We start from the raw sequence: 144179 nt of genomic DNA, 5'->3' as shown, positions 1-144179 counted from the left end.
ACACATCTCCCATTTCGACAATCGTTCATTGAAAGTACAGTCCCCCTACATTTTTCAAAGAGTATATTAACATACAAGCTGTTCAGCATTGACAGCAACGTTGGTCAACACATTTCTTCTTTTTCCATGATACATTTGAGTAGGTATCTACTAAGTGAAAACACAGGAATAATGTCAGCATCTTTCTCCCGGATCAAACAGATTTACGTAAAGAATATCACATATTGTTTGCCTTTTTTACCAGTGCATTTTGCGTTTTAAAGTACAGCATGTTGGTCGATATCCTTTGCAATGGGTTTACATTAGCATTCCCCAGAAACGATTTCAGCTGATATCTAGAATTTCTGTTCTTTTCGGCTCAAAACCGGAACGCAATATTAATCAATATTAATATTGAAAATTCTTTTAAGAGATAATGTTCATTGTTTGACGTGTATTAACGTACCTTCATGAACTAAGTCTCAACTAAGACGGTCATAATATATATATACATATCATCTTGGTGACATTTAGTATCATCATTCATGGTCCAACATTTCCTGCTGTAAATTGACAATTATTGGCATAGTTTACAAGTGTATCATAAACATGCAGCATAGACAATATGGGAGATTTCTCTCTCCATTGTATTCAAGTTATCTGTTCTCATTAACTGGCACAGGCGAATAAATCTGTGCCATGTAACTTCCCGAACGGAAACTGAGTTAACACTCAGCATGCATGTAGGCTATTTCTGTTCCTGTCAGAATCCTTTGTGTCAGAAACAATTTGCTTGTCTTGAAAAAACAATAACTAGTTTGCTGGTACCAGGAAGTTTAATAAAGACAACAGGGCTAAACGGATACCGCACAGACTTATGTCAGTCTTCATTTCATATGATTATTATGGATGATTAGTTTAGTAGTATATACAATGGGGGTTCTGGACCACTTTCAAGAAAAGTCTCTACAAAGCCTTATTTACTAAATAAGGCTTTGGTTGGGCCCTTAGCTCTTGCTACTATTACCCCTACTACTTAACGTGTGTTGGAGGTAACACTGTGCCGTACGGTACGATCAATAATTCTTCTCTTACAAACCCCCTACCCGGCCCATCCCTCAAGTAGTATAAGTTAGGTTCGTCGGCTTTCATATCCACTTTATCTATGTTGTAAGTTTTGACTGACCATATAGGATCGGTGGCCCGCTTACGGCTATCACCCTCGTGTTCCCCCGGCTGGTATAGATACCTCACTAGGGCCCTATCTGGTATCTGTTTCTCCTTCCCACGCAATGGAGCGGCCGACTCTGCAACTATTGATTTTAGTTTGATAGCGTCTGCCGGTTTCTTACCGGTGAGACGGGTGACTTCATGGTTGATTGCCGACACCACCTTGGGTAACCTCGTGACCCATTCAGTCGATCGTTTTCCAGGGGTGACCATCTCCCTAGCATACTGATGGCCGAACAAGCGCTCAGCCAAAGTCCTATTAAATCTCTCAACTATGGCTTGGCTGCGATGGGCTCCGGCCGTGCCACGCCTGACCTTTGTATCGTGTTTGGCTAGCAGTTGTGACACGGCACCCATGAACTCCCGTCCGGGGTCAACTTGCAGCTCTGTTGGCCACGTCAGCGGGCTGCGTTTGTATATGCGTTCGAATCCTCTGGCTACCTGGGCCGAATCTTTCGTGGTCAAGGGTTCGTCTTCCTTGTAACGACTGGCTACGTCCACTACGGTTAAGGCATACTTGTACCTCTTGTCGTGGGGTAGGAACAGTAGGTCTGCCTGGTGAACGCTATTAGGTATGTTAATACCGAACCTCCTTCTAGGCACGTAGCGTGGTGCCAGCAAATAGATCTGCCACAGGGCTTGTTTTTCAAGCCACGCTTTGGCTTCCTCCGGGGGTACTCGCGCTATTTTAGCTAGCTTATCTACTGCGCTAGCTCCTTTCCAGTACCCACGCGGGCTGTAGTAAATAGCCTCAAATTTGTTCATGTCCATACGCGTATGTGTTTATCCCATCAATAGCTATCCAACGTTTTGTGTCCATAGGCGACAGGGACGTCTTGTTTATAGTCAGTCCGTATATCTTATGTCCATCACTTCTAAGTGTGTTCATTTTATGCCTAAAGGTACGGGTCTTGAACAGGGCTTCCTTGAATCTGGCGTGTTTGATGTGTTGTTTCACCACATACTTCTTAACCCCCTTAGCCTTCCGGATCTCACTATTGTCGGCTTTCAGTATGGAGTACATCTTAGGTCTCAAACCTATGTACTCGGCTATGGGCGTGCCAGCACATTCGTCCTTCATCTTACCTAGAACCTTTTTATTTACCGTACTGTGTATGGCATGGGTCTTAGGGTAGTCGCTGGTGTCGTATAAATCGAGGTGTTTTTTCATGTCCTCGTACACGTCCTCGGTTCGAATCTCCATCAGCAGGGAATCCGTGTCAGTGTACAGCACTTCACACCTGTCGCCGTACTGTTTCTTGAGCTCGTTGTAGTAAAAGTCGTACATCAGGTGTTTGGATAAATCGAGGATACTCATCCCCACGTAAACAGGCCGGTTGAATTTTATGTGGCTTTTCTTCATGTGTAGGGCAACCAGGTTGTCTGTGAATATCTTACTACGGTTGAATGCCGGACTGGCTATCAATCTCCTGAGCTTGTCTTCCTCACTCGACCGAACCAGCTTCACGGTCACGCGTTTCCTCAGGTTCTCCATAGTCTTACCAAACACCGAGTTGTTCATGAGCTTGTAGAGATTTTTCTCAAAATCACTGGTGGCTTTTTTTCGTAGGTCTGTGTTCATTCTGATGTAGGGCTCCATCCATGGGCTCTGGTCGAACATGAGCACCCTGTGTATTTTGGTCAGCCTCATACCCAACGACAGGTACAGCTGTAGGTTGCGATAGTGAACGATGTACTTGGTCTTATTCATTAAGTTAGGCACGAGTTTTTCAACGTCTGTCACACGCCCACCTAACAAGTTATGTTGGTACTCAGACATCCAGTCTGGGTTATCCCTCATACGTTCGGGGGCCAGGGGGTAGCTGTTGTGCGATGTGTGTAATTCCTTGGTATACTCTAAGTCAACCTCGAGGATATAACCTTTGTTCGAATCTGGTGCAACCCCCATAACATCAACGTGGGGTACCCATTCGAATCCCCCTGTAGGTAGATACTGGCTCATGGCCCAGCCGTACAGGTTGTTTGCGTCGAGGTAGAGAATGTGATTGGTTGGCTTGTTAGGATCGTAACCTTTCACGTATTGATTATTTGCTTTCGCGTATCGTTTGGATGCCATGGAAATCCCACCTCGCAAGCCTTTCTCAATGAATAGGTGCATGTCGTAATCTGTGAGCAATTCCAAATTAACTCCGGTCTTTTTAAGCAAGGCGTCCCACGACAGACCTGGGCTGGTGTAATACCATGCGGGGTCGAGTTTATACTGCTTGAAACACGTCCGCCTAAACGTCTCAAACACGTCGGCTAACAGCAGTACATCTGTCCTCAAGTACAGGTCGTGATAATCACCCAGGTTCTTACAACCCAGTTTATTCCATACCTTAGTCGCGTGCGAGTAATCATCTCGTGAGACGGACGCCTCATTCAGCTTGCTATAAAAGCAGTCAATAGGGGGTAGTCTGGTCTCGGTGAACTTGACCCAACTATCCATGTACTCATAGGGGTACACACCCTTCCTCATAAGCAGGGGTCTAGTCTCGGCGTCTGTGTATCGATCGGTGATAGGGAAGGTATTGTTGGCCTTGACCAGACTGTCGAGTGACGATAGGAGGAACTGAAACGAGTCAATGAACCTAAGTCCGTTTAAGCTGAAGGAGATGTATCTCTCCATGTTGTTGGGGATGCACGTTATATTACCATCGATTTTCGCGATGGCCTGCATGATCAAGTGTGAGTCGTACCCTCTCAAGTTGTGAAAGACAACGGGGATGTTTATTGTCTTAGGGTTGATTTTAAGCTTGAGGTTGCACGCGCTGTGAGCGGCGCCTCTATACTTACCAGTTATGTGGCAGTGATCTCTCACCGAATCACCGTTAAGTGGTGAGTCACACACGTGACAGTTAGTGCTACTAGCGTGAGCTAGCCTGTCGACTCGGGTCATACGCATGGGAGCGATTCTATACAATGTATTCCTAATAATTTTTTCTTCCTCCTGCAAACACTTTAGAAACCTTTCAGCCGCGTCAGGGACCTATACACTACCGGAGCTTTCGTTTCCCCTTCACAACGGACGACAATGTATCCAAACGAACAGGCTTTATGCTCTTGTGTTTTGTGGGTAAAGCTACCGGCGGCACCACTGGGGGAATCCCCCACCACCAAGGCTTCGAAGTCGGCGTATATGATATAAGGCACAGACATTTGGTTCTTGTGGTTACCGAATTTTAGGATATTATCACCTTCCTTAGGCATGTCGACTCGTATGGCCGTCTGCCCCACACCTTGACAATCATCCCGGTGGGATTCTAATAAATCAGCTCGTGTGAAGCCATGTAGGCATCGTTCACAGAAGTGGGTCTTTTCTCTGTGTGCCGATTGGTCATACAACAGCCTGCTAAAGTGTTTTATCCATGTGTAGTGATACTTGTCACCTCGCTGGATCATGAATATATTGATAACTTGGCGATCCTTCACCGAGCTGACCCTGTGTACTATTGTTGTGTTACCTTCGTGCCCAAAGACATTTATAGCCAGATTATTCTGTTTTTCTACTTTAGTGATCTGGGATATGGGGGTGGGTTCATCTATACCATCCCAGTTGAGCCCATCGTCTTGGGGATAGCTAGAAAGCCTATCTGAATTAGTGTCAGCTGGAAATAAGGCTGACCTGATAGCTAACCTCAGGCAATCGTTTCCTCTATTCTTAACGTTTACCATGGCATGTTTGTTCCTATAGTAGGGAGGCAAGGCTAGGTATGACCCGCCTCTGAACGGCACGTAGTTAGCTATGTCTAGATAGACATTATCGATTTTATCTACAGCCCACCCGGACCCCAAGTGTGTGTAGCGTTCTAGGTATTCTCGTATCTGCTGAAAACTGGTATCAATTGATGTATCAATGGTCTCTGTATGTGTGACGACCTCTTGTTTACCTCGGAAGTAAGGCTGAACATACTCAGTGGCCCCTGTGGGGCCCCCAACCTGCTTATCGAGCGACATTTTCACTGTGATCTGAAACTTGATACTTCCTAGGTTATTTAGTTCCTGGTTGACCTTATCAGCTATCAGAGGCTTGATATCTGTAATGTCTATGTTTCTATCAACGTGCATGCGCCAACCTCTCAAATAGTTGCCTACAGCGTGCTCAGTGCGCACGAACTGTAGGTCAATAGCTCTATTCTGTCGTAATAATTCTACAAGCTGTGGTTTTCTCATACGGGAATACCCGCCTAAACCCAAATCGTGTGCCTCGGCTTTCAGTTGTTTTACAGTGGGACGTGCTACGGGGGCATGTGATAACAATGCTGTTAACCCGGCTCTCCCCAGGTTTGAATAACCCGTGTATCCAAGCTGTTTTGCTTGAGCTTTTAATTGTGTTACCGTAGGAGGGGCTTCTAAACCTAGTAATCTCAACAATGCTGACTTCCGCATTCTAGAATACCCGATCACACCTCTCTGTTTTGCGACCCGCTTCAGCTCGCGCACAGTAGTCATAGTGTTTACACCTAAGAGAACCAATGTCTAATTGGTTCACAGTAAAGGGAGGTAACCCTTAAGTGGCTGTTTCACGCACTGTTGGATATAGTGTTCCTTGTGCATGAGTAAAACATTTATTTGGTATTGAGTTTGGAGTCTATCTTGAGCAGTCGCCTACGTTCTTTTACGTAGCCTTTTTATGAGTTGATGTCTGACTACGTTCGCTCCGTGAGCTTTACATAGACAGTAGTGCCCTTTAACCCCGATCCCACACACAGAACACGTGTAGTTAGGACTTCCCATATGGAAACAACAGAACCCCTGATTCCTGCATTTCCTACCACAGGCCTCGGTCTTCGCCATAAGTATGTATTCGCATCGGTATGGAGCGGGTCTCATGTTTACTTATATAGGTATTTTAATTTAATTGCTTAGCAACCAACGCAGTAGCTGCTATACCCAACACTACGAAGCCCAGTTCACGATTCATTTGTCCCTTGGATGGTGTGTAGTACTGAGCGAGTGTGGGTTTATTGAGCGGTTCCAATCGTTTACCAGTTAGTAGGTAGTATTCTTTCATTGCTTCATCGACATTGTTGAATGTTTGAACGGCATGGTTTTCACGCTGGAGTTGTTCGTTAATAAAATCGATCCTCTGGAGGCGTTTTTTAGCGTACTCGGCCTGTGCCTTTTGTAAGTTCTCAGTAGCGAGATCGTGCCGCTTCCTTTCTTCCTGTATTTCAGCCGCGTGATCATCTCGTAGTTTCGAGAAGAGGAAATTACTCCTGGAAAATGCCAGGGCATTCACTAACGCCCCACCGACCATCATAGCTATCGTGGCCATCCCTATATTTATTTCATTATATTATCAGGTATTATCCCTTGTTTTACTAGGATGTCTTTTGTGGCCATCGCCATACCAAGGTTCATTATGAGCATACCCATATCCTGCAGGTTGAAATCTAGCTTGATAGTTGGTTGTTTAAGCACCATTTTAGTCAACCGAGCGTACCCTACTGCTAGACTGGCGACCACTGTGGCGTGGTATGCGTCGTTGACGAACGTTTTCCCCTCAGACATTATGTATATATAAAAATATTTTAAATTATAACATGATATGCGGGTCGACAGTGGGGGTACCCCCCACACCCCCAACAGTGGGGGTTACCACCTCAGGTACCACCTCACGGTGAGGGTTTCCCTCACGTGTATATAACCACGAGATAGCCAAGGCAGCAGTTACGCCTACAACCAACAACAGTCGGGGGTTGGTCACTTTATGTTGGTTACACCACCGTTTTTTACCGGCAGCTACTCTCTTAGGATTCTTCTGTCTGGTTACTGTTGGGGTCACTTCCCTCACTGTTGGGGGTGTGGGGGGTACCCCCACTGGGGTTTCCCTCACTGTTGGGGGTGTGGGGGGTACCCCCACTGGGGTTTCCTCCTCCCTGGCATCCATCTATACTATTATTATTATTTTTTTCTCTCTCAAATTGACAATGCTTTGCCGTGATAATCGCCGCCGTCACTGGAACCAACAACATGCCATATTTGTGGTACAGCCCGCAGCTGATAGAGCTCACGGCGTGTTCGATAAAAGGGTCTTTCTCGAGGTCTTCCCACAGGTAAAGTCGGCGCTCTGGTGGAATGGGAAGGAAGTATGACACAATACCGGTGTATATCTGGGTCATAGCCGATCCTATTGTCTTTGTCATTTCTGCTCCTAGCCGGGACTCGTATCTAGCGTACAGCTTATCGATTTCTTCGGCTGACATTTTGTGAATTTTATCCGGAGTGTAGTCTCCAAAGTAATGTTTGGCTTTGCCGCCAACAGCCAACGCCACCAGTTTCTCTCGCTTATCATCAGTGGGGGTCTCCCCCACACCCACAGACAATTGTTCGAGCAATTCCTCACACTCCATCTTATAATATAACAAGTAAGATTTAGTTTTAACTATATAATACCCGATGCAGACAAAACACAGAGAAATGAAGGTTAAGTTGCACACGACAAACACTTCAAATATCATAGCTATATGATTAGCTTTGCTTAGCTTTGCTTAGCTTTGCTTAGCTTTGCTTAGCTTTAGCACACCCTATATGCTACTGGTTGGTCGGCCTTGAGCACGAGCTTAGCGTGTTTAGTTTCAGCGAGCTGTTTCTTCACCCGTTCCCGTTCTAATTTGCTCATCACATCGTTCTCTCTCAAACACTCCTCGAACGAATCCCTGTCCTTGCAGTGAAATAAGGCCATCCATCGCGTCTGCTCCCTGAGGTCTTTCAACACCGAGTTGAACTTCTGCGTTAGCACCCAGACGCTGTGATTTGCATGCCGGCCGGAGAAGGCCAGGTACGATAGCATGTCTCTCTTTTTTGTTATCTCGCGATTAGCGCTGCAGTCGTCCAGTATGAACAGCGTCGGTTCCCCTTTAAATTTCTCGTGAAGAGCTTTCAACCAGTCCTGCAGGCGTGTTCCAGGGTCGATTTTGTGTACGTCCGGGTCCGTCATCACCCAAGGTCGCGCGTACGTTTTATTCATGCTCAGAGTAGGGCACATGATAACGATGTTATCGAACACATCCTTGTAGTAACCCTCCAACATATCCAACACGAAAACGGTCTTCCCACAGCCAGTCTGCCCGCACACTATGGCGCAGTGTGGGTCAGTGGGTAGTTGTGGGTACCCCCGGGGGGTGTGGGGGTCTCCCCCACTAGTAGATGGCTTGCACGAATCTCCCATTGTCTATATTAAGTTGCGCGTCCATAATAACGTACAGATATAATTTCAACTTACCAGCGGGTTGAGCCTTCTTAGTAATCTGGATGGTTATCCCTTCGCTGCCGTTATCTATACGACGCCCGCTACCGTGCAGTTTATCATCATCCGTGGATCGCATGTCCAACCATAGGGCGTACTTGGTGGTCAGGTATTCACCGATCTGCACGGAGCCTAGGTCCAGGTCCTTTGTTATATAATGTGGGGCTCCCCCCACTGTCCCTGGTAGCTTTTTTATCTCATCCCACTGCTGGTGTGGTCTCATACCATGACTGAACAGCTGGTTGGGCACGCCCTCGATGGTCACTTCCACCTTTTCAATCTCGGGGTTGAAAAACTTCTCGCTGTCCCTCCGGAATGGCTCGTAATCCTCCACGGGGACGACCAGGATACCTTTCATCGATCGCGCCGGCACGTTCAGGTTGATATTCCACACAGTGTCGCTCTTATCTCGCACGACTGATCTATGCCTCAGTACGCGATCGTACAGGATAGCCATCTTCCCAGAGTACTGGCTTCGAACCTGCCTGGCCAGCTCCGGGCTAGTGACCATGTCGAACTCCAGAGAGATGTTGTCTATGGCATAACTGGCCTCATCACCGTTCGGCGTACGCACTACTTTGCTATAGTCGTTAAACGTGAGCTCGTATTCGAGCCTATCACCCAGCGCGGCCTGGTAAAACGGCGCGTATCCCATGAGCAACTCGAAGTCGAGCGGCACGCAGAATCGATTCCCGTATGCTCGAGCGATGGCCTTTTCACCGTCCGATAGCTTGTCTAGCTGGTCTGTCGTGAAGGCATACCCTATGCGCGACCGGGTTGATTTTCTGATACCCTGGTACACATCATTGACTCGTTCTCCCTCGCTTTTCCAGAGATCCCCGTAGCAGTGAAACACGTCGCTGTCGTCGATACTCAGCACCTCGTTACCGCTGATCTTGACGGCCGCTTTCTTGATGATAGCTCGACCCACGTTCCGCACTAGCTCGTGTTTGTCGTTGTCGGAGGTCAACGTGATATTGAACGCCAGTCGAACAGTGCCTGGTACAATGAGGTCATTCTCGCCAAGGTTTGGAAATCTAACCAGCAGAGTTTGATTCTGGTCTATCTTGCTGGGATTGTTGGTGATGGTCACCGACTGGCGCACGGCTCTGGCGCCTAGTGGCTCTCTCAATCTTCTGAAAGGATCTAATTTTCTGCCGTACATTGTTATATATAAATAAAATATATTTTAATACTAATGGATGAAGACATACCTATGGATGATATGCGGGGCGATAGTGCCCAGGCATCCGATGAGCAGGAGACCTCATTTACTAGTTCACCATTGAACCAAGAACTTTTGGAAACAACGGTAGATGATTATTACGAAAGTTTAAGAAGAGATAAAAACTACGTTGAACCACAGGGTCGATACCATAATAATTTTTTTATTGATAAAAAGGGTGTTCTACGCCTTAAGTCTAAACCAGAGGTTTACCTCTTTGACAAGCGCACTAAAAAACCACTGGCCTTGTCAACTCTAGCCAGCCGAAATGGTGGTGTCGAATTTATCCGTGAAAATCTAAACATGCGTAATTACGGTGGTGCAATACCTAAGGCCGTTGAAGAAGATCTGCAAGCTACCAGATCCCACCTCACCACTAGAGATGAAATGACACCACAGCGTGCTACAGAAGCCTCGGACAGCATAGAAAAACTGTTGAGCACCTACTGGGACAAACCGTTACCGGGGTTTGACTTTCCGGTAAGGGAACTTCACGGCTTAAACGAAGCCGTGAAACGCGTGCGTGGAGAACTCGTGAACAACATGGGGAAACTGAACGAAATCGACGAGCACATCGCTAGGGAAAAAACCAAACTCAACGAAACTGAAAACGATGATATGAAGCGTCGTATCAATGAACGACTACGTGATTTAGAAGACGAGAGACGTACACGATTGGAAGCCGCTTCCTCGAATCGTGAACAGCTTCGATCCCAGATCAGTCGCATTCGGGAAACAATCGATAGAATACTGAACGAGGATACAACTTTAGCCAACAGGATTCGGATATTGTTCCGGGAGCAAGGGATCACCATCGCCAGCATTCTGACTGCATTGGGTTTCATCATATCAACCCTGGTGGTGTCACTGACAGGGGGTACTGTGGGACCTGCCGACGGTGGAACTCCCACACCTGGCGGCGGTATTAAAGACTGGATAAAAAAACTCGGGGAAGGCCTAGCTAAACTGGCTGGTAAAGCCGCCGAAGCCCTCCCCGGCATCCTGGGTAGCATCATCTCATGGTTGTTGGGCGCTCTGGCTAAAACTGCCACGTGGCTCAGTCAAAACCTGTGGGCAGCCATCGTCGCCGTGGCTGGTCTGGTGTACGTAGCGGCTAAGAAATCTTTAACCAAATAAGTCCCAAAGCTACCCCACCAACCACCAGGGCCGTTTTATTATCAATATGATTGGTGGCCTGAATATGGGGGTGTGTGGGGGGTACCTCCACATGAACTTTAGACTCCGGGGGTGGCGCCACTATACCCGTTTCACGTGGTGGGATGTGTGGGATATAGGGGGTGTTAATATCGGGGTTGATACCCAACTTTTGATCCGCCGTGGCTATGACTATTTTGTTGTTATAACCCACCACTTTTTTTACTCTCAGTTGCATATCACTCGGAGCCATGTACAGCCCCACGCCGAACACGTAGTTGACTTTCGATCTGGCGTATTCTAACACGTTTTGGTAACGGTCGATAGCCCGCGGGAGATCAACTGGAGAATTGATAGCATCCTCAACGTTGGAAACGAACTGTTTCTGAGCGTCGTAAGCAGTTCCCTTACCGAGGATGTTGGAACGCGTCATCAACTGCGCACCCAACAGCGCCCACACATACGTTCGAATCGAGTCGTTCAAGCGTATTGTACCAGCACGAGTGAATTCTTTCGATGTTTTTGAGATCATTTTAGTCCAGGCTGTGGCTGCATCAGGATTGATTTGCTTTATACAGCTGACATGGACCTTTTCATTCGTTGTGGGACCTGTAAATGTATGTTTGCTTGGGTTGTATGAACCATCTTTAGAACCGGCATAATATGTTCCGGACCTGTAGAAGTACACGAGAACTATACCGAGACCATGGTTCACACCAGGAAGGCGAAAGTCTTTATTCGTTGGAATCTCAAACTCCCCACAAACACGTTCATAAGCGCGTTTATCATAGGGGTTATTCGTCATACTCCACGCTTTATCTTGGGGAAGAGGAGCACTTATTTCCTTCAATATTCGTCTCGTTTGATAATAAATATGAAACAAAATGACTGCCTTACTCAGTTCGTCTATACCGTAGTCTGGTGTCACACCCGACCCTGTCGTCGCACACCACACAGCAAAGTTGAGTTGGTTCTGCCAAAACTGCATTGGGTTTTGATTCCAGTTTACCACCGCCTGCGCATTATTAACGGACACGATATAGTTTTCAAAGATATTAATAAAGGTTGTTTTAAACCCCGTACTACCTTCCACCACGATTTTCAAGTGTGCTAAATCCATATTATAATATATAAATTATATATTATAATATGTACATAACACTTCCAGGAATAACGAGCGGTGAGGCCGTTCAGCTGACGCACGCGATCGATAACATGTCAGGTCAACTCGAAGTCGCACTCTGCGATATCACCTACCTACCGCAATGGACTAACATCAACGCCAGCAACAATAAGCTGTTCGTCAGTGGGGCTCGCAGTCAGATAACTGACGGCTACTACAGCGTGTGCTCTCTAAACGACGAGGTCTTCAAACCCCTGGGAGCCGAACTCAAGATGAACGACTCAAACGGCACAGTGGTGTTAATCAACAACGGAAGAACCTCCTTGAGGCTCGGCCGACCATTAGCGAGGATACTCGGTATGTCTCCTGACGAGATAAAACCAACAACAACCGTCACAGGCACGAAGTTACCCGACCTAGTACCGTACTGAGAGCTGTACATTCATCTCGGTCAGGTGAGCACAACGTACAACATTCAAGGAGGTCACCCTTCCACTATACTGAGAGCAGTGCCGGTGAAAACTGAGAAATACAACGACGGTAGAACCGAGTCGTTTTCACCACGGCAGTATAAGAGATTAACCCAGGGCAACATATCTGAGCTGATAATATCGGTGTTAGATATAAATCATAATCCTGTAAATATAGGATACCTCAGCTTAACGCTTCATGTAAAATGACCAGCGCACAAGGGCCCGGAGTGAAAAAATGCGTCAATATCGGGATCTCCGACCTCGGAGACACGCGCGGTTACGACGCTCCCGGAGTAGATGGTAAATCGTATGCCTTGGAACTGAAAAACAACATTTACAAACGCGTTGAAGTCTCCGGTGGAACCCTAAGTGATATAGTAGATACCACAAGAGCAACAGTCAACACTAAGTACGCCCTTAACGCCTACGCCTACTGGATAATATACCCATCGTTCGGGGGTAAACTGTTCGACTTAGACGATGTTGAGGGCACTACCGTCGCCCGAAACAAGCCATATATGCTCGTCTTCACCGAAGATGACAAGTGGGTGTTGTTACCCGATAACGACTGGTTTCTCAATATTAGGCTCGTCTCTCCCTACGTATTCACGGATAACAAAGACAACCACCTAAACAAAGTCGTGAACAATGGAACCCTGCTCGTGGCTTACGTCCCAACTCAGAGACGTAGCGTAGTCGTCAGCCCACTCAACACTATGGCAGCCCACATGCTATCGAGTAAACTGACCATACAAAACGTGACATTGCAGTTGGTGTCTGAATTCGAAGGCGTGGTCAAGATACTAGAGAGTCTACCGGCAAACTCAACACTGATCATCAAAGTCTACCTAGGGGAACCATCGGGGAATGATGTCGAGATCGTGAAGGGGATCAAACTCGGGTGGGTGAAACGACACCAGTATCAAGTTTGCAACGTTTACGTGCGGGTGGGTGTTGGAGCCGACACCAGTCTGGAGGGGGTCAACGTGATCGTGGAAAACAAGATATCACTAACCAAGATCTTCCTGCCTGACAACATACACTTCATGGGTATGAAGTTCACCCCTGAATTATTATCAAAAAACCAGTTGGAAATTATATCGTAATAGTATAATAATGACCAGTCATCCCAACACTACGCTTAACGACCTAGGAGATACGGAGGGATTCGATCAGCCTGGTGAGGAAGATGAATTATACATCCTACACTTCAAAGACAACGTGTACAGACGGGTGCCGTTACCAGATTTAAAAGAACCTAAATGGCTGATCAACTTAACATTCACTTCACCTTATATCACATTAAATAATGGGGTTGTCTCTAAGATTAAGAACAACGGTATCTGGGCCGGGGATTTCATTCCGGAGAGGGCATTATTACACATAGCATCTACTGGTTACGAAAAAAAGGGGTTAAGTGCTTATCCAAACAATAAATTAACATTTAGCAGTAATCTTGATAGAATATCCTCCCCTTTCACCCTCATCATAGAAGTCTTCTTTACGTCTTTATTCCATGGAACCCCCCCAATAGTACACCAAATTTTACCCGGGGTGTCAATACGCTGGTCTTACATAGACCAATATTGTCGTATTGTTATACAACGGGATACCACGGGTCCTATAAACCACTTAATAAGCCTCCGTGGGGTTTCTATGACAACAGGAAATTCTATTAGCCTCTCACCTATTGCCCTGACTAGTAGTCTAGAACTTGTAGACTTCAAATTCATTGATAGACTTTTAACTGAAACCCAATTAAAATATCTTTCAAAATATACATTATAGGATGGGTCTGTACCCAGTCGTAGAGGAAGTAGCGAAGACGCTGGAAACCGTAGATGGGTTCCGCTTGAGGCAGTTATGTGATGTGAAATGTCAACTAGAACAAGACCGTGACACGCGGAAAGCACTATGTAAAAAGTACAATAGAGCTTTCAATATCGTGGACGGGGCTGACACTACCCTTATGGCAACCAGCATGGGACTAGGGGCGGCAGGCGTTGGGTTGTTAGCTACCATCGTGGCCGCACCTATAGTGCTAGGTATTGAAATAACAGCTGGGGTGGCAGGGTTGGCAGGGTTGGCGCTTAAGTTAGTATCACGCAGACTGCATCGTAAGGCATTGAAACACGACGAGATCAGGGTTCTGGCCGAAGCAAAGCTCAACACAGTGAGTGAGCGTATTTCCACGGCACTCTCTGATAGTAAGATCTCAGAAGAGGAGTTTCGTTCAATCCTCTCTGAACTCACAAAATATAATGGAATGAAACAAGATATTCGATCCAAGTCTCGTAAGTCTGCTATCAGCGAGGACAAGAAAAAAAAGTACATAGAACAGGGGATACAAAAAGCCCAACAAGCCTTTATTATGAACACCAAAGAGATCATAGGCGGTTCACGTTAAACTGTTTCATCGATATAAACGTGACATAGGCCGCCAACTTTTTTGTAGTAGGGGTAATAGTAGCGCCCCAACCAAAGCCTTAGTTGTAGAGACTTTTTTTTAAAAAAAGTGGGATCCAGATAGGGCCCTAGTGAGGTATCTATACCAGCCGGGGGAACACGAGGGTGATAGCCGTAAGCGGGCCACCGATCCTATATGGTCAGTCAAAACTTACAACATAGATAAAGTGGATATGAAAGCCGACGAACCTAACTTGTACTACTTGAGGGATGGGCCGGGTAGGGGGTTTGTAAGAGAAGAATTATTGATCGTACCGTACGGCACAGTGTTACCTCCAACACACGTTAAGTAGTAGGGGTAATAGTAGCAAGAGCTAAGGGCCCAACCAAAGCCTTATTTAGTAAATAAGGCTTTGTAGAGACTTTTCTTGAAAGTGGTCCAGAACCCCCATTGTATATACTACTAGTTTCTTTTACAGTCTACTTTGATAATATATATATATATATATATATGTGTGTGTGTGTGTGTGTGTGTGTGTGTGTGTGTGTGTGTGTGTGTGTGTTCCAATACACGTGTACTAAAACGCTGTCATATACGTGTATGATGTAATGATGAACACCGCAAAATAACCCCTAAAAAGACATTTCAAGAGCATTCGCTGATGTTTATGACAACACGTCCACACAAGATGAATCTCCGACGATGTAAAAGAAGAAATGTCATGTAAAAGAGTCATCATTCAGAGCATCACAAACGACATTTTACAAAAAATGATATGACGTGCATTGAGAGTAGCACATTTAAATCTCTTTGTGGCATTTCCTTGTTGTCAAAAATCACTGTATGCTGGAAGCTATTTGCAGGCACTGATACATCTGCAGTTTGAAGTTGCTTTAAGATGGAAAGGTTAAAGTATCACTCCTGCGTGTGCGATTTGTTACGGTAGTTAATTTCTGAACTGTCGGGAACCACGGGATAGTGATGGATTGTACATGTACTTGTGACAAAGTGACGATTTTGAATTAATCAACATTTGACTGCTTCTCTATCGTCTATTTGAGACGACAGGGTAGCCAAGTGGTTAAAGCACTCTATCGTCACGCCGAAGATCCGAGTTTGATTTCCCTCGTGGTATACAATGTGTGAAGCCTATTCTGGTGTTCTGGTCGTGAGATTGCTGAAATATTGCTATAAGCGGCGTAAAATTAAATTCACTCTGTCGCCTCCTAGTTACATACAGTATCTGCTTACGGTATTGACCGAGTACAATGTTTGGTGGGTATCCCATTTGATACAGTGGATTATTGAGCTTACGTCTAACACAGAGTTGGATAATATGACGATCATTATTTTAGCTCATTATGACAGCCCAAAGTGATTGTGGCTCTTTGAAAAAAATGTCACACAATGTGGACGAATCTGCAACACAATTCCCGAATCAAGATAGTTTGAAGTCATTGTTTCGTGAAGTCACACAAGCTAACTATTTGTAGCTAATTTAACTGATTGCTTACTGCTGAACACCGCACTCAGCAATAGGCCAGCTAAATGGATACTCGGTTAGGATACAATAACATGATTGTGTCAACCAGATCAGCGAACATCCGATCCCGTAAGTCGCCTCTTACGACAAGCATGGTTTGCTGAAAACCAATTCTAACCTGGATCTTCACGGTTCTATGATTGGATCGAATGAACCACTGACTACAAAGGTGGAAGGAGTCTTTATAAGGATTATGAAAAACAATCCTCGATGGATGGACTTCCTTTACGATCAGGTCTTTGGAGGGCGTTTAGAAGTGAAATAAATAAGAATGAAGATTTTTATGGATATCAACTTCTTTATCATGAGAACACAACGTTTCGGAGTTAATGTTTACTCCTTCATCAAGTGAGTGGGAATGGGGTACAGAGCTATATTTATATGTACGGGTGAACAATAACAAAGTAACAAGTGGAATGAATTAACAAAAGCTGGAAGCCAGTATAAACAGTATAAACAAGCACGGATAGGAAGCCGGCAGTTATGATAACAGTGAAGGAAACCAATGGTAAGATTATATTTACATAACACAGATTGGCGATTAAGGATGATGTACATGATTGGAGATTAAGGATGGAAGCCAATGGTGATGACATACACATGATAGGATGAGGATTAAGGACGATGTACATGATTAGGGATGATGATCAGGATGTACACGGGTAGACTGCTATATATTGACACACTGTTGTGTAAACACTAATGAACTACATAGATGGAATGTACACAGATAGATATAGTTATATATAAATTAATCTAATCTATAGTGACCCTTTTCCAAACCAATCCCATTGCAGTCGATCACATTATGTTCAAGTTGCTTCCTGATGAACAATAATGTAGTATTAGTGTCTATCTAACTCTCAAAGTCTCAATAGCTTATACGATAACCATAATTATAAATTTTTCAGTATCTAAATGTCCTGTATACAAATGTGATTTCCATGACTGATGAGCGTGATAATTGTGACACAAAATGCTTTCATGAAATTGCATGAGCTGATTTTTATTAAAACATTTCAAAATATTTGGATCTTTCATCTAAGTTAAATGCATCTCCTGAACAGAGTACTAGTAATATTCTGTTTGTACACAAATACAGATTATGGTTTTGCGATGTTAAGTGCATCTTCTATATCCCGTTAACCATGTATTACATTTTTAGAAGAATTGTTGGCGGTACAGATGTGTTATGATGTCATGATACTGACAACCTCTTTTGAGGACCCTAGGCTATGGATTACCTTTTCCTGAATCCAGGTATGTGCTTACCTACAGACTTCTTCTACAGGAACCGGAATGAAATCAAGCAGCTATCTCAGACTGATTTTCGAGGATAGGAATTAGAAGAGCACAATTGTTGATAGTGGCAAAACGTACAGACATGTCAAGTAAAACAAAAATGGGTGCTGGTGCTCTCGCTGTGCGAAATCAATCCAGGTTTCGCACGAAGACTCTGTGCATCACTTCCGCAGATCAACTATTAATGATGTTTTCAGTCCGCGGAGACGCACCAGCAACTCTCTCCGTTTTCTTTAGACAGGGTAAATTGGATCTTGGTCTTTAGCCTAAAGTTGGTAACAAGTGAATGTCACGCATCATAACTTATTCCAATAATTCGACCTTCCGAGTACTTCGCATAATTGCCTCTTTAGTTTGCTTCATTGACACTTTTGACTATTATTAAGTCAGGAGATTCATTCAGAGGGAGTTTGAGCATTTGCTCCACAGTGTATGATTTCGATGGACTGTTCATAAAAACATGAGTGACAAAACCCCGTCAACATCCAGAGTAGAGTCGACTGTACAGTCCCGAATATATCCCATGTTTTATTAGTGACTGTTTAGATGGTTTAGATACCAGGTGTTCGTGAACGCCTGCTTGAACCTGACAACCGGCAGCAACGTCTTAAACATAAACAAAGGCGAGTGAGCTTTTGAACTGATTAATCGCAATAAGGAACTGCACCAGAGTTTGGCCACTGACCGGCCAGACAAACCGCCACTGTGCCAAGCATTTGAATGAAACCTATTCCACATGCCTGCTATAAAATGTTTTTTAAAGCCTTTCTCGAATGTTTTACCTTGATTAAGCAGCATCTAGGCAAGAACCGTACATGTATAACATGTACATGTATAACGCAATCTTCAGCAGACTCGACTAAACTTCAAAGGGTGTCAAAAGCAAACACCAAAGACTGGAACGCTATTGGAAAATTGCTCGAAATGAAGGGAAAGATGAATATTGGAAAGTTTGAATCACCTGTCTCCTTTAGATTCAGTGGTATACTAGAAAGCAATCAACTCTTTGATGATAAGTGAACGTCAATGATCATCGATCTAACTGAAGCTTAAGTTAAACCTATTTGTCCACATTTTGGTCTTCATGCAATGTTAACTGGAAAGTGTAACCATTCTTCTTTAATAATTTGGGGCATAAATGATAAAGATTCTCACAACGAAGTGTGGTTTTCTCTGTGAAGAAATAATGGAAATGCTCGCGCCATGTCATCATTTGAATGAGTGCTTGAAACACTTCTTTTCGAAAAGGAACTTCTTTTATCTTCTTGTTCTTCCGATGGCTTCGCTGTAGTACCTTGTTTGGCGCGAGCTGTTACGTAATCAGTCGAATGCATTGTTAAGAATTTGTGTCAATTTTCCACCTAGTTATATATACTACAAACAAAAAGTACGGGACCACCCTTACAATTTGATGCCCATGTATAAACCTAAACGCGGTGCGGTCATTTACAGTCAAAGGTAAATGTAACTTTTTCTGTGCTAAAGGACACTTTGAAAGTTAGAAATAAAGTGAAGCAACTGTTTCAATATTTTTTTAGTTTGGGTGAAACAAAATATTATCAAAAAAAGCGAAAACCGGGGTTACTTAAACATACCAGCCATGTTTGATTCAAACGTCCAAACACATCAGTCTAGTGCATGTGGAAGACAGGCTTCCCATGCAGCGTGTGGCAATTTTTCGTTTAAGAGAAGCTACAGTCAGTAGTGAATCCTCACAACATCTACATCATACCACAGCACAAACCGTTAAGCTCCCACGATAGAAGCAGGACCATTGTATGGTTACAGGATGAATCCATAAGAAATGTTGCTCGTCGTCTTCAGATGTCTCCCTCCCTCTGTTCTCCACAGGATGACGGACAGATTGCAGGCCACTGGTAGAGTACAGGACAGACTTCACTTTGAAAGACCCAGAAAAAAACGTGCAGAAGATATGACCGATAGATTGTGTCACAAGCCCTTCCGAATCGATTCACAGCTGCTAGTTTCCAGTTGCCACACGCTGCATGGGGCACCTGTCTAACGCATGTACTAGGCCAGCCTGCTGCGTTTGGACGTTTGAGCCAAACATGGTGCTGGCATGTTTAAGTAACCCCGGTTTTCGCTTTTTTGATAATGTTTTGTTTCACCCAAACTCAAAAATTATTTCTGCACCCCCCTTTTTTGCTGTCTAAAATTATGCATTTTCAAAATGCTAGTAATGAGACATGTTAGCTAAATTGAAGGATGTAGTTTGAATTATGTTTGAGATGTGCCATATTCAAACCAAACCAAACCAAACACACTGTTACCAATCAAGTGATTGTAATCAAGTCAAAGATGATTTTAGTGTTCTCCTCTAAAGTATATTGCATACAATGAGCGCCGTATTTGTGCTGGTTGTAGTAGCTGTTTCGGCACCAGACGCATCACTGAGTGGATGGGTAAATGTTCCACCGGCATTGGTACAAGCATGCATGTATAGCGGCATATTAATATAAAGTTAGTGTTATTAACGTTGTTTTCAGAGCAGTAGTACAAGTTGGAGTAACAAACGAAACAAACGAAGAAGCAATGCTGTAGTATTGGCAGCAGTATTAGACGTAATACAAGTAACATTAGAAGTAGCAACAGACGAAGCAGTAACACAGATGAAAATGTACAGTGGAGGATGTCTTTGTCTCAACTACGAAAAAAGGACAGCTATAATTGCGCCAGTCCAATAAATGAAATGAAACCGCTTTATGTCCAGCCTTGTATTCATAACAGTGATCAGTTAATACAGTCAGATTGTCTACGTATTTCTATGTGTGACTGATTACTCATAAAACGTTCTTATCATTTTTAAGAGGTATAATTATCCACGATACTGATGTCCTTTCCTACCCTTGGTATAAATATCGTTATCGTTGCTCGATTTAAAAAAAGAATGTACATAACGTCTACGATTGCCTGTGATCAACAGAAAATTACAACTTTGGAGTCTAAAAAACTTAATGCATGCATTTATTGCAGTAAAACCAGGGGACAATTAAACATAGATGGTAATCTCAGTGATGCAACCACAGCATCAATTTGTTGAACAATTTCTTCATTGCTTTTCCCCAATTTCAAATCGAAATTGTAATAGGAAGTGATTAAGGTAAATGTTAGATGACGCACCCAGCACCAATCACACAATTTTGCAGTTTCTAAGTTTTTTAAAATGTTAGATGAAGCCATGTTTCATTGAATTCCTGTTGGAGACACTGCTGGATACTGACAGATTGCTGGTTATATAGTGGAAGGATACGTCTTGATTAATACAAAAATGTTACCCCAAGTGACAACCGTACGTTTTGGAATCGTTACTCTGCCCTTGGCAAACCTGAGTTATTAATATCTTTTTACATTGATATTTCATCAATCGATGTTTTGTTACATTTATTTAAACTGTATACGACTCTGTTTTGTGACATGCATGACAAAATGTAATAAATCCCGAAAAACACGGAAACAAATACATGGATGACTATGTTTTACATCAATTCTTCAAAAACAATTGTCTTGACATCACTCTAAGAGGCTCTAACAAATGCCTTTATAGGAAAGAGTCTGCTCATTGGCCATTTAGAATAGATTGCTCGGTTCCACGTAGCACCTGTTAGCGTCACTGTTGGATTTATAAACAATTACTCAGATGTAGTCTGATTTGCACAATTATATCTGCTCTCAAGATGGATAGAAGTTGTTCGTTCTTATAAGCATGACTGCGGACAAGGAAGGAATAGGATTTTTAAGCGGTTAAGAGTTGATTTTAAAATCAACTTGAGTTTGATTCTTCGCGACATGAGACCACTGGATAGAATTACTGATAAGGTAAACGTTGAGTCAATTCTCACGCAAGCACTTATCCATTCTGGACGGTTGGTAGTACAGTGGATGTAACTTTTGCCTGCCTAGTTGAGTATGATTATGTATAATGCAATTTTTTGCTCGTGTGCCCCCGCGTTGATACTGGTGAAATATTGCCAAAGGCGGCGAAAAACCACACTCACTCTATTATCCAAAGAGAGGTCTTATCCAAAAACAAGGTCCGCAATCATAAATTTAAAACGACGCTGAATATAAAATATCCCATGTGACTGATCCACCATGCGTAAAATCTGAGGCAGCTGTCAAAAAAGTCTGAATGGATTATTGAAAATTAGGGGAGATGCCAGCTGTTCGCAAAGCGGCTAGACGTCTCATGCCGACTTCGTGCCTTTCATTTTACCCTCCACTCTTTCAAACTCTGTGAAGTATATGTGTTGTAGAGAGTGAGTGAATTTAGTTTTATGCCATACTCGGCAATATTTCAGCTATGTGGCGGCTGTCTGAAAAATAATCAAGTCTGGACCAGACAAGCCAGTGATCAACAGCATGAGCTACGATCTGCGCAACGGGGAACCGTTGACTACCAAGTCTGATCGCTCGATCCCAATAGTTACCTCGAACGACAAGAATGGGTTACTGAATTCTAACCGGGACCTTCACTAGTCAGTTTTTAGATGGCAGTCTGAGAGATACCCCTAAAAGTAGTAATAGATGAGATATTAGTTTTAGAGGATGTCGAAACAGTAGTTGTAAGATAAAGAATGTTAAATTAAGCCATGTTGTCCAGATCGAGAATACGAAGCATCATATTGTCCAGAGTGATGGCGTTCTAAAAGTCATGACTGCCATCTTGTTTGTAATTTATTCCAGTTCTTGTGACAAAGAATACGCCTTCAGGCTGGAAACTTCATTTGATCATCTCTCGTGGCCTTTAGCATTCTCCAGCAAATATTTCTCGAGTCTTTGACAGACGGAAATATATCTTGAGTACAAGAAACATCCATGTACGTCTGTACGGTGAGTTAGTCCAACTGAGAAACAAATGTTGTGTGGTCATTAGTGATGAAAGAGTGTGTGTCTGATGCTTTATCACACTGACAAACCCATAAGTCGGAGTGATGCTCAGAAATAACCGTGACAGAAACATATGTCCTATTGTAATGAATGTGCTAACGTAATGTGTAACGTCATCAAGTGGGATAAAGAGAGTAATTCAAGTATTAATGCCACTTTACCGGCATATGGAAAATGGCTTGTAAATGAGGGTATTGTTGCGTGTTGTAAATATATTAGGGAACAGGTTGAATGTATTTACGTCAGATCTTTGCTTGGTGAATGATTGGTGTGATTTCATATGAGGAATGTGTGTGCGTCTGTGCGTGTGTGTGTGTAAGTGTAAGTGTATGAATATATGTTTGTATGCATGTCTGTCTGTCGTATTGACTGGTGTCTGTCAGTCCGTGTATGTTTTTGTGTATATAAACACGATTATGACATTGTGAGAGGAGAGGCAAAACACCAATTACTTGAAGGATGAATGACACGCGACCGTCCATCAATTAAAAGTGATATTTCATATTTCTTCAAAACACATCCATTTCTCAAAATATTTGGATTGAAACGGCGATGCGACAATAGTGTAGAAAATAGATGGATTTGTTCCTTAGTTTTTAGTGACCTAACTGTTAGCACGGCCCTAATAACATGTAATTTTGTTCAACGAAATCACATTCAGTTTCATAATACCCCTCGAAACACATAGATAGTGCCTTTTCCAAATTTATCAGAGTGAAAAAGTGCATTTGCAAGGCTATCACCTAGTTTGGTTACGACAGGTAATGATCATCCGTCTAACGAACATCTGTTGCCACAATAACAGCATTTAGTGCCTCATTGAGGCCTCAGAACATACATCAGCTAACTCTCTCCGCGGAAAATGGTTTAGAAATATAAATGAAGGTATTTTCGCGTGTTATGAATATAGAAGGAACTGGTTGAATGTATTTACGTCAGATCTGGCGAAATATTGATATGATTACATCTGAGGAATGTGTGTCTGTGTGTGCGTATGTGTTTGCGTGTGTGTTTGTATGCATATCTGTCTGGTGTCTGTCAGCCCGTGTATGTGTTTTTGTAACTGAAACCTACCAGTTCCAGGATAATTGGCATCCGATTGTCCATCAATTAGAAGTGATATTATTACATTTTTCAAAGCACATCTTTTTGTCTAAATGTTTGAATTGAAACGACGATACATAGTTTCGTGAACTAATCGTTATTGCGAACATACACAGTCATAATAAGATGTGATTTCATTGAACGGAATCACATTCAGTTTGATTATACCCCTCAAAATACATAAATACAATTGTCAAGCGATGACATATCGTTTTCAGATTTATCACAATGAAACAGGCTGCAATACTATCACTCGGTTTGGTTGCAACGAAAAATTATCTTTAGTTTAACGATTGTCACAGTAACACTTTTTAGGGTCCCATTAAAATCTCAGCACATAGAGCTACCTGTGTCCTCTGATCCCAACCAGAGGCATCGTTCATATTGATATAGATGACTGGTACAACTGACCCAAGAATACCGCTTGTCGGCTTACACAGGTTTCAACAAGTTTCCCTCAAAGAATCAGCTTGTATTTGTTTGATTGCAACATGGAGGGTTTGTCGTACCAAACGTTTTAGTGGTGAATACGTATTGAAACATGATAAATGTGCTGCTTGAGTTTGAATAAGTAACTAGGCTTAACTTGGGATTATGTCAACTATAGGAAAATCACTATAGTGTGATATACGTAATCTATTTTCCAAGCTGATACCTGTAACTAATCTCCAGCCATGTATGGAAGATTACCTTGGAGTTATTGTAAACATGACATGAAGATATATCCATGTTAATCAATATCATTACGTTATATAAGTCAACCTTATCAAACGTATAACAATGTCACACAACGGAATATAATGAGTTCCAAAAATGATTTAAAATCTTGGCAATTTCATTTTATGGTAAAACGTCTTGGCAAATCCTGACGAAGGTTTAACTGGGGAGCTAAAATAAAACAGATCAACAGAGAGTCGAATCAGCACGTCATCAGCCACACGAGTATTGTACCGGAAATAATTAATCCTTAATTTATTTGTGTTCAGACGTCCTGCATATTTGTAACTGAATTGCTAGTTTCAAGAGTATTTAACGCGTTACATACGGGCGAGATTTGACTGCGTCATTCCCCAAGTCATTGACCCTTATTTTCGTTGTAAGTTTATGACATGCTCAAGAGCATTTAAAGCAAGGGATATGACTCAGTTAAGGCAAATAACCAGTAATGGTTTTCTTCAGCTTCAAAAATAATATTTTCTGCGAGGAAAATCCAGTCCAACAGGTGTTGACTTCAGAACATAGGGTGCAAGAAGCGATAAAACGTAGTGTGTAAGAGGTTTGAAAACAAGACGTGATGACACATATATTCCTGGTGAGGTTTAAAGGATTGTTTGTGGTGAAGTGATCGGATTTAGTGACATGCTCACGCTGCGTAGGTTTTCAGCTCCGAGCTCTGAGATTATTCCGTAATCCTCGAAGACGTAAGTAGGAAATTGTCATGTGTGTGAAGTGCCACTGCCACATGCTGTTTGTTCTTGAAATTAGTGAATATTAGAATTGTTGCAGTTTGAGGACTTCCTATAGATACTTGAGAAAGGACCACACATTCCGAATACTAATAATTTAAAAAGCGGTCTACACCGTAGGTGTAGAGCCTGATCGCTCCATCCAAATGATTTAATGATTAGGACGCATTCTCAGGCGGAGTCACAATGCAACGTTGCATTGTACTTTTCTGCATGTATATTATTTTCCGGTTGAAATGAGTTTCCGGTCATGCTCTCGTGTCTATAAAGGACAAAACTGTCCCGAACTGTCCCTTTCTTGTTACATAAACCATGATTAAGAACTGATTTTGAAGGCCAATCATTTTTTGTTTTCAAATGTGAAACGCCAATGCAAGAAATTAAGCAGTCACTATAAAATGAGTGAACTAGCAATATGTCAGCAATATCTCGACTGGGGACACTAGAGACACCACTCAGGTCTTCGATGTCAGCCAAAGCTCTAACTGCTGTGCTGCCTTACTGCCCTACGTCTCTGTAAGCTGCTTACCAAGATTTATTTTGTTGTAGAAAACTATATATCGAGCACCTGTGTCAGTCAATCACTAAAAATAAGTAAAGCCATCATTACGCACCAGTATCAGCCGGCATTTACACAGTTTGCACAACGAAAGTTCAGGCGTGTGTGTAGGCCGTTGTTGTATTAATTTAGTCCAGCCGTATGACTGAGTGTGGTGTTATTCCGTTATGGCAATGCTGACGCTATCTTATTGACACCGAAAATAAAGTATACATCCAGTACCAATCTCATTGAGGGACGAGCGAACTCTTCCACCACGAAGTTTTGTGAGCTGGGATGGGTTTCCCGGGGTTCTCAATATCCCAGTAATGGTGGGATCCCACAGGTTGACTTATTATCGATATGGAGACACAAACTAAGGCTCACAGCGTAACACCAGCATGTTAGACCATCATCCCAAGATAGATGACAATGAGAAACGGTCGTTCCAATAAAAGACTAAACAGATATGCATTGTCAACTGAAGGAGTTTAGACTTTCCAAGTTTCATGTGTTGTAGTGAAATTCGAAGCCTAAACTTCAAAATATTTTTGGAGATCCGGTTAACATGTACCCGAAATCCCTCAAAACCAGCAACTGTATTTAATCAATCGGAGAAGTATTAACCGGCAATGATTTGTTTAAACGTGTGACAATGCCAGAAATGTCTTCAAGAAGCCTTTGGTGAGACACGGTTAATGTTTACACCTTCACCTTCTATAAACACTCGTTTACTTTAGGGCCATGTTTGACTTTGTGCTCAACTGAACCACCCACAAACAAGCATCATATATACTTTTCTATGCAAACATATAATATACGAATCAGCTGTTCTTTTTAAACGTTTGGCCAAGCCATTTAGAGTCCAAGGGCATGAATATATAAAGTTTCAGTCTTATTTAAGACATGATTGCAAGGATCCGCCACTACACCCAAAAAGGAGCGTTTTACCTGATTGCAAGCACTCTCCGACAATGACAGCGTATCTTTAACATCCGCTAACGAAAGAACAATGACATTCAGGATACGAAAGCTAAACACAAAACAAAAAATTCTAAACCGTCACAACGACCACAGATATGACAAAGTCCCTTTCAAGTAGTCAAGAAATATTATTTCACAGGTTAAGATAAATTTATATCCAAAGATAACGTTAATCCAAAGGTATGCCGAGGCTTTTGTTCCGCTGGGTTCCCCTCGAGGGGAACACTATAGAAGACACAAGACTAAAACAGTCCGCCTTCTTCCTACACCATGTGCTTGTCTTCCTGTTCCGACTTCCCCATCCATCAATCTATTAACGCCATCTCAAAATTAAGCGGTCGTCTGTTGAGCATCTTGGTCTCCGAGCGTCCTCTGGTGCTGATCAGTTGGGAGGTTTTACGGATACGTGCTTGTTGGTGGGAGCTAGATTACTCCACTGAGGTATGTGGTTGTTATTCATGACAGTTTTCATGGAGTTTGTGTTGTCGCTGTCGCCTGATTATAGACACGTATGGTCGATCTGAATGTCGCTTATGTCAATGATGGACTGCTCAAGGGTAGTCACCATTTCTGATCCTAATGTCAACGGTTATTTTATCATGTGAGTGATACTTCATGTTATTTATATTTATTGGTTGGTGGTTGTTGAATGAAATATATTTGCATTTTTAGTATTTACATTAAATAGAACAGACAAACTGAAATTGTGCATTTTTAAAATCCTTGTGTTGAGACATATTAGCTTACTGAGTGATTCCAGATTCTTGTTTGATCTATGTTTGGGATGTACCATGCTTCAAATGAAGAAACAAAACACCAGCCATTTTGATGTTAATTTTCAAAAGGTGTATTTGAGGTCAAAAACGACTACAGTGTTCTCTAAAATGTAGTGTTTAGGTTTAAACGTGGACACTTGCTCCTGGTATTACTCTTAAATGGTGTTGATAATAATGCCTTGGTAAGGACAAGCATTTGTTGTATCAAAGTATTTGGTCTACCTTCAGTTGCTGGCGATTTATAGCCCATGCTTATATGGTATTGTGGTGCATTATAGTATAAGTTTTCAGTTACATGCCTGTTTTATGTCTCTATCTGTGAGACACTAGTAGTTTTAGCGATCATCGTCAACCGTTTTGGAGCTTCTAATATTACTGATCTTTGTTGATGACTAATTGCACCCGCTCCAGCTTCCACTGGACGGTTACTGTTTAAAGTTGGATCAGTATTGTTTCAAACATATTGAAATATTAATTGTAAAGTGCAAGAAGCAGATGAAAACTAGCTTTTTCACAATTTATGTTGTGTTTTCATGTAGCTGATGTGTGAAAGTGTGAAATATCTGTTAAACTAAGTCCACAGCCACTGATATTTGAAAGGACACTTTTAAATGCTCATTTTGAAATCAGACTTTGCTTCAATATAAATGATGTCTGGCGTAAAGAATAATAAGCTTTATGATGAAAGTATTCAGGATATGCTACCATAGAGTCTAACTATGACCATTAAAAGAAACAGTTAATAGGGGTCGTCTCAAAAAGCAAAATAAAGGCGGGTGTAGCATACGATGGTTGGGGTCGTGCTGGGGGATAAACAGAGATATCAGCTAAGATATGATAATCCTTTAGGGCAATTAAACTGGGGGAAATACACGCCATACGATAACAATTTACAAACAATATCCAGTCCTGTCGATCATTGGTGTTCATGCCGTCTGTACATTTGGAGACATTCAATACTATGCCTTTCTGTTGGTATCAGTTATGAATGAAAGATTGGAAGATGTTAATCAATGGATGAAACATATTGACAACACACGAAAAAGCACCAAATATCTTTGAGATGATATAAAATATCTCTTGGCTACAGGCAGCGCATACATTTCATGTCAGGTGAGTCGTTTTTCCGTCGTCATACCTCAGCGACCTAGTTGCCATCTATTGTCTGATCTGTTGTTTAAAGCAGATATTCGTATTGTGTGTCAGTTTTGCCTAATTTTACAAGTAAACAGGTTTTTCTGGATATCTCCACAAGACTGAATTCCCACTTAGGCCGAAGTGGGATATTTCGACACACCCTGTTTGTAATTTTGTAAATTTTAGGGATACCGAGTAACAGCTTAAAACATTTTCTTCTGTTTCCGACAGTACTTTAGTACTGGTTAACTAGCAGCAGTAACTGTGGAAGTTGTGTTGGTAAGTGAAACAGTATTGGCGTAAAACGTGACACCAGTAGTAGTAGCTGTGGTTAGCAACAGTAGTAGTTGTGGTTGTTGTTGTTGTGGTGGTGATGGTGGTGGACGATTTATTGGACGATTGGTAGGAAAGGAAATAGCATCAACTGTAGTAGCGACATACGCAGAAGTTTTTACTACTGACAGCAGTACTAAAAAACCACACAAATATCATTGGTAGTACCAACAGACGAAGCAGTAAGAGAAACAGATCTGGATATTTGAGATGCCCCTTTCTCAACCAGGACATTGTCGTAGAAATTGCTTAAGTGCGATGACTAAATTCAGCATATTTCGCTTTATTACCATCCGATCCATAACGGCAATTAGTGACAACAGTGAGATTGTCTCCACCTAGAAAATATGACTGATCGTTTTGTAGGCGTAAATGGTTACTCTCAGTATCGCTCTTTGCTTAATTCTCTTAAAAAAATGTACAAAACGTCATGACGGCGCTGCATATTTCTTGTCGTGGCATAAATATAATTGTTGGTGCCATTTGTGAACTTATAAAATGGTCTAAAATGGAATGTTTTTCATCTGTTGTTTGATTTGCTGTAATTAAATTACAAACGTGGAGTTAAATGGTGGAAGCCTGGCTACGGAAATTTCCTATTTATTGTCGTTAATGCATGCATTTTTGCAGACAAACCAAGGGAAATTAAATTTAAGATGGATCTTGTGCACGGAACAATGCTTTATCACCCTAATGCACGTTTAAATCTAATTCATTGGCAATAATTACATGAAGTTTTCGACTCCGTACTCAGCACTGTAGTTTCGCAGAAAGACATAGTAAGTATAATGGATCTCTTTAAAATGTTAGATGGAGTCATGTTTCACTCAGTTCCCGACGGTTACTCTGCTGGATGTTGACAGATTGCAGGTTTTACAGTGGAAGGATATGTCTTGATTAATACAATAATGTTACCTGAACTGACAGCCGGAACTACGTTATGGAATCGTTGCTCTGCCTTTGGCAAACCTGAATTATTATCTCCAAAAGTGCATCAGTCGATGTCCTGTTACACTCATTTAAACAGTAATCGTCTCTGTTTTGTGACAAGCATGACAAAAGGTATGAAACGCATGATAACCATGGAAACACATGACTATAATTCACTTTAATTCTTTCCAGTTTGTTGCAACGTGTTGTTAGACTGAGACAGAGACTGGTTAGCTATTTTCGAAACGTCTCATTGTAAACACACTGGCTACGATCAAAGTTAAGAATTCTTAGGTCTACAAATGTTTCGAGAATAATGGTCCTGCTTTATTGGCTGTTTAGATGAACATGTTCTGGTAGGTATTTAGTTGGCCATTGTATGAACAACTGGTAGCATCAATTTTCCATTCATAAACATTTTGCTCATATACAGACGGAGTCGCATAAGGATATCTGCTCTCAAGGTTGACAGAAGCTTGTCGCTTTTACCTTTATAAGCATGACAAGGAAGGAAGAGGATGGTTCAGCGGTGGAAATGTATTATATATAATACACTGGGTCGTAGCGAGAAGTTAGCTCGAGTTTGCTTCTTCACAGCATGATACCATTTCCACTGTTCTGGACTGAATTACTGCTAGGTTAAATGTGGGGTCAAGCTTCAAGCAAGCACTTATCCATTCTGTACCGTGGGTAGACCTGTGGTTCCTTATTCCAGACTAGTACAGTGTTGGAAACTTTCCTCTGGTGTCCATCGTATTGATATTTCTGGAATACTGCTGAAAGAGGTATACAACCACACCCACTCCCTTATTTAAGGGATGGAGGATGAAGTATAACGTTCCACAATCATAAATGAAAACGCCATGGATTACAAAGTCAAGATTGACACTCATTCCACTGTGCTTAAAAACTGTGAAAATAGTATGAATTCATCAGTAATAATGATGGTATTCGTCAATCAGCTACACTTTGTGCCCTTCATAAGAAATACCCCCCGCCACTAATTAGAATTCTATGAAGTCTACGATCTGTAGAGATATTAAATGTCGAAGCAGTAGTTGTATGATGACGACGATGACATCCAGCCATTTTGTGAAGATCAGGATCCAATAAGTATGGCGACTGTGTTCTTGAAGTCGTGACTCTGTTTTGTTTACACCGATTTGTACACCTTTTGTCACAAGGATACTAAGAGGAATAGAATACGCCTTCGCGTTTTGAAGTTCATTTAATAATCTCTCGTGGAATTTAAGCATTATCCAGCGAGTATGTCTGAAGTCTTTGACAGACGGAAATATATCTTGAGTACAAGAAGCATTGATGTACGTCTGAACGGTGAATTAGTCCAACTGAGAAACAAATGTTGTGTGGCCATTAGTGATGAAAGAGTGTATGTTGAAAGAGTGTTTGTCTGATGCTTTATCACACTGATATACCCATAAGTCGGAGTGATGCTCAGAAATAACCGTGACAGAAACATGTCCTACTGTAATGAATGTGCTACCGTAATGTGTAATCATTATCAAGTGGGATAAAGAGAGTAATTCAAGTATTAATACCATTTTACTGACATTTACTAAATGGTGTAGAAATGTACATGAGGGTATTGTTGTAAATATAGAGGGAAGAAGCCGAATGTATTTACGTCAGATCTTTGCGGGGTGAATGATTGGTGTGATTTTATATCAGAAGTGTGCGTGTGCGTGTGCGTGTGCGTGTGCGTGTGCGTGTGCGTGTGTACGTGTATGAACATGTGTTTGCATGCATGTCTGTCTATCGTTTTGTCTGCTGTCCGTATATGTGTTTGTGTATACAAACTGGATGCTGACATTGTGAGAGGAAACGGGGAGGCCAATTGCTTGCAGGATGAATGGCGCCCGGCTGTCCATCAGTCAGAACGGATATTATCATATTTTTTCAAAACGCATCTATTTTTCGAAATATTTGAATTGAAACAGCGAAGTAGATGAATTTGTTCCTTACTGTTTAGTGTCCTAACTGTTAGCACGGTTCTAATAACATGTAATTTTGTTCAACGAAATCACATTCAGTTTCATTATACCCCGCAAAATACATAAATACAAGTGTCAAATGATGACATGCCTTTTCCAAGTTTATTACAGTGACAAAGTGCTGCATTTGCAAAACTATAACTTATTTTAGATGAAATGATCATCCGTTTAACGAACATCTGTTGCCACAATAACAGCAATTAGTGCCCCACTGAGACCTCAGGATATCTATTAGTTAAGTGCGTCAGCGAATGTCAGCGGTAGGTGTCGGTTATTGTGCTGTCGATGGCCCAAGAATACTGTTTAACAGCCTGCATACGGTTCAGCAAAATACCGTCAAAGAAACAGTTTTTATTCATTTCATTTCAACATGGATGTTTGTACCAAACATATCTGGCTGTGAATACGGATCGAAACACGATATATGTGTTGCTTTTGTTTGGGTGAGTAAAGTTTGACTTGAGATTCCGAATTCCGAAAAAATGCAAAATCATAACAACGCGGCTTTTCTACATGTTCTGTAAGTTGAAACCTGTAATTGTAAGTCCTTTTATGTATTGAACTGGACAAATGTGTTGTCTGCGTTTGAATGATTAAAGATTAACGCGGAATTAAATCAACTATAGCAAAATGGTAATGTGGCCATATATGTATATATATATATGTATATCTTCTAAGTTGAAACCTATAACTAAGCTCCTGTCATGGAGGGAACACTACCTATCAAGTTCTTTTTAAGACATATCCTAGGGAATCAATGTACTTGCGATATGACTTAACTTTATCAAACTTAAAACAATGTCAATGTTATACAACGGAATTTGATAAGTTGGAAAAATGATTTCAAAGTCGCCAGGAAAGATAGATATCAATCGAAAGTCGAATCGGGTACTGTTGAAATTTAGTGACACGTCTTCCAAGCCAGTGTATCTTCAATGAACAATTTGTTTAATTCTCAGGACAACTGAATTTTTCCTAAAACGAGAATCCGAATATCTGTGTTTCAGTAAACGTTCATCAAGTTACTGGTTGACTTAACACCGCATCGCAAAGTGACCCAAAAACTTTATATATTATTACCAGACAACGCCCCGAACCTTGTTCCAAGCCCTTCACGTTTTCCATGTATGATGTGTGGTGTATGGTGCAGATCACCCTGTAGATCACACTGTCATGAGTAGATGACCTGCAAGTCATTAGCCGCATAAGTATTATGTCTAAATAATTAATCCTTAATTTACTTTTATTCAAATACATGCATGAATATAATTAAGTTGCTAGTTTCAAGAGCATTTAACACATCACATGTGCGTAGATGCAATTGCGTAATTTCGAGAGTTACTGACTCTTATTTTCGCTGAAAGTTTATGACATGCTCAAGAGAATTCAAAGCAAGGGATATGGATAAGTTCATGTAACTAATTATGAATGATTTTCCTCAGCTTGAAAGATGATGGCTTCTGCGAGTAAAATCCTGCTCAACACGTGCTGAACCTAAGATGCAAGAAGCTTTTTCGAAGATAAAACGTAGTGTGTAAGTGGTTTCAAAACAAGACGTGATGACACATGTATTTCTGGTAAGGTTTAAGGGATTGTTTAAGGGATTGTGTGAGGTGACGTGATCGGATTTACTGACACGCTCACACTGGGTAAGTCCTCAGCTCGAAGTTCTGAGGTTATTCCGTAATCCCTGAAGATAACTCAACGTCTACGTAAGTAGGAGATTTGTATGTTTGCTAAGTCTTAGTGTCGCTTGCTGTTTGTTCTTTACGTTAGTGAATTTTAGTAGTATGATACCTCTTTTGACGACTTCCTGTAGGTAATGGAACATAAACCAAGCATGTTCCGATTATTGATAATACAAACAACCATTTCCGCCGTTTCGGTTTAAGATAACTCGTACATAAATTTACTTTGGAGTTTAAATGATTTATTTATTTAAAGGCTTAACGTTTATATGAATTCACATCAACAATTTGATGTCGAAAGTCAATAGATTTTGATTTTTAAATATGAACGTCAATGCAAGAAAGTAACCGGTCTGTATTGTGAGTGAGTAGGTTTTACGCCGCTTTTAACAATATCCCAGCAATATCAATGCGGGGAACACCAGAAATGGGCTTAACCCATTGTACTCATGTAGGGAATTAAACCTGGGTTTTAGGCGTAAAAGAAACACTTGTAAGTGAATCACGAAAATACGTAATGACAACGTTAGCAAAAGCGTGTCCTGAATTCACCGGAATTCACACAATTTGCATACAAACTGTTTCTTTTTAAACAGAAGCAGACTGCCCTTATCAGAAAAAGTAAGTTTGTGAATCTGTCTACTCCCTTGATATTAATGAGACCCGTGAAGGTCCGGGGTAGAATAGGCCTTCAGCAACCCAAGCGTGCCATTAAAAGTGACCATGCTTGACTAACGGGATCGGGTGGTCAGGCTCGCTTACTTGGTTGGCACATCATCGGTTCCCATTTGCGCTGATCAGTGCACTTGCTGTTAATCACTGGATTGTCTGGTCTAGACTCGCCATAAAGCTTGCATATTGCTGAGTGCGGCGTAAAACTAAACTCACTCACTTACATTAGTGACGACTGTTCCTCAGAGGGAGAAATGCGGAGGAAAACACTTATACCATGACTTTGGGTGAAACGCGTCCAAGACTAGAAATGTAAAATCTAATTTACCAACTGAAGATAAAATGAACTTAAACAAATGCAAAGGCACCTGATCAAATGAACATCGATTTTCTCCGTTACACACTATTTTCAACCAAAGAAACATCTCGTCTAGACATGGTATTATGTTATTAATTCAAAAATAGACCCCCTGTTGCTATATTGTGACGAATCATTGTTTCAACCAGCATTACATAGCTCATACTGTCTTGGCTAAGTGCGTATGTCACGAGGGAAAATGGGCGATATAAGCCTCTTTGAACAATAATTCAGTTCTATATCTGTTAACGGTTGTGGAGATCGGTGGTGTTTTTGTTGGTTATTTTTAACAGCGTTAGAACGTCAGACCAAAGTGAACCCTGCAATCACGGCTATGATCATAATGAACTGTTGATTCTATCCAGTTGTGTCTGAAATTCGAACAGATGAAGCCAAAATTGACCCTTAAAGGGACACAACTCTGCAACGCCAGATTATAGCCAGATATTCGCTATTCACTTTTGACAATATGTGTAAGTAACACTGACAAAATCATGAACATCTCATTTCTTGTAGTTCATAAGTGTGTGTGTGTGTGTATGTGTGTGTGTATGTGTGTGTGTGTATATGTGTGTGTGTATGTGTGTATGTGTGTGTGTATGTGTGTGTATGTGTGTGTGTATGTGTGTGTATGTGTGTATGTGTGTGTATGTGTGTATGTGTGTGTATGTGTGTGTATGTGTGTGTGTATGTGTGTGTGTGTATGTGTGTGTGTGTGTATGTGTATGTGTGTGTATGTGTGTGTGTATGTGTATGTATGTGTGTGTGTGTATGTGTGTGTGTGTATTCGTAGTGTTGTATTATATATATATGTACATCTAGGCGGAAAACAAATATTTCTTGTTAAGTCTCGAAATGGCGTGTATTAATGAAGTGACAAAGTGACGTAATTTTATTCAATTTTATTCATTCCCAGTGATTTATTTGTATAAATTAATTGATCACATGAAGTCGGGAGATCCGGGTGTTCAGCGACCCATACGCGAGGCGACTAACAGGAACAGGTGCTGAGGGTTGCCGACTTGGTTGACACACGTCATCGTATCCCAGTTCTTCAGGTCGATGTTCATGCTGTTGATCACTGGATTGTCTGATCCTGACTCTATTATTTAGAGTCGGCTGGAATATTGCTGAGAGCGGCGCAAAAGAATAAACTAACAAATCATAAATAAACCTTCATTGAGGTTTAAACAGAGGTCAAGAAATGAAGGATGTTTAACACGGCCATTAAGTCCAGCCTTGGCATGTCTGGACAGTTCACAACAATGTCCACATGGGAATTATTCTCACCTCTGCCTTTCACTCTCAACACTCCACAAATTTACATTCAGCTTCATCGTCGCGCCTAAGAAATTATATTGATTGTAGATGGACGTGGGCAGAGCTACCATGCTGGGCGGCGAGATGATTTTTCCATTTGAGAGTTACCTTACTCCGTAATCTCTAGACATCACACGATTCAATAAAAGTATAACACAATTATTTCAGAAATAATTTCACATTGCCACAACAATTAACGTTTACACATAAAAGCATCCCGAGTCGTGGTCCATGTACGTATGTTGTGGTTGTGCCAAGCGTGGTAGTTTTTTTACGGCTAACAGAGAGATCGTTTGTCGCGTGACACCTCACTGCCGCATAGCGTGCGTATAATGAAAGTTTCTGTCATTCTTTTTCCGCGCGAATGATAATGTTACCGATGAAGGAAAAACGAAAACAGCTATTAGTTACACCACCAATTTTCTGATTTTCAATTCGCCTTCAGTAAGAACGCACTGATTTAATAACAACAATTTTACCTTTTGACACAATAATGCCATTTACTAGCCTTTGATGTCATTTCCATATGCGTGAAGCAAGGCTATGTACTGAGGTCACTATCTGTCTTTTTGTCTCATCTGGAGTCAGTTGTATATGTAAATTCTATTTTCTGTTTTGTGACGGAGCGGTGTATAGGATGTGAAGGGGGTTACATGCAGGGGTTTTAACTAAATGCGTACTAAGTAAATTAGCCGAATGGGAAACTGACGTGATGTTTTAGTCCCCACAGGACTTGTTTTAGAATATTAATGAATATGCCGCCTGCTTTATTTAAGACTTCAGCATTGCAGGCAGGGTCAGGCAACAGGGAAAATAATACTGTTCAGAGACTGCGTGACACGTTACAAATTTCACACTGCAAATTGAAAAAATCACTAAAGGAGGTGTTATCAATCAGGTAATAATTTCAATAATTCCCACATTTTAAATTTAACGCATGAGGCAAGAGCGAAGAGATTTCTCATAATGGTGGCATGAATTTACCCCTTTATATTCAACGCTCCTTTCAACACTACTTTGTAAACATTCAATTTGGTATGAGGAATTAGTTTAGGAGTTTGGGAAGTATCGAACACAGGTATAACGCTGACAGAGTTGACGGGGCTAACACACCAAGGTGGAAATGTGCCATGAATGCCTTTATCGTGCCCTTAAGAGCGGCGTTACGCTCCCTATCTTACAATGATACAGAAACGTTCTCAAACTGCTTGTATGCAAGCATGTTCTGCACCCGGAGACATGGGTTATATTCCCACATGGCTGGAGACCTTCCGATGTCGGTGATCTTTAGCCTATTTTTATATTATATCATGTCCGAATTGTGGTGGTAGTTTTAACTTCATATGCTAGTTTTAAACTCGAATTGTGATGCTCTAGTTGTTTTACCGTACTTTGACGACGGGTTTCATTATATATATATATATATATATATATATATATATATATATATATATATATATATATATATATATATATATATATATATATATATATATATATTCTTTATGATCATGTTTGTTCTCGTCACGATATGCCTGAAATATTGCCTATGTGACGTTAAATAATAATTCACCCACTCACTCTTCCGCTGTGATGTTGTTAAAGTGTTGTTAAATGCGGCGAAAAACATCAGAGGAACAACATGAACTGAGAGCAAACTATCCTGAAATGACTTTCCTGAAAACCAGGAATCCCCGGATGTTTAAGTGAAGTCTTAAAATGTCTTTACAAAGTCTTACAAAGTCTTTAAATATATGATGTCATCACCATAGAACAGATGGAACACTGAAAGTCAGCGATACCTACAGGTACTCATGGCGTAAAAGGAATAGTCTGGTAGACAAGTATTCATTTCTTTTGAATATGGAAATGATTTATTTATCAGAAATATTCCAGCAATACCCCCATGTGGTCAGCCTAACCTGACCCTTCGTTTGGACGTGGCGAACAATCAAACCCCTTAACTAAATTACTGTCCCATTGAAATAAAATGTAGCTGACACTGCTAGAAGGATGAAACCACTAACTAGTTCTAAATGAAGACTTAACCTTATGGAAGCAATCAGACGTGGTAATGCTAAACGTTTGCTCTTCCCAAGACACATTTGCTCTTCCCAAGACAAATGCTACAATCTGAGACAGACATTCCAGGATTCGTTTGCCAGCCTCCGATGATCTAACGTCCAACCACTTAGTGTAAAACATTACCGAGATGTTTGGAGTCTGAAGTCTGAGGCAATATATTTACATCAAAGATCAGAAAGTAGTCCTGCAGTAACAGCCCATGTACTCGTCCTCAACATCAGATGCCAGGGGTGTGTTTCGTGGTGTACGCCTGCTCATCATGAGACATTGAGTCATCGTTGCAGTGCTGCAAGGTAAGCCCTCGTGCAATGTTTTTCGCAAGGTGACATACAAGAGCATGTACAATGTAGCCATTGTATGTACTGGGGTTCGTCTTGATGTAGCAATTTGGCTACACCTATCTCTCTCCCCCGAGGCAGTATATGGTTATGCCTGGAGTTCAACAAGGTATTTGGAGCGGTGTTTATTTTCAAAATACATGTAATGATCACAAATAAGAAATATCTGTCCACATCGTTATTTATTTATTGCTTAGGAACGTGTAGAAATCATCTGTTTATATATAAATTCATGTGTGTGGAGTGTTAATTATTTATATCTATATTCTTAAAAATGAAAATTGACAGGCTGGAGTTTACTTACTGAGTGCATATAACTGGTTTAAACATGACATCATTTCTCAATTATAGTAACTTGATCACATTAGAACCTTCCACGATTATCCAGAAAGTGTTAAAATCACAAAAGACTATCTGCCACTCGGTCAGAATAAAATGTGATTATCTGGTTGGACAAGCATGGGTGTCGATAACAGCATGGCGGCGGTGACCCAAGAAGAAAGGAAATGTCGATTGTTTTCTTGAGGAATGTTTTCACTCTTGCTGAAGTGCTCTGTGCAGCACTTGTAGTGTCAGACCTGGCAGATGACGCTGGAGCAAGCGTCGATCTACAGTATACGATAAGTGTTCAATGGGGACAAATCGGATGATCGAGAAGGCCCTGGTAACACCTAACCATTGTTTTGCTGGAGGAAGTCCTGTCAAACACGCGCAACGTGACGTCGAGCATTGTCAACCTCCGACGTTGACGAAGGGAACGACGTGACGTTGAAGTGGTCTTCTGGCACAACGTCTGGCTTTCCATAGCCAATTGCGCACTGTCTGATCAGAGATTCAGTCCAGGAATTTTGATTGTTGTGGATGACGCGGCCGTGGTGTTTGAACGAAGATGTCGCAACCGGATGTAGCGATCCCTAGCGGAGGTAGTACCTCTAGGTCTACGTGACCTGGCTATGTCATTAACACTACCAGTATTGTTGTATCGGTTCCACAGGACTGAGATCTTGTGTCTGGACCCGGTAAAGTACCATCCTGCCTCATGCTGCAATGCCAATCCGTGTAAACTGATGGCGTTGGGTCGTTGAGCTTCTGTCCGTCTTTTCATTCTCTTGTCGACTATTGTAGCTTAAAACAATGTATGTTGTGTACCATTGATGTGTTTTTTAAAGCCTACAGTTCATAAGCTACAGCTCAGGGTAATACACAATTTCATGATGCACGTGCCTTTCATGTAGGGTGTGCTTTAGCGATTCACTCGACACGTGTGTGAAACGTTACGTTTTTATTCAACGTATTTTTTCAAACGTTTGACGTCGGTAACCATTCTCCCACCTGTTGGGATTCAGCAGCAGTGGTTTGTGTCAAATAGTTTCCTGTGTCAATTTCTTATTTTGAAGAGTATATATGCTTGTCAGTGTATGTTTAAGACGTCGTCTATTGAGCACACATACACTCTCTTTCCCCGCCTCTCTCTCTCCCTCTCCCTCTCTCTCTCTCTCTCTCTCTCTCTCTCTCACACACACACACACCACATTTTGTCATTATTGCACTTCCCAACCTTTGACAATCCGTTCAAATAATCTACAGCGTACTACAACTGTCAATTACCTTAACGCTATCAGATCTATTTTTCTCATTAAATCAATTTGTCTTTCTACTCCGGATACATATCAGACAGTTATAAAAAAATGAAGTAAACAATAACACTTCCAGGGAATAAATGCCACAATGACTAAATAAATGAAATATAATGACATTGTTGGAGCATGTACATAAATAAATGAATAAAAGCAAATTTAATATATGTTTGTATTCCGCGTATTTCTGTCCTTATTGACAATCCCCGTGACCTTGATTACTTTCTTAAATTATCCCTGAAAGAAATAACACTGGATGTGATATCTCCTTCCAAACAGAAACAGCTATAATAAAAGCAAACCGATCGATATCACATTTCGCGGTCCTTTTACTTGACCTCCCTGGTAGTGGTCAATAAACCGTTATGCCAGGTTCTTTCAAGATACAGTTCCGAACACCTGACTGAGTCAGGATCGTACAAAGTCACTGGTGTTAGAGGTCTGTAAACCCATGTTGCGGCTGCAAGCTACATCTGCATCATCAGCGTCTACCTGAAGTCGTAACGTGTTCGTTGCCTTTGTTAACGGAATCTGTCGTATCAGATATCGTCCTCGCATGCTTAAGAGATCGGTCGGTCCAGTGATATTTTTAGCCAGCGGCTATGAAAGCGTTCCATTGTTCTTTCAGTCCCAAACCCTTCAAACTCGCTTATTTCAAAACTGAATTCCTAATTAGCTCGGTAACTAACTTTCCGACGCGTGGTGTAAATCTTTATGAGAGGGCGGACTCTCTGGAGAATTTTTTAAACAATTTTAGGAAATTGTATCGTGACTTATAAAGATTTGTTTCAATTGTATTATGGACAGCAATTTTTTCTGTTTCAGATAGAACGGTTCCTAAGTGAAAGTTCAGAGGCGTTCATTTAGCGAAGGTGACAAACAGCAGACCGTGGCATATATCAGCCGGGAAGAATCGCCAGGATGGGAGTCCGATTTACGTGTAGTTTGCTAGCGTCAGCTAGCGGCGATGGACGGCAGTAGGTTCCGGAACTGGGGGCCTAGGAGAAATTTAAATCTTGAGGAATCGGAATATAACGAAGTGATACAGATGAGGAGATATTACACGTGTTCTGTGTTTATTATGGTCACCACTGCTCTTCTCGTTGTTATTCTGTGCGGTAAGTGAATTTTGTTTACTTTGTGTTCACATGCTCTTGGGAGCGTTTTGTTCTACCTGTTGCTTCGTGTTGTTACGGGAGGGTTTGCTTCCGTGTTAATTGTTAGGGGCGTGCGTTTTGTTTAGTTTGAGATCTTCTGAACCCAGTCACAAATTTGTGTTCAGGTCGTAATGTTTTAATTGTATTTAGCTATCAGTATATTTCCGTGAGCTGTTATCCAGAAATTGATTACTTATACTTGGTTATGTGATCATAGCAAAAATCAGATTTTGTATTTTTAGTCTGAGATATTTTGATGAAGATGAATGTAGATTTGATTACATGTTTTTTATAATGTTCTCGACTTACACATGATAAAGCATGGGTTGGTTCGTTATTATGTGTGATGTCGATACCCATTCATTAATACTGATTATTAATATTAATTAAGAATGACTTTATTAATACAGAAATGATGTTTTGTTACACATCGATTCTGTCTCAGCTGAGTGGACAATACGATGGAAAATCGACATTCAAGTGCATAATTAAAACATAGGATAAGGATGGATCGGTGGCAGTCATAAGAATAGAATTTGTATTGTTATAAAAAGGAGTTTGTAATGAGAGACAGAAGGTAAGACAAAATGTGTGGTAAGGGGAAGCCGTTTTATGCGCTGTTGAACAGCGTGACAACGTGACATAGTTGAGATTTATAGGAACTCAAACCGTGACACCTGTCTTAAAGAACCACATATTCAATCCATCAACTTGCCGAGTGACCTTTCCCCTCCTGCCTAGAGCAAGTTATGTTTGGGTTCCATAAAAATGCATTCTTTAAGATGAAGTTGTATGAAGGAGGCATATATCATGAATGAAACTGTTTCACGTCATTATGTTGTATAAGTTCATTACGTCTGACGTCATTGTGACATCAATACCGAGCTTATTCACGTGCATTTCACACACTCTCACCAGACACACACATATATATGAAATGAAAAGATGAAAAAAGGTAATTACAGTTTCGTATTATTACCCACTAGTAGCGATGCACGATGTGAGAATGTTAGTTTGCGCCGCGTCCATGGAACATCTCCGTACATCAGGGCTCTCTACGTCTGTCTCATAGTCCCTGAACCATATTATTTTCACGACTGCCTAGCCCTCTCTGCAATGTTAAAGCCTTAAATGAAACAAGTGTAGATTTCCTCGGGTTATATCTGGTTTCCCTGGGCTAATTTTCAATCAAATTGGATGTACTTGTTAAAACTCACAATAACATATGTTCTGAGACTACGCTTTAGGTAAGGTCTTTGTGAATTTCTTGTTCAGGGCCTGCCAAACTCTTTGTTGATCGCGTAAGGCGAAGCACATCCAACCTTTGTTATTCGGTTAGGTTCTCTACTACGGGGCAAATATGTTAATGTAGTCATCGGAACCCGTTGTGGATAACGATACAATCCCAAGTGGTCAAGGAGACTGAGACGAGGATTTTGTTGTTTGTTGTTCATCGCTGCACAGGGCAATATTGTCGCTTTTGGCGGCGATCCGTAAGCATTTGTTTCTGAACATCGTCCGCATCGATCTTCGCAGCTGGGACACGACGACAACAACACCATGAAAATTAATTATATGTTTTAAAAGAAAACTTAATAAGGTATCTGAAACCGGTGATCGTGGGTTCAAATTATATTTCGCCTGATCATGTTTGTATATTTGCTCCAAATTTGCGCGCACGGGTTTCACTAAAGTGATAAACACATGAAACCTGCATCGAAAAACAATCTTTTGACATCAATTGAAGAACCGAATGTTCTATGCGGTGTAAAACCCCACTCGTTCTTGTTTTAGTAGATTAAAGGATAGAGTGTTTGGGGGGCTTTTCATGGTGATGAGTCATCAGATGTTTTGTTAGAGATATTCATACGCGGATGTGGTCTTTGAACCTGTTCAAGAGGATAGGCCTATCCCGCCTTCTTCCCCCCCTCCGAGTCCTCCCTGGCTTATACATACATCATTCTCCTCCCACAACACCCATCCAAAGCAAGCCAATAGGCCGACGCTTAGTATCTGAATATATCATTTTGATTATGACAAATAAAACCATTCAAAATGAAAAGGAGATCGAGGCAGACCAGAGATTCACAACCTAGACTTTTTCATTTAGAAACTTTGTGTTGCAGTGAGGGCTGGGCTGTAGGGAAAGTAATATGGTTCAGGGTTTCAGGACAGGCTAGTAAATAAGCGAAAATGCAAACATTTTCAAATTCAGATGATTCAATTTTTAATTGGATAACGGTTTATACTCTACATACTCTATCATTGTATCATTTGTGATCGTTTTGACTTGATATGATAATATTTGGTGTATTGACACGACAGGGGCCCTTTTGAAATAGGAAATGTACAATAATCAATATTCCCTGCAAGGAAAAGTCGTTTGTAGTATTCCGTCGTTGTGTTCCAATGCTAGTGTTCTTATTGCCGTCTACTGCAGACTGAAGTATTGGAAAGAGGAGCGAATATGTGGGACGTGAGGGGAGAGGAGGGCTGTGTGTCGGAAGGAACTGTAGGGGATTTGGGGGGCGTGAGCCGGGGAGTTTGGAGAAGCTGATCATGGGAATACTCCAGAGGGCATCGGGCAGAGGGGATAGTCCGGGGCATGCTTGACCGGGGAGGGAGGGGGAATTGATACCGCATCTGAAGATAACCGAATTGATGATAACGGGTTCAAATACGTGTCAGGCTTCTGCTGATGGAACACTCATACACACGTCAGAAGTCACACATTTTCGTCAGGTCGAAGTTCTGGGTTTGGGGCTTGTGCTGACGCAAGTGGTAATCGATTATGTCCATCCAGGGACCCACCCACGTTCAATCCATATCCTTATACATGTAGTATTGCCATTGCTCTAGACTGTGCAATATGCAATGGTCAGTGATACATGCATTGTATCTCCAAGGCTGTTACCTTACACGCCCCAAGTGGAGTCGGTTTCGACGGAAACCATGGCTATCTTCATTCTCAAAAAGACTGCGATGGTCATTGATAAATGCATTATATCTCCACCGCTGTTACCTTTTACACACCATGGAATCGGCTTCGACAGAAAAAATAGGTTATCTTCATTCTCAAAAACGTGTCTGTTCATGTTCGTATTATAGGAGATTAAAACCTCTCTATCCATGTTCCTCTAAATATTAAGGCTATACAAATAAGCTTAAGAATTACTGAAGTGCATTATGTATTAAAGATGATTATGAAAACGACAACGACGCCGAGAACGGTGACGACAACGACGACCATGATCATGATGATGATGATTATGGCGGAGATGCAATATTTCCACAAATGTTACATACTTTTATTTTACTTTGACGGCATGTAATCTATGCGTTAGATGTAGATATTTGAAGCTCATATTTAAGACTCATGCCTTGAAACTGGCCTCTTACCATCACAGCGATGCATCAACTGTCAATAACATTAGTAAAAACGTAACCAATTTCTGGTGTCCACCATCTTCATTTTACCAAAATACTTCTAGTACGGAGTAAGAAAATACTCACCCACTCATTCATTGTGTAACAAAACGTCTGAGTCAGAAGAAAAAGCGTGTAAATCAAATGTTTAAACGTCGTTCTTTCAAAACCGGTACGCTGACATCTTATCGACAGCGGTAATCTTGTATAGTCCATATACCATGAGCCCACGTCAGATAGCGCTGGCAGCACCACCCTCATATTTTAAACCGTGCGTGTCTGCTGTAAGTGACAGCAGAGATATCGATGTTCAGCTTGTTGAAAACAGAAGTCTCAAAAGTATTTTGAAGGTCAAGTTGCATTGTGAAATGTCAGGTTTCTGTTCTTCCCCTTCAAATTTTGTTACGTCCGACTGTGGTAGAAATATAATTAAGTCATGATGATTTATATGAGAGCTCCTTCCACCTACAGCACCTGAATATTGTAAACTATTGTGTTTGTTACACTAAACACATACGATATTCTATTAATTTGTCACCCCGGTTGCCTGTGTGGCACCAAAGGTGAGTGGTCATTAGACCGTCATATCCCACCAGCGCGTAACCTCATCTGATTTCTGACCTGGGCTTTGTGCAAATGACCACACACCACCATCATTTTTGTACAATACTTATTAAAAAAAATCAGGTATAATGTTTTCTCTGTTACATGATTCAGATATTCATTATTCACAATATCTAATCTTTCTGGGGTTTTTAAAAATATTGTTTTGTTTCTATATTGGCTTGCCTCTAGCCTAATCACTTACACAGGAGATCAATACAGTAGAATTACACAACCCTGATATGGCTGAAATATTGCCGATGTGACGTTAAATATTCACTCACTCACTCACTCACTCACTCACTCACTCACTCTGACAATTGTATGACAAATGCATTTGAACTTAACCTGCCAACATATACTATAAAACCCCTATCACAGAAACATGAAGAAATATGTACAAAAACCATAACGGAGAAACATGACACAGAGTCATGGACCTTTTGCTAAGTGGAGCTATGAACTCGAAACGTTGTTTCTAAAGTATTCTTATCTTATTTAGATTCAGTTAGATTCGTCATTATGTAAATCCATGGCACGTTGCCGTGATACTGAAGAAATTGGCTAACGTTCTCTAATTTTCTTGTGTTTACGTTAAATCCGTCCCTAATTACCCCTATTGATAGCCCCTTGGGGTTTAATGACCACTGAAACCGGAGACTCGGGGTCTGCGTGTGGTTGGAGGTAAAGAGCCAAATAAGCTCCAAGTTGCAGGATATCGAGTCTGTAGAATGAGCGAAACGACCTATTGGATGGATCCACTGTGAATAACGGTTGACCGGCCGTCAGGAGTGGACATTTTAATGTGTGTAGGTGTTTGATGCGATACTTATTTTTATCAGAATAAGGGATATTTTTTTAGCAGAATGAGGGATCGAGTCGTGGTCAGTTTTTTCTGTCAAAACACAAATCAACGAAACTTTACAACAAATATGCTCAAGCCTACAGACTTGGGAAACAATGTTAAGATCAAAGATCACGCGGTGTTCTTTCCGTTGATAGCAGCTTCTTAGTGCAGGTTGCCAGCCGGAGTGAGTAAATACTGTGGTTTTTCGCGGCTTTTATTAACATCCCAGCATTTAATACGGCGTCGGACAATAGAAATGGGCTTGAGCACTTTTACGCTTTAACCACTAGTCTTCTCTACCGCCCCTCAACATGGAGGGTGTAGTATCGTGATGTATATAGTCCACGAGGCTATCTTACAGTAGGTCACCCACATTATTTCCCGTACTGTGCAATGCCAAAGCCCTAAATGAAGCAAATCTACATTTCCAGAGGTTCTGAATCTCTGCCTTGGGCTGCTCTTCAATTTAAATGTGTTTATTTATTACTATCAAAATCATATATGTTCAGAGACTAAGCCTTGGTCTAGATGCAATCTCCTGTTTAAGAACATCTGGCATCTTGCATTAAGGTAATGCCAAAATCGTCAACCAAAACTGTATATGTTCGGAGTCTAATCGTTCGTTATAATCGTACATAGCATGTGCCGCTTTTATTTGTTGCTTATACCTTTCTCCTGTAATGCGTCAGTTGTGAAGGACCACAAATTAAAAGGAACAAGCAACTGATGACACATAAGGTTCAGTATAAATAGAAGTTAGATGGACATTTGCAACAGATTTCAAGGATGGATCTCATAGCAACTGCGGGTACAAAAACTAGTGTCTATTACATGCGAATTTCAAATGGGACAATTTATACAAACACCCCAAGCTGGCTCCGAAATTACACCTGTCAAGGATAATCCACAGAGCCATGCACTGTTCCATGCACCGAAATACATTGGAAGTTAAACTGTAATGTTCGATGCACCCGAATACATTGGAAGTTAAACTGCAATGTTCGATGCACCCGAATACATTGGAAGTTAAACTGAAATGTTCTATGGACCTGAAAACACTGGAAGTTAAACTGCAATGTTCGATGCACCTGAATAGACTGGAAGTTAAGAATAAAGTTTATAGTTCTAGAATCATCTTATCAAAATTATGCGAATTCATCATTTTAATATAATTCTTAAACATAAAATCTAACACATGAGCAGTGTTCAAGGTTATTCATACATAACGCTCCGATTTATGATGTGACTTGTTTAAGTTTGTCGTCAGTGTCATCTGGAAGTATGACATGTTCAGACAAATGTAATCCTTCTTCTGTATTGATGCCACGTTATCAGCCCAAGCAGATATTGAGGCATTCTTCACCTTTCATCCTTCATCCCAGAGTAATCGAGAGTCAAGATAAGACATATTCTATGCCCTGATGTCGAGACGAGACAGATGGAGAAGAAGGTTGATTAGTGATCTACAGATATTTGTATGTGCAGAAGTCGTCTAATTAGGTGGATAAGCTTTCCCGAATTACTCACACTGTAGCCACAAATACAATGAGTCTCAGTAGCTAGCTTATCTGTCCTTACAAGTTACTGCTAATTCCCTACTGACCTGATAAGATTCCTTATCCAGTATTTTAATCACTCAAATTCCAAGGGTTAGCCTATTCAACGAATCTGAAGGAATCGTTCTAAGAACATTTCTTGTTATTCCAAGACAATTTGTTCATCCAACCTTCCAAACTATGGACATGAAAATATCTAGGTAATTTTTAAAATTGTGATAATTGTTTCCCTTTTTTGAGACAGTGTTTGAAACAATGTTGACTGTCAGTCTGTCAGCATCATCCAACTATTTCTATCATTTTAATCATTTCGGTTCATCGTGACAAATGAGACAACACGTAAACTATCCCCAAACCACAAATACCTGTCCAAAGTTTAGACACACCCGACCAAATATCTACCGCAACGGACCTACGGATACGCTCTTACTTCAAAAACTATACCATTTGTCTGCTCCCACGAAGGAAGGATGCCCCCACCGAAACGCCAACAAGGCCCCCAAACAAGCAATCAGAAACAATAAAATCTTGATCAGCCACTCATATGACCATTCCATTTTCAACATATAACAGATCTGGAGGAAGCATATAAACATCGGAATATCCCCATAGGAATGATATCCCTATCTGAACTGCGAGCCATGGGAACAGTTTCCTTATGCCCCCAAAGTATCCAATCAGAGAAACCAGACAAAAGGCCATCTTCTTCTCATGTTCATCCCTCAACAGATTGCTGATCTAGCGATACGTAAATAGGCTTTCAATCATTCGAGGCATTAAATAATGCATTTGCTTATATTGATAGTTTTCTTTTGAAAGCTTCAGGCTTTGGAACTGTTTCCACAGAGCAACTGACATCTTCCTGTTCTCGTTCTTCATTCCTCAGTAATGGCTGTTACAGCGATAAGAAAATTGTCGTTAATTATTTTACAAATCGTATCAGTTTTGTCTGCCGTTCGTGGTATTCAATAATGCATTTATTCATTCTGGTATGTTTTATCCACTAAGTCAATAACTATTGCATCTGCCGTCCCGCATTATGCAATAACCATTCGTGTCATTCATACAGGCCTAAATATTAGATCTACGAGTATAATGTTCAGTCAGTTCAGTAAGAATACACACAAGAAGTGACTTCTACTGGATACCTTTAAATAGCTCGAAGATCCGGATCTTCAGCAGATCTGGTCAAGGATCAGCAGATCGTGTGCTTGTCGTAAGAGGCGACTAAAAGGATTCGGGGCGTCAGGCTCGCTGACTTGGATGACACATGTCATTGTTTATCATTGTATTGTCTGGTCCAGACTCGATTATACCAGACCGCCGCCATATATAGTTGGAAGATTGCTGAGTGCGGCGTAAAACAAAATCCAGACCAGTACAACCCAAACAATATGAGGTAAAAAGGCAATTGTAACAAAGCTATAACACTAGAGTTCCCTCAACGTCATCCACAGATAACTTAACAGAGTGCTGCCAAGTAAGGGTTAGGTATGACATATAAATCGATAACACTCATTTAACTGTATCAAACCTTATTATCTATGAGAATTTTATCTGTTATAAATAAAACTCCGATTCTGCGACTGACAGCCATCAGTGATACAACAAATCGTTCACCACTGTATTGTAAAATCTTCTTCGCGTTTAAGAAAATTAAAGGAACGTGCTTTCTAAGTTAACATATGTTGTTTGTTTTATGTTTATTTTTCATGTGATATTGATTCAACGGGTGGTCTTGCCAGACAATCTAGTGGTTGACTTCATGAGCATCGACCTCCGGATCTCGATACAATGACATGCGTCAGCTATGACAGTTAGCATGACCACCCTATTCCTGTAATCGCTCGTGTTGTTGGAGATAAATTTTACTTTTCGGATCTTGATCTCAAGATTTTACACTAAACGATATCGAGACATGTTTAACTGTGTGATATGTCGACTTAACATTTCAGAAGGTTTTGTAACATTATTTTGTGCATTTTGAAACAAGTTGAACGGGAGGGCTCTTGAGATCGTCTTAATCGATTTTACCTGCTGAAGAGCTCCTACGTCTAAGCATGCTGTATCAGTTAAAGATATGTCTAGCGAAGATACGAGCCATGCTTCGTTTGCAGCAGGTTCTAATTGACGAAGAAGGTTTTTTTTGTAAATTGACCTAGTCATTGTGGTCGATCTAGCCTGATAGCTAAATCTAGTCATGATGAGATACGAGTTTAGCGTATGTCAGCCATGCTGTTACTACAGGCGTTGTTTATGTGTAGGATTGGCCAATAGTTTCAGCAGTGTGTCTGGAACCACATTACCTGGGTACGTTATCTGCTGTGACTATAATATCATGTAGCACTCTTCCAGTGATATTTATTAAAGAGATGCTATCGCCTTATTGTTGAATGTTTCATCTCTCACGTCGTATACCATGTTCCGGTCCCAGTAATGAAATAATGCTGTGAAGCTGTATATGCACCGTGGCCATCGCCTTGCTTTTCCTTGATATACGTCATTTCAAGAAGAGTTTCCTTAACAGCATTTCTCACTTTTTGTCTCGTTAAACAATACAACCGAGGAACTTGCGGTGTTTATTTGGAAACCCGATTTGGTTATATGTCGAAGTATAAGGAGGACCCAGATGATGGGTCAGCAGAGTACCTGACGTAGTACATCTCCATCCGTCACATCGTCCAAGGTCGTGCTCTACTCATAACATGATGAAGTCATCAGCTTCGAAGATGCTGAAACGATACTGAAATATTGCCAAAGCAGTGTCGTGACTAAACTCGGCTAACGGACAGTCTCAGGACATTTGATTGAAGCCACTTCATCAATCAAGCACAACTGATTTAAGCCGCTTCAGGCACACGCTCTCAATCAGCTCTTAGCTACATGCAGTACGGAACCCAGGAGTAGCCTAGGTTAAATTCATATTCCGTAGGAAACACTGGAATCCCCTATACCGAACAAAGGCAGAATGCTTGTTTCTGATCATCTAGACCTCAGAGCAAGCAGATTCTTGACATTTGATTCCCAGTGTTTGATGAATGATTCAAAGGTTAAGCACATTATGAACCTGGACTGCTCTGAATGTTTTTTGCATAGACTCAGTGTAAACCTTTTATGCATTACTAAAATGATTCAGTGAAGGAGTTTTTCATGTACATTCTATCTCTCCAGACGCGTTTATGTTTATCCATTTGCCAAATCCATACTGTACATATACGAAAGTTACCTTAATGTAAAAATCGATAGTTTGTGGTTTGTAACCTTATTACATACATGTATTTTCAGTACGGGGACATAAAACGTTCACCTAAAGGAAACCATACTAATTTCATCAGATTGATATAAAACAGTTTAGCACAAGGATAAATGTGTTACGTATTTCCATTAATTTCTAACGTACAGAGACATTCTTAGAATAACGTCTTACAGTTCCGTGTTGGAAATTGTTGCCCTACTAACATTTACTTTGCCGTTAGCAATAAACGCTGAGTCGTAAAATGGTAATTAATTCAGGTTCTGGTGGACATATAACCGTGTATGTGTGACGAATTGATGTGGTGTCTTTGGTTCTCGGATATACTGCATCGTCTCAGGAAGTATGTGGTTATATCCGGCCCATAGGCCACTTGAAGAGTCAGCATAAATCTTTACCAGCACATATCAGTAATCTGTTTGTCTATCTATCTATCTATCTATCTATCTATCTATCTATCTATCTATCTATCTATCTATCTATCTATCTATCTATCTATCTGCTTGCCTGCCTGCCTGTCGTTCCGTCCGTCCGTCCGTCCGCTTGTCTACCCGTCTGTATACCTTTCTATCTATCTATCTAGCTATCTGTCTGTGTTGTGTTGTGTTGTGTTGTGTGTGTGTGGGGGGGGTGGGATGGGGTGGGGTGGGGGATTTCTAGATCTATGTGTGTTTGTGAGTGGTTATCAGAAGTGTATTTGAGTGAAATGTTTCAAGAGTATTTTTATTTAATAAAACTAGATGGAGTAACACAGATAATCTAATAATATATACGCAACATAAAACCTGTACACAGGTCAGGTAGCTCTGACAGTGACACCATAATGTATCAAAGCTGAGAGATAGCCGTCTCTTGTGTGTGAAAACACCACTGACAACACATATCAAGAATTCTATTTTAATTTGCAGTTACGTCGTTATAAGACAGGTTTTGCCACAGTATTTTGTATCTTTTACACTTTTATGATGTTGGTTTGTGGTACAAGGATATACTGCATCGTCTCAGGAAGTATATGGTTATAACCTGGATATAGGCCACTTGGACAGTCAACATAGATCTTTACCAACACATATCTGTAATCTATCTATCTATCTATCTATCTATCTATCTATCTATCTATCTATCTATCTATCTATCTATCTATCTATCTATCTATCTGCCTATTCGTCTGTCTGTCTGTCCTTCCGTCTGGTTGCCTGCCCGCCCTACCGCCTGTCTGTCTGTCTGTATATTATCAATCTGTCGACTATCTGTATATCTACCTGTGTGTGTGTGTGTGTATGTGTGTGTGTAGGTTTTTAGATCTATGCTTGTTCCTGAGTGTTCCGTAAATTTATTTGAATGAAATGTTTCAAGAGTGTTTTATTTAATAAAACTAGATGCTGACATGTTATCTGTGGAGTTACATATATAACCTAATAAAGTATACACAACATAAAACCTGCACACAGGTCAGATATCTCTGACAGTGACGCCATAAAGCATCAAAGCTGAGTGTCTGTGTCTGCTACACCTCAGAGATAGTCATCTCTTGTGTACTGAAAACAGCGCAGAAAACAGATAAGACAACACATAACAGAATTCTATTTTAATTCATAGTTACATCGTTATAAGACAGGTCTTTGCCACAGTATTTTGTATCCTTTCCACTTTTATGGTGTCGGTTTGTGATACGAAAATGAATCCTTCAAAGCTAGTGATGATTTAAGTGACAAATCCCGCGCCGGCTGTTTGACATTGCAATGTAACTTACCTCATAATATGTCTCTTAATACACCTGTTAATGATTTCTACACCTATGTAATGGACATGCTTTCGGATTTGGAGTGCCAGCTCCAGAGTAAAAAGTTGCGGATTGGCAGATTCTTACTTAACATCGTCGTCATTACTGCTTGTCGAAAGGTCGTAATGGAATTATGATATTTCGAAGCATTGATAAAGTCTTCAGTGTGGACATTTTATATATGACAAAGACTGAACTTACATTATAGGATAGACGTATACATACGTTCATAGGTCAAACACGTATTTCATGCAACATGTGAATACGTTTTATCTTATTAAGAAACACATACCTATTTGGAAAATACTCCTATGTGACCTAATCATACATACATTTAGGACATCTCATATTGGACCTGCATGTGGCCTTAATGGATATGTCACACATACTAACTTCTCTAACAATCAGAGTAGCGTTGGGTGTACTGTTTATGTTTCATCTGTTCACGATATTTTAGCTATATCTGAATAGCCAAGAAGTGGAATAAATGTGATAAGAGAAGTGGCCAAGTGTTACTAATTGGGGATAGCAACATGTTCTTTGGCAGCCGTGGCTCTTTTCAATCATTGAATGGCTGCAGGTGGTGAAGGGTTGGGGGCAACAGCATGTCCAAACCAACTATATCATTTGTCATTTCCCTTTCTGTAACCATGGCGGCCTCAGCGAAGTGAGATGTTCTAGAAAAGACTTTATCCACTGATGTCATTTCTTTGGTTAGAACGACTGCCAGCCTCTAGTATATCATCACATTACAATCAGTCTGCGAAACATGTCTCTATGTCCATCCTGTATTTAATGGCATTCGATGATAAGTACCTTTCCCCAGTCATTAAAACGTTTGTGCAAAGGAGCTGAGAACTGAACTGTGGGTTGACAGTCAAGGAAATATGTCAGTTGTTGTATCTTTTCTATGTCACCGATGACATTGATGACGTCAGAAACCTTCACATGTTTTAATGCGGTAAATTTCTGTTTTAAAGATTATATTCGATTGAGCGTAAGGTTTCTCCTGCATGCAAAGGTTCAAGCACTGAAGTGTGGGTGGAGTGTACAGGATATATTTACGTTGCTCTCCTATGACCGACTTTTTCCAATGCCATTGATGACGTTTGCATTTAAAAGGTTCTGTTTAACTCGAGTTTGTGTCACTTTGCAATAGTTCTACATGACTTGCTGAATGGTTTTGAAAAACACGTTATCCAGCTTTAATGAATGTTTTTAGGTGTTAGTGAAGAAACATTAGTTTTTAAAGAATAGTTACCTTCGTGTTGAGCGTAGATTCAGTTCATGCCACGAGTTCGGGGCAAAGTCCAGGAGACAATTCTAGAGTCCCAGGATCAATGACCACTGAAACAAGAGACTCTACGTCTGCGTGTGCTTCTGTCTTTGTAAAGTCGGAGTCAGGTTTCACGGTATTTGACACTGGAGAGGCGGAATGAGTTGAATGACCTCGTGGATAGTTCCATTACCTATAAAAGTCATCTAGCGATCATCTGTAGGCGTTCTGATGTGCGTAGGTTCTACAGCGAATTTAGAATGACGTTTGGAGTCGAATGTGATTATTTCGTCTCCACCGTCGTCTCTTTTTTAAAAATATACATAAGAGCTCTTTTGACAGTGATCTCATATGATCATTAGTCTGCTATAGGGTGGTAGCATCCTTTGGCTAGTCGAGTATGGACGATCACAATGACAACTTCAGAAAGTATTGTGTATTGAATGAATTGGTTTTCAGCAACGCTGACCTGGTTGACACATACCAGTGTATCCCAATTGCACAGAGCGCTGTTCATGATGTTGCTCTCCGGACAGAGGAGATATTCCTAAACATACTTGAACCCTGTAAAGACACTACAGGTATTATTAGGAATTTATAGTATTTAAATTTAAATACATAAACAAATCTGTGGTGCACGGAAAACAATACGGATTTTATCGTTTTGAATTCTACATACGGATATTCCAATCGCACAAAATGCTACGTGAACAAACCCAAACCTAATATCATTAGTATCTACACCTGTATTGTCCTGGGTTCCACATTATCCTTGTCAAACTTATGCATAAAAACATGTCTGGCTATTTCTAAAACTGTTCTATTTCAGTTTATCTCCAGACTATAGTCTAACGATATTAATGTATTTCGGTCTAAACTATGATTGAGGATTTGAAGATATCAAACGTCCAGACAAATGTTATCCTGGTGTTGGCTGCATGCCACCTTATATAATCAGGCCATTCCGCACTATGTTTTCCTTCTTCTAGGTTAATCTTTCTAGTTTCAATGCAAGATAAGTACACACTGAAAGCACAAGCCGAGACAAACGGCGTAGGAGGTCGAGAACTGATGTACATGTATTTGTGTTGCCCTCGAGTCATGAGGATCAGGTGGGCTTGCTTTCCTGAGTATCCGTATGTTTGCTGGAACGATAAACAGAGTCTGAGCAGAGAAACCCACCAACCCAAAGAATGTAATCTTTACTCTAAAATCTTGATAAAGGATTCCTTCTTTAGGATGGTCAGCATACGCCAAGTTCTGCAACAGCATATGTCCAGGAACTGTCATAACAGCTTCTCATTTCCTTTCGACAATCATGTAGAATCCCCCATTGCAAGCCATAGCCATGGGAACAGTTCCATGGTTCAAACGTGGTCAGCGATAGAAGCTGGGTATCAAAACAGCTTCCCAATCTTATTCGTCATCCCTCAATAAAGTGTTGATATGGCGAAAAATGGATGGCCATACATTTTTTAAACATATTCATTTCATTCTGTCATTCGAATTCAAGTAATTGACTGATCGTATTCATTTGGTATGGTTTATGCATCAGTGCAGGATTTGCATCTCCTATCGTATATCATACAGTTACGAGTTACATCGTCGGTACAGTTATAGCGATCAGATTAACTATGTCCAGTCATATCAGTAGGAATCTATCCACCAACTGACTCCTATAATAGCCTCTTGCGAGATATAAAGTACCTGGCCCTCCAGAGAGCAACGTTATCAGGGAGTCCTCGCTGTTCTCCATATTGCTTTTATCGGCAGATGGTTATGAGAAGTGTAGACTAACAGCTAGTCTCTGAAATGAACCTATTTTACTGAAAAAAGTCCATAGTAAAAAACATAATAATTATTATAACATAATGAATTAGCGCCCTGAGACATTCTTCATTTTCAGAAGCTAAGGAAGTCTAGACCTGGAACATTTCTAGACTTGCGTTGGCTTTCTTGGATATATTTGCTTCAGGATCTGTACGACAGACTATGAAAGATGCTGTCGCATGACTTCCCTCTTCTCGAGGGTTGAGATCACCTTTAAAACCCAAATAATCAATGACACTTGTTTTCTTATCCCGGAAACCACTTCAGCCATGAGCTATCTCATTCTTTCTGAAAGAAATAATTACAGAAGTTCTTAGAGAGGCAACAATCGATGACAATGCGGATATGCCACCTTTGTACCGTAAAATGTAATTGCTGATTTGAAAGATAAATTTGTTTACAAAAACGTAGAAACGTCTGTGTCTACGTTATGATATTCATAATCAATGCAATGTGTACTTATAGGTTTATACAATATGGAGGCATATTTCCCGGTTTATACCCCTGATACCTTAGGCTATGTTATGTAAGATGAGCGAACCAAATACGTATGTAAAGCTACAAAATAGATTGTCTCAACGTGTGGGCGATTTTAGATGTTTAATCATTTTCTTTTCGATGTCTTTTCCAATCACGTAAAATTGAAATTACATCTTTCGAAGCCTGTATTCTTGCCTCGTTTTTTCTAATTGAGGAGGTTAAAATAGTTATTTTATCTCTCACCTTATTGCCTTGGTGCCGACACAGACGGGAATGTTTTGAAGCGACTTAATGTTATCATTTCAATCGTGTGCTTTCATCATGACCTCTCTATCACCCTTGTCACCCATTGTCTTCACACTGTTTATAACTTCACTCACACATACAGAACTCATATGTATTGCCAAAGTATTGAACAGTGTGACTGCGATACGATGCAAATCCGGATATAAAGGTGGGGATACGATACGTATCACGACACTAAAACCTTTAATTCTGAACCAACAATAAAACACCTACAAATATGCTGAAAATGTATTAAATATCGATCTTTATGAGTCAAAGCAGTGTGTACATATTTGTAATTTCAACTATATCTAGACATGTTTTACTTTTTGAAATATAGACATGGCATTTCATAGGGTTTTGTTTCATAATGTTGTAACTCTAGAAACGAGGTTATCTGAACCTGAGGGTTTTAAGATAGCCTTGATCAATTTTACCTGCTGAATAGTCCCCTAGTCCCAGCTCGCTGTCCCAGTTAAAGATGTGTCTAACGAAGATATGTTTCACGCTTCGTTTGCAGCAAAATCGAAATGACGAGGTGGTGTTTTTAACTAACCTAGTCACGTTAACCTTATGATGTGAGTGCCGCGTATGTCAGCCATGCTGTTGCCCTTAGGCTTTGATCATGTGGTGGATCAGCCATTAGTTTCTGCTGAAGCTATGGGAACACCTGCTATGACTACAGCATCATGTAGCAGTCTACCTGCGATATTTATGGAAGAGATCGGGCCATCTAGTCGTTCATGTTTTATCTCTCATGCCGTATATGATGTTCCGGTCCCAATAATGAACTACTGTTGTGAAATCATATATTGTCTAGCGCCTTGCTTTTTCTTAATAGCGATAAAAGATCGAAAAGCAAGGGCGCAGAAACACACCAGCATCATACGTGTTTGATCATACGACCGACTAGTGCATGTTGAAAACGGACGTCTCAAACACACTGTGCCAACGTATCCTTTGAAAGAAGCTGCAGACACTATCCAAGCCTCACAACTTCATCAACATGTCGCTGGGCCGACCGTCAAACGCTCACGACAGAAGCAGGGCCATTGCATGGTTACAGGATGGTGAATCACATGAAATTTTGCTCGCCGTCTTCAGGCGCCCCCCTCTGTCACTCACAGACTGAGGAACAGTTTCCAGGCGACTAGTAGAGTACACGACAGACCTCGCTCTTTAACACTCAGAAAAACACCAAGGGCAACATGTTGTGCTCTTGGGAACCTATTCACAACTGCAGTTCCCGGTTACCACAAGCTGCATAGGAAGTCTGTCTTCCACATGTACTAGTCTGTTGTGTTAGGGAATATGAATCAAACATGGTGCTGTTGTGTTTCAACACCTACATTTTTTGGCAATGTTTCATTTCACTCCACTCCACTTCGAAGATGCTGAAATGCTGCTGAAATATTGACAAAGCAGTTATTTGACAAAACTTGGTTAACTGACAGTCTCGGGACATTTTATTCAAGCCGCTTCATCAAGCAGAACTGATTTAAGCCGCTTCAAGCACACTTTCTCAATCAGCTGTTAGCTACTTCTAACAATGAGGGACTGATGTGCTGCTCAATGCGTTCGCTCGTCTACTGTCACATTCCGTAGGACATATTTGAATCTCCTAACCCGCATAAATGCAGAATCGTTTCGGATCATCTGGGCCCCAAGGCTTGAGATCTGAGTCCCAGTGTTTGATGAATGACTCAAAGGTTAAAATACTATGAACCTGGACTCATCTAAAAGTTGCATAGACTAAGTCTAAAACTTTAATCCGTTACTAAAATGATTCAATAAAGAAGTGTTCTTGTACATTCTATTTCAACAGACGCGTATATTTTTTCCATTTGCCAAATCCATACTGTACATACTAACTAAAAGTGCTTTATGGTTCAGCTTCTTTAGTATACAAGGTCACAACGTTTCGAGACAGATTCTAGTCTCTTCTTCACCCCACCTGAAGAAGAGACTAGAATCTGTCCCGCAACAGGTTGTGACCTTGTATAATAAAGAAGTTGAACCATAAAGCACTTTAAGTTTGATTCCTCCAACTACTAAATGCCTTTGAAACAACTCATACTGCACATATACGAAAGTTACCTTAATGTGAAAATCGATAGTTTGTGGTTTGTAACCTTATTACATGCATGTATTTTCAGCAGAGAAGGATAAAAAGTTCACCTGAAAGAAAACCATACCAATTTCATGAGATTAATGTGAAACAGTTGAGCACAAAGATGCGATAAGTATGTCCATTAATTTCTAACGTACAGACTTATTCTACGAATAGCGTCTTTGAGTTCTGTGTTGGAAAATGTACCACATTTGGACTGTCAAATAGATCTTCACCAACACATATCAGTAGTCTGGCTGTCTATCTATCTATCTCGCTATCTATCTATCTTTCTATCTATCTGACTGTCTGTCTATCGATCTGTATGTTTGGCTGTCTGTATGCCTGTCTGCCTGATTGTCTATCTCTCTGTCTGTCTGTCTGGCAATCTGTCTATCCATCCGTCTGCCTGCCTGTGTGTCGATGTATACCTCCATCTGTGTGTGTTGTGTGTGTGTGTAGGGGTGGGAGCCGGGTCTGTGTGTGTGTGTGTGTGTGTGTGTGTGTGTGTGTGTGTGTGTGTGTTAGGACTATGTGTGCCCTTTTGTTTGGGTATCATAACTGTGTTTGTATTAAATGTTTTAAAAGTGTTTTATTTAATAAAACTGCTGACATGTTATCTGTGGAGTAACACAGATAACCTAATAAAGTATACACAACTTAAAATCTGTACACAGGTCAGATAGCTCTAACAGTGACGCCATAATGTATCAAAGCTGAGCGTCAATGGCTACGATATCTGAGAGATCTCTTGTGTGTGAAAACAGCGCTGAAAACAGATAAGAGAACACATATCAAAATTCTATTTTAATTTGCAGTTAAATAGTTGTAAGTTAGGTTCTGCTGTAGAAGGACCGTATTTTGTATCTTCTACTTTTATGATGATGGTTTGTGGTACGAAGATGAATTCTCAAAAGATGGTGATGATATAAGTGACAAACCCGCTCCGACTGTATGACACAGTGTACATTGCAATTTATTTTACCTCATAATGTTGTCTCTATATACACTGTTAATGATTTCTACTCCTGTTTAATGGACATGTTTTCGGGTTTGGAGTGTCAACTCAAAAGTAAATAGGTTGTTTCCTTGTTAACATCGTCGTCATTACAGCTAGTCGAAAGGTCATAATGGAATTATGATATTTCGACGTACTAATAATGTCTTCAGTGTGCACATTTTATACGTGACAAAGACTGAATTTACATTATAGAACAGGCGTATACATACGTTCATAGGTCAAACACGTATTTCCAGCAACATATGAATACGTTTTATCTTATTAAGAAATATATAGCTGTTTGGAAAATTCTCCTATGTGACCAAATCGCATTACATTTAGGACATAACATACTGGACCTGCATGTGGCCTTAATGGATATGTCACACATACTAACTTCTCTAACAATCAGAGTAGCGTTGGGTGTACTGTTTATGTTTCATCTGTTCACGATATTTTAGCTATATCTGAATAGCCAATAAGTGGTATAAATGTGATAAGAGAAGTGGCCAAGTGTTACTAATTGGGGATAGCAGCATGTTCTTTGGCAGCCGTGGCTCTTTTCAATCATTGAATGGCGGCAGGTGGTGATGGGTTAGACAGCATGTCCAAACCAACTGTATCATTTGTCATTTTCCTTTCCTGTAACCTTGGCGGCCTCAGCAAAGTGAATATGCAAAAGGGAAAAGACTCAATCCACAGACGTTGTCATTTCCTTGGTTAGATCGACTACCAACCTCTATTAATTTATCACATCACGTCCAGTTTACGAAAAAAATTTTCTGTGCCCATCCTGTATTTAATGGCATTCTATGAATAGTAATTTCCCCCTACCATTAAAATGTTGCAAAGGATTTGAGAACTGAAGTGTGGGTGGACAGTCAAGGAAATATGTTAGTTGTGTCTTTTCTATGTCACCAATGCCATCGATGACGTCAGAAGCCTTCAAATGTTTTAATGCAGTAAGTTTCTGTTGTAAAGATTATATTCGATTGATAGTAATGTGTCTCTTTCGTCCAACAGTTCAAGCACTGAAGTGTGGGTGGACTGTTACGTTCCTCTCCTTTGACCGACTTTTTTCCATGTCGCCAATGCCATTAATGAAGTTTGCATTTAAAAGTCAAAAGTCTTCCAAAGGTTTTATGTATTAAGTTTCTGTTTAGCTGGAGTTTGAGTCAATATGCAAAAGGGACAAGCTTTTGCAATTTTGGGTTGCTCATGACTTGCTGAATGGTTTTGAAAAACACGTTATCCAGCTTTAATGAATGTTTTAAGGTATTAGTGAAGAAACGTTGTTTTTAAAGAATAGTTACCTTCGTCTTGAGCGTGTTTTCAGCTAATGCCATTCTAAAGAAAGAAATGACTTTATGGAATAGTCTTGAGTTTATGGCAGAGTCAAAGAGAAAATTCCAGAGTCCCAGGATCAATGACCACTGAAACTAGAGACAGTCTGTGTGTGCTTCTTTCTATGTAAAGTCGGAGTCAGGTTTCACGGTATTTGACACTGAAGAGGAGGAATGAGTTGAATGACCTCGTGGATAGTTCCATCACCTATAAAAGTCATCTGGCGATCAGCTGTAGGCGTTCTGATGTGCGTAGGTTCTATAGCGAATTTAGAATGATGTTTGTGAGTGGAATGTGATTATTTCGTCTCCATCGTCTTCTCCGTTTTAAACATATACATTTTTCCGAGGTTAATGTTTTCTCAGAGAAAAGTCGAGTATGGGCGATCACAACGACAAGTTCAGAAGTTTTCCGAAGTTAATGTTTTGTTTGAGAAAGAATGGTTTACTGTTTAGCTTTTGTAGGATTGCACTAGAACACGAGAGCACTTTTGACAGAGATGTCCTGTGCACATGGGTCTACTATTGGGTGGTAGCGTCCTTTGTGTAGTCGGGTATGGGCGATCACAACGACAATTTCAGAAAGTATTGTCTGTTGCATGAACATTTGAAATAGGAAAATAATAAGCGATGATTTGGTATTCAGCAACCCTTGCTTGTCGTAAAAGGCAAATGACGGGATCGGATGGTAAGACTCGCTAACATACTATTAGTTGAAGCATAGCAATTTAACAAACTTGTCCAGAGAGATGCTCATGATGTTGAGCACTGGACTGCTCCAGACTCATAGTCCCATATAGCTTTAACATTGCTGAATGCAGAATTAAACCAAACCAACCATCCGTGCTTGCGTGTGCATGTGAGAGAGAGAGAGACAGTCGACCTTCTCACTTTTCTCTTCGGGCAGAGGAGATAGTCCTCCACTTACTTGGACCCTATAATGACTCTGCAGGTATTATTGAGAATTTACGTCATTTAAATTTAAATAAATAAACAAAATGTGGTAGACGGAAAACATCATCGATTTTATCGTTTGGAATTCTACAAATTGTTTTTCTAATTACACAAAATGGTACGTGAACTAAGCCAAATCTAATATCATGAGTGTCATCGTGCTACGTTCGTCATGATCTATGCCAAATTAATACATTTAATAATTTGATTACATGTTATTAATACATAACATATTGTCATATTTCATAGCAATATTTCCATAGTTTCTAAAAACTGTTCTATTTCAGTTTGTCTCCAGACTAGATCTAACCATATTAATTTATTTGGGTCTCAACTATGTTTGAGGATTTGAAGATATCAAGCGTCCAGACAAATGTAATCCTGGCGTCGTTTTCATGCCACCTTATCATCAACACCATGCATTCCCTCTTCAGGGTTAATCTTTCCTGTTCCAACACTAAATAAGGTAAATACAGTGCACTTTTATCAAGACAGGACAACCGGAGGCCGAGAACTGATGTACTTGTGTTTGTGTTGCCCTCGAGTCATGAGGATCATGTGATCCATATGTTTGCTGGGACGATAAACAGAGTCTTAGCAGAGAAACCCACCACCCCAAAGAATGTAATCTTTACTCTAAAATCTTGATAAGGGATTCCTTCTTTAGGATGGTCAGCATACGCCAAGTTCTCCAACAGCATGTGTGCAGGAACTGTCACAAGAGCTTCCCCTTCCATTTCGACAAACACGTGGAATCCCCCATTGAACTCCCTTGTTGAAAAACGTAGTCAGCGATTAAAACTGGGTATCAAAACAGCTCCCTACTCTCATTCGTCATCCGTCAATAAAGTGCTCATATGGCGATAAATGACCATATATTTTTTCAGACATATTCGTTTCATTTTGTCTTTCGAACTCAAGTAATAATTGATCGTATTCATTTGATATGGTGTATGCATCAGTGCAGGATTTGCATCTCCTATCATATATCATACAGTTACCATTATATCATACAGTTACCATTTTCTTCATCGGTAGAGTCAAAGCGATCAGATTAACAATGTCCAGCCATATCAGTAGGGATCTATCCACCAACTGACTCCTACAATAGCCTCTTGCAAGATATAAAGTAGCTGGCCCTCCAGAGAGCATTGTTAGCAGAGAGTTCTCGCTGTTCTCCCATATTGCTTTTATCGACAGATGGTTATGAGAAGTGCTGTTGCATGACTTTCCTCTTCTCGAGGGTTGAGCTCAGCATTAAAACCCAAACAATCAATAACACTTGCTTTTAATCCCCCAAACCGCTTCCGCCATGAGCTATCTCTTTCTTTCTGAAAGAAATGACGTTTTAATTACACCAGATCCGAGAGTGACAACCATCGATAACAATGCGTATACTCCACCTTTGTGTCGTAAAGTTTAATTTCTGAGTCATAAGGAACATCCAAAGTACAAAGTTCTATTCCATGTTACAATATTCGTCATTAATGCAATGTGTATTTATATGTTTAAACAATATTAAGGCATATTTTCCGCGCTACCAATGCCCCTGATAAACTGGGTCATGTCATTTATGACGTGTGTGCGGGTTTAGATATTGAATAGTTTTCTCTCGGGCGTCCTGGCACGTAGAATTGGACATAGATCTTGCGAAAATCGTTTATTTGCCTCGTTGGCATCAAATTAGGAATGACGAAATAGTTATTTTATGTGTCACCATAATGTCCCGAATGTCCTGGTGCAGTCATCTGCTTGGTAATTAAAGAACTGTATGTCTAAACGTTGTTCTGAAGCAACACGTGTTTAGCATGCACAATGGCGGATCCAGGAGGTTCGAACACCCCCTTTTTGAAATTGAATTGGCGTTTTGTTTTCCTTCCGGGGAACCATTTTGGGACTCAGGGGGCTCGAATCACCCCCACCCCACCCCACTTCAAAATCCCTGGATCCGCCCAGTATGCGTGCATGGTCCTTGAAACCTTGTTACTCGACCAGGTGTCTATTTAATCTAGCTATATGTGCAGTGATGCAGGATATCGTATTGCAACAGGTGTGTTGACCTCGAGGTAGACTGAATATCATAACTGTGGATATCATAATTGTTAGTTTGTGACTCAGCGGTTCAGGTTTCAGTACTTGTACATAGTAAACTCGGACGTTACACGTTTGACCACATTGAGATTTTTGTTATTCCTTTCTATACAGTTAAACAACTGCTACTTATTTATGAAAATGTGTAACGTTCCAGCAGAATGGTGGCAGTCTATGAAAAATCGACCAGGCAGTCCAGTGATCAACAGCATGAGCATCGAGTTAGTAAGGATAAAATGACGTGTGAACATGATGAGTCAGGGAGTCTGATCACCCGATCCCTATGGGTTGTTGAAGGGCAACCGGTCAAGTGGATTCTAGTTTACATTACATGAACCCGTTATCATGTTTTGAATTTGACTTTCAGTGCACTTTTTGTAACCATTCTGGTGAAGCCAGCGTTCATGAAATTGTTTCTGACAGGATTAGTCTGAAAGATCTGAAAAACCAACGTGAAAAACCGAAAATCACTGCCTTAGCTAATTCTTCCTTATCTTCGTCCCGCCCCACAATACAAAGTGTTCTTAGCACAAAGACTAAGATTCGACTAAGACTAACCTTGACTTACGACAGTCGTGGTGATGAGATCGTTTATGGAACAGATGGCTAGCTACCAGGGGTGGCACTGGAAGTGTCTTTCTAACGGGAGCTAACGGGAGATGCCTTTATCTGTAATTAATACCCCCACTGGTGTTTGATCTCTGGCTTTTATTTGGTATGTCCATTATCATCATCCCTTGAAGCCTGTAAAGATTCCGTTTGATGTTGTTCTTTTCAGTTTGTAATGAGAAATGCAACATTTGATGGATACAAATGACAAGTGGCAGCGACATGATGTTAGAATTAGAGGACTACAGTGGATGGGTGGTAGAATTCATTTAAGTATGATCATCGAAACGTCAGCGCGACAGCATATCCAGATCCGATTATCCAGCGGTCAGGATTGTACTAGTGGATCAATTACAATCACTGATGATACCGAACCGTGAAAATCCCTAGTAGAATAGGTCTTCACCAACCCATGCTCTGGCATAAAAGGCAACTAACGGGATCTGGCGGCCAGGTTCGTTGACTTGATTGCCACATGTCATCGTTTCCCAGTTGCGCAGATCGGTGTTCATGCTGTTGATCACTGGATTGTCTGTTCCAGACGCGATTAATTAGACCGCGGACATATAAATGGAATATTGCTGAGTGCGACGTAAAACTAAACTCAGTCAGTCGCTCATAGATGACACCAGGTTAAAAGAAAAGAAACAAATAGCGTCGTCTAGACTTGTTTCCTGAACTGGACAACAACGTTACCCAACATTCACAATAGAGCAAGAGCACCTATTACCGTGTCAAAGATTAAATGCAAGTGAAAACTGTATCAGAAGATCACTTACAATCATTCTTGACACCAATGTTCACAACCCCCCTCCCCACCCCACCCCACCCCCACCAGTGGTTGTGGTTGGACGCCACTCCGACTGATATCCCAGCAAAATGACGGCGGTCTATGTGTTTTCGACAAACAAGAGATTGATATCATGAACTCCGATGACGTGTGTGAAACAGGTCTCTCCTGATAGCACGAATCCATCAGTCATCGTTTAAGACAATCCCTGGTCGCCGAGAATACAAACACATTGTGCATTGTCAACGTAAAATACGAGATTGAATAAAATCACAATTTCCTGGGGATGCGTCTAGATCATAATTAGATCGACATTAGATTTGATTTGACATGATTAGATAGGAAACAGAAAGCGCCAATGATATGTTTGCTGTCGTATGGTAATCCTAAATTTCCGTAATCGTATAATCGGAGAGGGAAAACAAACACATCAATATACAGAATGTCAATGTTTTTGTCACTGTTAGCGTAGACAGGATAATACCTTACATCCTGAATCCTGGCATACAAATGAGCGTTTCTTTTGTTCTTCCAAGAGCGCTTTGTATGTGTCAGTAAAAATGTGAGAATGAGTTCGGAGTGATAAACACTGTGAAGATGATGAGTGACAAGGGTGGAAGACAGGCGACGATGAAAGCACACGATTGAAATGATAACATTGAGTTGCCTCAAAACACCCCCGTAAAGCTTGTTATTTTCAAATCACATTGTCTCTAATACTATTACCATTCAGCATGGTAGGTAGCCTAGTGGTTAAGGCTATCGTACGTCACGCCTAAGACCCGAGTTCGATTCCCCACATGGGTATAGTGTTTGAAGCCCAATTCTGATATTCCCCCGCCTTGATATTGACGAAACATTGCCAAAAGCTGTGCACATTCATACTTTCTAACCATTCTAGATAAAAGTTTGGAGCGGTTCGCGTATTTATACGTCTGTTTGCCGTGTTTCCGAGTGCCAGTGAGTTATTGTGCTCCTGTGTGTGCAAATATAGTGTGGGTCGGTGTGAGTGTGTCTGTGTGTATGTGCGTATCTATAAATAGTTCGCTCATTAAGAAAAAGGAAGCGAGAGGTAAAATTCGTATTTCAGTACCGCAGGGAACTTCCATTGTTCGAGTAAGTGAGACCGTACATTGAGGTCACGGTCTTCAGACAAATATTTTAATTTCATTATCTAAGAATAAGCCTCAAACAGTTTGCCTAGATTTAGTGCTTGCATGTGTATAATCTTCACCAAAGTCACTTCCGACGCAGGATGCCTGTTTCTTTCTGATGATGCAGTTAATTACTTTATACGTGTACGTCACGGAAATGCCACAGCGTTCTCGTTTTTCTCTCTTCCTTTGTGATTGTTAAAAAACGAAATACAAAATATTCCTTTGCTGCAATATTGGTTCGGGCTAATCGAAGATATATGATTGTATTGACTACAGCGGAGTAAGGATATCAAGGTGGAAGTGGATTGTTGCTGTAGGAAACGGTCGGATTTAGAAACGACGCAGGGTTGACAGAAGGTTTAAAGGAAATCTCCGTTTTATCCACGTTAATTAGATAGGTTTATGCACCGGAATATAAGGTCGATTGTAATTGTATGAAATAATTGTTGGAGCTTATCAGATGTCTCAGCCCTTAGAGGTATTTTCCTTAAAAACCCACGTCATCATTTCTGAATCACATGCTTATTTTATAACGCATTTTATCTTCGCAATTATAGAGGCATCCTTCAGATGTACCCCGGAGTGAAATGTTTATGTTACAAATAACCTTATCGAATTTATCATTCAGTACACCAACTGGGTTTTTACATCGTGAAAGGAGTAAACAGTCAAAGTTGTACGTGCTTATATACCAACAAGTTCTGCCAGCTTCACAATTTGATTGAATACGTGTTCTGAGAGGGTAATGGTGAAATCTGACAAGATAACAAGCTAGCAATTTCTCCACAATGACCACATCCCCCAAAGGTGGTCTGCTGAAGCTAATTTCAGAGACGCTGTGCTTCCATTTTGAGCAGCACAACATGCAATTCAAATAGCATCTGCGTCTGAGTGTTTTGCTCTGCAGCTATTTGACGGCATAAATAGTGATTGTTTTGATTGGAAAGTTACTGTGGTTGCGAAAACGCAACCGTCTGAAGGAAACATCTAAGTGAAATTATATTATGTGTCCTGTGCCACTGAACTAATGGTTTCTTAATCAAATTCTCGTTACCTCTTTGGAAGCATCACGTGTTGATAACACCATTGGAAAAACGGCGTTGCGTAATGATCAAAGGAGCAACGTTTTAGTCAACACATTGATGAGCATTAGCCAGACAACGATTGTATCAATTCTAGAACTATTGCATTGTAATAGTCCCGTAGACGGCAAATTGAACCATGTGGCGTTCATGTTGCATTGGCTTGGGTTTCAATAGCACATGCACATATATTCAAATACATAGAATAAACGGTCTCGATTGATGCATCATCAAGACGATGATCAAGCATCATCTGTGAACACGACCAGTAGTGCATAGACATGCGATGACGGCCTGTAAACTAACCAAACCTTTGTGTCATTGACCAGAAACCGAGGCTGCATGACAGTTACTATGAATCAGTCATACTTCCAGTATCCATCCATATTTCTTCCATTCGTGATCATTCATCCATTCATTTATTATGGAGCTATAAATAGAACAAACTTCATCTGCATTCAACTGATCCTAGGAATAACACCAAGTGGTCAGATAGCACTTAAGAATGAGAAAGTACGCATTTCTTTAATTAAATCTACACAAATATGCATTGACATACATAGCATCATAGAAGTACGACTGATTAAACCTAACCTTAGTCTTCACACTTGTTTGTCATTGGAGGAACGTTTTGAATCCACGTGTGTAACAAAACAAGAAAGTCTTTGGTGGTTTGAAATCAGTGTTCTTGAGATGACATTAACAATTCATAGCCAAAGAAGATAGAACGAACTGGAAGCTATACATGACTATGTCTTCGTTGAAGAATGATCGTGACACACAAGGGCTTAGGGTGCATAGTGAACTTGACGCTAATATTCATGACTACTTATGGTCAATAATATCCAGTTCCCCCTAGAACCCTGAAAACACCATACAGACGACAGTCCCGAGATTGCCATGCATGCAAATGAAATATTGACTCTGTTATATAAAACTCAACAATAACTGTCACTTCACCTGGCATCTAGATGGTTTATGAACACAAGAACTCACCAACTATTGCCGCAAGCCCATCGTTTTGTTAATTTGGCCATTTGCCTGACATGTTATCATACAAGCACTTGCAAAATCGCGGATGCCTTATTTGCCTTTTAATTGTTAGTGTGGCTACAATACGTGTGCAAAAACACGTTTTACTAATTCTTTGTACTGGCGGAACCCATAACCTGCCCATAAGCATTATGGCTGTTTTCGCTGATGCCTGTGCCTTGGGTGGATGTTCTGTTCAGTCTGGCGCGGTCATTAAACCTTCTGTCATGGGATACATTGCCCCCGCGACGGCGACTGGTGCAATAAATACTCCGTGTAATGTGCTGTGACAACGCTAATATTACCGAATACTACCACCGAGATAATTCTGATGTATGTGTCCATTTGTGCAGCGCGTGTAGAGATGAATTATACAAAATCCAGATAAACAACAGATTATATGGAAAGCTTGGTCATTGATACATCGTTATGGGTACCGCTGTGGGTATTATGTTCGTGTTTTCAGAATTCGTTAGGAGGGAATCAAAGACCCATGTGTAATTATTTTAATATGTTTTCGATGTAAACAACACAAGAAAGTAAAAGGTTGAAAAAAATTGAAAACTTGATATGAGAAAATGTATTACAAGTAAACAAATACAAAAACCTACTAAATACCCAAAACAAACACTACCCACGAATAACCATTGTTTGAGTGTTTATTTAGAATCACCATAACACATAGTGTGTGCTTTCTTTTGCCTGGTAGTATGTCTACGTTTGCAATTACGACTGTAAAACTGTTTCAAGTGTATGTTTTCGGTATGTGTAGACGTTAAGGAGGAATTAGAATTTGTACTTGGTGCACAAGCGATGAAAAAAGAGTGTGTTTTCAAAATCGCCTTGAGCAGTTTTGAACATTTCATATTATTGTTCTGATGTGAGAGAAAACACAAGCCTGATTCAAATCTTACGTTTACAATTTTGGTGAAACCCACTAACAAGGTGTAGGCAAACAGGAACTAAACTAAACCTTTATTCGAACCTACGATGAAATTTTTCTGGTGTTACTCTCCTCTGATGATCAAATTACGACCGTTTTCAGAATACTGTTCAAAGCGCCGTTAAAGATAACTCACTAACCTACAAGACTTTTAAAATCCTGCCTAAAGCGTCATTAAAGATAACTCACTCACCTACGACAATTAAATAGATCTCTTTCACCTACGGCCTATTTTGAATTCTGTCTGAGGCGGCGTTGAATATATCTCTTTCACCTACTGTTTATTTTGAATCCTGTCTGTGGCGGTGTTAAATGTATATCACCTACGGCCTGTTTTGAATCCTGTCTCAGGTGGCGTTAAATAGATGTCTTTCACCTACGGCCTATTTTGAATCCTGTCTCAGGCTGTGTTAAATACATCTCTTTCACCTACTGTTTATTTTGAATCCTGTCTGAGGCGACGTTAAATAGATCTCTTTCACCTACGGCCTATTTTGAATCCTGTCTAAGGTGACGTTAAATATATCTCTTTCACGTACTGTATATTTTGAATCCTGTCTCAGGCGGCGTTAAATACATGTCTTTCACCTACAGCCTACTTTAAATGCGGTCAAAGGCCGTTGTAAATAGATCTTACCTCACACGTGCATGCAAACATTGCAAGTTCATACATATGCTACCAAACACACGTTTACCAACAGCGTATTAATATTCTTCTGTGTAATGTTTCGCAAAGTGTCTCGCATGTGTTGTGTTATTATGCTTTTCCTCTATATATTATTTAAGAACCGTTTAAAAGAGCTCTTGAAAGACTCTGGACTTAACAGATCAGACTACCAATTAAATCTGACCAGCATTCTGCTTATACGGAAGCGCAGTTCTGAATAACCTTCTGATACTGTAACTGGAAATGTCAGGGTTTACTTTGTATAAGGACAAACAGTTGAAACAAGCAATGCACACAGGGAATCGATCGTGAAAGTTAATTCGATATATTGTAAAAAGATCAGACATGTAAACGATGGTGACTCGCTCGCTAAAATGAAAGTAATGGCGTCTGAGGAGCCAGGATATCGTGATTGTCTTTGTAAAAGTTATTTTCAGCAAAACTGCCATGGAATAAAAAGATTTAAATTCTTTTTCGTAGATCCGCTTAACATTTAATTGCACATGCGTGCACTGCAAACATAAAAGCGACTAAATGCACAAGAAAACTCTCATGTTGAGCCGTCTCAATCTGTAAACTTCAAATATGCTAATTAAAGAAATGCTATTATTTCTGGTTTAGGAATAGAGTCCTAAGATGGCCTTATCTTTTTTGCAAACATCTGGTGTCTTGCTGATATTCAGTGATCCATCGATACACTTTTCAGCGCTGTCTTTCCGCCCTACTGTAGGTGACAGTCGTCTCAAGTGTTGCTTATTTGAAAACATCATTGTCACTCATGTCATGTTTTGCTTGTTATCAAAGCGGATACTATTCGCTTTGATCTTATATTTGTATGAATGTAATTCTTGCATTTTTTCCGCCCTTGCTCATGGATTTCATAATGTCGTATACCCGTGAAGATCCGGTGTTAGAATTGATCTTCAGTAACCCATGCTTGTCGTAAGAGGCGACTAACGGGATGGGATGGTCAGGCCCGCTGGCTGGCTTGGTTGACACATGTCATCGTAACCCGGTTGCGTAGACTGATGTGAATGCTGTAGATCACTAGATTGTCTGGTCCAAACTCGATTATTTACAGACCTCCGCCATATAGCTAGAATATTGCTGAGTGCGGCGTAAAACTAACCTCACTCACTCAGAATGTGGTAAAAGTCTTTAGCCTCCGGTCTGTCCTTCACAGATTCAGAAACATTGTCTATTGACACACGTTATAATTAACGGAAAGAACAAGGAAATCATTTCACATGCATGACATTCAAATGTAAAATATTATGGTGAAATAAATGATTTTTTAAAAAGTCTCTTCAGCACTCGTTGAACTCTTGTTAATCCTGTCTCTCAATGCTAATTGCACACATATACACCTAAGATGTACTCTGTGATCACTGACGTGTGTAAGCAATCCGGATCCCAAAATACTCAACTCTCTCGTGCAGTGGTATCGTCCTACCCACGTCCTGCAAACCTACTCCATCAAACTCCCACGTATATAATCGTCCTTCATTCACCAATTGTTGTGAAAGCAGTATACAATGATTCTATCACGATTCTAGGATACCAGTTCTCATTAGTGCACGGCAAATTCAATCTTGACCTCAATACATAACTGAAATGGGCTGATAAATGCATTCGTATCATTAGGTCTAACATGTCGGGGTTATATGTGATCACATTATGTAGATACTCTTTTGTAATTCTGCCAGTGGCTAATGGTGGGAGAGGCTGTATTTCTGTAATATGTCGAAGGGTTGTTGGGTGGGGACTGGGGATTAGGATTGGGGATTTGAGATTGATTAGGGATTGACAAAGTTACAAGAACAATGAACAGTCGCGTGACTGGCTTGTACTTTTGACAATGGTCGAAGAGCTCAGTTTGTACTCCAGTTTGAGGGTATTCTTGACCTTAACAGTCCAGTAGTATTCGCTATGGTCATTGGTTCAAGAAAATGTCACTTTTATTGGTCGTGATTCAATGGTATAAAGACGGATTAACCTAGTGCATTAACCACTTATCTAGCATGGGTGACAGTAATTAGTACTGCTGTATGTCCTGATGTGATACACAACCACACTATGTGAGTATTGTTTTAATCCGCATGGGATACAGCAGTATTTTCGCGAAGTTTATTAGGCTGCATAAAAAATTAAATGTTTCTAGGGCACATTTTGTTCAAAAGTGATGAGGGCGGTAGGTCTTTCTATTTTTGATAGAAAAAAAGTGACGCGGGTAGAAGACATTTTTATTTTTTCTTCTCAGAAATGCATCTTTGGAAGTGTAGCACGTGTTAATGAGTTGTAGATTCTGTGACACTACGTTCTTACAGACGGTCATTCTTGTAGTGGACAAATGGATGATCGGGACGCGGACAAGTCAAAATTATTTTTTCATATGAGAATAAAAAATCGTTTCGCGCACAACTAAAGGTGACGCGCCGATGCTCGAGAAACATTTCACTTTTTATACTTAGCCTTAGCAAACCGCCATGAATGGTAGGAACTGTTCAATAGATTTGCTTTTCTTCCCAACAGAAGCATCTGATCACTATGGTAACGTTTCTATAGTTATCATTCATTTGCATGTTAAAGAAATTTCTTGCAAAGAAGTCTGCATATTGTATAAAAATTATAACAATTGCACATTTGTATTGTTATCGCAGATGTAAAAAACTGAGGTCGTGGAAATGGCAATGTTACTGTGCAATACAGAATATTTTCACAGTGTCACTTTACTGAATATGTTCGTGTCACTTTACGCTTTATTGAAGATGTTCCCACCAAATGTAACTGTTTCATCTGATGGGATATTTGTGGAACCTTTAGTGAATATGCCATCTGGGAAAGTGAGAACGAATGTCATATCCTGCCAATGCATTATTTTTTCATTTTTATTATAACCATTGATTCCATTAACACTACTGTCAATCTGAAAAACGAAACCCAATGCGTCATGCAAGTAATACTGCCAAGCTATGATAACATTTTATATGGAAATTGACAAAGTTCCTTTAAGTATTTCGATTAGAATTGCTGGCTATAAATCACGTTGTTCAATTTCATATTGACGCAACAATTCTCGCCCTTCTTCGCGGAGAAATGATTACAGCAAATATTCCAGAACTTGCTGTTTTTGGATTTAGGTGAAAATGAGCGAGGCAGGGAATCCTTTGATAATCACCTATCTCCTGGACCCCATTTTTACATGGAAACGATTTTCACGGCACAATTTTCTATAGGCGGTACCATCTTCATGAAGGGTGAGTGACTGAGTGAGTTTAGTTTTATGCCGCATTTAGCAATATTGCAGCTATATGGCGGCCTTCTGTACATAATGGAGTCTGGACCAGACAATCCAGTGATCAACAACATGAGCATCGATCTGCACAATTGGGAACCGATGACATGTGTCAACCAAGTCAGCAAGCCTGACCACCCGATCCCGTTAGTCGCCTCTTACGACAAGCATAGCCACCTTTTATGGCAAGTATGGGTTGCTGAGGGCCTATTCTGCCCCGGGACTTTCACGGGTCTTTCATGAAGGGACCATATTAATGTTTGGAACAGTATATACGCTTGACATATTAATGTTTGGAACAGTATATACGCTTGACAAGTTCAGGTTAAGGTTCAGGTTCAGGGTTAAGAAATTAGTTTCTTGAAAGTTGTTCTTCTTTTTCTTTTTCTTATTTTTGACGGCATAAAAATATTACTGTCGTAGGACATTTGATGAGAAGGACAGGACACTATTGGTTGATACAAATATATTGGATGCATATAATAAGTGAATATCATTAAGGTTGGACGACTCATAAGTTGAAACCTACACATTTTATGTTGCGAATCAGCCCTGTGATTGCTATCGTGTCTTTAAATGTGTAATCATGAAAATGTTGGAAACTAAGAACAGCTCTTCTAGAAGCTAAACAATGTGATCGACGATAAGAATAATTTCAGAATGAGATAAAATGGCGTATATTTCCCATGATATAATTTTCAGAAATTTTTGGATTCCTACAGCTTTTCCGATAGTGTCCTCAGGAAATATTGCAGCTTTGATTTTATCTTTCTAAGAACTGTTTCCGTTGATTTCGAGTTTACATTCATTGCTTGCGGCGAATATTTATGAAAAAAGTATTAAACAAGAATTTAAAACTGAGAATGTGAAGTTGTGGAGCTGTCGCTGCTCAAGAATACATCCATCACGTCCGGAAATTATGAGATTAAATGACACATAATGTTATCACTGTCATGACTATTTAAGTACTGCAATCACTGAGGTGTTCCCATTACCATTTGCACTGATTAACACACATTGCAATTGTTTCTTCAGCATGCTTGTATTGGCGTATTTCTGAAATGATTGAAATTAGACCTCATTATCCGCCTTTCAACACAAGCGTAGTGCTGAGTGAGTGAGTTTAGCTTTATGCCGCATTCAGCAATATTGCAGCTATATGGCGGCCTTCTGTACTTAATGGAGTCTGGACCAGACAATCCAGTGATCAACAACATGAGCATCGATCTGCACAATTGGGAACCGATGACATGTGTCAACTAAGTCAGCGAGCTTGACCACCCGATCCCGTTAGTCGCCTTTTACGACAAGCACAGCCGCCTTTTATGGCAAGCATGGGTTGCTGAGGGCCTATTCTACCCCGAGACTTTCATGGGTCCGTAGTGCTGATGTAGATATACATCTTCAGTATTTGTCTCATTAGTACTGCGCAATACGGTGCTGTAAACAATAATTCGACCTAATCAATATCGGATTAGCAATAGTTCACTGGTAAGGGCGAACGTTATGGATCAACAACTTCTTTATTTAGGTACAGATTCTTGTATCTATGACACAATCATGGAACTCTTGTTGATTCAAGAATCTGTATCGAAACGTTGCACCACCTGAGTAAAGAAGTTGTTCATCAATATAGTGTGTCCCCGTCCGATTCTCCATCATCCCAAAAAGCCAAAGAATGTTTTACTGTCATTTTAGAGCTACAGAAAATACCCACAAACACATTCTTAATCGTAATGCATCTCTGCTCTGTGATACAGTCAAATGAACAGTTTGTTGACTGCATCGGACAAATGCTGGTCGCTGAGGGAATTACATTACACGTACTGGGCATATGAACCTTCGGAAAGCTCCCAAATCTTATAGCCCTTATTCATATGTGAATGGATAAGTGGACACATCGTATAGTGTGTCAAATACTATTAAAACTGGCTTAGAACACAACGATCCGACATTTGAACGAATGATGAATTTTTTCTATACCGAGATTATGGTTCCGGTGAGGATACCAAGATCCCTGTTGACCAGACCATTTGTCCGTCTGTGGTCACCTACCCATTAGTGTCAGACTTGTGTGCTTAAGGGAGATAGTCCACTTCAATCATCCTAAATAGGAGGACACGGGGGGCAATGTCCAGATAGAGTTCCATAATTGACGGCACTTCGTTGTCCTTAAGATAAAGCTTCTGTTCATTATCACAGGTTTACGAACTTGAAATGATCATGGCTCACAACATGCTCGGTTGCTAGTTTATAACGAAAGAGCTGCGACAATTATCTTCCAATGGTAAAGGTGTTTCGAGTCGGACGACTATGTGCTTGGCATAGATACTACGTACAAAAAGGTTAAAAGAAACGGGGTGATAATTCTGGATTTTCTGTAATCATCAGCATTCAAACAAGAAGGATGGATTACAATATTGATAAACAACTTCTTTGCTTCAGTGAGAGATACGTTTGGTTGTACGGTGTAAGACCGTTAACAAGTGACGGACAGATGCCTCCCAGAGAACTTAAAACAAGAAGGTTGAGAATCTGCCAAGAAAATGTCAACTGTCATTACGTGACATGTAGATATGCCGTAATATTGACTGCCCTAAGAATTCCCTGTTAAACAAAGGAACAAACGAACGAAAGAACGAATGAAGACATATTCATGGTCAAGTTCGAGTTAAACAATCGACTCTGGTAATGGCCGCGATTTCTTACGATTGTGAATGATGTTTGTCATGATGTCAGATAGATAGATAGATAGATAGATAGATAGATAGATAGATAGATAGATATATCAAATATATTCACATGATACTACTTTAACGAAAGGCATTCGCCGTTTTTGCAGCTAATTTGATGTAAACATGACGCATCCACATCGTATCACATACCTTATGCAATGAGCTTACTTCAAAAATAAACAGTTGACTGAGAGCTTTGGCCTAGAGATCTCAGAACTCGTTAACTCTTGCCAAAGCAGTTTCCAATAGGTTTCCGATGCCCTGTGTCAGAATGCGAAAACCCAGCGAACAGAGAAAAATAGTGAATTTAAATCTCCCTTTTTCTTTTCACCTTTTCTCTGTGTAGTTTGCTTTTGTCAATGCTTTTTCAGCAAGATTACTTCATATGTGAGATGAGAACTTTCTAATTAATTACTTCGATGTGGGAACACCTTTACGTTTATAAAAAAACTGATATGCACAATGAGATTGCTTGTTAGTGCTTTTTCAGTATCCCTGATATATAACAACCTGACAGTCTGATGATAGAGGAATTGAAAGCAATGAGTGCATGCAGTGATGAATGTTTAAATCGTTGGCGTGAAACGGTTTGAGTTGTGAAGATAACCAGGGTGAAAACGACATCCAAACCTACATGGGTGACAAATGGTTGAAACAATTGGGATAACCGAGTTTTACGTTTCAGCTAGAGAATAACAAACCGTATCCATTCACGATTTATGGCTAAATGAGAGAGTGGGTTTTTTAACGTCAGTGATACCTTGGTCTGTCAGTTTGGTGTTAGAGAATCCTCGAAATGATGATGGTCTTACACCTCAGAATAGACTGTCTCACAGTCCATGAACCACATTATTTTCCCTACTGCCTAACTCCCCATAAATGAAGCAAGTCTATGTATTAGCAATCTGATTGGAACTGATTTTCAATGCAAATTTGTGTATTTATTATTACCCTAATTGCAAATATCCGGAGACTAAACGTTATTGTAACTTCAGGAGAGAGTTCCTTTGTTGTCACGGCCTTAAAAATTAATCAGGAAGAATAAGATTTGAACCAGAAGAATTATGAGCAATGGAAGAATACAACCCTGCTCATTGACTTACTGAACCTTGAGTCTTTTACAACAACGTTTTTATCATATCTGTGTGTATGAAATCAGTTATACAATAACAAGTTTTGATCATCAAGTGAAAAAAGAATGGAAATGAATCCGGGAGAAATATTTGATCTTATCGTCCCTTAGTGGCTGAGCCTATAATCCACTTTGTCTGAATCTGACAGTTAGATGGGGTTCCAATAAATCCTACTACACAGATGATAAGGTTTATCGTGCCATTGGTGTAGCTCATAGCATACAAAGAGTGCATTGCCGTTCACCTTGGCAATTCAGACGTCGTGGTATGCGATGGAGTGGCAACGTGGCATGTGTAATTGGAGAGAGACATTTGTCTGTGTACTCCAGTGAGAACGTTGAAAGAACGTTTATATTTTGAAAATTACTTTTGATGTAAAGTTACGGCTGAATAACTGATGTGTTACCTTCGATTTGGATGCAGTGAATTCTATTTTGTCAAGTCGCGTCCCATTTGGGAATACATTTTACATTTCTGATGTTATTTAGGAGATGGTCAGTTTTAAAGTGCCACATAGAAGACAAAATCCACACCAGGCAGATATACAAGACAATCTGGGAATATACTAGATTACTGGCCAACGAGTAAAACGCGTTTTCGAGAAATGGGCGATGTACGGCAATGAGCAAACCCATTTGGGTTGTGAAAGGTAGAGGAGATGTAGGCTAGTACATGTGCAGTGCATGACGATGAAATTGATTCTGCGCATAGCTGCACACGCCTTACTCATAGCACTCTCATGTGGTCGGCATAGCAGTCAGTGATACACTACACATCGCGGACAGCCACCGGTCAAACAACTCACCAGTGCCCGGCACTAATTCATGCTGATGCGGGTCAACAGTAAGCTCTTTGCTTAACTTATCCTTGTTTGCCAGTATATCAAGATCTTAATGTCAACCGTGGTAAAGGTAAAAATATTGTTACAAAAATAAAGGAAAGCTTCTTTTGTTAAACTAATTAATATATGAAATATATAGGCATATTGGTACATGTTAGGTAAAACGTTTATTGTCCGGTTTGTGAATTGAGATGGCTTCAACAGATAATCATTACATCAAATAGGATCGAAATACAACAGTGATATATGTCTACGGTTTTGGAAGAAATATTCCACTAGGATGGTCAGGCGTCTTTCTACTTTTTAACAAAGGTCATTAGTTCATATGGTTCTATGGCCCTCGGTCAGTTTTACTGGTTAGTAGGCTAACTTGTAGTGCTGTGTTGGTTTCCCGTGCCAAGATGCAGGGTTAGTACGACATGGTGAGCAGGCTAGCTTGTAGTGTTGTGTTGGTTTGTCCTGAAAGGATTTTCCAGTGAGTGACTTCTGTTAACGCCATACATAAATTTTCCAGCAATATGGCGGCGGCTGCAAATAATCTAGTCTAGACCAGACAATTCAGTGATTAACAACATTAGCATGGATCTACGTAATTTGGGATACGATGACATGTGTCAACGAAGTCAGGGAGCATGACCACCCGATCTCGTTAGTCGCCTCTTACGACAAACATGGGTTACTGAAGATCAATTCTTACCCTGATCTTCACGGTGGTGTTAGTTTGTCACGCTTGGATTTGCATGGTTGTGCAACAGTTTAGGACTGAATTATGTAGTGATATTATGGTTTGCGCGTTGAGGATTTGCTGCACGTAGATCCGGATATGAGACTTGTACTGATTAGTGTTTCTGTTGTTTTGTTTTGCTCTGTCAGTACAGATTTTATATATAGGCACTTAGGCTTCACCGAAATGGTATTCTTCATGTTTTAGTGTACACTTTTAGAGTGATTGTCAGTAGGAGCTAAACTAAGCGCTGTTAAAATTTCGCGTGCAGGTGTTATCACCGAATGTATGACAGTTTATATTACCTTCGTGACTGACAAATATGTCAGCCTCAGTCGTTCGAGAAGTTTCGGGACAGGAATCAGTTTACATGTACGAGACCGATGCGTTATGACTTATGTGTTGTCCATTTTCTCGTCGAATGGGAAATTATTCTGAGGACACAGAAATAATCTATGCAAAGTGACATTACTACATTATTTGGTCCAGTGATTTGTTAATGGAGACCCGTATTTCCTGAACACTACCACATGGAGTAATGGCGCTTCACTGCACGACATCGTTGAATCGGTATTTGCTCATAGAATGACTTACTTTCATCAACTACATCCATGAACATCCAGCTTTGTTCCAATGCCCAAACCAAAAACACACGATAAACACACAAACTCTATCAATTAAGTTAAAACAATTAGGAAAAGATTAGAATGCTAGATAACAACACACGAGAAGATGTCTTAATGAAATTCAAGGGACCAGATTTCAATAAGGAGTCTCGGATGGAAAGCTGTTAGACTAAACTTTGGCGAGGGTGTTACAGAAAGTGGGCCTATTTAGACTTCTGCTTCATTTGAGGTATTTTGTTGATGGTTTTAAAGGATGTAACATAAACAGAGAGCTAACATCCGCCACCTGGGAGGTGTTTACGTACGTCAATCTGATTTGTAGGTGGTCCTTATATACTCTAGAACATAGTTTAATGTATGACTGGAATGTAGGACTTATATAAGGGCTCGTTCGTACAGCGACAATGTCATTGTATTGTTTACAGACAGGTCGAGTGAGGTACAAGAATGTTATGATTGATGTCTGTGTAGTCTGTGAAGTGAAGTGACGCTGAGTGATAAATGATTCTGAAGTCGACTGTAGAACGGTTCATTTCTTGTTTTGAAAAAAATGGAATAAAGGTCCATTCCAACTGGAAATGTTTTTGATTGTTCCGGGCAATGTGTGCGATCATTTCAGTTTGATATTTATACATACAAATGAGACTCTCCCAGTCTAGCTGATGCACATGCAAGAGTAAGCTTCTATCAAGTATCAATGTGTATATAAGTAGTATTGGCGTACGCCAAATTTGAAAAAAAAATTGTCGGTCATAACAAGATGAATACATTAATCCACCTATAAATATAATGACATTAATTTTGCATCAAAGTTTGGCAGCAGAGAAATGTTACTTGGAGAGATTAGAATGGATAAGATAGAAGCTAAAATTAATTTAAAACATTCTGGAGCTATTCCTTTCAAAGGGTAAACCATTGCTGAATCTAGGTCATCCATCCTCGCAGCGAAATTGAAAGAACCTCCAAAGCACGTAGGCAGAAATTGGAATGGCCGTGATATAAAGTTAATTTCTTGCAAGGGAGACCTTTCGCTCTCCTGCAAATTATTTTAACTCAAGAGAACCCCTCAAGCGAAAGACCTCATAAGTTGAATGTCCCTGTGTGAGGATTATTCTTGACGGTTTCAATTTTCTACCGTTCCTGGTATCTGGAACTCGTACGTTGCATAATGTTACCCTATGAAAATTGTAATTTAGGGGTGGGCACAGCTCATAAGGAAAAGGAACCATGTACCATTATGTAGGACTTTGAACTTTGATTCTGATTACAGATAGGGTCTTTTAGTGGTACGTCCTTAATGCTTAAAGCGACGACCGCTGTATTTTCAGCAGGAGTGCATGGTAGGTGCGCGTTGGAGAGGGTGCATGGTGAACAAGTTTTGTTCAGAATCACCAGTTCATCCAACCCTCTAAATGGTAGGTCCCAAACAAGGGGAATCAGTCATACTGACGAAATGACAAATACATTTATAGTTTATTGTAGAATGTTTACGATATTCTACTGAAGGTCACTGTATTTGGTATGTGTTCCTGTAGAATATTGGAAACATTTATATTTCCAAGCACCCATAAATCATAGGTAAATTTTAGTAAAAGAAAGTCAAAAGAAGTAAAGATTTCGACACGTTTCCTGATGAATATGTTGACATAATCATATCTATCAGCTATTGTCAACTTGACCACAGTATGTAGGTTAACTATGGTGAAAATTACACACCCCGTTTGTGTGTATGAATGTGTGTGTGTGTGTGTGTGTGTGTGTGAGGAGAGAGAGAAACACGCAAAAGACACGCGCACCCATGTCCGCCCGCAGGCATTCGCTCACAGAAAGACACGCACATACATACATACGCACACCCAAATACTCCAGACCAACATACACTCACACAACGACGAATACACAATATCTTAGGTATAAGGTCCATTATACTCTCACTTATTCCGCCCTCAGCATGATAGCTCTTACAGATGCAGAAACACACCATACAGCACGCGCAACGACATGAATAAGCCAGGCCGCCATGTTTTTGTTTACCACCTCATGTGGTACAGTATGAAGACGTCTTGAGGCATACCTAATTGTTCTAATTACCAACAAGTAAGTAGGTTCTGTTCCAGAGAACATTCCAAGCATACGGTGTTGAAACCATGCGAAATGCCTGGTTGCAGTAAGTCACTGAACACACATCTTGTCCGACTGTTGCGAGGTTGATGGGCTGCCCTGGTGTTGGAGTACGTCAAGGTGCTGTGATGTGTTGTATGTTGCAGGTGCGCGACATGTGTCGTGTGTGTACGTCCACACATCTCTCACTTGTCTTAGTAGATACGCGTAAGTTGGTCAAGCAACGGAGAGTGGTTCTGATTTGTTATCGTGTACATATGGTGCATTACTAGAATGGTGGTCTTTGTCTGCACCCTCATTGATTGGGTTCTCTGCTAAATCCGTAGCAATCACTCGACTCATCTAAATACCATTAAACACTGCAGTCAACTCTCAGGGAAATCAATGTTGTAATTGGATCAGCTAGTTTTCCCAGTTCATCTATCACCTTTCACAATGCCATCTGGTGGCATTCGTGACCGCTATATAGATGTCGGTGGATGTCATATTTCACAGTCCATTCGATAAACCGTATAGCTAGTTTTCCTCTGTCATCATCATGTAGGAAATATATGTGTCTTCTAAAGAGACAAAAATTAACACCATTTCAAGGAACAACCTACTATATGAATATCCTACTGTGCAATTCCAAAGCAACTGAGTGTTTGATCATGGAAGATACCACAACAGAATAGTGAAAATACCAAATGTTCGCAAAAGTTCGAGTCTTGTTACAAACACATGCAAAGCCAAGTCAATTTTCACCTGATGCAAAAACGATATGATGCAGGCGGAGATGAGAATTGGAAAGGACTTCATTGTTTTTCACCTGAGCGTCATATCTGAAAATGTCTGTAACTACAATGAAATGTTTTCAACAATTTCCTTATGCTTAGAACGTTGTAACACTGGCAAAAATGTTGTAACTCTAACAAAGGTATGTGCAATTGAACCAAGTTGAACCTTAGCTACATTTAACAAGAGAGAAAAGTATTCTAGCGTTGAAACCAAGACACTCACTCACCAAAGTCGTTAAAAGAAATAATACCAGTTTCTCTAAATCGTTGTCAAGGTGGATGCTGTCTGTATCTGAACTACATAATGAAGATGTATTATTCAGAGGATAATGAGATCACGTGATGTATTGATGCGAACCGAGGATAGAAACGTCTGTACCGACGACTCCAAGAAAACCTGTTACAATGACTAATAAAAACAGCCGACGGTCGACGGTGCTGCATGCGAAACTAATTCTCACCTGTTCTCTTGAGTAATGTATTGTGCGAAGGCAAATACATTAAAGATAAAACGATTAGTTCCTTTACCTATTAAATTAGAAAAACAAACAGTTGTCAGGGACGTAAATCTATACATCCTGTCTGTAGTTTTCTCATAGCCAGCTGAGGTTTTCAGCTACCGACCATTAAATTCGTTTCCTCATGGCTTGGTTTATCGTGTTCTCATAATGCAATCACTTCTTTGTTGACATCTAAAGAAATATCAGTTCAAATCTAACACCATGTGACTATACGAATATATTCATTTATATTCAATGTTTGCGCCAAGGTTATAAAGGCTATAAAACGTTCATTTTAAATGTAAATGTTTGCGCCAAGGTTATAAAGGTTATAAAACATTCGTTTTAAATGTTTGCGCCAAGGTTATAAAGGTTATAAAACGTTCTTTTTAAATGTTTGCGCTAAGGTTGTAAAGATTATACAACGTAATCCATTGGTTGTTTGCATCATTTAAAGAATGTGACTGTCAACTATGGAACAGTACTCCAAAAGATGAAAGGCATCTTATTTTCGATTTTCAACATTCACATTTACTCCTGACTAATGTTGAAATGAAGTCATTCTTGTCATCCGGAAATAATCGATCAGAAACAAATTGTACGTTTTAAGAGATTGTGAGTTCACGCAAAGTATTGAAAACTTCAGAAAATATGTGTGGAGGGAGTTACACGTATACAGGAGTGCAAAAAGCGATCCTCCTTAACAAGTAACTGGGTTGAGTGACAGCCCCGCCGGGGAGTTGTATGATCGCTTTTCCATCATTGGCGCCACGCAACCTCCTACATTTATCTTAGAAATACTCGCCTGGTCATACGCTACACTCTTCAGAATATGCCCCTTAGAACGGTAAAAATATCTTCCAATCACTTACCTTGAAAAAAACCCTGTTGATTGGACTATTTGTTAAGTGACAACACATGTACCTGACGACTGATATTATAGACGCTAGCTTTGTCACGGCATATCTTTTACCCAACAGTTATTCTCTGAGGTATTTAGTTGATTGGTTTCTTAATTGTAACAAGTCGTCTAGAAATATGTTTTTGCGACACTTTTGTTATGTGTCGTGTTTGGACGGACTGTGTAAGTGATGATACCATGATTGCTTGAAGACAGAGATTTACTGTTATACATTCCTGAGACTTAGGGGGGTATGTTCAGCGGGGTGAAATGAAACAGGGTTTAACATCGTGACGAGGGTTACCAAGCTTGTATACAACATGCAAGTATAACTTTGATTTACAACGCACACACAATCACTCATTCACATTCATACGATGAATATTCAGGTTTACTTTGCCCCTCTCTCTTTCTCTGTGTGTCTCTCTCTGTGTCTCTCTCTGTGTGTCTCTGTCTGTGTGTCTCTGTCTGTGTGTCTCTGCGTCTGTCCCACTACAACTTCAACACAAGGCAGTTTAGGCTCGCCTCGTTATTGACGTATTACAAAAGACCGACTGCATCCATTCCAAATAATGAATTTGTTGTATTTTGTAGTAGTTGTCTGTACCTTTTAACACGGGAGTGGGTCTTTGCCTGTTTGCATCCATCCCTTGTGTATATGTGTATGCGCGCGCGTGCGTGCGTGTGTGAGTGAGAGAGAGTGTAAGAGAGAGAGAGGAGACAGACAGACACAGAGAGAAAGAGAGGAGGGAGGGATCGAGAGACGCCTAGTGGCTGCAAGACTTGAAAATGAAAATACGACGTTGCGATCTTAAATACTCTCAGAAAAACAATAACGTCAACTCTGCCGTTGCTGTTGCTGTTGAAATATTGTTCGACACAAAAGAGATAGTTGACAATGATCCCTCAAGTCATGCCGTCCTGATGATTTGTTGGCCATTCTGAACTGTATGCAAATATATATTTATGAAACAAATGAGCAGGGACCAGTTCCTCAAAGCGACCGGAGCTCTAAAATTAATGTAACTCCATACACTAACATAGACTTACGACAGTCGTAGCGCTGCGATTGCTTTGAGGAATGGGGACACTACAGTTCCCTTATTCTCGAAACGGTCGTAGCCCCAAGAATTCTTAACTTTGATCGTAGCCAATGTGTTCAGAATGGGCTTAAGAAGTTAGTAGGGCTACGAACGTTTCGAGAATAGCGACCCTGTTCTCACTGTTCTCTTCAATTGTATTCACAGATATTTTTATCACGCAAATGTTTTAGTGTCACTTTCAAGATGAGTTAAGATGAGTAAATCAGTAGATGAGATTAGGCACGCTGATAGTCACCGAACGTTAACAGATCATCAGATCGTTATAACTCTTGGCCAGATTACTTTGTTTTGACTTCGACATATTTAGGGAACATTCTGATTCAAATGAATAAGGAAATATTTCAGCAAGAAGGGGAACCTGTTGGTACTCTGGGGATGTCTGCGTCTTTCCCAAATGTCTTACAGTGAAGATTTATTCTCTGCTGTCAATGTGCAACAGTCCACATGTTTCTCTTTAAATATAATAAAAATTATGCTTTTAATTTTAGAAATTATGTTTGACACATGTCATTCAGAGATCCATTTTGTGTTATCATGGTTATTGTATAATGATATAACAGTCAGTGTCCCTCATATTTTTCAAATGTCACTGTCTGTCACGTCAATTTCGGGATTGTGTATCGCGCAACAGATGGCCATCTTGTCACAAATAAGTTAATTTCACTGATTTTATTTCAGTGTGCTCAACAGACTCCAAGGAGCCCGGCTCCTCGTCCTACACTAACACCTGGAACTGCCCGGATGGTACTGTACCATGTGACAACTCCAACGTGTGCGTCAACCGGACAAAAATCTGCGACCACGTCGACGATTGTCCTGACGGATCTGATGAACTGTCCAAATGTAGGCTTTTGTTGAATTATCTTAAGGGTCAAATCGTGAAATGTTTATCTCTTTATATGAGTGAGTGAGTGACAGTTAACGCAGCTGAGGGTCAGCTTGATGAAAGACCAAAGTCCAGTACGGGTTTCAGACGTTTGCCACTACATGAAACCAGTCGTTAACGTTGTTTGATGATTAACGCCGCGTTCAGCAATATTCCTGCTATGGCGACTGTCTGTAAATAATCGAGTTTTGACCTGACCATCCAGTGACCAACACCATGAACATTGATCTACGCAATCGGGATACGATGACATGCGTCAACCACGTCAGCGGGACTGACCACTCGATTCCGCTTGTCGCCTCTTACGACATACATGGGTTCCTCAAGACCAACTCCAAACCGCGTCGTTTGTGAAACCAAACCACCCAGGTGCACATTTCACGAAGAAGCCTTTAGTAAGGTTAACCTTAATCACATTCCTTAACATTACATTCAGGCTGCGACACTGACCTTCACCTTCGTTCTTTGTGAAAGGAGGCCCAGGTATATAACTGGGGGTAACATGGGTTCAAACTTTTTGTTTCTCCCATGCCCAAGGCTTGGCTTAAACGACTGAAACGAATTTGAAAACTACGCTGATTTTCCTGTTTTCGTAAATTAATATTCATTTAACACGTGTTTACTATAGATTCCCTTCCATCCACAGGCGATGAATACCATAATCAATATTTTCAAACATTGTATGAAAAACGGCCAGAGGCTGACAGGAAGGAAGAATCTCGTGAATGTGGTAAGTGGGGATGTATCTCATAAGGTAGAAAAGTGAACATAAAGTACAATGCACTCGAGCGAGTAAGTGAGCGAGTATGGTTTTACGCCGCTCTTAGCAATATCCCAACAACACATCGACAGGGACACCAGTAATGGGCTTCAAACATCGTACCATTGCGGACTATGCACTACCTGTAGCATCATTAGCAGAAAATATATCCGTGGCCTTTTCTTTGTTTATCCAGCAATCCTGGAAAAACATCTTAATGAATCAGTTCTGTAATATAATTAACCAAGTAGGTTTCACGGATAAATACAAGTACAAGGTAATTCACGAAGTCCATTTTCCGCATGATAAGATGTCAGAAGTATGATTTAATATCTCCACCCCTTTGGTCTCAAGCTTTGCGAATAACTCCATATTTTAAAGAATCCATGATATGAAATCCATGAAACAATAAAAATCCACAAAAAGTTAATAGTCATGTATATATATTTGAAGTTTCACAGAATAAAAGAAGCATACATGCACCAGTGGTATATTGTCTTGTTTTTCAGTGCTGTCCGCTATTCCCAAACATTGCGAGTGCAAGAGTAAGACTCATCTATACTGCGAGAACAAGCAATTGGCTGAAGTGCCCAAACACATACCATGGAGGGTAACCCAGCTGTGAGTCAGTTTACATGTCCGTGTATTGCATGCATGTTTCCAAGAGCGTCCGTCGTGGTCACTCTCGGGTGGTAGTTTAGGATGGTGGACAAGAGACAGGGAAGACAGGAGTCACTTGTAGAGATGAAGACAGCAGCAGCCATGTTTTATTACTGTTTGGTCGAAGGATGGTCAAAATGGTAAATACAGTGGTAAACATGTGACAGAACGCACATCGGGACTGAATGGCCAATGATCCCGATGTGGAGACCCGCTCTGTCACTTACACACATTCAGAAGTCCGACGGCGATTCTTCATCGTCGACGTAGTCGTAGGTGGGGCGACGGCCTTGGCCGACACCCCGACTAGACGCACAATCCGTCCACTTCTGTCGATGATCTAGTCTCCATGGTTGGTCTTGCTGGTTGGTCTCGCTGGATGGTCCCGCCGGTTGGTCTGTGTGGATGGTCTCCCGACTGACCATATCAGTCAGGTTTTTATACACAGGGCCATTACGCCACATTGTGCAAGGTCACTGGCCCATGCACATGTACACACGTAAGATTCGCCGACGTAGGGAGGTGTTAATTGACATGTATTGATAGCGTTTGAGAATTAAGGGTCCTGCCCGGAGGGGGGTTTATGATAAGAGGGGATACACCGAATGTTTGCCGAATACATTACATAGACAAAGGGGATAGAATTTCGGTGCACTTTGGACTTATATTGAAAGAAATAGATTGTTTGAATAAATGAAGTTTTAAGGAAACTTATTGAAATGATTTAGTCTATGACAACACTTATTGAAATGATTTAGTCTGTGACACATGTATATTGAGGTTCATTGGATAGGGCGCCTTCCCAGAAATCTGTATGGCTGTCATTTGCCAAGAGAGGTTCAAATATGATAATTGATGTTTCCGTGCCTGCCTTTCGACATTCATCTTAGTGTGACATTCAGGCGTGGTATTGTTTTGCAAAGTATTTCAGTGGATGATGCCGACAGTAGCCGAGACTAGTACTAGTATGACGTAATATATACAAAATGTCATCGTGAATGCAGTGTGGAACCTAATTTCGCTTCACTTCCTCTCAATACATAGTTCTTCTTCACATCGCCTATACATTAAGTATTGCTTGTTATACCTCAATTATTTAAGCGACACATGCTTTCAACGGAGGAGGGGCCAGCTGATGTCCAGAGATATATACCTTCCATTACATAACATATTCCCATATATTATTGAGGATGGTCTTTTAACGTCCAAAGACAGGAAGGAAGAATAATGCCCAAAGAGATATATACCTCACTTCACGTAATCCCACACATGACCGAGGCTAATCCTCTATTGTCTAGAGATATACATTCCATTACATTATGCTATATACCATTGTTGTTCGTCGGATGACTAGACTACCTTAGATACTGTTTACCACGAGGCTAATCATGTTGTTCTTATCGGTACAAGAATTTCCAGACGACTTATTGGCAATGTGTATGCATCTCTGCCCAGTTAGGCAAAGGCAGCATTTCTTGATATCTTAAGGGGACCCTTTCCGCTACGATGTATCGGTCATTTCCAGTTTTCATCAAGTATCTTTGAGGATGGATTCCTTGCTTTGCAGTCCTGTGTCCAGTCCTATCTTACTGTAGACATGGTAATTGGACCAAAGTGAGAAATGTGTGAATGGACATGTATATTGCATCCAGAAAAAGCAAGGTCCTTGTACGAAGTGTCGTCGTGTGACAGTAAGACTATACAACTAATATTAATCGGTTTGAAATTTAATTTGTCCGAGTGGCATCGTTATTTTTAAAGACAAGAGATGTGGCAGAAAGAAAAAAACGACAACGACGACGATGACGTTGACGATGACGATGACGATGATGACGTCTGAAATCTGGACTAGTACAAGCACCCACGTACACTTACAAGTAATGAACATCGCAATGAAAGTGTAATGGTCACAAAAATACCATCAGCTTACCTCACATATAATTCAAAATTTAATAAGACCAATATTAAGTTGTAACGTTACACAAAAAGTCCGTTTATCCATTCGCTTGCCAAGCATATACAAGCAAATGAAGTTATGTTTGCTCACGTTATAAATCTGTTTAGACACGTCGTCTATTAAAGACATTTTCTCATCTATTAGCTCAAATACACACTGGTCAATAATCCCAAGCAGAATATCATCTTTCCTTATATTTAAAACCAAATTTAAAAGACGAATATTATGCTATATTGCTACAAAACAGTCATTGATCAGTTCTCGTGCGAAGTGTGAACAAGGGAAATGACGATATATTTATTAAATTGTAAATCCATTTCGACACATTGTCTATTAGGGGCATGTGCTCATGTTTCAAGCTAAATACGCATTCGTCAATATTCTCAAACAGTATCATTTTACCTCATCTGTAAAGTAAAACTTAATAAGGCCAATATCAAGCTGTAGCATCACATCATTCGTCTGTTTCCTTGCAATGTATATACAGGCTAATTTATGTTATGTTTACTAATGTTATAAATCTGTCTGGACACGATGTCTATTAATGGCATCTTCTCATTTGTTAACGTAAATACACATTCGTCAAGTTATGCCTTTCCTTGGCCACCCCGTGGCAACACAGGTGATCCATCAACGTCCTCGATGACACCCGCAAGTCAGCAAACTGTGTTGAAAGATACTGTGAAGCTTTAACTGTCAACCCAATGCTCCCCGAAGACTCTATTTAATAATACGTATCCGCGAAAGATGACCCCAAGTGGTCACGTGGCAGTAGACACTATATCCAATCAGGACAAAATCTGGTCTTGATTGATCACCAATGATTGAGTTGATGTCATTTGGGAATTTGGTCGAACTAAGTTACGTGTACTAAGTATGTTGAGTGGATGTGGAATCCAGAACGCTTATTAAAAACGAAATGAGATTTCAGTAGGAATGACAAAAATAACGACATATTTCCAGTAAACCAAAAACATGGGACATGTAATTTTTTAAATTTAAGTCTTTTATTTCCCATTTCAGTTAATGCGACATGAACTGTGGGGACAGACAAAGGCTTTTATTGCACAATATGTCACCACATTGCTAAAAGCATTGTATCTTTGCACGTGTAAAAGTTTGACTATACTGTAATTTAACTCATCACAATTTAAATAAAGGGGAATTTATGTCACCTGGGTTTATTCATTCATAATACTTGAATATTTCATACATTAGCCTCACTGAGTAAATTTCAAAGCTAACTGGAAAGGGCGAAAAGAGAAAGAAGATATCAGTCTGTTATCAACTCCAGTTTACACCTGACTTGTCTCGATGCTTTGACTTTTGTATACAAAAGCAAACCTTTACTGTAAAATATATCAGTTCCGTCCTCGCATGGCAACTATACATTAGTTTGTCTGACAGTCTCTGAACCACGGTATTTTCACTACTGACCGACACTCTCTTGCTGAGACCCTAAACATAACAGGTCTTTATTTCCTCGGATTCACGGTTTCCTTTCGCGAAACAATCTTTACTAAGGTCTTTAACATTGCAATAAGGTAACCTTAGTGATTTACGATCACCCAAGTAGTTTGTGGAGCAAGAGCATGGTCTCTAGTCTCATTGAGGTTTTTTTCAATTTAAAAGGAATTGTTTGTTTGTATCAAAGTGATATCATACATTCAGATACAAACCGTCAGTCTGAATCTGCACATGTATATGTCACTTTATGTGCTGAAGGTTATCCTGGTTTGAAGGTGGCGGTCCTTCGGGTAATATGATTGTGTTGCACTTATGTAAATATTTATATTGCAGTGGCATTAGCGGAAATAAGATCCATTCAGTCACGGTACAAGACTTCCGGAACTTGACGGAGCTTGTTGAACTGTAAGTGTAGAGTCTCTGTCTGTCTGTCTGTCTGTCTGTCTGTCTGAAACCCCGTTACTGTCCAGATTTTCTCCTTCACTTACGTTCCGAATAACAATTATACAATTGCCATAGAATTCCCTATTATATCATGTACATTACAAACATTAAACATCACCGTGGTCGCTTTAACACGCACATGTACCAATTGAGACGATTTCTCTGTATTTAGATTATCGTGATTCATTAGGCACATGTACCAATTGAGACGATTTCTCTGTATTTAGATTATCGTGATTCATTAGGCACATGTACCAACTGACAGGATTTCTCTGTATTTAGATTATCGTGATTCATTAGGCACATGTACCAATTGAGACGATTTCTCTGTATTTAGATTATCGTGATTCATTAGGCACATGTACCAATTGAGACGATTTCTCTGTATTTAGATTATCGTGATTCATTAGGCACATGTACCAATTGAGACGATTTCTCTGTATTTAGATTATCGTGATTCATTAGGCACATGTACCAATTGAGACGATTTCTCTGTATTTAGATTATCGTGATTCATTAGGCACATGTACCAACTGACAGGATTTCTCTGTATTTAGATTATCGTGATTCATTAGGCACATGTACCAATTGAGACGATTTCTCTGTATTTAGATTATCGTGATTCATTAGGCACATGTACCAATTGAGACGATTTCTCTGTATTTAGATTATCGTGATTCATTAGGCACATGTACCAATTGAGACGATTTCTCTGTATTTAGATTATCGTGATTCATTAGGCACATGTACCAATTGAGACGATTTCTCTGTATTTAGATTATCGTGATTCATTAGGCACATGTACCAATTGAGACGATTTCTCTGTATTTAGATTATCGTGATTCATTAGGCACATGTACCAATTGAGACGATTTCTCTGTATTTAGATTATCGTGATTCATTAGGCACATGTACCAATTGAGACGATTTCTCTGTATTTAGATTATCGTGATTCATTAGGCACATGTACCAATTGAGACGATTTCTCTGTATTTAGATTATCGTGATTCATTAGGCACATGTACCAATTGAGACGATTTCTCTGTATTTAGATTATCGTGATTCATTAGGCACATGTACCAACTGACAGGATTTCCCTGGTTTAGGCACATGTACCAACTGACAGGATTTCCCTGTTTTAGGCACATGTACCAACTGACAGGATTTCCCTGTTTTAGGCACATGTACCAACTGACAGGATTTCCCTGTTTTAGGCACATGTACCAACTGACAGGATTTCCCTGTTTTAGGCACATGTACCAACTGACAGGATTTCCCTGTTTTAGGCACATGTACCAACTGACAGGATTTCCCTGGTTTAGGCACATGTACCAACTGACAGGATTTCCCTGTTTTAGGCACATGTACCAACTGACAGGATTTCCCTGGTTTAGGCACATGTACCAACTGACAGGATTTCCCTGGTTTAGGCACATGTACCAACTGACAGGATTTCCCTGTATTAACATTATCGTGGTTCATTACGTACATATACCAATTGACAAGATTTCCCCATCTTAAGATTATAGTGATTCATTCATAGTAACCATGTCATCTGCTGTTATAACGCAACTCCCTGTGTATCCTCTACAGGTCAAACATGTCATGGTAGGGATTGACGGGGTTTCGCTTCATAGAGGTTGTGGTGATTGATTTAGTATACATGTCATTCATTTTTATAACACGCTCTTCACGACTCCCTCTGCTGTTTCGGCACAAATAATGTCATGAAAGGGATTAAGGGGGTTTTCCTTTTTCAATGTTAATGTGATTTATTCATAACTCATGGCAATTACTGACAAGCTGACCCTTTGCTATTTATTTCTACAGGTTATTCAAATACTCCTCTCTGCAGCACATCAAAAACGGAACGTTCAGGCATTGCCGGAAACTGACCGCAGTGTAGGTAATAAACTGCAGCTCTAATGTTTAGTACTGAATGTATAATAAATTGACATACCAGGCTATACTTGGCATGATAAATTCACAAACTGTTATAAGCTACAAAGGGAGGTGCGGGAGACTAGTGGTTACAGCGTTCGCTCTTCACACAATACCCTGGTGCCCAACCTGTCCCAATATGTTGTGAAAAAGCCGGTTTCCAGGTTGTGCTAGCCGGTCTGGCTATCTTTGTTGGAAAGTTACTAGCTCACAGCATGATTCACTAGCCCGACACTTGAATGTAGACATGCTTTCAAAATCAACCCTCTGATATGATGGACAGTTTTATTAGCAGATACTCTTGCACGATCGAAAAGTGTATTAGCATGACAACTCGGAGAGAGTGATATATTTACAAAATGACCCCATGCAATTTCACTAGCCAGTCGGGACGTTGACTGTGGATATTTTCTGACCCGATTGGATTTTCACTACCCACGGGCTATCGGGCTAGTAGTTATTTCCCACACTGGTATGGGGCCATCTTTGGCATGACGTGTTCATACACTGTCATAAACCAAAGAGGGTGGTAGACTAGTGGTTATAACGTTCGCTCTTCACGCAATACTCAGGTTCGATTCCTGTGATGGGTACAATGTGTTAAACCATGAATCCTGTCATTGGCGCCCCTCGGTGAATAGCGTTACAATTGGTGAAAATTGTTCTACCTCATATACGTAGTGCGTGAATGTTCGGATATATATTTTGATTGCCATACCAACACTGTGTGGTTTCTGCGGTGTGCGTAATTCATTGAACCTCTGCTGCTCTGTTTATAATGTATTGTAAATCTCCCGCAATGTTGGTCATAAATCGTACCTCTTAACCTAAATTTAGAAAGAGTCCTTCAGGCATTACCAACATGGTAAGTACGCTGTAATTCATCATCCTTGTTACAGACGCTATAACCCTGTCACATCGAGGATGAAGTGTATATCTGTACTCAGTGATCTATGTAGAGGAAAATTCGTGAACTCGTTAACTCGTTAACTCTAAAACTCGTTACCTCAAATACTTGTATCATTATTGTGCCAGTGATCGAATTATTGGAACTTGGAACTGGCCTTGGTCTTCTCCTCTGAAGCGCTGTAATTTGCTGCAGAGAGTTGCGTCCCTTTGGGTATGTCGAGAACATTATGAATGTGGGTTCGAATCTCGGGTTTCCCCAGTTACGTTTCTAGGTTTGTCCGCACCATACACGTTGTGATGGTTTCAAAAAAGCTGAGAATACCCAAGGTCTACATCACTTCAGGTCCTCTTTCAGCATCTCTCACACCGTGATTGATGTTGAACGTTGGTAAAATGCGTTCAACCAAACTACTATTTGCCATTTTGTTGCTGTTTAACACTGCACCCAGCAATATTACTTCTATATGACTGCGGTCTGTAATTAATCAAGTCTGGACCAGACATTCTAGTGATCTCCGCATCTGGGATACGATGACATGTGTCAACCAAGACCGCGAGCTTGCCCACTCGATCCCGTTAGTCGCCTCTCACGACCACCACAGGTTGCTTAAAGATCAGTTCGTATCATCACGGGTGCACCTTTTGCTACCTGAATACGATATATATGATATATGTGTAACAGTATATCAGCTGAAATAACCTTAACATCCCTTATAGAATAATTGTGTACATTTGGACACAAATGGGTCAGCGACAATACAAATTAAAATTGATTCATCCTAATGAGCACTTTCTTTCTAATTTTAGACATCTGGTTGGAAATGAACTGAAGACATTCTCTTCGCAAATATTTGCTCGGGATAACCGTGTACGGAACGTGTAAGTATGATTGTAACCATCTGTTGAATTGCGTATCTGTTTTTTTTTTTTTGTATTTGTTTATTTTTAAAATGTAAAATATACAACAAATGGCCGACAGATATACGTGTGTGTGTGTGTGTGTGTGTGTGTGTGTGTGTGTGTGTGTGTGTGTGTGTGTGTGTGTGTGTGTGTGTGTGTGAGCAAGTGTGCTGCATATGACAACGCTGTAGAACACTCAGTGTGAATTACATATAAAACATATTTGAAACTGCGAATCTAATATCGACTACCAACATGGTAAAGCCCAAATGTAACGTTATGCCGGAAACAGTTCTGACCGAACTATTGCCGCTAATTTATGTTACATATAATTAATACCATAATAAAGGAACAGATAGTTTGTAAAAAAGATTCGTAAATCTTGGAATGTGTTAAGACGACTATATCACCGATAATGCTGCTGCCCCGATTAAGTGGTTCGTATTGTAGCACAGGTGCTCCACACATGTGCCAGATGGATGGCTCGAAGCCACGTGCAGCTACTGTCCGGTTTGGGTGGGGGTAGGGGGGGGGGAGGGGGGATTGTGTTGTGCACACCGATACTCTTCCTATTGGTTCTTTAAACATACGTGACCGAATTTCCTGTAAATATTTCTGTTTGTTTGTCGTTTAACGCAATGTTCCAATATTTTGGCGATCTGCACAATTGTCTACTGATCAGCATTCTGAGCATCTGTATCAGTGGATCCAGTGATCAACTTCATGAGCATTCATCTACCACATTGGGATACGATGACATGTGTCAACCAAGTACGGAAGGCTGACAGTCCGATTCCGTTAGATGCATTTTACGACAAGCACGAATTAAAGTAAAGATTAATGCAAAACATCAAAGAGAGCATGTCTTTAAAATGAAGATCTGTCATATAGTGCGATAGACACCGTCGGCACTGGTACAAGAGGCAGCTAAGCCAATCTCATACACTACACATACTCCAACATGTGTACTATTTCTCATGTTTGACCTAAGCATGTCTTGACTGCAATTTATTTCAATGGCCTGAGCGAGATGGTACTCAACTCGATATGACGAACGCTCTACTCTTGAGTTAATTGGTTGTTATCAACAGTGGATATCCTTTAAAGACCATTGCGACGATTATATAACCATTATATAAATAGCATGGTTATGAAAATCCGCTTCCTTTTGTGTCAAAGACGGCAAGCTGCAGACTGTACAAGCCTTTGGAGATAAGTGCTGAAAAGGATTTATGTATTTCTTAACAGGATGTGTAAACTGTGGGCTGTAGACAGATGGGAAAGCCGAAGAGAACAAGCTTCTCACAAATTAACAGCGGTGCAACACCTGTTACCTATGATAAATCTTGTAATAATGCTTTCCTGTCTTAAGCATCAATTTGTACAGTTATTTGAACGAGGTGTGCGCCATGAAAGGCGGCATCAGAGTGTATTTGGACCATTGATGATACTCCGGTCAACAATCGTTATCATTTGTTTTTCATTAACAAAACAGCTTAACCTGTGGAAAGCAACACAAGCAACAGTTTACGGTATCATATGTCATCACAAATCTTCCCAGCAAGTAAAAGAGCTATCTACCACGTCTATACGTCATAACAGCGCTACACAAACTGCAAAACAACTCGACGATGCACAATAAGACAGAACAAGGCTGTACAGCACGTCGTAACAAGGAAATACAGCACAGTCTAACAAGCAAGATACCTCATCATAACCCATTATGACAACGCAGTGCATCCTTACATAGCAATGACCCGTGTCCTAACAGCTCAACAACGCGATGTAACACTCTGTAACGTCCCGAAACAATACTACGTGTAATACTAGCTCAAAAACGAAACGTAACACTTTGTAACATTTCGAAACAATACTACGTGTAATACTAGCTCAAAAACGAAACGTAACACTTTGTGACGTCCCGAAACAATACTACGTGTATTACGAGCTCAAAAACGAAACGTAACACTTTGTGACGTCCCGAAACAATACTACGTGTAATACTAGCTCAAAAACGAAACGTAACACTTTGTGACGTCCCGAAACAATACTACGTGTAATACTAGCTCAAAAACGAAACGTAACACTTTGTGACGTCCCGAAACAATACTATGTGTATTACGAGCTCAAAAACGAAACGTAACACTTTGTGACGTCCCGAAACAATACTACGTGTAATACTAGCTCAAAAACGAAACGTAACACTTTGTGACGTCCCGAAACAATACTACGTGTAATACTAGCTCAAAAACGAAACGTAACACTTTGTGACGTCCCGAAACAATACTACGTGTAATACTAGCTCAAAAACGAAACGTAACACTTTGTAACGTCCCGAAACAATACTACGTGTAATACTAGCTCAAAAACGAAACGTAACACTTTGTGACGTCCCGAAACAATACTACGTGTAATACTAGCTCAAAAACGAAACGTAACACTTTGCAACGTCCCGAAACAATACTACGTGTAATACTAGCTCAACAACGAAACGTAACACTTTGTAACGTCCCGAAACTATACTACGTGTAATACTAGCTCAACAACGAAACGTAACACTTTGTAACGTCCCGAAACAATACTACGTGTATTACGAGCTCAACAACGAAACGTAACACTTTGTGACGTCCCGAAGCAATTACGTTGCAACAAAAGACAATCTGTCATAACAACTGAAAAAACGTAGTGAAACGTATTAAACGTGTTGGATATGTAAGTGAATAGTTTTGTATTTACACGATAACATTTCTGAATCTATGTTATGAGATCTAACATTCATTCACAACACATTGTAACAACACAATACATAACATGTTTTATCACGTCACGTCGCACAGACAGGCTTCGGTCCATGTTGCTGAAATTGACAAATGCATAATGCAGCACAAGGAATCAGCTTTTTGATATTTCCCTTTGTTGTTTAGTCTTTGTTTGACATCGATGTTGATGACATGGAAGAGTAATTAATTCGGGGTTATTTTCAGAACTCTCAGCCAAAATCAGATACGTGTACTCGGAGAGTTTGATCTGCGCTATTTGGAGCACCTCTATAAATTGTAAGTATGCATATGTCATCTGTGAGAATTATTTGCGTACCACAATTGCCAAAAATCCAGTGAAACGCTATGCGATATCATATATATTGTTTAATGGGAGGCCAAGGACAAATCGTTGTTAATAACTTTGAAAACATTCAAAGTCGCTTGTGTATTTGGTTTAGAAAACATAAAATACCGTCGACTCGTTGTCGAAGTTAACACAACCACGAGTGAAGGAGTGAAAAGCTGTGTATAGAGCCGCTTTAAACATTTAGTTTTAGTTTTATCTCGACCTGTCTAATGCTGACGAGTAATAAAACCCACGACGAAGTGTTTCATTTGTGATCAAGGGACACAACTTGCAACACAGCTAACATTGGAGATTCTGTTGTAGTTGAAATTGACTTTTCTTTGCGTGTGCTTTGGCTGGAATTTTGAATTTTGTGTAATTGGTGCAATTTGGTGATTCATAAACACGTGTATCGCACGTGACAAACACTGGATTGTATGGTCCAGACCTGATTTGTTTACAAAACAAAAGCAAAAACAAAACAAAACAAAACAAAAAATATAAATGAATTAAAAAAAATTAAAACAACAAAAGATTAAAATTAATAAAAACCTCGTACAGCTGTAACTCTGCTGAAACAAATAGACATTGATATAGTCTGCAGTCACAACTGTACGATTGATGTGAAACGTTGTTTGTCCCTTCTCTTCCTCACTTTGTTCTGGTTATCATTTGCCTTTGATTTCACCAAAGGTCTGGAATACGAAACCTCAAAATCAACTTCTTTGTATGTGTTAATGTCCAGTCTGCCAATATGTGTGATGATTTTCACTGAAATACAGTCAGCCTGTTTTGGAACCGATAAGCAATGCCATAAAATCTACCAGAAATGCTATTTAGAGGTTTGCCAAGTCTGCAGTATGTCTGAAGATATGTGTCGCTGAAGTCCCTGACTCCTAGACTCAATTCTTAGCCATCAGCAGTCAACTGGATAATTCTTATTATAGTTCCCGAGCATCATCGCTGTTCGATAACCTACACATCAATGTCATGCAATTGTGCGCTTGGTTTCACCTGTTGTGGTTGCCAGTGATTGCCTTGTGTTTTACAGAAATCTGGCAAGGAACAAAATCAGCTTAATAGAAAGCGGTGCCTTTTCTTGGACTCCCCATTTGCAGGATCTGTGAGTAGCCGCCGTAATGACTCGTTACCCACATTTTGGAGAATGTGCTAGACATAGCGGCATTCTGTACCTTTTGGGACTTGGTTCCAATTTGATTATCTTCCGCCTCAACGTCAGAAACATTTACCTTTACTTTCACTCATTTTATCCAAACCACGTGTATACAAGTAATGTGATTTGAAGAAAGTGAAGACACTTGCTATATCTGCATTATTTTGTATTTATGACCGGATTTTCATTAGGGACCATTCTATAAATCATCACTCATTAATGGGGATTCATGATCGGGATATTTTCAGAATATGAAGAAGTGAAGAACTTATTTTATGTGCATTATATCAGAATTATGACAAGTTTTTTTCATGAAAGCATATTCTATAAAACACCATTCCTTGATAGTGATTCATGAACTCTTCATCGTGAGTCAAAATTCTTTAATCGAATCAATGCATTTATGCATATTTCATAGACAGGATGTTTTCGCTTTTGATTGTATCTGACATATTTGTGTAAAAGGATTGCAAGGCCTCCTTATTGTGAACCATATTTCCGACTGGATTGAAAAACGTGAAAACAATGTTTAAACTGCAGTTTCGCAGCATTAGTTTCTTCAAGAAGGTGATAAACGCATTAGCGAGGTATTAAGAGTATTGTATTACATACGTGTTTTGATGTCAATAAATCTGTAAATCCGTCTTAATTGACATCGACCTGTATCTACGTCAAGTTGACAGTTTCATTCTTGAAACGGCACTTTGATTATTGCCATCCCGTTGATTTCACGTTTTCTTTCAGAGACTTGAGCGGTAATAGACTGGCGGAAATCCGCCCGTCCTTTTTTGACCAGCTCCACCACCTTCACAGGCTGTAAGTATAAAAGACCTCTTATTGATCATAGCGGCAGTTATATCAGTGACATTTTTAAGGAGAGTTCCGTGTTTCCGAGGAGGATGAAAGTATGGTGTTGCGTTAGCGAAATGCATTTCTGAATGACAGATGACGTCAACGTTATGGAAACAATGGCGGTTCTTTGACTTTGGGAACAGCATTATTTTCATACGTCTTATTTAACAAGGTACATAACCTTTAGCGAATACTCTGGGGGACTAGGGGCTGTAACGTATATGGAAGTGACAAAAATATGCTAAACCATATTTCTGTATATGCAAATTTAGTTTATGACGTGAATGGGGTTGGAATAGCTTACATCAGAATGGACTACGGACTTCAAATATGGAGCTTATGAAAAAACTATCGGGCCAAATCTATTTCAGGTTACCTTTTAATTGGTACTATTTGGCTTCAAGGGTATTATATTCATCACAGAAGTGCTTCACCTATTTTTAGTTTTTTCCAATAATTATGGTTGTGATATACACTATTGCAGATAGTAAAAGGTGTTGTTGATGATGACGTCGGTATTTGGCCACAAATAGTTAGCACAATTTCTGGCATGCTCTTGGGAACTCTCTTCGTTTTTTCATATCGCTGGTGGGTTTTTTCAGTGTAGAAAATATGCCCCCTAGAGTAAGATGGAAAATTCCGATATTTTCGTTGTATGGTGCCAGTTATAAACTCCCAGTTTGTACAACACAAGCAGAATCTTTTGTATGTAAACACTGATCGATGTTTTAATTCTGTGTATATTGGTTCTGTTGATGAATATTTCAATGCTCATGACTCCATAGAGTGTTTTAAAGCTAACAGGATGACCGATAATTGTAGAAACTATTTTGAAAAATGTAAAATCTTAAAATATACATGTAATGAAGCTGAACATTGTATTAAAGAAGGTACATTAAATTAGCACATTTGTTTCTGTTATTCATATGTCTGACTAAAACAGAATAATTATTAATCCGTTTTAAGGATATTTTGACAAAGACAATTATTTCTCATTAGTTTAAAACTGTCTGTAGGTGTTGATGGTTTGTGGGAAATCGTTCAAATAACGAATGTGTAATATCTGAAACCATTGACAGGGATCAGGATAGTGGTGAAAGTCACGCGTTACGAGTTGACACTCTAACCAACCTTCAGTACTAAGATGCAGTAGAAAATATACCTCAATGTTTGATGGATGCTCAGATGAAACAAAGAAGAAATGGTTATTCAGTTTCTTTAGGCTTGGTAGAATTAATTTACTTATGTATCATTTCTGTGGCTGTTTCAGCCTAATAAGTTGATAATGTATATCATTTATTTACTTCTTTTAACATTTTGTTTACATTTGTTTGTTTTTATGAGAGAACCTGTCAAATTAAATATTGTACGCTTTCTTTTTTCCTGCATGCTAAATGTGACTCCAACAGAAATGCCACCAATTGGTCATCTTCATCTATAGGGGTTGGGATTTATTGGGATTTATTTCTTGCAGTATGCTGTCCTACAACAATATCAAGTATATTGAAGCTGGTTCCTTTGCAAGCATGAAGGAACTAAACATATTGTAAGTTGGTGCATGTGAGATGGGCGAATATTTGTTGATAACTGGCTTAAACACATTAAACTGTGTTCGAATCTGTTAATAGTATCAGTAAAATCCATTGCTTCTGTGTCTAATAGGTATAAGTATGCTGAAACAAAGATTTCGCCTAAGATTTTGGTCAAATGAACCAACTGTTTTTTTGTTTTTTGTTGTTTTTTTTTTGTTGTTTTTTTTTTTGGGGGGGGGAGTTAACCTAAAATGATTATCGATATAATACTGGAAATTTGTTGATAACGCCACCAAAGATTATACACCAAATACCACAGATGTCCAATGAACATTGATTAGACGCTTCATCAAGCCTACAGGTACGTTCTGCAGTAAACCATAGTATGGCACATTTCGTGAAAGCTGTACTTGTGGACGTGCCAATGTTCTCGATTGCGATTCCAGTGTTCCATCATTTCTTTCGTGTTTATATTTGATTTTGTTTTGCAAGGAGCCTGTCACACAACAAGATACCCGGTCTCTTGAAAGGGACATTTGACGGCCTGGAACAACTCTCAATGCTGTATGTCTCCATCTATGGCAGTTCTCATTTGGTGGAAAAGAAAACATTGAGAATATAATAATAACCACAAAAATAACAAGACACCTAGGGAGAAAACAAAATGTTACATACCTTGATAATGAAGCATGTATATATTAACCATATTGCTGTGAAGAAATAATGCAATTTCGGTGTTCTTTCTGCTGTCGTTACTTTGTCATTTTACTAAGTGTGGATATTTCAGGGTCATTTATATAAAAATCGTTTCATCGGAAACAAAAGTTTCATTGCAATCTCAAAGACGCGTAACTGTTTTACAGGTTTCTTATGAAGAATGATATAAGCACAATATCCGAAGGTGCATTCGACCCGCTGTTGTCCCTGCAATCGGTGTAAGTATATACTGGTGGTCATGTGCAGTGATCGGCGTTGAGATGGCCAAGAGGTTGAAGTGATTGATCGTCACGCCTGGCCTGGTTCTATTCCCTACATAGATATAAGTTTTTACTGGAACATTCCTTTGTCAAACTTGAGAAAATTCTCTTTATACAACGAAACGATAGCTAACATTTGCTATTTTCATTTTCCAGTGGGCTTTGCTCATGCTCAATTAACGTTCAAACTGACGCCATCCTGATTTCTTCTGCCCCATTGGCATAGCCGCACCAACTTCTTTTCTCGGGAGAGTTGAATAAACTGGCATATATGCCTTGGCGGATACTATCAAATTTAAAACAATGATCATCATCAAATGGATATGCCTGCCATCAAGTGTCCCTCAATATGAAGTTTAAAGGTGTTTGAGAATCTTATAATCTTAATTTGCACACGCACCATATTCTGTGATCCTTTAATATGCTCATTTTGTTGAAGTAATACGTACAGTTGCATTATGTTTCAGAGACATGACGCTGAATCCGTTTCGGCAGATACCCAAAGACACATTTAAAGAGCTGCACGGACTGAAGTTCATGTAAGCAATAATTCATATAAACTGGACATGCTAGTTTATATCTATAAAAGATGATGCCTGGATATCTTTGCAAAACAATTACCGATCATGACCATCCTCCTCTACATTTAATATGATTGATTTCTAGTTACTGACAAAAACAGCTAAAAACCCTTCCAAAATATTGTTTAATGTATTTGATGCAACGAATGGAGGCGCCAATCTACTTAATCTTAATCCCAGCATACCTATAACGGTACGCTGATATTTGTAGCCACGGCAACCAAAAACTTTGCTGAATAGTCACAATCAGCTGAACAACGTCATGAAACCATGATTGAAGTAAACTGACACATCTAAAGAGCTTAATCTTCTTCATATGAAATCTAACATAAATCGTTATCGTTTGTCATCTTATTAATCACATGTGGCTGATGTCTTTTTGTAGTGTTTTATCTCTCTCCATGTCATAAGCGTTTTGTAATTCTTATACTTTTCTCCCAAGGAAAATCACAGTGCAATAATGGCTCTCACTGGCATGTTAACCCTTATTCGTCTGGGTTGTTGACTTCATTAAGCACATGTCAGTAAAGTTTACACGCACTCACGAAGCGTGGCAAAGTAGTGTAGAGCACTTTACGAACCTATAAACACTGAAATAAATTTGACGTCCCTTTTAAGAATGCGTTTGGCAGTTTCCTTTGAATCACATTTGTTCCACTTCAGGGCGAACACAGTCGTATACATGTCCTTAATCAGAAACGATGGAGATTGCCGTCGGACGTTAAGATGATTAAAAGGTCGTAGAATATACTGGCGTTACGACGGCGTTAATGAAAAGGCTCCTGATATTTTCAGACACAAGGACATCGAGTGCATGAGGGGATATATATCAAACTTGACATTGATCTGCGGGTCTGGGAGTTCCAGATATTCAATAAAGCTATTCTGGGAAAGGTAGTGATTAATAAGGCACCATGTTATGAAACCGTTCGCGCACGATGAGGGTTAAGTATTAACTGAGGGAATTGCGTTCCATAAATTCCAATGCATTTTTGTATTCTGCAAACTATTAAATGTCTTGTATCATTTTTAATCAATTAACACTGACGGAATTGTTGGGCGATGGATCGTTTTTAGAATTACAAAATTATTTTGAGGGTAATAATTTTCTCGATGTGTTATTCATAGCCTGGAATTATGAAGTATCTCCTTTGGTGATTCAATAAGCGTGCTTGTGTCTAGATTGACGTTAAACCTAGCAATAAACAGGCAGTTATCTGCAAGACCAAGTTTTTCAGAGAGTGACATTACTGAGTCTCTTTCACCATCATCAACATGACGTCCGCTCACATGATATTATGTTTCTTTTTATTAGTCCACTTAAAGAATCCTTTGTCGATGACATGGGGTTTAGTGTCCATATACACGCTCGAACATCGATAAATCAAACTATTAAACGAGACAAACATCGAATCATGGCGAATGGGACCCAGCAGGTGTGATGTTAAAATTCGAATATTGTCATTACACTTGTTTTGAACACGATACGGAATATAAAATATAATATATCAGTAACATGCGTATTATAATTGAACGACAGTGACGTTGATCGAGTTTTCAGATGCCCAATTATCAGAACACATTGTATGATGGTCCAAAGAACACTAGGAGTCAGTTGAAAAATCCGTGTGACTTGCCTGACTGCGTTTCATGACTGAAATAAATTGTCTTGCTATTTGGGTCAAACACGTTCAGGGTCGATTATACAATGAATTAAATGAAAACAACAATCACCATTTCAATATTGAAAAGAAGTATCGACAAAAAGCATTGTGTCTTACCCCTTTAGCGTTTTCTTCCTTGTGTTTCCTGAATAACTGTTAAATGGCGAACGTCAGCAAACACCATTCACTCAAACTAGAGTCAAAATCATTTTTAGAATACGAATTTACTTTGTATGATTATTACACAATTCGTAATAAGTTCAACACAAGCAGACACTTATATTGTAGTAGCAAATTCTTCTGCCATGAGGGCTTATATTCTCCAACCGCATAAATATTACCCTGGGTTTACAAACCCACCCTACGTGTGAATTCTGTTAAAAAGATTAACATTGCATACCGGTCAACTTCCGGTAAAGATATCGGGTACTGCTGAAATATACAACTATGTAAATGTGTCTTTAAATAAAGATCTGCTCGAGGAATGACAAGGTGAAAATAATCCCAGTCAATTATTGTGTAGTGCCTTTATCTTGAATCAGAAGTGCCTGGAATCAATTTACAGGATTTGAAACAATTTTTCTGGCGGACACTTAAAATTTGGTTGCAATTTAAAAACATATACATACTTATACATATGATAAAGTTTCCACATTTCCTCTGACAAAGGACATTGTTTTGCTGCTTTTATTTACACTATGTATCCACAGCAGATGTTCATTTGGTGACATGACTGGAGAATGATCAACATGTTTTTTTCGGCTTTTAGCGAATAAAAGTCTCAAACGTTTAGCATTAATCCACGACGTATAGATACGACTTACGTGTTGCCATTCAGGTTATTCTGTGTATTAAGCACAATCAACTTTGCCGGCAGCAGTTTGCATTAAAGCTATATCATGCATCATTAGTCATTCTAAAGATGCAAAGTGTATCAATACAGAAAGCCACAGTCTTCTGATAGGAGAAACATCGACCTCACATCGACAACATAATCACCTCTTACCAAACAATCAAACCAATGATAAATTTTCGAGTTATTACTTAATTAGACGTGTCTTACATCAATAAACAAAGCTTCAGATTTGATTTGGTGTACATGTACACTTAAAACGTGATACAATGTTTGAATGATATGAACACTTCAATTGTGTGGTACAATTTGTCGATTACATTAATTTTATATTTACGTCTTTATTTGTTTTCAGCTACTTTGAAAAGTTTTACATGTGTGCCTATGTGCAAGACGTGGTGTGTACGCCTGATGGTGATGGTATATCCAGCAAAGACAACCTTCTGGAGAATGTCGTGTTGAGGATCAGTGTTTGGGTCGTGGCAGCTCTTGCTTGTGCTGGAAATATCGTGGTTCTTCTTGGGCGGTTCCTTCTGAAGGAGGACAACCAGATTCACTCATTCTTCATCAAGAACCTATCTCTGGCCGACATGCTGATGGGCATTTACCTTCTGATAATAGGTTCAAGGGATAAGATGTACAGAGGAGTATACATGTTTCACGATGAAGACTGGAGGAACAGTTGGGAGTGCAACGTCTCTGGAATACTGTCCACAGTCAGCAGTGAGATGTCTGTGATGACGCTGACCCTGATTACAATGGACCGATACATGAGTATCATGTACCCGTTGTCATTCAGGAAGCGTGGTTTAAAGGTGGCATACCTTGCCATGGGAAGTTTGTGGACGATGGCCATTCTTATGGGAGTTATACCCGTTCTTGGATTAGACTACTTTGGAAAGTCGTTCTATAGTGATAATGCTGTGTGCATTCCGTTACATTTACACGATCCCCATGTGAAAGGTTGGGAATATTCGGCCATTCTGATACTTGGGGTGAACTCGGTGTCTTTTGCTTTCATCAGCTATGCCTACGCTGCTATGTTTCTGTCCATACAGAGGACAGCAGTTCCTCTTCGGACTACGAGAGAAAGCAGAGACCGGTGTTTGGTCAAGAGGTTTTTCTTCATTGTTATTACAGACTTCGCCTGCTGGGTCCCTATTATAATCATCAAAATACTTGCTCTTTCCGGTAAGTAGATAACAAAAAGAAAACGAGTTTAATACAATTTTCCAAAATTGCTTGTTGTGACCATGTGTAAAAGACAGGCAAGCGTTGGGTCACTTGAAAAGTTAGGGTACCGGGAACTGCCCAGATGTGAGTTGACACTATGTCCGTGGTCTTTGGATTCGATCAAGAAAGGATACGCTACACACAAACTCACTGACTAACTCACTGACTAGTTCACTGACTAACTCACTCACTCACTCACCCCATACTATTATGGTCAGTTATAAACTACGCTGTACTTGTACCTGAGTCCTAATGAACTAACTGCATTTCTGTGAGAAATTTAATTATATTTTTTTTCATATTGTTTCTAATCACGTGATACACTTAAGCTCACACTGCACACATGATACCCACGTTTACTGACAACAGGATTGAGGGATGATATATAAATCTAAAAAAAACATGCTCGAAAAAACGCATGGTTGAAATGTGTAATCCTTTTCGCTGCAGTGTAGAATTCAGATCTTGTTAGAATCCCAGGCGACTGACCTTATTGAATAGCACGCAATATCATTTCAAGAGGCTTGACTGGAGCCTGTTGCTAATGACAATTTTCATGGGCTGGCTTCAGTCTAGATACATGGTGAAAATAGATTAGTAGGATCCTCACTTTCCTTCCCATAGGAAAACAGTAGGACTTTTTATAATTGGGTAATGTTAATCCTCCTGATCTCCAAATATAGTTAATTGCTGTTAAAGTGGAATTCATGTGCGTGTAAAGTGACGATTAAATTGCAGAAAGTGTTAAAAATGGCTTATTGTTGCCTTCATTATTTTTGTGAGGAAAAGGGAACTTTGTTATAACAAAGGGAGCTGACCTTTTTCATGGTCGCATTTAAATTCGTAAATGAATCGGTTATTTCTTCTTGTTTGATCAATCTGTCAGATTCCGCTGACAGAACAGACACGTTTAAAGGATATTATTATTTCATACTCGTCAGATAGACAACTCAAAATCACATTGTTTGATCCGATGACGGTTCTAAGAAAATGTGGATTAATTAGCACTTATGAAATCAGTCCTACATTCTCATCAGATACCTACATGCGCTATGATTTTTTTTTTGTTAAAAAAACCGGGATTTACTTTTTATGTTTTTGCCTGGACGTACCTTAGTATTTATCAACAAATAAACTTACTACAACTTGTTCGGCTTGACCTGATCAAGTGAGTGCATTGCTGACCGAGCCACAACTGGTTGGGTCTATTATTATTATGGGGTACACCTTTGTCAGCGTGTCCGAACAGCCGAGACAAGGTCGTACTCGACCAACTGTTTGTGCCAGTTCACCTACCGGGCCATGTTTATGTAGGGTAGCTCTGGTCAGTCTGACCGAGATGTATTTGTATACCTTGTCACAATTGTGGAAAGACATGATGAAGCGCAGGTGCCAGAACTCGATGCTAATATTGATGCGATATCGCAGCTTTCCTTTTTACTTCATATTTCTAAGGTTGTCTAGACATACCATTCAGAGTAATGAGTAAACTGACGGCCTCCATTGTCGTGTGATTGAGCGTCTGACTGGAGAGTTGTCCGACATACATATGCGTCTTAACAAAAGACGTGAAAGATGGTACTTGATGTTACCTTGCCTGGCACTTTGGTTCTAGTAGATCCAGTAAGGAGGACACCTGGGGGTCAATATAATGAACAGAATATCCATACTACATTGTTACGTGGTATGTGGTGTATTCTAACTTTAAAGGTGGCATTTGTCCGAACTTGTAAATCGGCTGTATTGACACACTCGCACGTGTGTATACTGTTGGAGACCTTCACTGAGGACAAACATAAAATACCTAAAAACCCCAACTCGTCGGTGTCTCACGTCGTGACAATAGCCTTTTGAAATGCAACCCTCAATACTGCCAACTCATCCTTTACAACCAGACAAAATATCTCAAGAACGCGATCCCTGAAGATCTGGGTGAAGTCATCTTCCCGTGTCGTAAGCGGAGACTAAGAGAATCGGACAGACAGTTTCGATGCCTTGGTTGACACAAGTAATGTTGATCACTGAATTGTTTGTTCCAGACATTATTATTTACAGACCGCAGCCATACAGCTGGACTATTGCTGATTGCTTTTTAAACAACCACACAACACAAGAACGCGGCAGGATTAAGGTCTGTTTGACCATAAACCATATTCTGATTCAATACCGATCAAGGGAAGGATACATCTGTAGCGTACATGATGATGAAAACATTATCCCAGAAATTCCGAGACATTACATTGACTGCATTCACTCTCATCTACTACCAGGCTGACTCTTTCCACAAAAGACTCACTTGGGTCAATGAACGGCATTATATAAATGCATATCTTGCCATCTATCGGAGGCATCGTCGGTCAGTAGAGATCATGTAGATGAACACGACCATGTACCATTACACTTTGCTCTATGCTTTAGGAGCTGAATATGCAGATGGAAGATAAAGACTGGCAAACGACGTCTTAGGATGAGTGGTTGTTCTTTTACACTGACGTTCAATATTGTCAAAAACTATATTTAGTAGCAAACCCACCAAAGTCTTGGTGTGAGAGAGAATCAACTATGCAGAATGTAAACACAGCGATCGGTCTGACAGCGGATAATGTAGGTCAGGCGTTGATGATTGATGGCGATGTAACTCCAGTAAATATGAATGAGTGATGAGTGTTTCCCCCCCCCCCCCCCCCAAAAAAAAAAAAAAAAAAAGCAACCGGCCTTTTTATTTTATATTTACTAAGTCATTTCCCGAAATTTCGGGCACTTACGAATATCGTCAACACTGTAGAATGCCCTCGAATAAGTCTCCCGGAAGTAAACACATAGAAAACTAGGAGCAGATAAATTCCGGTAAACCAGAATCCTAAAAGTGTTGACCAGCTATTAAAACGAAATGTGACCCATCATAATTATTATTCAAAATGTTGTGACCCAATAATAATAATTATTACTTAATTAATAACAAAATATACAGAAAATACACACTCGTAACACCTGGCAAACGACGTCTTAGGATGATTGTTTGTTCTTTTACACTGACGTTCAATAATATGTAGAGTTTCATCATGATGATTGAGAAAAACAGATTTATGGATGTCAACTTCTTTATAGTGAATAACACAACGTTTCGGAGCGTATGCTCGGTCTTTCATCAGGTGCAAGCATACGCCCCGAAACGTGTTTACCACAATAAAGAAGTTGACATCCACAACTCTGGCTTATATTATGCTTCCGACTTCTAAATCATGTTTAATCATGATGATTGTTATTTCAACGGATGTATTATCATAAAGAAGAGTTTTATTTTATTCTTTATTATGAAGAACACAACGTTTTGTAGTATATCCTTAATCCTTCATCGGGTGAAAATGTCATCCTGTTTTCTTAATGAATACGATGCCATACCACGTATCAGCTAACATGGATAAATGTCATTCAAAGACCTGTATTATCGATGTCCTATGGTATACACTATGCTTCAGTAGGTTGATATGTGCGGTAGACCGAGCAGCAGTTATCATGAATTAATGAGTTAATGAATGTTCCGGTAATAGCTCTGCAGTAGAACCGGCAAGTGGTCTTCATGTTGTACACCCACCAGAAAGTCGGCTCGGTGAAGCAAATATATACTACGACCTGTCACTTACCCCTACATCTCATAGTTTTAGGTCGGTACCAGGATATCGTTACCCTGAAAGGAAGGGAACCTGCATGATTTTGAACGTACATATAAAAGAATAATATATCTTGATGTTATGTTGTGACAACGAGGAATACGTAGTGTTCGGATCTAGTTGAATATACTTTTGGTATTGTGCTAATATATTGTCCAAAGTGGAATGAATACAGCTTAAATGCTTATATGGTTTTCCAGTAAGCGTTATGATTTTCCCCGTGTGCCCATTGGCTAGCTGGTAAGACTATTCAAGAGTCTTCAGCTTTTGATGAAATGCCTATAGAAACATACTACTCGCGAGGACGCCATCCATTATTTACTCCATATTGAAAGACTTGACATATTATGCATTTCGAAAATACACAGAGATCATTTCTCCACTTTGGAAAAGCACGTTTTTATATATCTGAGTTCTCAAAACTTTAAGAAGAAAGATCATTTCTTTTAGCTAAGCAGTTTTGGTTATGGCCTTTTAACATTGGGACAATTTATAGTTGGAATACAATGAATTTAATAATACTGTTATATACACTATCGGAATCCTGTTTATTGGTGAGTGAGGTTAGTTTTACGTTGCATTCAGCACCTGTGTATTGGAACAGGAAGAGAGGAACATTCATTTGGCATGCCATGTATGCATATTTGGTGAAAATATAACCCCTTAAAATCTTCTTAACTGAACAAAAGGCTAACTAAGCGTGGTTTCCAATATCATTCAATGCGACATTGTGAAGGACACTTCCATTACAATGTCTGTATCAGCGTACGCTGTGAGGTCTCTCAGATGAAACTGTTCCAGTCGTGTACCGCCTGGCAAAGGACACTATATCAGCTCCAGCGCTTCCTCTCAAATAAACCTGTCATTCTCGATCAGTGGTGTCGGATGGTCTTGAAATTAACTGTCATTTATATCACCGTCGACGTCTGTAACGGCACACGAGGACGGAACATATCGCAGTAACGTCTTAGGATGCAATAGAAGTCGACATGTGCAACTTCAGCATCGTTTGTGGATGGTAGTGTCTTCTACATCTAAAAACCTTTACGCCCAAACATCAGTATCGGTTGCTCTAGATGTCACATATTCTGTAATGAGAAGCAGAAAATATCCCCCAAGGCACAACATCTTCCTTTCCGAAAAAACACGTGTTTAAACAAAGACGAACAGTCAGAATCACTCACATTTGAGTATGGCGCTGAAGAAGACATGTTTTGAAGACCGTATCCCTGAGGGTATAAAATGTTTCAGCAATGTTTTGCATAAATGAATATAAATTTTGCTTTTCACACTTAATTTGCCTTTGACTTCCTATAGAATCTGGCTCTGCAGATTTTGAAGAGTGATTATGGTATTCGAGAGTGTAAATGATATTGCCCAGATGTGAAAGCACATGTCCTTGTGATATGTGTCCTTGACGTGGCCCCGAAATATGTGACTCCAGAGTCTAAATGGTATTGCCCAAATGTGAAGATATGTGTCCTTGACGTGGCCCAGAAATATGTGACTCCAGAATCTAAATGGTATTGCCCAAATGTGAAGATATGTCCTTGAGGTGGCCCAGAAATATGTGACTCCAGAATCTAAATGGTATTGCCCAAATGTGAAGATATGTCCTTGAGGTGGCCCAGAAATCTGTTTCCAGAGCATTACAAAACGTATGATGTCCCCATAAGTGTTTTATATGCTGATGATCAGAACGCCGTCCGAATGTTTCCGCAGAAATATGCAGTATGTTTACTTAGGTTTCCTACACAGAGAACAAAAGCGGCTACATCAGGTATATTTTATATGTTGCAGTCTCACATATGAGGTTTGTTCGTACTAGATGCAACCTGCGGTTGTATCAGTGGTGTGTTGTAGGTAGACGTGAGAATGAACACATTTTACGTAGAAGGAACACATTTGTCAAAAGGACGTTGGTACTTAATTACTAAAGCAACACACAATTGTGAACGGAAGGTAAAGTGTGGTTGGAGGTGTTGGGATGGGGATGGAGCACTAACGTGACGTTAAGAACCGACCTACATATCCTGTAGCACATATTATGTTTCCTGTTGTGCAGCCTGTAGATGTCGATAAATCAGTGGTTATTTTGTAGGTCAAAATGTACACTTCAGGTTCACGTATTCATAAAGGTTAGAAAGTAGCGCAAGTCCTGACATAGAGAATCTCCACTGATGATGACAGACTTGGGAGTAGAGATGCTTGAGATGATTGATGGTGTTACTTTAGAAAGCACACCACACGTGTTGTGTTCAATTAACCGCGGCGTTAGTGCGTACTGATTGGTGGTTAATGTACATCCATTTATTTGCCCCGTTCCTGTACATTTGACATAAATATCCCGAGGAGCAGAGGTTAAATCAGGCTGTTTCTATGTATATCTTCAAACTGTGAGACATATATCTTGATAAAATTGCTGACCTCTATGACTTGAAGCTATCACCTCACGACCTTAGTCTCGATGATGCAGCAATTTGTACAAGGTTCTCGACACGATATGTACAGAGGGGCAGCAGTTAGAAGACGATTAAGCCAGAAGAAACTTCATTTTGAACACGGATGCTGGAATCTTTTTATGACTGGTTGGGCTAGTTTGGTTCCTACACACTGTTTCTTAGCATCATTTAGTTACATTGGATCATGTGGAGAAATTTGACAACCATAGGTCGATGGTAATTGCTGTTTGTTAGAAACTATCCGTACTTGAGCTGTACATGCTGTTTAATTACGAAATGTAAATGGCTCTCCACAATAAGTGAGCGAATTACACTTTATATTCACCATATCCTGTCTCCACAATCAATATCGGAGCGTCAGGCGACTGTCAAACTCTCGTTAAGCAGAAAAGCTTTTTCTGGAAGTGGAGTTTATTTGTGACTCTTGTCAAAGACACATGTAATTGACGCACATGTGAAGGCACACGTTTATGCATGTTCATACAGTATTGCTGTACGTAAACACATGGCTAAAACATACTAGTACAATTATCTTTCATGTTTCGTTACACGACAATAGAGGAGGTACTGCCCATGAAGAAAAACAATGGGCCAGGATCCGATTCTCATCAGTCCGAATCCTAGCATCACGCCTACGATGATTAAGCTGAGGTGGTAGGCATGCCTTCCGTTTTCGGGGTGTCAGTAGAAATCGTGAAAGACGTGCGCCTCTCATATTGAATAATATTCAAAATCGTCCGATTGTTTGACTCGATTATTTCATTTTATGGCTTACATCTGCGGAGAAAAATGTAACAATACACTGCAAAAGAAGTAGTGTTGCCTGACAAGTTTATACTTGAACTGTCATGCACGATCGTTATCAGTACTAGGTCGCTCTTGTTCAAATGCTTCCTTTCAGTGTTATGCATATCGCTGTTTGTGCGGTCTTCCAGGTGGAAAGTAACGTACACTTGATTTATTTCCCGGATGTGCAAAAAACGTCTATCCTGCTACGTTAATCATACGAATGATCTCACGGAAGAGAAGGGCGCTTCGAGATCAAAGATATTGGATTCCAACTTCTCGCCGTTAAGGTTTACTCCCGTGAGAACTACATCTCATTTGAACTACATCAAACATTTCTTACAGGGATTAATTATGGATTAATTACCTGAGTAGAGGCACTCCCATGCCATGTAATGGACACGGCCCATCATGCCTCCCAAAACTATATGCTTAAATTTACAACTATAGACCATCTTCATTTCCTCTTTTATGGATTCCCGGTGGTCGTATTTTTTAAAGAATAAGAACAAAATGACTTCACCGCTCAAAAAATAAAATCCTAAAGTTATCACTGGCCAAAAATGTAAACTTATAAAAAAAGATCATATTTTTTGTCCTATGTACACTTCATAAATAGCCAAAAGTAATATACTTTTGGTAATTAGAAGGAATATTACTTTGATTGGTGATGTTTCATGGTTTTCTTGTTTACCCCCTGCCTATAAAATTGGTCTGACGATACAGACATTGTAATGGAAGTATTTGCTCTTAGATATATGACACAATGTAGTGGTCAAATTTACTACCGACATGGCTGGCCTTGGGGAAGTTGACTTTGCCCTTAGTTCAAAGTGTAAACCTCAGGTGCTTCTTGATGTTTCCATCACCAGGAGAATGTGAATAGACGCGAATCAGTTCACTGGAAGTGTGTAATTAAGACTTGATGGGGCAAGTGCACGATGACCTGAGGAAAACCTCCGAGCACTGTCTTCCCCCATGATCTATCTATATTATTATTAGATGTACATTATCTATATAATTTGTTTCTGAATGTAATGTGAGCGTGAAAGATGTAAGCTGATGAGTGGCAATTATGATATTTATTTGCTTTCTGTTGGGCAAACCCACTAAGCAGATGCAGGTGACAGCGTGTAGGTAATATGTGCACTGGACCAGAACATGTGTTGTTTCAAGCTGTAGTTCTTATGGGATGTAGTTCTTATGTGTGGACACCGTCGTTAATGACCTGTACAGGCAGGGTAGTAACAAGTTGTTGCTTGACACCGCACTAAGAAAATAACTAGAAATAACTAGGAATAACTAGGACAAGGTACTGTGACTATGTGTTCTAGGCCACCCAGCCGTGAATGGGTACACCTACAAATAACTCGGTGCGCCTAGAGGCAGCAGGAGTTGTATACTCCCCAGGGAGTTGAGACTGATACTACGATGGGCCGTTGATATTGACATCCAATGATCGAGGAAAATATACAATACTATAAAAGTATCCTACAATAATGATAATAATAACCGTCTAACGATTAATGATTAACGATTAATCAATTGATAACGTTAGCACAGGCTGTGGCAGAAGAGTGGTTTTCTCCACTTCTTAAGAATGATACAGTTAAGTCAAATGTAAAAACAATGGCTGCGGTACTTCTTAATGTTGAGTTAATTCTAAAGTCTGTAAGGCACTGTTCAAGCAAGGTCTCATACCTATGTCTCGAGTACTTTGATAAGTCGAATTTAATACTTGGTCCGCAGCGATTCGACTCGTGGGGATTTGAGTGTACATGCCGCACGTAAATGGATTCTTCAGAAGTGAATGAGTTGTGCGTTAGCGGCACTTATCTGCAATCTCACTTCTGTCTGTTTGGTGTTGGGGGATAGCCTGAAGTAAAACAGACTTTAGACATTTACAACCTTTGTGAAATACATGAGCGCGGGTATATTGCTGACAATGCAAGTAACATAAACTGGGCGAGGTCGGTCCGAAAGACTAGACGTATGGGTATGAAAAAAATAACCCCTCCTCCATCTCCCATTAGACAAACAAACAAAGGAAACAAAAACACCAACAACAAAAAATAGCAAAAAAGTACAAAAAAGCAAATTAGAATTCAATGAATGCCATGACCCTAAATTCTCCTAAAAAAAACCCAACCCAAACGAAATAAAACAAGTGAAACTGAAAAAAAAACCCGAAAAAAACCCCGAAAAAACCCCACACAAGCAAAACAATAGAAACGAAACAAAAATAAACCTAATCAAAGGAGACAAACATAAATGTACATTATTCGCATTACCTATTTTATTAACAATTTACTGATAAGTGTCTATAGCTATTATTATTTTACAAAAATCAGTTTTACTTATTACTGAGTAATACAGTTAGCTGTTGCATAAAAGCACTATTGCTACTACTGAATTGTAGTCGACAATTTGTTTTACCTCGATCAAACCATTAGTTTGACACATCAAAGTTCAACTCAAATGTGTTTGACTACCCGCTTTGTTTGTGCATGAATGACTGTATGTTGCTGATTCAAACGCATAGGTTTACCCAGGGATAACCTGTATATAGTCGCCCTGGTTTAACACAGAGAAAGAATTCTTCTATGGAGTATCATGCGTGAAGTGCATTCCCTGTCAAGTCGATGCGATCTTAACACCGGAATAGTGTCGGAATCATCATTGAAGCAAGTCTCGTCTATACACACACAAACTCACGCGCAGTCGATGAACGACGAGGGGTGCCGCAAAAGTGTGTTTGATTATCGGCTAAGAAACATGGTAATATTTTATTCGGTCGATGATATTTATACTAACAGCCGAATCAATCATTCTAGATATTTGAATTCGCATTAGAAATTTGATTTATTTTCCATGAACATGTCATAATGTTCACGAAACACAACAATGTCATCTTTGCGCATTCTGCCAAGTTTTCAAACTGCGTCATACAACATTTGTTCTTTGAATCTTTGAACAAGCTTGCAGCATTCAAGGCTTTCAAAATGTTCAAAGGAAAATATCTGCAAAAGGTTTCCAAGTTTGATGCAACTCTGTCAAAAATTATGTCTCGTGAGATTTGAACATGTTCCTTTGAATGTTCTCGTCTTCCACACACCTTCAATAATCGGGCAAGTTGTTTCTTCTACGAAGATTTCAAAGAGCGCCATAGCATTTCTGTCAGATGTCAGTTCAAAGTTGCATCTATCGCAATGTTAGAAAAGCTGGCAAAAAGAGTTTGGGATATATATAGAGGACACGTGCAAATTGGAACCTTCACAGAGGATGAGGATGTCTAAAGCAATTTTGGCTTGTACCATATTACCTTCCCGTTCTTTGCGCAGCTGGACCAGCAACGATTGACGTGCCTTTGCGCATGTTTGTGATGGATGCTACGTGTTGAGCAGGATATGCTCACCTGCTCTCATTGTTATCTGCAAAGTATACTCATTCAATGGCTACAAACACCAGATATTTCTAACAATGCTTATGGAAAGAGATTTGCCGCTTTCGCTGCACCCGATAGTCTTAAGATAACTATTATTGTAACTTGGCAAATGACATTTTTGGTGAGATTTAAGTAGCAAAATGTGTTTCACATTGGCAAGGAATAAGCAGGTACATTCAGTTCACGCGAGTATTAGTATAGTCACAATTTGCATTTGTCAGTTATATGTTCTTTCTTCAAAGCTATAACCCTTCAGATGTATCTCATGTCAAGATGATTCCAATTTATAACAAACAGGTTTTATAACGCGTGCAGTTGCAAATGTGGAAGAGTCAAGTATATCAACACATATCGCGCCTGTATCTGAAAATAAACAAACAAAACTAGAAAAATGCCAAAGTTTATCCAGTTTTCAAACTAGAAAAATGCCAAAGTTTATCCAGTTTTCAAACTATTTTCAGGCGAAGTGTCATTTGCAATTACTCTTTCTAACCGTGATTATATGCATCGGTGCGAGTAAAAATGAAATATAACATCATGGAATAAAACACAGGAATAACACTATAAACAAGTGATATTTAGCTTAATTAGGAAGCGACAAGACATGGCACGTAGACGGGCTGCTGTTTAGATGTTTTGTTGCTCCGGGCTTCAGCAACTCATATCCACGTGATTAGGTAAGGACATTTACAGCATCCAGCTGGGCTGCGCCATTTAAACAAGGCATTTAAACCAAAGCAATTAAAATCTCAAGTAGTCCAGGTCACCCTGTTTCCGTGTCACAGTGACATGGTATTATGGCTCCCTTGATCTGCCTGGACGCCATCTTCAAGAAAATGTCATTTATCGTAATTTCATTATGGCAATCAATTGGAATTGGAATTACGCAGGTTATCCATTTATCAAATGTATCTTGATGGCATTCTTGAAAACAGTGTGCTACTAGCATCTTATGCATTTAATTTTTACCGAGAATAGGATACCAGACATTTGCTTGTCTGCACTGCTGGAAAACTGCATTTGTTAGCGGCAATAAGAATATTGAATGTAAGTTTAAAGTTCATAATCTTATCAACTAGTTTTGCAGTACCTTTAGTTTTCAGGCCTTTTTGAAAATAAGACTCATTATTTGAAATTATTGACTTTATTTGAAAATGACATAGAGCATTTGACAATGCACTGCATACGTTGATAATAGCGTATACATATGATAATACATCTGTTGAACATTATCGTTCCCTGAAAGTAGATCCGGAGTGATCCTCTGAGCCATTTGGGTATTAAAGCTTTAAACAGTGTTTCAGATATATCGGCTGTCTAAGCTCATGCGGTTGATCACTGGATTTTGTGTTCCAGACTCGATTATTTACAGACCCCTGTCAAATAGTCTGTATAAAACTGAGTATGGTCTTACAACATCCTTCCCATCGGAAGGCTAAGTGTTTCCCCAAGGGTTCAGAAAGGACAGGGTAAATTCATGGAAAAAGGCACTTCACAACCTCAAAGGGCATGTTGGTGAGGATTATTAAAAAAACAACAAAATGCATAAGAAGTCAAATTGTCTTATAATTTCAATTCTAAAGTTCGTTTTTACTCTTCTCAGTTTGTATTTTAAGATTAGAATTTGAAAAAAAGTATTTCAAGTCTGGAAAATACACACTCATCATAGTAAATGACTGCGATTGAGGCGAAAAAGGGCAGGGTGCAAAATAAAAACGGCAGGGCGCAAAAGTCAAAGGGCAGGGCGCTGCGCCCTCCTATATGTGCCTAGGGGGAACACTAACCTGGCTAGCAAATGTACAACCTTCAACATCACCGAAACACTGTTAAAAGCGTTTCAGTTATATCATGGTTTGTATATCAGTGCTACAGATCACTTTTAAACCTTCTACACATATCTTCCCTATTTTCCATGTTTTGGAAGCTTCAGTTAATCCTTGAATGATGCAACCGTCATTGTCATATGAGGCTGTTTGAAAGGACATGCGCCGAACCTAAAATGAGTTTCGATACTGAAGTCTCGCCTGTGTCTCTCTTGGAGGTAGTGGTATCTATGAAAGGATATTTATTAAGTAACTTTCAAAAGCTTTGTATATTTCATAATTGGGTCATTATCATCCTGTCCTCCAAGCACACAGATCTAATGTAATGTTAACACCAGCTGTTATGTTCTTCCTGGTCCTTAAGCATGCATTTGGTCATAGACTTTAATACTCACGTCTTAGTAACCGTTGATTGTGTGATGCAGATCCTCCATCATTGCTTGATCTAGTCAGGTACTGCGATAGTGGCGGTACAATGTGGGGCTTCTAGACAAACCTATTTCAGTCACCATTAATACTTATACTGTCTTCAAGAAACATTAAATCAACGTATATTACTACCTGGCAATTTCAATTTGATGGCAGAGTGTTGTAATATTTTCCGGTCATAAATCACCATCCACAAATAACCCCATATTCATCATGTAGACATTTTATTAGCTATGACATTTGTAACTGTCTGGACATCATAGCTTCGCGAAGGACCAATCATATGATAAAATCACCGAATCTTAGCTTACATTGTAATGTTATTATCATACGATTGCTACTTTAAAACTTCCAAGGTCTTAATGACTTCACGTTTTGTTAGATAAACACTGTACACAAAACGTCACATGTATAAATTCTACACAGCCAGGCATCTTCACAGAGTGACATTATCGCTATCGCTTGTAGGCAGCGTTATCAAGCCCCACTGGAGGCTGCAATAGGATTTTTGTGGTAAGATGGATAACCTTCTTGCTCACCTCACGGAATTTATTGCATTTCTCGAATACTTTATGTCTCGAATGGCTTTATATTAAGAGGGACAGTACAAATTTGTTTTACCTTTGTACTAGAGTAGTAGGTTTAATGACAGCAGGGTTTTGTCCGGAATTGTTAAAAGTATCACTAGTCAAAAGTACATAGTATTATTCATCACCAACAAAGTTATTCTTACATACATTTCAGGGAACAGGCATGATTCCACCTGACTTGTTCAAAGCACACTACAATGTGCCTTCAACAAGAACACCGATTTAATGTATGTTGTAGCGTTGCTTGGTTTATAAACATCAGAAGATCAGGTTTGGACAAATTGATCATCATGTCTTTCAATCATTAAATATGAACTGAATTAAGATTTTAAACCTACTAATCGCACATAAAGACAGGTTTTTGTACACAACTCAATGTTTTTTAAGTTTCCCGGCAAATCTGATATTTTAAAAGTAACTTACACAAGCACACATATCTTTCCTAACAAACTCTAGCCCAGTATGGTACCGTACGTATGCACACTTCTATATACAGAGAGAAAGATTTCGTGACTGTAAGGGACATGGGGCTCGGTCATCGAAGGTGCCGAAATTTCCGTCTTCGGGAGTACAACTCAGCCCTTATTATCTTTCAAGATAGGAAAGTATCACTTATCCCGGGCATCACAAAAAATGGCAAACATCTATGTTATATACACCCAGTGGTGCATATTATGAACAATAGTTCAACGATGTCTCCATAATAGTGAGACACTGGGACTGAAATAATTCTAAAGAAACCTGAATACTGTACACATTCAGACCTGACTGTTTAAGTTTTGTCAACTGTCACTCACAATAATCACTTTAACATCTCAAATCGTAATGGTGATTTTTCACATTCGTTATGAGATGAAAGGTCGTGCTCAAGGCAATTTATCCCGTAAATCCCGCACAATTTCTTGTCAAAATGTCAGCATTCATCTTTTTCAGGTGTAGTGACATTTGCAATTACTCTTCCCAACCGTGACAATAAGCCCTGGTTCATGTAGAAGAAATGCTGAACTATCACATCGTCAAATCAAACATGAGTCCAAACACTCTAAACCAGCGATGTTCAGTTAAATTGGGAAGCAGTATGAGATGACACGAAGATAGTGTGTTGTTTAGATGTTCTGTTGCCCCAGGGTACTGCAAAAGATGGTGAATAGGTAAAACATTTACAGCATACTGGCGGGCAGCGCCATTTGACCAAGGCATTTTAAACCTTTGTGCAAGTAAATACATCTCAAGCATTTCAGGCCTCCTTGTGTCCGTGTCGTAGTGAGAGGACTGGCTTCCTTGACCGGTCATAGTTTATAGTACTCACGTCTTTGTAAGCGTTGATTGTGTGATACATATCCTCTTTGACAAGCCTGTTTCCATACTTATACCGTCTTTCAAAAAACATTGAATCATCGTATATTACTTCTTAAAAATTGATTATGGGGTCTTGTAATATTTTCAGGTCTTAAATCACGATCCCAAAATAACCTCACATTCATCATGTAGACACTTTATTACCTGTGATATCTGTAACAGTCTGGACATTATAGTTTCGTGAAGGACCAATCATAAAATAAAGTCACCAAATCTTAGCTAACATTGTAAATTTATTACCATATGACTGTAACTTTAAAACTTCCAAGGTCTTAATGACTTCACGTCTTGTTAGATAAACACTGTACACAAAACGCCATATGTGTAAACTCATACACAGCCAGACATCTTCACAGAGTGACATTATCGCTATCGCTTGTAGGCAGCGTTATCAAGCCTCACTGAAGGCTGCAATTAGATTTGGTGGTAAGATGGATAACCTCCTTGCCCTACTGGATGCCGCACGTGTGTATACAGCCTACTCAAGCTGACCTTGCGATGTTCCTCGTTAAACGTGTGTGTCATAGGTACCGGAGATGCCCCTTTAAGATATAGGGAAAAGGTTGAGATGTGTGGTTCTCATAGTTCATGTTAAGTGCACATTGATTTCAAGAATGCTGCGACTGATTATAGTTGCTTGTGTGATGAGGCAAGGCATAATATAATCACCCTCGGGATATGATGCATATGAATTATGTTAAATTAAGCATAAAGTGTTATGGCGAATCTTACTGTGAGGTGAAATTCAGATGCCTACTTATGAAAGGCCCTAGGCCATTATTTATGAAGTGGATGTGGTACACTACTGCCTAAAAGTCTATTCCGGTTACACGCGTGTGGAACGCGTGATACAACCCGTGTGCGTCGCGTTGATCTCTCATGTCTCCCCTTACACGCGTGTGAGACCTGTGTGACACTCGTTTCGGAGAGGACAAACTTTTGGCCAAGAGATGACCCATGTTAACCTAAATTTGGAGATTGTGACAGAGAGGTCAGTTTAAATTACCTGATCAAGTATTTTTGGATACGATCAATCAAACCCATCTAATACATATATGGGATGTTTATGTCGACAAGTAGTGACATGTATTTATTGTAGATGAAAGGCTAGTGAAATGCTTTTCATCAAATTCAACTGAAACTTTGTTCCGTGTTACACTCATGATACGAGATGCGCACGCATGTGACACTGGACTCATACACGATGCACATCCGTTGAACATCCTTGTCACGAGCATGTTGCAAGCGTTCTCAACGCGTTTAAGGGGAATTAACTTATGGGCAGTAGGGTAAAGTTTAGGATCATTGTAACAAAGAATCAATCCGTTCATGCTTTTGAATACATATTTGAAGTATAACATAACAGATTGTAAATGGGAAAACTACATTTGGATATTCTGTGAACATTTTAATACGTACAGAATTACCATTGTTCTTATAAAACCAGCTTGTCCATGATTGCTTTTCTGTGAAAATCATTTCAGGAAAAGTTTAACCTTAACATCATTCTCACAAGCGGTTATTTAATGCCTGCCTACATTGTACATCGTAAATGCAATCAACTGATCATTTCGGACGTGAGCATGAAATAATGTCTCATTAGAAGAATTATCTACTTAGTATTCTGTATGGCGCAACTGATTCCAGAACACAACATAAAGTTCATCGTACAGTACTTTTTCTTGAGTGGAAACGGGCTCACGACGGAATTCCTTATTCGGCGAGGCGATTCTCGGGAGCACCAGGAACCTTAGAAGTTGGTCAATGGCAAATGTTTAGGTGCTACATCATTTGGCGGATATCATGCTGAAGATAGAACGGTTTTCTCGTTATAGTGAGACATAAGGACTGGAATATTTTCACTTACAATATACACATTCAACATCTCAAATCGCAAAGGTGTTTGTTTCCACATTCATTTTGAGAAGGACGGTCGGACACAAGGCATTTCAGCCCGTAACTCTCCGCACAATTCACTGTAAACACGTTCCACGAGCTCGTTCGAATAAGGAACCTCGCAGGAGACATATTGTACAAGACCGTCAGCTTCAGAATTATGCTGCACAAAAGGCAATCATATGTTAAGTGGAATAAATTAAATTGCTTATAAAATAATTCATACATGCCATCTCTTCGATGTTCGATATCAAACTGTACATTCATGTAATTGCGTAACTGACTGAACCTTTTCTCAATTGAGGAGAAGAAGAAAATATAATGACTTTGTTTTTATGCAATTGAAAACCGAAGAACTGTTGTCAAATTTGGTTGTCTGTTTAACCGTCAATTATTGCTGCTACAGTTTTATAATCTATGAAAGAATCTGTGATTGGAGAAATTCTGTGCAAGATTAAGTGTCAGTGATCAAGACTTTGGTAGGAAATGGATTTGAAACCTCATGCCCATTCCATGAAGGAAAATTGTAAATCTGTGGCGAATATAGTACATTTATTGATTTTCATAGACAAGCTTGTATCAAATGTCAGTCAAGCATCCAGTTAACACAGCAAAAATAACTTTGTCTCCAGATACCGGAAACCTAACTGAAACAAAATGGAAACTAAAACTTCAGTTACGTTTCCGGATCGTTTCCGGATCGTTTCCATTGAGTTCCGCAAACCGGAAACTCACAAGTTACCCAGAATCCAGTAAGGCTCCAGTGAGTTTCAGTTACCCAGATTCTAATGGGGGCTCCAGTAGGTTTCCGTTACCCAGATTCCAGTATGGGCTCCAGTGAGTTTCCGTTACCCAGATTCCAGTATGGGCTCCAGTGTGTTTCCGTTACCCAGATTCCTGTCAGGCTCCAGTGTCTGAAACCAACAATAATAGTTTCCGTGAACGGAAACTTATATGATTCTGGGTGGGTGGGTTTGGGGGAAGGTGGCATTCGAATGGGAGTCAAGTGATTCAGACCCATGAAGGTCTACCTGGGGTAGAATAGGCCTTCAGCAACCCATGCTTGCCATGAAAGGTGACTATGCTTGTCGTAAGAGGCGACTAACTGGATCGGGTGGTCAGGCTTTCTGACTTGGTTGACACATGTCATCGGTCCCCAATTTCGCAGATCGATGCTCATGTTGTTGAGCAATGGATTGTCTGTTCCAGACTCGATTATTTACAGACCACCGCCATACAGCTGGAATATTGCGGAGTGAGGCGTAAAACTAAACTCACTCACTCGGTGCTTGATAGGATCTCAGACTCGGTGGTTTTGATGGTTCTGTAAAAGAGTGAGTGCTGAATCCCGCATAGTGAGCACCTTTACAGGTACAACACAACGACCTGTACATTATCGAGTCTGGACCAAATAAACCATTGGTTAAACCGCAGGTCGATGCTCATGTTGTTGATCACTGGATTGTCTGGTCCAGACTCGATTATTTACAAACCACCGCCATGTAGCTGCAATATTGCTGCGTGTGGCGTAAAACTAAACTCACTCACTCACTCAAGTGATTCATGCGTTGAAACGTCACCCCAAAGACATGGGCACATGACAGTCCTCCACACCGACGGTTCGCATTACAATATTCAGTCACTCAATGCCCTCGACGTTGTGTATTACGAGATCCTTGAAACCTTCCGTTTTCACATGTCTCTTCAAAGATGTTTCCCAAAATGATTCGGAATGTTCCTCTATGAATTTTCAACATAACGTAGGAGACCATTACATCAAATAACTTTGGCAATAATGAGTGCATCGCTAAAAGAATATTGCAGGAATAGACTTGTTACAAATAATAGCTGTGCATGTGCATCTGCAGACTGTTGGTCTATTTTCTAATAGTCGTAGACGCTTCAACACTTTAAATAGCGACTCTTGGACTGGGTTGGAATGGGCTAATCATTACGAAAACTGGCTTAAACTGTTGTCTGGGCATTTCCATTCCTTGCACAGATCACCCCGTAGCGCATGGGGGAAACACCTACAGTGAATCCTGGGACCTCTGCCAGGAGGTAATGAGCAGGGATGCCAAGTGGATATTCTTTTTGTACCAGTCTGTAATGAAGAATGTATTTGTCGTTAAAGATGATACATCAAAGTCAAAGATGATCGTTAAAGATGATACAAAGATGATTATCTACATTTGAGACATGTTACCTACTGTTAAGGTTGCAGTTTTCGTGCTGAAGACAATATTAAATTTGAGTTAGAATGGAGTGTCTGAGAGGGGTTGACATGCTGCACTACGAAACTGGTGTTAGGTGAAAGTAGATGTATGCACACGCAACATTCACTCACTCACTCACTCACTCACTCACTCACTCACTCATACATGATTCAGTCCAGATCATATCCTGTCAGAATCACTATCGAATAGAGAGGACACAACTGTCATAGCGGTACAGAAACACGTGACCATTGGTTTGATTTCGATTCGCAACGCTAAATGTTTCACAGTTTGGCAGCATCATAATCCCCACACTGGTTTCATAAAGTGTTAGTGGACATGTGAGGCGCTTCCTCCATGGCCTATGACACCTTTCAGTAATACATGCAAAGACATGGAAACATGAAAAAAGCAAATTTGAAAGCTTCATTGAAGCCATAAATGTTATAACCTTAGTTAAACATTTTTTGGTGCAAGGGTCAACTTATGATTACACGATGCCATTTATAAAGTGGTCAAATTCAACATATGTCATATTTCGGAGTTCACTTTCTTATTAAAGTACAAATTTCGTGTGCTGGCGATTAGGTGCCTAACTCTGAGGGTGCTGGTTCGAATCCCGGATGGGACTCAACCAAAAAATGTACCAGAAATTTGTACTTTATTAAGAAAGTGAAATCCCAAATATGACATATGTTGTAAGGGTCAGCTTCTGCAGAAACATTAAAAGTTGCATAAATATGAAGACACCAACGGTGAACCCACAGTCCCTGAACCACAGTTTTTCCCCAACTCCATAGCCCTCTCTGCAATGCCATGGAATGAAGTCTAGATTCAAATGTCTGAATATACATCTCGATGGGGGTTTCTTTTCAGTTTAAATGGGTTGATTAGTTACTATCAAAAATATATATTTAGAGATTAAGCATTAGTCTACAAACTGGTCTACATCAGCTGACGATACAGCGGTCGAAATACAGGAAAAAAAGATTAAGCTGACACGCTTTCGTGGAACAGTGTGTCAACGGGGATCCTAGTCAACGGGGATTTGCTTACGGATAGGATGACTGGAGAATTAGTTCGGTATTAGATCAACATTAACGAAGACAAATGCATAAGTTGATGAAGACGAAGGCATAGTTTAGTTGTTCAAACCTCTTTAGTTGGTTTCGCAAGACATGACAAACAGGTATACATGAATGAGGTGAGCGGACTTCCTGCTCAACCACAGGGCCTTTCCTGCGAGCGGCATAATCCTGCTCGCGGTCGTCCTTACAAAGACATTCGGAATGCCGGTCTCCACACTCACATCTCACCTCTCACCTGCAGTATAGATGTGAGCATACATATATATAGTTTTTAACAACAACAGACCGGCAAAGATTCCACAATGGACATATAGAGAAACTAATAGCACTTCCTTCACAGTTGATGTGATGACAGACACAGCAAAGGGGGATGACCAATAAAGGTCATAAATGTCATATACAGTAATTAATGGAAGTGACAAAGAGGAACAAGGTAGCTGACAAAACAATGTACTCTGCGGTAGTGATAAAGATCAGGATTGCAGATTGAATAATAATAACTAAATATCATATAGCCAGGCTCCATAGTTTTTGGTCTGTAGAAATATTTGGACATGTCTGTCCTGAAGTAGACACTATAACAAGTGTTAGAAATTCAAAGGAAATGGAAACCATTGCATCTGAAGAGCAATCGTTTTCACTGTTTGCATCTTGGTCGAACGTCGGAGATTGGCGTAATTATTTACAGGGCGGGTTTTGAAATAGATGGATGAAATTTACATTAACAAGGTTTTTAATAAATGTGTCTTTAATTAAACGTAGGTATCTATCATATTGATTTGGGAAAAGAGGTTTTATGAAATATGAGTATAATTACATGTAGATCCACATTAAGTCGAATGGGCACATTGTTCGTTCGCCACGCTATGTACAACGAGTAAGCGCTGTATCAGCTCTTGTGCTGTCCAATTTGGTTCTGTCAACTTAACCATCAATTATTGCTGCAACAGTTTTACTATAATTTGGGAATGAACCTGTGGATGCAACAGTTTTACTAAAATCTGTGAATGAACCTGTGGATGCAACAGTTTTACTAAAATCTGTGAAAGAATCTGTAAATACAACAGTTTTACCATAATCTGTCAAATAATCAGTGGATGCAACAGATTTACTGAAATATGTGAAAGAATCTGTAGAGGAATAATTTTGTTGAAGTGCTGGAATATTGGCAGAGACTGTTAACTCATTTCACTAGAATGTATGAAATTAAATACTAATTAACCATATTGTTTTGAAGGTGTGAAGATCAGCGGCGACCTGTACGCCTGGGTTGTGGTGTTCGTGCTGCCCGTGAACAGCGCTCTCAACCCGCTCTTGTATACCATCACAACCAAGCTGTTCAAACAGAAACTCTTCTCCAAGTTTTCTTCCGTTGTGTGGAGACCGCAGGTCAATAAGGAGTCTTCACAGTCAGTGTCCAGTGCCAGGCCAAACCGGACGTCGGTCAGTCAGCGCCAGGTCCTGAATGACATGGAGGTGAGTCTGTGATGACCTCGAGGTGAGTCTGTAATGGTCTCTAATCTCTCAGGTCGCACTGAACCTCAGTGTCTCTAACACTTGTTACTTCCCTGTCTATCTCGAGCATCTTAATACAGTCTCGTTGCATTAGGTTCGTTCATAATTAATGCCTGATAATTAATGGCTGATGATGTTTATTGAAAGGCTTGTACAGTGTGAATGACACCTCACCCCTTCCCAAACACTAATGTACAAAGTGATCCCCCTGCATGTCATGTACAAAGTCAATGACTACCCTGTACAATATGTGTACAAAATTAATGACCTCACTAAATGAAAATGGATGAGCCCAGTAACATCATTAGTAGGTTGAAGGTCTTTGTATTTACATGGCTACTTTTCTAGGGATGCTAATATCATAATTCTGTTTACTTGTTGAGTTTCCACCGGTGTGTCCACCTTATGGAAGTGTAGCTGAGGAGTTTGTTTGAGTACGTTGAGCGCCTGATTGACTTGGCTTATGGAGATGACACCTCGTCGTTAGGATATAAAACAGCATCCATTGTACCCGATGACACCATGGCCAGGATATGGTAGAAGGAAACTTCACTTCCTTTAGAAGATGATACCATACCGACATAGTGTCTCGATGGTTTAACCAATGGTTTATCTGGTCCAGACTCGATAATGACCAGGTCGTTGTGTTGTACCTGTGAAGGTGCTCACTGTGTGGGATTCAGCACTCACTCTTTTACAGAACCATCAAAACCACCGACCCTGAGATGCTATCAAGCACCGAGTGAGTGAGTTTAGTTTTACGCCGCCAGCAGCAATATTCCAGCTGTATGGCGGTGGTCTGTAAATAATCGAGTCTGGAACAGACAATCCAGTGCTCAACAGCATGAGCTTCGATCTGCGAAATTGGGGACCGATCACATGTGTCAACCAAGTCAGAAAGCCTGACCACCCGATCCCTCTTACGACAAGCATAGTCACCTTTCATGGCAAGCATGGGTTGCTGAAGGCCTATTCTACCCCGGGTAAACCTTCACGGGTCTCAAGCACCGAACGCATTGGGTATCACATTATCTGGAAGAAGTGCCATCGGTACAGGTCAGCATTTTTTTCCTCTGCAGGTCGATGCTCATGCTGTTGATCACTGGATTGCCTGATCCAAACTCAATTATTTACAGACAGCCGCCACATGGCTGGAATATTGCTGAGTGCGACGTAAAACAAAACTCACTCATTCTCTGCAGTATTGTAAACACAAGTAGACGCGCCTGACTTTTGCATGAAAGGGGCAAATGTGCTACAAGCCATGTAAGACACATGGCTACTGGTTTGGCTCCATCTTCTCTGCTGTATCCCCCGGTCTCTGTGATATCAGGCCCCCGCATTGTTTTGATGCATCACAACCACCAACTGGGAGTCGTTACGTGAGGACACTTCCATCACTGTAACAGAAGAGTCATGTCCATGGACTTAAGCTCCTTTAAATATAAAAAAAACAAGTTGCAGGTTTTTTTTATATGTGCTGCATGGCGGCGGCAACAGTCTTGTATCAGCAAGCGTTTTACAAGTCAACAGTCAGTCTCTAATACATGAACAAACCCTCCCCAAACCCTCAAAACATTTTCAAGGCAGCGAATATCACAGTCAGAGGTTATGCAGAACATTGTCCTCTGAATGGGTACAGAGTAATTTGTTCAACCCATAATGCTTCTTCTGAAGCGTTTAGTCCGAGTTGTACAGTAGACCCTGTTGTGCGGGAATGGCTTACACATGTGGAACGGGTTTTGTCGTTTTTAGTTGTTGTGAACTGTTGGGAAAATATCTAGAAGATAGTATCTTTGACAAAACTGTTTGTTTAGATGAACTAAGGACTATACGGAAGTCCATCGCTGATGGGTACTGTTAAACAGGGTAAAAGATGGTCACGACCAGCAAAACAAATGTTACATCGCGGCTAGCCAGAAAATCAAACTGCGATCTTCTACTCAGCTATCCGATAAGGAAATGAAAGCACTTGAGAAGTAATTTTATGAATGCTTCGTTTTCACACCGGGACATAGATATAGAACATACATACTGTGAAACAGATGCTGAACTTGGTTTGTCTCTCACAATTCGAGCTGTGTTAACTCATTATACACTACGAATTTAAAATGTAAAACGCATATGCGAGTCTCTCGCTGAATGAGAGGTGCTTTTTATTACCCCCAGTACGCGACTCTCGCTGAATAAGAGGTGCTTTTTATTACCCCCAGTACGCGACTCTCGCTGAATAAGAGGTGCTTGTTATTACCTCCAGTACGCGGCTCTCGCTTTGAGAAGTTAATTAATTTGCCGCACATACGAGTCTCTCGGCTTTAGTGAGTTAAATGAAGATGTTAACGATCAGCATTTGGTAACGTTTGGAGAAACAATTTCTGATCAGTGTTTGCATTATGCCATTATTTTGAATGGCAGCAAAATGTCGAGACTTGTTTCTTTGATGTTCTTTTACACCGCACTAAACAAGATTCCACATATGTAATATCAAACCTCGACCAGACAGTCAAGTTTCGAGCATCGATCTACGCAACTGGGATACGATGACAGGTGTCAACCAAGTCAGCGGGTCTCACCACCCGATTCCGTTAGTCGCCTCTTATGACAAGAATGCATATGGGTTTCTGGAGACACATTCTACTCACTAAACTAATTTTGACACATTTTGTCACTATGATAATCTGTGTTAATAATACATGTGTTATCGCTAAAGAACGAGAAAGTTTATATTAAACTGTACTTTGTATTTCAGATGCAGTGCCTTAGGAATTATCGTCAAGGTAACGAAAGACTGACTGGTCATAAAAAGAAATCCCTTTTGAAAAATAAACTCATCAAGACATGTGACGTGTCAGAGCCTTTAAACGAGGAAGTGAATGGACAATTGTCTCCACGAGACGAACCCACAAAACAAACATCTGTGGCCGGATCACCCCCCTAGATACCATTCGGAGGATCTGGACTATCACGTTAGGACGTTTATCAGAGTTCCAATGCCGCTTTATATCCATGTAAGCCTTCAAATTCAGCAGAACTATTAGTCTGAAGTTGTTATGGAAAATACTTTTTCTTCATATATGGCGTTGTTAGAGAGAGAGGGAGACAGAGTATGAGAGAGAGAGAGTGTGTGTGTGTGTGAGAGAGAGAGAGAGAGAGAGAGAGAGAGTTTACACCAGATTATGTATATATGGAACTGAAAGTCGATACTCTGTTCAGGTCGATTTAAATTCCTCTCGGGTACCCATCATGCTGATGTTTGATTACTTCATGTTAAGCTAGCGCATTTCATTTATCGTTCATGTTTATCGTTTAACCTAGCATGTTTATTTATCATTCATGCTTACCGTTTAACCTAGCATGTATCACTTATCATCCATTGTTCATCTGATGCTCAATTCACCTTGACAAATCTGCATTTATACTCATGCCATTTAAAGTACAGAATGAAGCCATGACCTGTTGTCGTAAAGAAGACACTTTGTAGCCCACTCAAAGTGTCTTATTATAGTTCCAGAAACGTTTGAAAGTTATCATACACGTTCAGGTGACAAAACTCGTTTTCACCTTTCACGCGTGAGCCTTCTGATGTGACCATCTTCATAAGCAACGCTAAAAAGACGATTTATATGTTTTACGTTTTTCCCCCAGGGTTTCGAATCTGACGTATAAAAGAATGTACACACTTAGTGCTGTAGGGTGTTTAAAAACAACAATTATATACGTGAAAAAGAATTTGATGGTAACTGAAAGAAATACCCTTGTGTACGTGTGGAATGATATTCTCTCAGAACAAAGTGCTTACTTTCCTTCTTTGTTTATCACACCATATGTTGCAGCGTTTTATATCTACTAAAACCAGGTATAATCTGCGTCTTATATTTTTCCTGCTACAAAGCATGTATGTCTTTTCACGCTAACCAACCTAATTGTTTCATGTTATGGTCATCTCTCCACAGTCTCCTAACACAATAATATGCAATATACAAAGATTACCTGCACCTTTTGTGGTTCCACATGAAATAATTGTATGACGATGTACTATTATTAATCAGATGTTATCATTGCTCAGATAATTATTAGTAGCACTGTAATTTCCACGATGATTTTGACTTGACTGGTTTGTAGCTAAGGTATGTGTGTATTCGATCCAGACTGCTGTGTATTCGATCCAGGTATCTCTTGAAAATAAAAAAAACCCTTTAAATACACAAAGAAAGCAACAACAAAAAAGTTTTTAATCTACACCTCGTAAGAAACTACTCGCTCAGTTTGCTTCTTGACCACCTTTGATAGTTGTTTTAATGGATTTTAATGGAATCCGAGAAGAGACATTATCGCGTTGTTTTCTTGTCCCTTCTCGGATTCTATACGTTTTCAACGTAATGTGCGCCCCCGTTAGTCCCGAACATACACTATAGAAATCTTTTTCTCTGATGTATGGCAACCGAATGTTTGTCTCATTTCGTCAATATACCATGTCCAATGGGTGATTAAAACCCTGAAAGCTTAGATTAGGGGATAACCAACTTCAGAAAATCATGATAGTGACGTTTTTGAAATAAATGAATGAATGAATGAATGAATGAGTGAATGAATCATCAACGTCATCGTCAAATTGTTCAACGTCATATTGATGGGTACCAAATATCTTGTTGAATGGACGTTTGTTTGGCTACATAATAAATGTTGGTGTACATTTAGCATTGTTCTCTCTGGCGAATGTAGGATAGTGCATTATAACAGCATACAAGAGCACAAACATTGTCTCATCTCTTCATAGAAATTGTTTTCCATCGACATGAATCATGTTTACATTTCTTCCTTATTTACCTCAAATATGTATTATTATTTTGCAAAATAAACAGTTATATCACATGTTAGTTCTGTTGTACAAAAACCTTGTTTTAATGTTGTAAGGATCCATCCCTCAGAGAGCATACTGTATGCACTGTAGGTACACTGAGATATGTGTGAATGCCGCTGATGTTTTCAAGTATGAGACATTATCTCAATCAGTGGTTGTCCTGACAATATTTGGGGTAGTCCAGTAGATAAAGCATTCACTTCCAGAAGAGTGAGGATCCATGTCCGATTTCATCATGTTGGTGCAAGGTAAGAAGCTCGTTCTTTTCACGTGGTATAAATCGAATATTGTTAAAAGCTGTGAAGAATTTCACATTTTCCAAGACTCGTCCTGAATACATCTTCTACAAACAGCAAAACAACTTTTACCTAGCGTTAGATCATTCTTATAAAATGCTGAGAAAATATAATGGTAAGACTTTACAGTTTGCATGATATATTTATATTATTGAGATGTTTCATAACATGTATCGCTTAAAAGTGTCATTTTAAGTTTTACATATTTGGTCTTTTCATAAAGGAAGCTGTTATATATATTGATCTCTCTTTTCTAAAATATATACATTTAAAAATATTATGAAACTCACCACCCACATCATACATACAACATAATTTACATTTTCTTTCATCTACTGGTATCCTATTCCATCTACCTCTTTCATATATGTACGAAAGTAGTGTAAGGGGATAACTTTGTTAAAGGGTTGGGACGTTAGATGATTTTCAAGTTCAATATTTCAAAAGAGAATCTATTTGACCTTTTTCGAATTTTCCACTTCTGAGCTGCAGTATTTTGTAGCACTGGCATTAAAAATTGAATGAGCTGTATTTTGTATCCCGGAAGATGAAACAGGAGACTGTGAATGTCATACATAACATAATCGATGTTATTGTCTCCAGAGATGCTGTCCTGCAACAGCTAAAGGCTCACACTCATTGTCAAGATTATATACAATCAAGTATATATACAATAGTGTAAGTTGACGGTAAGGTAAATAAATTGTTTGTATACACATGCACAAAGGTTAAGCGCAACCCACTAGTTTTGTGATCTGCTACTTTGGATACTTAATGGTGACTATTATAACGAAATCTATAACTGTCATTGACACCACTGGTTTGATTATATTTGGCAACTAAACGGGTGATGACGTTGTGATGACGACCCATTTGCCTTGCAATGGCCCTGCATGACATGCCAGCATTTTTCATGCCTATGACATGCCATCTCTCAGCGGTAGTTAACTTACTCCTCACCTAGATTGATTTTCTAACTCTTAAGTGAAAGGAGAATCTCACAACAGACCGTTGAAACCAAGTGTGTGAAACTTGATTTTCAAGATACAGATGGAGTTGCACGTGCAGAACGTTTTACTGGTCTTATCTTGACAATCTTAGGTTCAAGAATCTATGGAAGTGTAATTCAGTCATAAACATTTATAGGTTGTGTTTCTGATCTTCAGTAGTGAAATCAAGACTATGAAAATAGTGGCGCTTAACCTTTGTGCATGTGTATATATAATTTCGCCCAAATGTTAAAATACGACTTTCAACATCAACAGAAACTGGAACACAACCTAAGAAAGCATCTGTACCTTCCTCTAGTACTTGCATTCTCTGTTTTCCGCGCACAATGGCCGGCTATTCCCTGATAAAACATATGCGAACTGTGCTGAAGGCTTAGAAAGAATGCATGCTCACGCACGTGTCAGCTGTAATCACAATTCGGTCAATTTGAAACTACCAAATCATTCAGGTCATCTTGACCAAGGGTGTTTTTATCTGTCATGGCTTTGCCGTAAGGCTGGCCAATTTCACAAACGCACTGATTGGAGCTCACGTGTACTTCCCCACCTAACAAGTCGGATATTGATTACATTAACGTCAGTGTAATTTGCAACACGTGTTTATTGATTAAGATTTGTTCCAGTAATGCAGTGATGAAATTGATACAGATGTGTGATTAAAATATCTCATTCTCAATCTCCTCTCCTTCCTTACTTCAAAAGTTATTATTCTCATCCATCTTCCTTATGGCGTACGTTTTACTAAACGCTGGACGTGAATATAGCAACTATCAGAGCGCCTAAAAGCTGTGTCTGTGTTGTTCAATTCAGATCAGTGTCTGTAGACTACAGTTTTAACATTGCAAATCTTCATGCACGTGCCTTGCCCGAACGTCTTAAGGTCATACACATACTTCACGATTGATTGAGTGAGTGAGGTGAGTTGGGTTGTACGTCGCTTTTGGCACTGTTTCAGCAATGTCAGAGCAGGGGACACCTGAAATGGATTTCACAAGTTGTACCCATGAAGGGAATCGAACCCGGACCTTCTGCGTGACGTGTGAACGCTTTAACCACTAGGATACCCAACCGCAACGTCATTCATATTTGCGCTTCTCCTTTGACGATGGGATCTCCGTCGATGATGTTTCAGCATTCTAAATACGGCAGTTCAGCTGTGTATGATTAAAGCGTCGTCGTATAAAGTTGGGTCACGAGGCAAGTGATTTGTTTCACAAAATTAAAAGTTTGTTCAGCTGACTCATGTGCCCTTATACCCTCATATTTACTTATAACCTTGTTGAGATATGTGTCTGTTAATCGTCTAGCCACAGTTGAAAAATGACGTATACTAGAAATAGCAGCACGTCTTTGTCTGTGACCCAAACTGCCAGTCTGTTTATAAAGCGCCTGTTTCCACTCACCTGTGCATTGTCGCATTGTTACCCGGATAACTGTAAGACGCTAGACGGTTAGCAGTCATATGACTTATTCTACCGGGTACCCATTCACTGCTTTGAGAACAGAGGCAATTCATGCCTTATTTGCTGTATGAGTGGGACCACGCAACATAATAGTTATGGATATATGTTACAGCGTTCTAACAACAATGATGTGAGTACCTTTAGTATAATGTGTATCCATGAGTTAAGAACAATGTACGTCTATAACAGGACAACAGTCCGTTTATCAATATTTCAATACTGTCTGTTTCGACCTCTTTTTCACATTTTCATGTAATAGTATAAAGAAAAACTATATTATTTTCCACGCAGACATCACTAATCTCCTAAAACACAACTTCATCTTCCATCTAATCACCATTAGAACCACATGATATTATACATTTATGTGTGCCCGATCCTCGTCGCATATCTCGTCTAGCCACAAACACGACTTCCGTTTTTCCCAGGGGTAACTTGCAGCTTCCCGTCCTGTCATTATACAGGGTTCTGCTTTACAAAACATGCAAACCGTGCCTATGCAGACGTTATCAGTTGTAACATGGTGGGTTTTGTTTTCCGGGGCTTTTAGCAATATTCCAGAATTATTACGGTGGGAAACACCAAGAATGGTCTTCTCATGTTGTACCCATGTTGGGAATCGAACCCGAGTCTTCGACGTGACGAGCAAACTCTTTAACCACCAGTCTACCCTTCCTTGTTTATGTGTTAAAAGACGTTAAATGAGAGAGAATAACCAGTGTCAATTACCCGCCGAGCCTGATTCCATTGGGCGTAGAATGAGTCACTGAAAATCCCAGAGGACACCAAGTGTTCGCGAAAAAGGCACATTACACGTAAATCTCAACACATCGACCATGCCTCTACTGATGTAAGCTTTATTGTTAGTTGTTTGGCACTGGCACAGAGTCATATCGAGGTATTTACAACAGTTGTTTATACAAAGATACAAATGCCGTTTAGGGCTTCAAATGCAAATGATCTCTTCTTTCCAGTCTACTGACTTACATGAAAAAAAATCGTTTCTTTCGAAGCATGACTATGAATATTAGGATAGCTTGTATATGAAAACTCCCCACTGACGACCACCTCTTCCTCAAACACAAATTAAAAAAATAAGAATGTCATGATATTCGGTTTGACGTAGTAGGTAAACATTAAGAATGATGAATATTGGAATTCGTTGTTTCTGAGTCCAAACATATCTGAGCAAAATATTTTATGCTCTGCTAGGTAAACCAATTTGTCCCTTGACAATCAGACACAACGAAACAATAAATGAAACTGTAGATTCAAATGGGTATATATATATATCTACAGGATATAATCCATAGTTCCTAGCATTAACAAAAGGATCGAAGCTCACAATATATACAAACGGATATTATTCTCCTTCTTTTGTATACAAAAGGACACAACTCAGTTTTACAATCTTCTGTGGCAATATATTCACGAGGACATTGCTCTTCTTTCTTGATTCCAAAGAACCTAGACCTTGTATTGATTTGTGACGTTATTGCTGTGACCTCGGTAGGTAATCCTTGTCCTCCAGACAATATTGGAATGCAATATAGTAAATGCCTCTTCAAATGGTAAGTATAAGACATTATTCATCTAGATTCTTATCCTCTGGAAATCTTAGAATATGATACACGGCTTTACAACAGTTAATCATAAATTACCCTTTGTTCATCTTCCTCTTCGTTCATATTGTAAATTATCTGTATGTTCTCTATGTCACACCGTGTGGCTTATGAGGTTAAACTTCTTCTTGTTCTCATTCGTCGTCGTTGAGAATTATTTGAAGGATTAAAGCAACAATCTGCCCCCTGTGTACGCGCCTTTACCTTGGTGTGAACGTGAAGCTGATTGGCTTCTTCACTTGACCAAAAGTTGTGTAAATTATGTCATAATTTCGATCTCCTTCAGATACCGTCACTTTGAAATTCTGTACAATCTGCAAGGGACATAGGGGTATGGGTTAACTGACACTGTAAGACAGTGTTTTATACAATAAAGATTATGCAGTCCATCAAAAGTTCTCTTGCTTTACGCACTTCTACCATGCGAGAAACAAAGATATGGTAGCGACTGGTTCCGATGCACTTGCCATAACAGAATGCGGACTGATGCTATGCTTGATTATTTAGAATATGAAAGATGAAGAAGATGAAAAAGAAGAAGACTTTCTTAATGCAGACATAACTATCTGAAAATCGCATTCAGAAGAGAGATTTTAATTCGTTTGTGATAGTAGTCTTACGAGCCAGAGCCCCGTTTCACTAAACTCTCTCAAGCCTAAGATCTCGTAACTTTTCTCGTAGCATTTGGACCACATATGTAACAGTATAGGAGGGACGAGTGCTACGAGGAAAATAATAGGCTTACGAGTGTTTTGTGAAAAGGCTAGATTTTCAAAAGCTCTTAGCGTTAAGACAGTCGTACGTAAATGTTCATGTATGGCACTTTCGGCTGTCTTAGCGCTAAGAGAGCTTCGACAATCTAGGTCCTGGGCCCCGTTACACGGTGATCATAACACTACGATTGTCTTAAGCTAGTGTTACGGTATATGTCGTACGACAGTCGTTGGGTTGCGGTCGCATTGGGAATTGGGTATCAGTGAAGTATCATGACGTCATACTTCGCAATCATAATTGAATCGATGTACTTGATAATCACACATGCTGTATCTGTACCAATACTTACATACACATGTCCGTGACAACAACAGCAACGACAACAACAACAGCAACAGTTGCAGTAACAACAATAATTAACACCTTTGTCACTGCAAGCCAAAGCTCCTGCTCAGCAAAACGACGACCGATGCATTTTCGGTGACCAAACCCGAACGGCAAGAGGGCAACACCCGGGTAGGCTTTGTCCCTCTTCTTGCTGGTCCCATATCGCAGACAGCGTTCTGGTAGAAACTCATTTGGGGACTCGAAATACTCGCTGTTCAGAAGGAGGCGGCGATTTTTGCAAACTGCCACAGTCTGGAGAGACAAATTTATGTAGAACTGTTATTCCATCGGCCACGAGTGCAGGCTTGAGTGGATACTGGTGCTGCTGTTCGCATAGCAAGTTTGCATGCATTGGTCTGGCAAGATCGTTCCAATGCGTATGACTGTTAACATTAAATTATGTCACTGACTGGTCGCAATGACTTAAAACACACAGATCATTCAGTATCGCAGGCATTGTATATTTACGTGAAATGAATGTCGAGAAGACTGAAGTCTCCGACTACTATATAGCGATATCAAATTTGCAGTCCGACAGTAGTAAATACAAACTTGTAATTTTTGGATAGAACCTCGGCACTGATCACATGTAAAGAAATAATCGAAATGTAAGAAATCGTTTGCAGCTTTTTCTGAGATTTTTCTCATGCATCAGCCCTATTACTATATTGTCTGATCCCGACTTTAATGTTTACAGAGGCGCCTTTGAATGGCAGGCAGACAGACTGAATATTTATTACAGTTTCACCATGTACATATATCTATTATGAATTCTTTGATAAATGTGTAACAAACATACAAGCCATTCCTTCTGAGGTTATGTGAGACTATTTTGAAAGAAAAACATAATTATCTACATACATAGAACTCATGCTTGACAAGTATTAGATGAGCAACGACCTGACAAAGGACCCCAGTTTGCATATATGGGAACGCCTTCCAGAGCATTCCATTTGAAACAAGAGGGAAACAGATTGTCGTCTAAATATTGAAATGTTCAATCAATGACTTGTTTCATGATAGTGCTTTACTGAACTAAATCGTTCTACGAGACACGAGACAGTAGCGGTATTGATTTCACGCCACGGTCAGCATGCATTCATGCATTCAATCGTCAATCTACCTACCTATGTTGTTAGTATATGTGCACATTTTGTGAGGGCGGTCAACAAACAATGTTTGCATGTACATGTTTGCTCTTTTCGAACCACATCATCACTGACTCGCAGTATAGTTTTTCGCCCAGTGACATTCGTTTATACTTTACATACATAGTATATCACAAGTGTTGCTCAAGCCCAAAACAAATCCCCACAAAAAACAAAAAACAAAAACAAAAAACCAAATAAACGAACCAGAGCTACAGTTAGACCCAGAAAAAGTAAATGAGGTTTGATTAAGTAGCGTTAAGGTATATCGATCATCAGGTTAAGCTGGGAAATTGGGTCTCGGGATTTGTATCAGTGTGGGCCCTTTTGAAGTGAATTCTCCCAATAGGAAGACCTGGGTGGTATAAATCGAATATTGTTAAAATCTGTGAAGAATTTCACATTTTCCAAGACTCGTCCTGAATACATCTTCTACAAACAGCATAACTACTTTTACCTAGCGTTAGATCATTCCTATAAAATGCTGAGAAAATATAATGGTAAGACTTTACAGTTTGCATGATATACTTATATTATTGAGGTGTTTCATAACATGTATCGTGTTAAAGTGTCATTTTAAGTTTTACATATTTGGTTTTTTCATAAAGGAAGCTGTTATATATATTGATCTCTCTTTTCTAAAATATATACATTTAAAAATATTATGAAACTCACCACCCACATCATACATACAACATAATTTACATTTTCTTTCATCTACTGGTATCCTATTCCATCTACCTCTTTCATATATGTACGAAAGTAGTGTAAGGGGATAACTTTGTTAAAGGGTTGGGACGTTAGATGATTTTCAAGTTCAATATTTCAAAAGAGAATCTATTTGACCTTTTTCGAATTTTCCACTTCTGAGCTGCGTATTTTGTAGCACTGGCATTAAAAATTGAATGAGCTGTATTTTGTATCCCGGAAGATGAAACAGGAGACTGTGAATGTCATACATAACATAATCGATGTTATTGTCTCCAGAGATGCTGTCCTGCAACAGCTAAAGGCTCACACTCATTGTCAAGATTATATACAATCAAGTATATATACAATAGTGTAAGTTGACGGTAAGGTAAATAAATTGTTTGTATACACATGCACAAAGGTTAAGCGCAACCCACTAGTTTTGTGATCTGCTACTTTGGATACTTAATGGTGACTATTATAACGAAATCTATAACTGTCATTGACACCACTGGTTTGATTATATTTGGCAACTAAACGGGTGATGACGTTGTGATGACGACCCATTTGCCTTGCAATGGCCCTGCATGACATGCCAGCATTTTTCATGCCTATGACATGCCATCTCTCAGCGGTAGTTAACTTACTCCTCACCTAGATTGATTTTCTAACTCTTAAGTGAAAGGAGAATCTCACAACAGACCGTTGAAACCAAGTGTGTGAAACTTGATTTTCAAGATACAGATGGAGTTGCACGTGCAGAACGTTTTACTGGTCTTATCTTGACAATCTTAGGTTCAAGAATCTATGGAAGTGTAATTCAGTCATAAACATTTATAGGTTGTGTTTCTGATCTTCAGTAGTGAAATCAAGACTATGAAAATAGTGGCGCTTAACCTTTGTGCATGTGTATATATAATTTCGCCCAAATGTTAAAATACGACTTTCAACATCAACAGAAACTGGAACACAACCTAAGAAAGCATCTGTACCTTCCTCTAGTACTTGCATTCTCTGTTTTCCGCGCACAATGGCCGGCTATTCCCTGATAAAACATATGCGAACTGTGCTGAAGGCTTAGAAAGAATGCATGCTCACGCACGTGTCAGCTGTAATCACAATTCGGTCAATTTGAAACTACCAAATCATTCAGGTCATCTTGACCAAGGGTGTTTTTATCTGTCATGGCTTTGCCGTAAGGTTGGCCAATTTCACAAACGCACTGATTGGAGCTCACGTGTACTTCCCCATCTAACAAGTCGGATATTGATTACATTAACGTCAGTGTAATTTGCAACACGTGTTTATTGATTAAGATTTGTTCCAGTAATGCAGTGATGAAATTGATACAGATGTGTGATTAAAATATCTCATTCTCAATCTCCTCTCCTTCCTTACTTCAAAAGTTATTATTCTCATCCATCTTCCTTATGGCGTACGTTTTACTAAACGCTGGACGTGAATGTAGCAACTATCAGAGCGCCTAAAAGCTGTGTCTGTGTTCTTCACATCAGTGTCTGTACACTACAGTTTTAACATTGCAAATCTTCATGCACGTGCCTTGCCCGAACGCCTTAAGGTCATACATATACTTTACGACTGATTGAGTGAGTGAGTTGAGTTTGGTTGTACGTCGCTTTTGCACTGTTCCAGCAATGTGAAAAAGGATTTCTCAAGTTGTACCCATGTAGGGAATCGAACCCGGACCTTTTGCGTGACGTGTGAACGCTTTAACCACTAGGATACCCCACCGCAACGTCATTCATACTTGCGCTTCTCCTTTGACGATGGGATCTCCGTCGATGATGTTTCAGCATTCTAAATACGGCAGTTCAGCTGTGCATGATTAAAGCGTCGTCGTATAAAGTTGGGTCACGAGGCAAGTGATTTGTTTCACAAAATTAAAAGTTTGTTCAGCTGACACATATACCCTTATACCCTCATATTTACTTATAACTTTGTTGAGATATGTGCCTGTGAATCGTCTAGCCACAGGTAAACAATGACGAATATTAGAAATAGCAACACGTCTTTGTCTGTGACCCAAACTGCCAGTCTGTTTATAAAGCGCTTGTTTCCACTCACCTGTGCATTCTCGCATTGTTACCCGGATAACTGTAAGACGCTAGACGGTTAGCAGTCATATGACTTATTCTACCGGGTACCCATTCACTGCTTTGAGAACAGAGGCAATTCATGCCTTATTTGCTGTATGAGGGGGACCACGCAACATAATAGTTATGGATATATGTTACAGCGTTTTAACAACAATGATGTGAGTACCTTTAGTATAATGTGTATCCATGAGTTAAGAACAATGTACGTCTATAACAGGACAACAGTCCATTTATCAATATTTCAATACTGTCTGTTTCGACCTCTTTTTCACATTTTCATGTAATAGTATAAAGAAAAACTATATTATTTTCCACGCAGACATCACTAATCTCCTAAAACACAACTTCATCTTCCATCTAATCACCATTAGAACCACATGATATTATACATTTATGTGTGCCCGATCCTCGTCGAATATCTCGTCTAGCCACAAACACGACTTCCGTTTTTCCCAGGGGTAACTTGCAGCTTCCCGTCCTGTCATTATACAGGGTTCTGCTTTACAAAACATGCAAACCGTGCCTATGCAGACGTTATCAGTTGTAACATGTCTATCGGTAACGCAGCTATGTAAATGTTATGTCTTAAGTGTGAGTGGGTTTTGTTTTCCGGGGCTTTTAGCAATATTCCAGAATTATTACGGTGGGAAACACCAAGAATGGTCTTCTCATGTTGTACCCATGTTGGGAATCGAACCCGAGTCTTCGACGTGACGAGCAAACTCTTTAACCACCAGTCTACCCTTCCTTGTTTATGTGTTAAAAGACGTTAAATGAGAGAGAATAACCAGTGTCAATTACCCGCCGAGCCTGATTCCATTGGGCGTAGAATGAGTCACTGAAAATCCCAGAGGACACCAAGTGTTCGCGAAAAAGGCACATTACACGTAAATCTCAACACATCGACCATGCCTCTACTGATGTAAGCTTTATTGTTAGTTGTTTGGCACTGGCACAGAGTCATATCGAGGTATTTACAACAGTTGTTTATACAAAGATACAAATGCCGTTTAGGGCTTCAAATGCAAATGATCTCTTCTTTCCAGTCTACTGACTTACATGAAAAAAATCGTTTCTTTCGAAGCATGACTATGAATATTAGGATAGCTTGTATATGAAAACTCCCCACTGACGACCACCTCTTCCTCAAACACAAATTAAAAAAATAAGAATGTCATGATATTCGGTTTGACGTAGTAGGTAAACATTAAGAATGATGAATATTGGAATTCGTTGTTTCTGAGTCCAAACATATCTGAGCAAAATATTTTATGCTCTGCTAGGTAAACCAATTTGTCCCTTGACAATCAGACACAACGAAACAATAAATGAAACTGTAGATTCAAATGGGTATATATATATATCTACAGGATATAATCCATAGTTCCTAGCATTAACAAAAGGATCGAAGCTCACAATATATACAAACGGATATTATTCTTATTCTTTTGTATACAAAAGGACACAACTCAGTTTTACAATCTTCTGTGGCAATATATTCACGAGGACATTGCTCTTCTTTCTTGATTCCAAAGAAACTAGACCTTGTATTGATTTGTGACGTTATTGCTGTGACCTCGGTAGGTAATCCTTGTCCTCCAGACAATATTGGAATGCAATATAGTAAATGCCTCTTCAAATGGTAAGTATAAGACATTATTCATCTAGATTCTTATCCTCTGGAAATCT

At 39.9% G+C, this 144179-nt stretch overlaps 1 protein-coding gene across 1 annotated transcript; it reads left to right on the top strand.

The window, feature by feature from the left end:
- Positions 1-40813: 40813 nt before the first annotated feature.
- LOC137287471 (relaxin receptor 2-like) lies at positions 40814-133054 on the top strand. Its single transcript, XM_067819782.1, has 17 exons — positions 40814-41093; positions 85683-85847; positions 86537-86620; positions 87160-87271; positions 91068-91139; positions 93009-93080; positions 94836-94907; positions 97913-97984; positions 99088-99159; positions 99955-100026; positions 101537-101608; positions 102087-102158; positions 102458-102529; positions 103039-103110; positions 106025-106860; positions 127905-128143; positions 130932-133054. The coding sequence occupies exons 1-17, from the start codon at positions 40943-40945 to the stop codon at positions 131118-131120; spliced, it is 2496 nt and encodes an 831-aa protein (XP_067675883.1). The 5' UTR covers positions 40814-40942; the 3' UTR covers positions 131121-133054.
- The last annotated feature ends 11125 nt before the right edge of the window (positions 133055-144179 follow it).

The sequence above is a fragment of the Haliotis asinina genome, chromosome 6 (assembly GCF_037392515.1).
Source record: "Haliotis asinina isolate JCU_RB_2024 chromosome 6, JCU_Hal_asi_v2, whole genome shotgun sequence".
Classification (NCBI taxonomy): Eukaryota; Metazoa; Mollusca; class Gastropoda; order Lepetellida; family Haliotidae; genus Haliotis; species Haliotis asinina.
The sequence above is the reverse complement of the archived record's forward strand: the minus strand, read 5'-3'. Positions and strand labels throughout refer to the sequence as shown.

What these genes read in the sequence shown, in the direction of transcription:
- LOC137287471 (XM_067819782.1), top strand. Translation starts at nt 40,943, where the DNA reads ATGGACGGCAGTAGGTTCCGGAACTGGGGGCCTAGGAGAAATTTAAAT. An exon ending in ATCTGATGAACTGTCCAAAT is followed by an intron (nt 85,848 to 86,536) that starts GTAGGCTTTTGT and finishes TTCCATCCACAG; the next exon opens with GCGATGAATACCATAATCAA. An exon ending in AGGTCCTGAATGACATGGAG is followed by an intron (nt 128,144 to 130,931) that starts GTGAGTCTGTGA and finishes TTTGTATTTCAG; the next exon opens with ATGCAGTGCCTTAGGAATTA.